This window comes from Mobula hypostoma, chromosome 3 (genome assembly GCF_963921235.1).
Source record: "Mobula hypostoma chromosome 3, sMobHyp1.1, whole genome shotgun sequence".
NCBI lineage: Eukaryota > Metazoa > Chordata > Chondrichthyes > Myliobatiformes > Myliobatidae > Mobula > Mobula hypostoma.
In genome coordinates, this window is record NC_086099.1 from 225779761 (window position 1) to 225923939 (window position 144179).

Sequence of the window (144179 nt, forward strand, 5' to 3'; positions counted from 1 at the left end):
CAATAGACAATACACAATAGGTGCAGGAGTAGGCCATTCGGCCCTTCGAGCCAGCACCGCCATTCACTGTGATCATGACTGATCATCCACAATCAGTATCCAGTTCCTGTCTTATCCCCATAACCTTTGATTCCGCTATCTTTAAGAGCTCTATCCATCCCTTTCTTGAAAGCATCCGGAGACTTGGCCTCCACAGCCTTCCGGGGCAGAGCATTCCGTACATCCACTGCTCTCTGGGTGAAAGAGTTTTTCCTCAACTCCGTTCTAAATGGCCTACCCTTATTCTTAACTGTGGCTTCTGGTTCTGGACTCACCCGTCAGTGGGAACATGTTTCCTGCCTCCAGCATGGCCAATCCCTTAATAATCTTATATGTTTCAATAAGATCCACTCTCAGCCTTCTAAATTCCAGAGTATACAAGCCCAGTCGCTCCAACCTTTCGACATATGACAGTCCCGCCATCCCGGGAATTAACCCTGTGAACCTATGCTGCACTCCCTCAATAGCAAGAATGTCCTTCCTCAAATTTGGAGACCAAAACTGCACACAGTACTCCAGGTGTGGTCTCACCAGGGCCCTGTACAACTGCAGAAGGACCTCTCGACAGCTTTCAATCCCCTGACCCTGATTGCCTCGTTTTCATCATGGATGTCCAGTCCCAATATGCTCCTATTCCCCATCAAAAAGGCCTTAAAGTTCTCTGCTTCTTCCTCGACAACAGACCTGACCAGTTCTCCTCCATCACTGCCCTCCTCCATCTGGCAGAACTGGTCCTCACCCTCAGCAATTTCTCGTTTGCCTCTTCCCATTTACTATAAACTCAAGGGGTGGCTATGGTAGGAATAAATGAGGTAGTTATAGAGTATAAGAAATGCAGGAGAACACAAGAAGAAAATTACAAAGGCTAAAAGAAGGCATGAGGTTTTCATAGCAGTCACGATGAAGGAGAATCTTAAGGGATTATTCAGATATGTTAAGAGCAAAAGGATAGCAAGGGACAAAGTTGGTTCTCTGGAAGGCCAGAATGGTAATCAATGCACAATGCCAAAAGAGATGGGGCAGATTTTAAATGAAGTTTTTGCATCTGTATTTACTCAGGAGATGGACACAGAGTCTGTAGAAGTGAGGCAAAGCGACATCAACTTCATGGACTCCAGACAGATTACAAAGGATAAAGTGTTTGCTATCTTGAGGCAGATAAGGGTGGATACATCTCCAGGGCCTGACAAGGTGTTCCCTCGGATCCTATGGAAGTTTAGTGTAGAAATTGCATGGGCCCTAGCAGAGATATTTAAAATGTCCGTAGCTATGGGTGAGGTGCCGAGGGTTGGAGGAAAGCTAATGTTGTTCCATTTGGATAGACAGGGACTGATTAGGGATAGTCAGCATGGCTTTGTGCATAGTAGGTCGTGTCTAACCAATCTTATCAAGTTTATCAAGGAATTTCCCAGGAAAGTTGATGATAGCAAGATATTGGATGTAGTCTACGTGGACTTTAGCAAGATCTTCGACAAGATTTCCGCATGGGAGGTTGGTCAATAAGTTTCAGTCCCTCAGCATGCAGGATGGGGTAGTAGATTGGATTAGACATTGACAACGTGGAAGGAGTCAGAGTGGTAGTAGATGGTTGCCTCTCTGATTGGAGGTCTGTGACTAGTGGAGTGCCGCAGGGATTGGTGCTGCATTCATTGGTGTTTATTACCTATGTTAATGATCTGAATGATAATGTGGTTAACTGGATCAGTACATGTAGTGTACTTGAATTTTCAGAAGGCCTTTGACAAGCTGCCTCATGTGCTTAGCAAGATAAGAGCCCATGGAATTACAGGGAAGTTACTAGCATGGGTGGAGCATTGGCTGATCGGCAGAAAACAGAGAGTGGAAATAAAGGCATCTTATTCTGGCTGCCGGTTACCAGTGGAGTTCCACAGGGTTCGGTGTTGGGACCGCTGCTTTTTACGATATGTATCAATGATTTGGACTATGGGATTAATAGACTTGTGGCTAAATTTGCCAATGATAAAAAGATAGGTGGAGGAGCGGGTAGTGTTCAGGAAACAAAGAGTCTGCAGAGAGACTTAGATAGTTTAGGGGAATGGGCAAAGAAGTGGCAAATGAAATACAATGTTGGAAAATATATGGTCATGCACTTTGGTGGAAGAAATAAACGGGCAGACTATTATTTAGATGGGGAGAAAATTCAAAATGCAGACATGCAAAGGGACTTGAGAGTCCTTGTGCAGGATACCCTAAAGGTTAACCTTCAGGTTGAGTCGGTGGTGAAGAAGGTGAATGCTATGTTGGCATTCATTTCTAGAGGTATAGAATATAAGAGCAGGGATGTGATGTTGAGGCTGTGTAAGGCACTTGGAGTATTGTGTGCAGTTTTGGGCTGCTTATTTTAGAAAGGATATACTGACATTGGAGAGGGTTCAGAGAAGATTCACGAGAATGATTCCAGGAATGAAAGGGATACTGTATGACGAACATCTGGCAGCTCTTGGGCTGTATTCCCTGGAGTTCAGGAGAATGATGGGGGACCTCATAGAAACATTCCAAATGTTAAAAGGCCTGAACAGATTAGATATGGCAAAGTTATTTCCCATGGTAGGGGATTCTAGGACAAGAGGTTATGACTTCAGGATTGAAGGACGTCTACTTAGAACAGAGATGCGGAGAAATTACTTTAGTCAGAGGGTCATAAATCTGTGGAATTTGTTGCTATTGAGTGTATTTAGGGCATAGATAGATAGTTTCTCGATTAGCCAGGGCATCAAAGGGTATGGTTGGAAGGCAGAGGAGTGGGGATGACTGGAAGAATTGGATCAGCCCATGATTGAATGGTGGAGCAGACTGGATGGGCTGAATGGCCTACTTCTGCCCCTCTATCTTATGGTCTGATATATGTACATTTATTAAATAGTTAGGTTAAAGTAAGTGGTGAAAAAATAACAGAAATAATAAGTAGTGAAATGGTGTTCATAGGTTCAATGAAAATTCAGAAATCGATGGCAGAGGAGAGAACCTACTCCTGCAGCTCTATAAAACTCTGGTTAGGCCACACTTGGAGTACTGTGTCTAGTTCTGGTCACCTCACTATAGGAAGGATGTGGAAGCATTGGAAAGGGTACAGAGGAGATTTACCAGGATGCTGCCTGGTTTAGAAAGTATGCATTATGATCAGAGATTAAGGGAGCTAGGGCTTTACTCTTTGGAGAGAAGGAGGATGAGAGGAGACATGATAGAGGTGTACAAGATAATAAGAGGAATAGATAGAATGGATAGCCAGCGCCTCTTCCCCAGGGCACCACTGCTCAATACAAGAGGACATGGCTTTAAGGTAAGGGTTGGGAAGTTCAAGGGGGATATTAGAGGAAGGTTTTTTACTCAGAGAATGGATGGTGCGTGGAATGCACTGCCTGAGTCAGTGGTGGAGGCAGATAAACTAGTGAAGTTTAAGAGACTACTAGACAGGTATATGGAGGAAATTAAGGTGGGGGTTATATGGGAGGCAGGGTTTGAGGGTCGGCACAACATTGTGGGCCGAAAGGCCTGTACTGTGCTGTACTGTTCTATGTTCTATGTTCAATGAATCAGAGCTGTTCTGGGATATCAGAGATGTCCTCCTCCTTCTTCAATGGACACAGTTCCCCTTTCTCCATCATTGATGTTGCCATCACCTGCATCTCCTCTATTTGTCGACACCTGTGCTCACCTCATCTTTCCACCCCCTTAACAGTGATAGAGTTCCTCTTGGCCTTACCTACCACCCCATGAGTCTCCGCATCCAACACATCTTTTTCCACAACTTCCCCCATCTCCAAAGGGATCCTACCACCACGTACATCTTTACCTCCCTCCTACTCTCTGCTTTCCGCAGGTATTGCCCCCTCTGTGATTCCTTTGTCCATTCATCCCTCCCCCCTAATCTCATACTTGGCACATATCTCTTGCCCATCCATGTCCTCCCTCACATCCGTTCAGGGTTAGAACTGTGTAGATGAGGCAACACTTCAGCTGAGAATCTGTTGTGGATCCTATAGTATCCGGTGTTCCCAGTGCAGTCTCCTCTATACTGGAGAGACCCAATGTAAATTTGGGGACTGCTATGTTGAGCACCTCCACTCCATCTGCCTTAAGCGGAATATCCTGGTGGCCATCCATTACAATTCCTATCCCCATTCCCATTCCAGCATGCTCATTTGTCATGATGAGGCTGTTCTCAAGGTGGAGGAGCAACATCCTACTATACTCCCTCTAGGCAGCCTCCAGCCTGGTGGCATGAACATTGGTTCCTCCTTCCTGCATTTCCCCCCTCCCCTTTCCCTCTTCTATTCCCAAATCTGGACTCTTCTCTCTCCTCCTCACCCGCCTATCACCTCCCCCTTCTTCCCTTTCTCCGCTCTCCTCTCCCATCAGATTCCTTCTTCTCCAGTCCTTTACCTTCCTCCTTCTCCTCCCCCCCCCCACATTTCTGGCATTTTCCCCCTTCCTTTCCGGTCCTGATGAAGGGGCTCAGCCCAAAACATCAGCTGTTTATTCATTTCCATTGATGCTGTCTGACCTGCTGAGCTCCTCCAGCATTTTGTGTGTGTTGTTCTGGATTCCAGCACCCCTTGTGTTCACAGTAATATGATTTTAACTTTTGTTGGGAGTGATATTGTTGTACACCACCAGGAGTTTTGCCAAGCCCTTACTTCGGAAGGACTGACGTCAACTATATGTCTTCTGGAAGGTGGAGGAAATGGAGACTAAAATCTGCACAAAGTGCAGTAGGAACTCAGAACTCAGCAGGTTAGGCATTATCTATGGAGTGCCTCAAAAAGGCGGCATCTGTCATTAAGGACCCCCATCACCCAGGACCTTGCTACCATCAGGGAGGAGGTACAGGAGCCTGAAGACACACACTCAGCCTCTCAAGAAGTTCCTCCCTCTCCACCATCAGATTTCTGAATGGACAATGAACCCCTGAACATTACCTCGCCATTTTTGTTATTTTTTGCTCTCTTTAAACAGTACTTATTATATATTTCTTATTGTTATTGATAGTTTTATTTAATTATCTTTTTTTATTGTTATTTATAGGTTTGTTTAATTATCTATTGCAACGTATTGCTGCTGCAAAAAACAAAATATTTCACCACATATGCCAGTGATATTAAATTTGATCCTGTTCTGATTCTGGGATAAACAGTCGATGTTTTGGGCTAAACAGACATCCCACCTGTCCCGGGAGTTCCGGGTGTCTCCCGCATATCGATCGCAGCCCCCTGATGCCCGCAAATTATATACAATATCCCGGAAATCTATTTTTTTTTAGAGAGGGAGAGGGAAATAAAAAGAAAAAAAGAAAATGAATGAATCCTGCTTGATTTCTCTTTGTGCCAAGTAGACCTATTAGTTTCCTCTGTGGGCGGGCTTTACAGTCGATCTCTCTCTCTCTCTCTCTCTCTCTCTCTCTCTCTCTCTCTCTCTCTCTCTCTCTCTCTCTCTCTCTCTCTCTCTCTCTCTCTCTCTCTCTCTCTCTCTCTCTCTCTCTCTCTCTCTCTCTCTCTCTCTCTCTCTCTCTCTCTCTCTCTCTCTCGCTCTCTCTCTCTCTCTCTCTCTTCCATAGCCATCAGTTCAGTTACTGCCGTCTGTAATGACGCTGAAATCATCCGGAAAGCTGTCGGTGTTGAAGTACAAAAGCCTGGCGAAGAAATTCCCGAGGCTGGCGGGGCGCGTTGGCGTCTTAAATGGGATTAGAGTGGGGTTTAAATTGGAGCGAAATTCCAAATTCGTCCGCCAAGACATCTCTAAAAACGCGCTCGCAGCGAGCAAATTCTTCGGGTTTTTTTCCTGAATCACTTCCACTTACAGGTACATCGAAGCCCGCGATGGGCTGGGTTTAAGTGCAGCCGTTTTCAGAAGAAAAACCGATTTTAATAAATACCCGGCCCCCACCGAGGTCTTGTCATTAGGACAGTGAACTGTTTACCTGTGCTGCGCACTTTATATGCATTTTGAATTACACTTTATTAAATAATATGGTAATATATTGCTTTATTGTGGCGTGCGTGATATGTGTATTGTGGCTACACCGTGGTCCGGACAGCGGTTGTTTCGTTTGTGGACAATCAGCCAGATGACAATAAACTTGAACTGGAAGATACAGAACTTCTAAATCACTCATTTAAAATGCCCCGTTTCGATGTAAAAAAGTAAGTTCTGATCCCGACTATTGCAGTGTGTGTGTGTGTGTGTGAGAGAGAGAGAGACAGAGACAGACGACGGATGTATATGCGATCGGACGTTGTCCGAATGGACGTTAAGCGGTGCACGCCTGTAATAAGGATACACCTTATGCTTTTATTTCTTTTCGGGACCACAACGTATTAGGGAGGCTAAGCGCAGGGAAGGCTGCTCAAGTATTTCACAACGTAAACACGAGGAAATCTGCAGATGCTGGAATTTCAAGCAACACACATAAAAGTTGCTGGAGACCCTATCGGCCCGAAACGTCGACTGTACCTCTTCCTAGAGATGCTGCCTGGCCTGCTGCGTTCACCAGCAACTTTTATGTGTGTTGCCTCAAGTATTTAACAGTTTTTTTCAGCAGAAACCCAAAGTCTGACAGAGAAGGTCACTAGAGCTGAGGTGTACTTTACATCTTTCATCTTTGAGCATAACCTGCCATTCCAGGTGTGTAAGCACACAGGTAAGCTATTCAGGAAAATGTTTCCTGATTCAGAAATAGCAAAAAAACTATGTCTGCTCATCAACCAAGACAGCAGCTGTTGTGAACATGGCACATTAAGACAGAATTCAGAAGTCAGCTGTCTCACAAAACATTTGTGAATCTGATGTCTTGCAAAATTAACAAATTCATTGACACAGACTGCTATGAGGTTGAAACCTCCCTGAAATGAGTTTTTGCAGGGTGGGATGGCCGGCTAAGAAATATATTCTGTTCCCCCTGACCCTTGGTCCTGCTGGCTTCACATTTCTGTCGGCAGTGCGTTTAAACAAAATTGAAAGGCTCGTCCCTTTAAGGGGAGCGGCTCCCTGAGGGGACCGGAGGAGACTGACCGTCATTGGAAGGAGAGCGACCAATGGAGAGGCTGCTTCTTGCGGGGCGCTGTAACCTGGATGGTATAAAAGGCTGAGGCCGAGGGTGGCGTCTGTTTGGTAGAGTTGATGACCCAGCCGGTCGAAGGTAAGGTGTGTGGGGTGGGCAGTGTTTTAAAGGAGACATGAGAGATTATACAAATTCCCGAAAACTTGAGCATCTCAGCTTCTTGCTTTAACCCACCCACCTATCACCTGCCAGTTGGTACTCCTTCCCCTCTTCCCGCTTTATTCTGGATTCTTCTCTCTTGCTTTCCAGTCTTGATGATATTCGGCCCGAAATGCCGACTGTTTATTCCTCTGTGTAGATGCTGCCTGACCTGAGTTCCGCCAGCACTTTTTGTGTCTCACCTCTCTCCTTCCAGCTTCGTACATGAGCCCCCTACCTACCCAGCTTCCCCCCACCCACCCACCTGTCACCTGCCAGACTGTAGTCCTTCCCCCCCCCCACCCTTCTTATTCTGGCTTCTTCCCCCCCTTCCATTCCAGTTCTGGTGATGGGTTTCGGCCCAGAACGTCGACTGTTTGCTCTAATCTGATCTGCTGAGTTCTTCCAGTGTTTTGCGTGTGTTGCTCTGGATTTCCAGCATTTGTAGATTTTTTGTGTGTGTGTGGAGGAGATGTAATGATCTGGCTACAAAGGCAGTGCTTGAGGCAAATATGTTAGTTAGAACATAGAATAGTACAGTACAGCATAGTACAGGCCCTTCGGCCCACATTCTTGTGCTGACCCTCAAACCCTGCCTCCCATATAAATAGAACATAGAATAGTACAATTTAAGAATTATATGGACAGGTATGTGGATGCCAGGAATTGAGACAGATGTGGACTGAGCGGTGAGGAATGGATTTGGCTTTAATGTATCTCGTGGTTGGCATGAACAACTCAATGGAACAAAGATTCTTTTATTTATATAAGACAGATGTTTCATTCCAGCTTATAATTTGTCATTACTCCTTCCTACAGCTTGCTGGCCGCAGTAATATTATTTTAACTTTTGTTAACAGTGATCTTGTTGTACACCACCTGGAGTTTTGCCAAGCCCTGTGCTTTGGAAGGACTGATGTCAAAAGGCCTGAAATGTTGGCTGTCCTTGGGGGTTGGCATGGTAGTGTAACATATAGCGCCTCTCCCAACAGCTCCAATCAGTATTCAATTCCCACCACCGTTAGTCAGGAGTTTGTAGGTTCCCCCTCATGACTGCAGGCTCCAGTTTCCTCGCATATTTTTAAAAAGACGTATTGGTTATAAGTTGTGGGCAGACAATGTTGGCACCGGAAGCATGATGACACTTGTAGGCTGCTGCAGCAAGTTGGTCAGGACTTCCCTTGACCTCCAACACACAGAGGAAATGATCCATGTTTGTCCAGCCTCTCCTTTTAGCTACTACCCTCTAATCAAGCCAGCACCCTCTCCGAAGCCTCAACATTCTTCCTGTAATGGGGACTACCAGATCTGCACACAGTACTTCAAATGCAGCCTAACCAAGATTTATACACCTGTACTGTGTCTGACTGGCTCTTGCCCCTGTCAGAGATGTCACAGAAGCAGACCCTTTGGCCCGTCTGGTCCATGCTGAACTGTTACCCTGCCTCGTCCCATTGACCGGCAGCTGGACTATACCTCTCTCATCCATGAATGTATCCAAATTTCTCTTAAATGCTGCAATTAAACCCAAATCCACTGCTTCAGTTGGCAGCACATTCCACACATGTATCAGCCTCTGAGTGAATAAGTTCCCTTTAAATATTTCACCTTTCACCTTTAATCTAGTTCTTAGTTTTTTCCTCTATCTATACCCTTCATAATATTGGATAACTCATCAAATCTCATTTTCCTGTCCTATGGTTCAGGGAATAAAGTACTAACCTATTTAACTTTTCCCATTGGTTTAGGTCCTCAAGTCTTAACAACATCCTTGTAAATTTCTGTTTCAATTTTATTGAAACCTTTTCTGTAGGTAGGTGACCAGAATTGTACACAATGCACCAAATCTGTCCTCAAACATCTTAGACCATAAAGAGTTCAGTTGTTTGGTCATCCAGTCTGCTCTGCCATCTCATGGCTGACCCATTTCCATTTTCCTCTCCACCCCAGTCGTTCTCTCTATCCCTTCATGCCCTGACTAATCATGAATCTGTCAACCTCTGCCTTAAATATACCCAATGACTTGGGTATAGAAATTCTCTGGCTAAAGAAATCCCTCCTCATCTCCGTTCTAAATAGACGTCCCTCTTTTCAGACTTCCTGCACGCATGCAGAACTCGTTGACTTTATTAACTTTGCCTCCAACTTTCACCCTGCCCTCAAGTTTACCTGGTCCATTTCCGACACCTCCCTCCCCTTTCTAGATCTTTCTGTCTCTGTCTCTGGAGACAGCTTATCCACTGATGTCTACTATAAGCCTACTGACTCTCACAGCTGTCTGGACTATTCCTCTTCTCACCGTCTCTTGCAAAAATGCCATCCCCTTCTCGCAATTCCTCCGTCTCCGCCGCATCTGCTCTCAGGATGAGGCTTTTCATTCTAGGACGAGGGAGATGTCTTCCTTTTTTAAAGAAAGGGGCTTCCCTTCCTCCACTATCAACTCTGCTCTTAAACGTATCTCCCCCATTTCACATACATCTGCTCTCACTCCATCCTCCCACCACCCCACTAGGAATAGGGTTCCCCTGGTCCTCACCTACCACCCCACCAGCCTCCGGGTCCAACATATTATTCTCCGTAACTTCCGCCACCTCCAACGGGATCCCACCACTAAGCACATCTTTCCCTCCCCCCCCTCTCTCTGCATTCCGCAGGGATCGCTCCCTACACAACTCCCTTGTCCATTCGTCCCCCCCCATCCCTCCCCACTGATTTCCCTCCTGGCACTTATCCGTGTAAGCGGAACAAGTGCTACACATGCCCTTACACTTCCTCCCTTACCACCATTCAGGGCCCCAAACAGTCCTTCCAGGTGAGGCATCACTTCACCTGTGAGTCGACTGGGGTGATATACTGTGTCCGGTGCTCCCGATGTGGCCTTTTATATATTGGTGAGACCCGACGCAGACTGGGAGACCGCTTTGCTGAACACCTACGCTCTGTCCGCCAGAGAAAGCAGGATCTCCCAGTGGCCACACATTTTAATTCCACATCCCGTTCCCATTCTGACATGTCTGTCCACGGCCTCCTCTACTGTGGAGATGAAGCCACACTCAGGTTGGAGGAACAACACCTTATATTCCGTCTGGGTAGCCTCCAACCTGATGGCATGAACATTGACTTCTCTAACTTCCGCTAAGGCCCCACCTCCCCCTCGTACCCCATCTGTTACTCATTTTTATGCACACATTCTTTCTCTCACTCTCCTTTTTCTCCCTCTGTCCCTCTGAATATACCTCTTGCCCATCCTCTGGGTCACCACCCCCCTCCTTGTCTTTCTTCCCGGACCTCCTGTCCCATGATCCTCTCGTATCCCCTTTTGCCTATCACCTGTCCAGCTCTTGGCTCTATCCCTCCCCCTCCTGTCTTCTCCTATCATTTTGGATCTCCCCCTCCCCCTCCAACTTTCAAATCCCTTACTCACTCTTCCTTCAGTTAGTCCTGACGAAGGGTCTCGGCCTGAAACGTCGACTGCACCTCTTCCTATAGATGCTGCTTGGCCTGCTGCGTTCACCAGCAACTTTGATGAACTTTGCTTGAATTTCCAGCATCTGCAGAATTCCTGTTGTTTCCCTCTTTTCAGAGGCTGTGTTCTCTTGTGTTAGACTCCATCACCATTGGAAACGTCCTTAACATGAGAAAGTTTTAACAATGCTGGAAATCCAAAGGAATACACACAAAATGCTGGAGGAACTCAGCGGATCAGGTACAATCTATGGAAATGAATAAACATATAGAACATATAGAATAGTACAGCACAGTACAGGCCCTTTGGCCCACAATGTTGTGCTGACCCTCAAACCCTGCCTCCCATATAAGCCCCTACTGTAAATTCCTCCATATACCTGTCTAGTAGTCTCTTAAACTTCACTAGTGTATCTGCCTCCACCATTGACTCAGGCAGTGCATTCCATGCACCAACCACTCTCTGAGTAAAAAAACCTTCCTCTAATATCCCCCTTGAACTTCCCACCCTTACCTTAAAGCCATGTCCTCTTGTATTCAGCAGTGGTGCCCTGGGGAAGAGGTGCTGGCTATCCACTATATCTATTCCTCTTATTATCTTGTACACCTCTATCATGTCTCCTCTCATCCTCCTTCTCTCCAAAGAGTAAAGCCCTAGCTCTCTTAATCTCTGATCATAATGCATACTTTCTAAACCAGGCAGCATCCTGGTAAATCTCCTCTGTACCCTTTCCAATGCTTCCACATCCTTCCTATAGTGAGGTGACCAGAACTGGACACAATACTCCAAGTGTGGCCTAACCAGAGTTTTATAGAGCTGCATCATTACATCGCGACTCTTAAACTCTATCCCTCGATTTATGAAAGCTAACACCCCATAAGCTTTCTTAACTACCCTATCCACCTGTGAGGCAACTTTCAGGGATCTGTGGACACGTACCCTGAGATCCCTCTGCTCCTCCACAAAGTATCCTGCCATTTACTTTGTACTCTGCCTTGGAGTCTGTCCTTCCAAAGTGTACCACTTCACACTTCTCCAGGTTGAACTCCATCTGCCACTTCTCAGCCCACTTCTGCATCCTATCAATGTCTCTCTGCAATCTTTGACAATCCTCTACACTATCTACAACACCACCAACCTTTGTGTCGTCTGCAAACTTGCCAACTCACCCATCTACCCCCACATCCAGGTCGTTAATAAAAATCACAAAAAGTAGAGGTCCCAGAACAGATCCTTGTGGGACACCACTAGTTACAATCCTCCAATCTGAATGTACTCCGTCCACCACCACCCTCTGCCTTCTGCAGGCAAGCCAATTCTGAATCCACCTGGCCAAACTTCCCTGGATCCTATGCCTTGTAACTTTCTGAATAAGCCTACTATGTGGAACCTTGTCAAATGCCTTACTAAAATCCATATAGATCACATCCACTGCACTACCCTCATCTATATGCCTGGTCACCTCCTCAAAGAACTTGTTAGACACGCTCTGCCCTTCGCAAAGCCATGCTGACTGTCCCTGATCAGTCCATGATTCTCTAAATGCCTATAGATCCTATCTCTAAGAATCTTTTCCAACAGCTTTCCCACCACAGGCGCAAGACTCACTGGTCTAAATTACCCAGACTATCCCTACTACCTTTTTTGAACAAGGGGACAACATTCGCCTCCCTCCAATCCTCCGGTACCATTCCCGCGGACAACGAGGACATAAAGATCCTAGCCAGAGGCTCAGCAATCTCTCCTCTCGCCTCGTGGAGCAGCCTGGGGAATATTCAGTCAGGCCCTGGGGATTTATCTGTCCTAATGTATTTTAACAACTCCAACACCTCCTCTCCCTTAATATCAACATGCTCCAGAACATCAACCTCACTCATATTGTCCTCACCATCATCAAGTTTCCTCTCATTGGTGAATACCGAAGAGAAGTATTCATTGAGGACCTCGCTCACTTCCACAGCCTCCAGGCACATCTTCCCACCTTTATCTCTAATCGGTCCTACCTTCACTCCTGTCATCCTTTTTTTCTTCACATAATTGAAGAATGCCTTGGGGTTTTCCTTTACCCTACTTGCCAAGGCCTTCTCATGCCCTCTTCTTGCTCTTCTCAGCCCCTTCTTAAGCTCCTTTCTTGCTTCCCTATATTCCTCAATAGACCCATCTGATCCTTGCTTCCTAACCTTCATGTATGCTGCCTTCTTCCACCTGACTAGATTTTCCACCTCACTTGTCACCCATGGTTCCTTCACCCACCATTCTTTATCTTCCTCACCGGGACAAATTTATCCCTAACATCCCGCAAGAGATCTCTAAACATCGACCACATGTCCATAGTACATTTCCCTGCAAAAACATCATCCCAATTCACACTCGCAAGTTCTAGCCTTATAGCCTCATAATTTGCCTTTCCCCAATTAAAAATTTTCCTGTGCTCTCTGATTCTATCCTTTTCCATATTAATGCTAAAGGCCAGGGAGCAGTGGTCACTGTCCCCCAGATGCTCACCCACTGAGAGATCTGTGACCTGACCCAGTCAATTACCTGGTACTAGATCTAGTATGGCATTCCCCCTGGTCAGCCTGTCCACAGGAATCCGTCCTGGACACACTTAACAAACTCTGCCCCATCTAAACCCTTGGAACTAATCAGGTGCCGATCAATATTAGGGAAGTTAAAGTCACCCATGATAACAACCCTGTTATTTTTGCACCTTTCCGAAATCTGCCTCCCAATCTGCTCCTCTGTATCTCTGCTGCTACCAGGGGGCCTATAGAATACCCCCAGTAGAGTAACTGCTCCCTTCCTGTTCCTGACTTCCACCCATACTGACTCAAAAGAGGATCCTGCTACATTACCCACCCTTTCTGTAGCTGTAATAGTATCCCTGACCAGTAATGCCACCCCTCCTCCCCTTTTTCTGCCCTCCCTATCCCTTTTAAAGCACTGAAATCCGGGAATATTGAGAATCCATTCCTGCCCTGGTGCCAGCCAAGTCTCTGTAATGGCCACTACTACATCATAATTCCATGTATGTATCCAAGCTCTCAGTTCATCACCTTTGTTCCTGATGCTTCTTGCATTGAGGTACACACATTTCAGCCCTTCTACCTTACTGTCTTTACACCGTTTATTCTGCTTCTCTTTCCTCAAAGCCTCTCTATATGTTAGATCTGGCTTTACTCCATGCACTTCTTTCACTGCTCTATCGCTCTGGGTCCCATCCCCCTCGCAAATTAGTTTAAACCCTCCCGAACCACACTAGCAAACCTACCTGCAAGGATATTGCTCCCCCTCAAGTTCAGGTGCCACCCATCCAATCTGTACAGGTCCCACCTTCCCCAGAAGAGATCCCAATGATCTAAAAATCTAAAATCCTGCTCCCTGCACCAACTCCTCAGCCACACATTCAACTGCTATCTCCTCCCATTCTTACCATCACTGTCACAGTCAATGTTTCAGGCCCAGACCTTTCTTCAGGACTGGAATGGAAGACACCAGAATATAAGGTGGAGGGAGGGGAAGGCGACTAGCTGGAAGGTGATAGGTGAAGTCAAGTGGGTGGGAAAGGTAAAAGTCTGGAGAAGGATTCTAATGGGAGAGGAGAGTGGATCATAGGAGAAAGGGAAGGAAGGGACCTGGGGGATGTGATAGGCAGGTGAAAAGGGATAAAAAGCCAGATTGGGAATCCCCTCTTCTATTCTCAATATGGAGAGGAGAATTGATTAAAAGTATACAAAGTTGGGCCAGCTGGTGGCGCTATGACATTGCGCCAGACCCGGGAGAGTAGGTTCCCGGGTTCGAAACCAGTCGGGTCCACCCCTGAGTACGCTTTCCATCCGTGCTGGTTTGAGTGTCAAGATCGCAACTCGACCTTGTAAAATAAAAGGGAAAAATACTGCGAAAATTTCTGTGTGAGGAGTGGCGAGCTACTCAGTCTCTGTTGCTCTCTCTCCCCGCGCCTTGTAAAAGCCATGAAAGAAACATAATCACAGATGCACACGCACGCAGACACACGCCAAAAAAAAATCCAAAGTTCAGAGACGTCGACACGGTCTTTTCCACTGAGATTGGATGGGACTACATAGACGTCATTGGTTAAGGGTGAAAAGTTTGAGGGGAACTTCTTCACTGAGGGTCATGAGAGTGAAAAGAACTGCCAGAGCAAGTAGTGCGTGTGAGCTCGATTTCAATGTTTCGGAGGTACATGGATGGTAGAGGTGTAGAGAGCTATGGTCACGCTGCAGGTCAATCAGAGTAGGTAGATTAAATGGACTAGATGGGCCAAAGGGGCTGTTTCTGTGCTGTACTTTTCGATGACTGTATCCCTCTGTTCTACCACATTGCTCAGTACCCAGTCATTCCTTAAGATCTACACTGGTTTATCCTCCCAAAGTACAACACCACACGTCTGCATTAAATTCCATCTGCTTTTTTAAAACCCATTTTTCCAGTTGGTCCAGGGTCCACTGCAAGCTTTGCCACACGATATTCTCACCAACATTTATTTTTAAAAAAAACTTAAATACAAGATCCAAACACAGTACTCAATATTGCTCTTAAAATGTTTGCCAAGTTTCTTCGATGATATTGAGCAATAGAGGCAGTTGGCTGGCTTCCTGTTGTGACGCATAAGTTCAGGACAATGTGATGCAAACAAGGACATTTTGTGTGCCCACAAGTTGGAAGCAATTGATTACTAAACTTCTAGGGTGATGATTTTAAGGAAGTGAAAGATTTAAAATGATAGTTTATTAGGATGGAAAACAGCTTCTTTCCCAGGCTGTGAGACGACTGAACTCCCTGCCACCACCCATGTCTCACCTCACATTGCTTACTTTTAACATGTCGTAAATGCACAATATAGGAGTTATGGGGAGTTAGTCACCCTGAGGCTGCAGGAGTTAGACAAGTGGGTGATTGTCAGGGAAGGGAAGAGCTCAGATAGTAGAGGGCACCCTTGTGGCCATCCTCCTCAGTAATTGTTATCTCATTTTGGATACTGTTGAGGGGGATGACCTGACACAGGACCGCCATGGTGATCGGGTCTCTGGCACTGAGCCTGGTTCTGTGGTGTGAAAAAGAGAAGGGAGAGAAGAAGAGGAATGCGGTGGCCATAGGGGATTCCATAGTGAGGGGAACAGACAGGAGTTCTGTCAGCCTGATAGAGGTACCTGCATGGTGTGTTGCCTCCCAGGTGCCAAGGTACAGGATGTCTCGGAGCGGTGCAGACTATTCTGAAGGGAGAAGGTGAACAGCCTGAAGTCTTGGTGCACATTGGTACCAATGACATAGGTAGAAAAAGGGAGGAGGTCCTGAAGAGAGAATTTAGGGAGTTGGGTAGGAAGCTGAAAAGCAGGACCTTCAGGGTAGTAACCTCAGGATTGCTGCCTGTGCCACGTGCTAACGAGCGCAAGAATAGCATGATCAGGCATATTAATGTGTGGCCGAGAGACTGGTGTAGGGGGCAGGGCTTGGGGTTCCTGGATCATTGGTGCTTCTTCTAGGGGGGGAAAGTAACCCGTACAAAAAGTAACCTGTACAAAAAGCACGGGCTACACCTGAACCCACAGCATGCAGGTTTAATAGAGCTGTTAGGGTTTAAACTAATTTGGCAGGGGGATGGGAACTGGAGTGATAGGTCTGAGGAAGGGGAAAACAGATCTAAATCAAAGATGGCGGGCAACAGAGATGATGGGAAGAACAGGCAGAAGATGAGGCATAATCACAGTGGGTGGAATGATTTACAACAGGAAGCAATAAATACTGGACTGAAAGTGTTATATTTGTGTCAGTGTTAAAATTGACACTAATAAAATAGACGATCTTGAAATTCAGCTACAGGTTGGCAAGACTGACATTGTGGTCATCTCTGAAACTTGACTAAAGGATGTCTGCTGTTGGGAGCTGAATGTCCAATGATATACGATGTATCAGAAAGATAGGCTAGTCGGCAGAGGTGGTGGTGTGGCCCTGATTGTAAGAAATAATATCAAATCATTACAAAGGCATGACAGGATCAGAAGGTATAGAGTCTCTATAGGTTGAGTTAAGAAATGGCAAGGGTAAAAGGCCCCTAATGGTAGTTGTATACTGGCCTCCAAACAGCAGTCGGGATGTGGATTACAAATTACGAGAGTTAGAAAAGTCTTGTCAGAAGGGCAATATCATGATAATCGTTGGGGATTTTAACATGAGAGTGGATTGGGAAAACCAGGCCAGTACTGGACTTCAAGACAGAATTTGTAGAATGTCTAAGGGATGGCTTTTTAGAACAGCTTGTTGTTGAGCCCACTAAGGGATCAGTTGTGCTGGATTGGGTGTTGTGCAATGATCTGGAGGTGATAAGAGAGCTTAAGTTTAAGGAACCTGTAGGGAACAATGATCGCAATATGATTAAGTTCACTTTGAAATTTCAGAAAGAAACTAAATATCAACGTGTTGGTATTTCAGTAGAATAAAGGAAATTACAATGGCATGAGGGGGGAACTGGCCAAGGTTGACTGGAAAGGGATACTAACAGGAAGGACAGCAGAGCAGCAATGGCTGGAGTTTCTGCAAAAAATGAGGGAAGTACAATACAGATATATTCCAATTAAGAAATTTTCAAATGGAAGAAAGACACTACCTTGGCTGACAAGTGAAGTCAGAGCCAAAGTGAAAACAAAAGAGGGCATACAAGGAAGCCAAAGCTAGTGGGAAGATAGAGGATTGGGAAGCTTTTTAAAATCTTTCAGAAGGAAACGAAGAAGGTCATTTGGAAGGAAAAGATGAATTATTCAAGATTCAAAAAACTTTATTTTCATTCTAACCATACATCAGCTCTGCAGGGCAGAATGAGATAGCGTTTCTCAGGGGCAGTGCAATCATAACATAACAAACGCAACACTAAATAATAAACATAACAACAAATAGTAAAACACAACAGCCACATGTCCGTTAAAATCAGTTATAAGTGTCCAGTGCAAGTTAAAAATGTCCAAAGCAGAGTCAGGTAGAGCAGCTATTTAGCAGTCTGACTGCCTGTGGAAGGAAGCTGTTTAGTAGCCTTGTGGTTTTAGTTTTGATGCTCCTGTAACGTTTGCCTGATGGCAGAAGAACAAACAGTTCATGGAGAGGGAGTGAGGGGTCTTTAATGATGTACCGTGTCTTCTGGAGGCATCGACTGTGAAAGAGGTCTTGGTCAGAAGGTAGGGAGACCCCAATAACCTTCTCTGCTCCCCTAACCACCCTCTGCAAGGCTTTTTTGTCGACAGCACTGCAGCTGGAGTACCAGGTTGTGATGCAAAAGGTCAGCACACTCTCAACCACACCTCTGTAGAATGTAGTTAAGATGTTAGTGGGGAGTGATGCTTGTTTAAGCTTCCTCAGAAAGTGCAATCTCTGCTGGGCCCGTTTCACAATCCCAGCTTCCTTCCTGAAGTCCACAATTATGAAAGGAAGCTGGTGACTAACATCAAAGAAGATACTAAAAGCCTTTTTAAGTATATAAAGGGTAAAAGAGAGTTGAGGGTAGATATATGACCCATAGAAAATGATGCTGGAGATATTGTAATGAGAGATGCAGAGGAACTGAATGCGTATTTTGTATCCGTCTTCACAGAGGAAGACATTTGCAGTATACCAGATATTCATTTGTGTCAGGGAAGTGAAGTATGTGCAGTGAAAATTACGACTGAGAGGTGCTCAGGAAGCTTAATGGTCTGAGGGTGGATAAATCTCCTGGACCTGATGGAATGCACTCTCAGGTTCTGAAGGAAGTAGCTGGAGAGATTGCGGAGGCATTAACAATGATCTTTCAAGAATCGACAGGTCTTGGCATTGTACCGGATCACTGGAAAATTGCAAATGTTACTCAGAATCAGGTTTATTATAATCACCGGCATGTGATGTGAAATTTGTTAATTTAGCAGCAGCAATTCAATGCAATACATAATCTAGCAGAGACAAAAGTAATAAATAATATAAAAATAATAAACAAGTAAATCAATTGTGTATATTGAATAGATTACCAAAAAACATGCAGAAACAGAAATACTGTATATTAAAAAAAAAACGTGAGGTGGTGTCCAAAGCTTCAAGGTCCATTTAGGAATCGGATGGCAGAGGGGGAAAAAACTGTTCCTGAATCACTGAGTGTGTGCTGTCAGGCTTCTGTACCTCCTAACAGTGAGAAAAGGGTATGCCCTGGGTGCTGGGGGTCCTTAATAATGGACGCTGCCTTTCTGAAACAACGATCCTTGAAGATGTCCTGGGTACTTTGTAGGCTAGTACCCAAGATGGAGCTGACTAGATTTACAACCTTCTGCAGCTTCTTTCAGTCCTGTGCAGTAGCCCCTCCACACCAGACAGTGATGCAGCCTGTCAGAATGCTCTCCACGGTACAACTATTGAAGTTTTTGAGTATTTATTGACATGCCAAATCTCTTCAAACATTTAATACAATATAGTTGCTGTCTTGCCTTCTTTGTGACTACATTGATATGTTGGAACCAGTTTAGATCCTCAGAGATCATGACACGCAGGAACTTGAAGCTGCTCACTCTCCACTTGTGATCCCTCTGAGGATCGGTATGTGTTCCTTCGTCTTACCCTTCCTGAAGTCCACAATCAGCTCTTTCATCTTACTGACGTTGAGTGCCAGGTTGACATCTCGCTCCTGTACGCTTTCTCGTCATCACCTGACTTTTGGGTCATCACCAATACCCAGAAGGTGATGAATCTGTGGAATTCATTGTCACAGAAGGCTGTGGAGGCCAAGTCATTGGGTATATTTAAAGTAGATAGGTTCTTGATTAGTTAGGGTGTCAAAGGTTGTTGCTGTAGCACCACTCCACTAGTTGGCATATCTCACTCCTGTACACCGTCTCATCACCACCTGAGATTCTACCAGTGATGGTTGTATCGTCAGCAAATTTATAGATGGTATTTGAGCTATGCCTAGCCACACAGTCATGTGTATATAGAGAGTAGAGCAGTGGGCTAACCACACACCCCTGAGGTGCGCCAGTGTTGATCATCAACGAGGAGGATAAGTTATCATCAATCCGCACAGATTGTGGTCTTCCAGTTAGGAAGTGGAGGATCCAATTGCAGAAGGAGGTACAGAGGCCCAGGTTCTGTAACTTATCAATCAGGCTTGTGGGAATGATGGTATTAAATGCTGAGCTATAGTCGAACACCATCCTGATGTAAGTGTTGTCCAAGTGGTCTAAAGCCGTGTGGAGAGCCATTGAGATTGCGTCTACCATTGCCTATCACCACAACAGATCAAATTGCAATGGGTCCAGGTCCTTGCTGAGGCCGGAGTTCGGTCTAGTCATGACCAATCTCTCAAAGCATTTCATCACCGTCGATGTGAGTGCTACAGGGCGATAGTCATTAAGACAGCCTGTTTTAGTCATCTTAGGCACTGGTATAATTGTTGCCTTTTTGAAGCAAGTGGGGACTTCTGCCCATAGCAGTGAGAGGTTAAAAATGTCCTGAATACTCCTGCTAGTGGTTGGCACAGGTCTTCAGAGTCTTACCAGCTACTCCATCAGGACCTTTGGCCTTGCGAGGATTCACTCTCTTTAAAGACAGTCTAACATCGACTTCTGAGATAGAGATCACAGGGTCATCAGGTGCAGCAGGGATCTTCACAGCTGTAGTTGTGTTCTTCCTTTCAAAGTGGGTGTAGAAGGTATTGAGTTCATCTGGTAGTGAAGCATCGCTACTATTCATGCTATTGGGTTTCATTTTGTGGGAAGTAATGTCTTGCAGACCTTGCCAGAGTTGTTATGCATCCAATATCGCCTCCAACCTCGCTCGAAATTGTCTTTTCACCCTTGAAATAGCCCTTTGCAAATCGTACTGGATTTTCTGGTACAGGCCTGGGTTGCCAGACTTGAATGCCACAGATCTGGACTTCAGCAAACAACATACCTCCTGGTTCATCCACAGCTTTTGATTTGGGAAAGTACAGTAAGTCTGTGTGGGCACACACTCATCCACATAGGTTTTAATGAAGTTGGTAGCAACTGCAGGATACTCATCCAGGTTCGAAGATGAATCCCTGAATACAGACCAGTCCACTCGATTCAAAGTAGACCTGCTCCTGTGCTTCCCTTGTCCATAACCTTCTTGGTCCTCACTGCTGGTGCTACAGTCTTCAGTCTCTGCCTATACTCGGAGTAGAAGTACAGCTAGATGATCAGACTTCCCGAAGTGAGGGCATTCTTGATGGTGGTGTAGCAATGGTCCAGTGTGTTGTTTCCTCTGGTATTGCAAGTGATCTGTTGATGGTAATTGCTTAGTGATTTTTTTTTTGTCTGGCCTGGTTAAAATTTTCCAAAACAATGGTGAAGGCGTTAGGGTGCGCTGTTTTGTGCATGTTGATCCCGTTACTCAGGTTATCTGAAGCCTGCTTGACATTGTCCTGAGGTGGAATGTAAACTGCTACCAAAATGACCCCAGAGAACCCCCGTGGTAGGTAAAAAGGACGGCACTTTACTGCTAGATATTCCAGGTCTGGTGAGCAGAATTGGGACAGCACTGATATATTTGTGCACCAAGAAGAGTTGATCATGAGGCATACTCCTCCACCTCTGCTTTTGAGAGACTCTATAGATCTATCCTGATTGTGTATAGTAAACCCATCGATCTGAATTGCTGCATCCAGTATGGAAGGGGTTAACCAGGATTCAGCACCCTAGCTCTGAGATCATCGATTTTATTCACCAGAGCCTGCACATTCACCAGCAGGATAACCAGTATAGGGAGTTTAAAACCCTGTTTCCTTAAGTGTACTTTTAACCCTGATCTATGCCAGCTCTTCCTCGAGGTGTCCTCCGTGGGCACCTCCGACCACAGACTGTGTTGTTTCTGTCAGCTTTAAGCAGCGATAGTTCATTTAAATGCCTTGACATCTTTGACTGTACTGACCTTGGAAGCAGTTGTGCATTTTAGTTGTATCAGGCTGAAATGGGAATGTTTAATCGTATCTATTGAGAGTACTGCTGCTACTTGAGTCACGCCTAGGTGCCCACTCTATTTAAGGCTGGGAGGCAGCAGAAAGGAAACTATAGACCTGTTAGCCTGACATCAGTGGTTGAGAAGTTGTTGGAATTGATCGTTAGGGATGAGATTACAGTGTACCTGGAGGCACATGACAAGAGAAGCCAAAGCCAGCATATCTTCCTGAAAGGAAAATCCTGCCTGACTAACCTACTGCAATTTTTTGAGGAATATTACAAGCAGGGTAGACAAAGGAGATGCAGTAGATGTGGCGTACTTGGATTTTCAGAAGGCCTTCGAGAAGGTTCCGCATATGAGGCTGCTTAGCAAGATAAGAGCCCGTGGAATTACAGGGAAGTTACTAGCATGGGTAAAGCATTGGCTGGTTGGCAGAAAACAGAGTGAGAATAAAGTGATCCTATTCTGGCTGGCTGCTGGTTACCAGTGAAGTTCCCATAGGAGTCAGAGTTGGAACCACTGCTTTTTGTGATGTATGTCAATGATTTGGACTATGAGGTGAATGGTTTTGTGGCTAAATTTGCCGATGATACAAAGATAGGTGGAGGGGCAGGTAGTGTTGAGGAAACAGAGCCTGCAGAGAGACTTAGGGAATAGGCAAAGAACTGGCAAATGAAATACATTGTTGGAAAGTGTATGTTCATGCACTTTGGTGGGAGAAATAAATGGGAAGACTACTATTTAGATTGGGAGAGAATTCAAAATGCAGACATGCAAAGGGACTTGGGAGTCCTTGTGCAGGATACCCTAAAGGTTAACCTTCAGGTTGAGTCGGTGGTGAAGAAGGTGAATGCAATGTTGGCGTTCATTTCTAGAGGTATAGAATATAAGAGCAGGGATGTGATGTTGAGGCTGTGTAAGGCACTTGGAGTATTGTGTGCAGTTTTGGGCTCCTTATTTTAGAAAGAATATACTGACATTGGAGAGGGTTCAGAGAAGATTCACCAGAATGATTCCAGGAATGAAAGGGATACCATGACGAACATCTGGCAGCCCTTGGGCTGTATTCTCTGGAGTTCAGGAGAATGAGGGGGGATCTCACAGAAACATTCCAAATGTTAAAAGGCCTGAACAGATTAGATATGGCAAAGTTATTTCCCATGGTAGGGGATTCTAGGACAAGAGTTATGACTTCAGGATTGAAGGACATCCATTTAGAACAGAGATGCGGAGAAATTACTTTAGTCAGAGGGTGGTAAATTTGTGGAATTTGTTGCTATTGGGTGTAATTAAGGCAGAGATAGATAGATTCTTGATTAGCCAGAGCATCAAAGGGTATGGGGAGAAGGCAGAGGAGTGGGGATGACTGGAAGAATTTGATCAGCCCATGATTGAATGGTGGAGCAGACTCGATGGGCTGAATAGCCTATTTCTGCTCCTATATCTTATGGTCTTCCCATCATAGAGTAGCTACAGGTGGCGCTGTCTCAGGAAAACAACATCCATCGGCAAAGAACCCCACCACCTGGGCCAAGTTCTCTTCCCACAGCTATGAACAGGCAGATGCAGAAGCCTAAAGCACCACACCATCAGGTTTAAGAACTGCTACTTTCATTGAACCACTTGGCTCTTCAACCAAATTGCATAACACTAATCACTACAGTTCAGCAACACTGAGCACTTTGAATTAAAATGGATTACTTCTCTAGTTGTGCTCTTATAAAACATTTAATTTGTTTAATTTTGCTTGTCTTGTGAATGCTGCTTATCTAATGTTGCGGGTCTTTGATGCTGCTGTAAGATTTTCATTGCACCAGTGTATGTGCCAACCTTGACTTCATACAGATCACCCGGTTTTGAGGATTTACTGTCCAAATCCATGAATATTTAAATTTCAAGTTTACCATCATTCAACTATATACATGTATACTGCCAAATGAAACAACGTTCCTCTGGAACAAGGTGCACAACACAGTTCATGTGCACACCACACAAAGTAATACTACCACAAATTTACAAATAAAATGTAATCCAGAAGATTGACGTCAAGTATAAGACCATAAGATATAGCAGCAGAAGTAGGCCTTTCAGCCCATCGAGTCTTTGCTGCCATTCAATCATGGGCTGATCCAATTTTTCCAGTCATCCCCACTCCCCTGCCTTCTCCCCACACCCTTTGATGCCCTGGCCAATCAAGAACCTATCTATCTTTACCTTAAATGCACCCAGTGACTTGGCCTCCACAGGCGCTCGTGGCAACAAATTCCACAGATTTACCACCCTCTGACTAAAGTAATTTCTCCACATCTGTTCTAAATGGAGGTCCTTCAATTCTGAAGTCGTGCTCTCTTGTCCTAAACTCCCTTACTATGGGAAATAACTTTGCCGCATCTAACAACAGGAATTCTGCAGATGCTGGAAATTCAAGCAACATACATCAAAGTTGCTGGTGAACGCAGCAGGCCAAGCAGCATCTATAGGAAGAGGTGCAGTTGACGTTTCAGGCCGAGACCCTTCGTCAGGACTAACTGAAGGAAGAGTGAGTAAGGGATTTGAAAGCTGGAGGGGGAGGGGGAGATGCAAAATGATAGGAGAAGACAGGAGGGGGAGGGATAGAGCCGAGAGCTGGACAGGTGATAGGCAAAAGGGGATACGAGAGGATCATGGGACAGGAGGTCCGGGAAGAAAGACGGGGGGGGGGTGACCCAGAGGATGGGCAAGAGGTATATTCAGAGGGACAGAGGGAGAAAAAGGAGAGTGAGAGAAAGAATGTGTGCATAAAAATGAGTAACAGATGGGGTACGAGGGGGAGGTGGGGCCTTAGCGGAAGTTAGAGAAGTCAATGTTCATGCCATCAGGTTGGAGGCTACCCAGACGGAATATAAGGTGTTGTTCCTCCAACCTGAGTGTGGCTTCATCTTTACAGTAGAGGAGGCCGTGGATAGACATGTCAGAATGGAATGGGACGTGGAATTAAAATGTGTGGCCACTGGGAGATCCTGCTTTCTCTGGCGGACAGAGCGTAGATATTCAGCAAAGCGGTCTCCCAGTCTGCGTCGGGTCTCGCCAATATATAAAAGGCCACATCAGGAGCACCGGACGCAGTATATCACTCCAGTCGACTCACAGGTGAAGTGATGCCTCACCTGGAAGGACTGTTTGGGGCCCTGAATGGTGGTAAGGGAGGAAGTGTAAGGGCATGTGTAGCACTTGTTCCGCTTACACGGATAAGTGCCAGGAGGGAGATCAGTGGGGAGGGATGGGGGGGACGAATGGACAAGGGAGTTGTGTAGGGAGCGATCCCTGCGGAATGCAGAGAGAGGGGGGGAGGGAAAGATGTGCTTAGTGGTGGGATCCCGTTGGAGGTGGCGGAAGTTACGGAGAATAATATGTTGGACCCGGAGGCTGGTGGGGTGGTAGGTGAGGACCAGGGGAACCCTATTCCTAGTGGGGTGGTGGGAGGATGGAGTGAGAGCAGATGTACGTGAAATGGGGGAGATGCGTTTAAGAGCAGAGTTGATAGTGGAGGAAGGGAAGCCCCTTTCTTTAAAAAAGGAAGACATCTCCCTCGTCCTAGAATGAAAAGCCTCATCCTGAGAGCAGATGCGGCGGAGACGGAGGAATTGTGAGAAGGAGATGGCATTTTTGCAAGAGACGGTGAGAAGAGGAATAGTCCAGATAGCTGTGAGAGTCAGTAGGTTTATAGTAGACATCAGTGGATAAGCTGTCTCCAGAGACAGAGACAGAAAGATCTAGAAAGGGGAGGGAGGTGTCGGAAATGGACCAGGTAAACTTGAGGGCAGGGTGAAAGTTGGAGGCAAAGTTAATAAAGTCAACGAGTTCTGCATGCGTGCAGGAAGCAGCGCCAATGCAGTCGTCGATGTAGCGAAGGAAAAGTGGGGGACAGATACCAGAATAGGCACGGAACATAGATTGTTCCACAAACCCAACAAAAAGGCAGGCATAGCTAGGAACCATACGGGTGCCCATAGCTACACCTTTAGTTTGGAGGAAATGGGAGGAGCAAAAGGAGAAATTATTAAGAGTAAGGACTAATTCCGCTAGACGCAGCAGAGTGGTGGTAGAGGGGAACTGATTAGGTCTGGAATCCAAAAAGAAGCGTAGAGCTTTGAGACCTTCCTGATGGGGGATGGAAGTATATAAGGACTGGACATCCATGGTGAAAATAAAGCGGTGGGGGCCAGGGAACTTAAAATCATCGAAAAGTTTAAGAGCGTGAGAAGTGTCACGAACATAGGTCGGAAGGGATTGAACAAAGGGTGATAAAACAGTGTCGAGGTATGCAGAAACGAGTTCAGTGGGGCAGGAGCAAGCTGAGACAATGGGTCGGCCAGGACAGGCAGGTTTGTGGACCTTGGGTAGGAGGTAGAAACGGGAAGTGCGGGGTGTGGGAACTATAAGGTTGGTAGCAGTGGATGGGAGATCCCCTGAGCGGATAAAGTCGGTGATGGTGTGGGAGACAATGGCCTGGTGCTCCTTAGTGGGGTCACGATCGAGGGGTAAATAAGAGGAGTTGTCGCTGCGCCTCGGCAAGGTAGAGGTCAGTACGCCAGACTACAACAGCACCCCCCTTATCAGCGGGTTTAATAATAAGGTTAGGATTAGTGCGGAGGGAGTGGAGAGCAGAGCGTTCCGAAGGAGTGAGGTTGGAATGGGGACAAGGTGCAGTGAAGTCGAGACGGTTGATGTCCCGTCGGCAGTTAGCAATGAAGAGATCCAGAGCAGGCAGAAGACCAGAGCGGGGTGTCCATGAAGAAGAGGAGGGTTGAAGATGGGAGAAGGGGTCATCGGTGGGGGTGGAAGAGTCCTTGCCGCATCTAATCTGTTCAGGCCCTTTAACATTCAGAATGTTTCTATGAGATCCCCCCTCATTCTCCTGAACACCAGGGAATGTAGTCCAAGAGCTGCCAGATGTTCCTCATACAGTAACCCTTTCATTCCTGGAATCATTCTCATGAATCTTCTCTGAACCCTCTCCAACGTCAATATATCCTTTCTAAAATAAGGAGCTCAGTACTGCACACAATACTCCAAGTGTGGTCTCACGAGTGCCTTATAGAGCTGCAACATCGCATCCCTGCTCTTATATTCTATACCTCTACGAATGAATGCCAACATTGCATTCACCTTCTTCACCACCGACTCAACCTGGAGGTTAACCTTTAGAGTGTCCTGCACAAGGACTCCCAAGTCCCTTTGCATGTCTGCAATTTGAATCCTCTCTCCATCTAAATAATAGTCTGCCCATTTATTTCTTCCACCAAAGTGCATGACCATATATTTTCCAACATTGTATTTCATTTGCCACTTCTTTGCCCATTCCTCTAAACTATGTAAGTCTCTCTGCAGACCCTTTGTTTCCTGAACACTACCCGCTCCTCCACCTATCTTTTTATCATTGGCAAATTTAGCCACAAGTCTATTAATCCCATAGTCCAAATCATTGATATATATCGTAAAAAGCAGCGGTCCCAACACCGAACCCTGTGGAACTCCACTGGTAACCGGCAGCCAGAATAGGATCCCTTTATTCCCACTCTCTGTTTTCTGCCGATCAGCCAATGCTCCACCCATGCTAGTAACTTCCCTGTAATTCCATGGGCTCTTATCTTGCTAAGCACATGAGGCAGCTTGTCAAAGGCCTTCTGAAAATTCAAGTACACTACATGTACTGATCCAGTTAACCACATTATCATTCAGATCATTAACATAGGTAATAAACACCAATGAATACAGCACCAATCCCTGCGGCACTCCACTAGTCACAGACCTCCAATCAGAGAGGCAACCATCTACTACCACTCTGACTCCTTCCACGTTGTCAATGTCTAATCCAATCTACTACCCCATCCTGCATGCTGAGGGACTGAAACTTATTGACCAACCTCCCATGTGGAAATCTTGTCGAAGCTCTCGCTAAAGTCCACGTAGACTGCATCCACTATCTTGCTTTCATCAACTTTCCTGGGAAATTCCTTGATAAACTCGATAAGATTGGTTAGACACGACCTACTATGCACAAAGGGATGTACCTGTGATGTATTGGGCAGAGTCTATTATTCTCTGCAGCTTCTTGCAATCCTATGTGTTTGAATTGCTGTAATGGACTATAATGCAATTAGTCACAACTTTTTCAACAAGATACCTGTAGAAGTTTTAGTTTTTGGTGACAAGCAGAACCTCCTCAACCTTGTTAGAAAGCAACGAAGACTAATGTGCCTTCCTTGTGATTGTATTGGTGTGCTAGACCCAGCATATATGATGTGTTAACAACATTAAAGGTGATAACTCAAAAACCTAACAAAAGTCTGGAAGAAGTGTTTCAGCCTGAAAACGTGACCACGGGTGCTGCTTGACCTCTTGCATTTGGTTCTTGTTTATATTTTACACTAACTCACGACCTTCTACAGACGTGCAGTAGAGAGCATCCTCACGTGCTCCATCACATCACAGTACGGAAGCTGCTCACCGACAGACAGGAGGGCTCTACTACAGGTAGTCAAAACTTCCCAACCCATCACCGTCTCCAGCCTACCTGTCATCAGGGACGTATATACAGAAAGGGGCACAAAAGGTTCACCTTGACGTTGAGGGATCCCATCCACCCTGCTCATGGCCTGTTTGTCCCACTCCCATCAAGGGTGAGACTACATAGTATCCATGCCAGGACCACCAGACTCAAAAACAGTTACTTTCCCCAAGCAGTAAAGCCGATCAACACCTCCACCCACTAACCCACCCCTCCACACCCCCAACCACCACTACTCTGTCATTTCCTGTCACTCACCTTGTGTACAGACATTCCTGTGGCTAGCATTACTTTATGGACATACAATCAATCTATGTATATATGTGTTGCTTGAATTTCCAGCATCTGCAGAATTCCTCGTGTTTATGTATATTTACTGTATTTTTTATTGAATTATTTATCTTATTGTGGTTTTTTTGTGCTGCATCAGGTCTGAAGTAACAATTATTTCATTCTCCTTTACACTTGTGTACTAGAATAACATTGAACAATCTTGAATCGTTTATCTGTTGACAGGATGGCGAGTATTGAAACAGTGAGCCTTGCAACAGAGTAGATGTGATATTTAACCAATGGGGTACTTGGATTTTGCTCTGTAAGTTCCTGTTACTTTCTCTCCCCCTCCCACCCCACAAACCAGGGAAACAACCCTCATGTTTCCACATTACTGAACCCCCTTGCCCCTTGCCAGTGAGTCTCCTCTATGTAGTCTCCACGGGCTTGGATCTCAGTCTGGAAAGCCCATCGTCGGTAGGGCACCGGCAACAGTGCCCCATCCAAGGGCAGTTGAGAGCTGACAAATATTGGTCCTGCTTGGGATAACTTTGCAGAGGAGGTTTACCTGGATGCTGCCTCAATTAGTGAGTTTGTGTTAGGAGGATAGGTTGAGTGAGCGAAGGCTCCTTGGAGTGAAGGAGGATGAGAAGTGACTTGATAGGTGTATAAGATAAGAGGACTAGATCACGTAGACATCCAGAAACTTTATCCTAGGACAGAAATGGCTAATATGAGGGGGTATAATTTTAAGGAAGAAAGTATAGAGGATGACAGAGATAGGTGTGTGGAATGTGCTGCCAGGGGTAGTGGTAGAGGCAGATATGAGGGACTTTAAAAGACTCTTGGGCACATGGATGAAAGAAAAATGGAGGGCTTTGTGGAAGGAAGGGTTAGGTTGATGTTGGAGTGGATTAAGAGGTGAGCACAACATTGTGGGCAGAAGTGCCTGTAATGTGCTGTACTGACCCGTGTTCTATAACCACTCCTAATGGATAACACTTAAGTTTTGTTTCTGAGAAGTGATCTTGACAATTGTGGGTAATACACAATCCTTGTAATAATGGAAAATGGGGGCCGATTCTATCTTGTCACATCCTGACAGTAAATGGTTAATTTATTACCTTCAGCTGGTTGCTGTGCAACTTTTCCCCACGAGAGGGTGGTGCATTCATCGTTTAAACAACAAGGATTTTTATGTAGAGGCATTAACCTTTAAGTTATGGAGCTCGTCTGATTTATTATTGCTGCCGAGATGGTTCCTTAAGGTTGTTGTAGCTGGGGGCGGGAGGGGGCAGTGGTGATTAAATGCTCACAGTGGTGTGCACCTCAAATAGCCTCTGACAAGCAAGACCAGCTTCCGGTCTTCCTGTGTGGCTTAGCTACTAAACTTGGAAGAACCATTTTCTACTGACAAGAAAAGGGGCAAAGGTGGATTACTGATGCCATAAATCCAGTTGCTTTGGGCAGATGGGGCTCGTCAACTGTGGTTGGCAACTCACCTAGGAGAAGGAATGTTCTGATCTCAAACCTCTGTCTTGTGGCTATACCCACTCATGGGAAAGGCTTCGGGAGTAAACTCTGGGAGAGAAATCCAGAGCTGGAGTCCCTAAGGCAGTCCTACATTGAGTTCAACACTGATTGGCAAGTCCTACGACACCCTGGTATCAAAGTGTATTTGTTTTTCTTTTGTTTATTTGGATTCATCAGCTGTGTGGAGAGGGGGAGTATGCTGTATGGGCAACAGCTTGCTCTCCATATCGTGCTACCCTAGCTGGTATCACCTAGACAGCTGGGGCACAACATCCATGGTTGACCCCAAACGACAGAGAGCCTCACGATACTAAAGTACAGTGGAAAACCTGCTTTGCTTACCAACCATATGGATCATTTATCACAATATATTGAGGCAGTACAAAGGAACACCATAACAGAATGTAGAGTAAAGTGTTACAGTTACAGAGAAAATGTATGATGATAAAATGGTGCAAGGTCATAAGGTTGTGAGCTTGCGTTCATCTTAATGGACAAGGAAGCTATTTAATAGTCTTGTAAAGCTGTCCTTGAACTTGGAGTGTTGTGTGCTTTGGTATTTTCTGCTCAGTGGGAGAGGGGAGAAGAGAGAATGGCCAGGGTAGATGGGGCTTTGATTATGCTGGCTTCTTTACTGAGGCAGCAAGAAGTGTAAACAAGGGTTCATGGAGGAGAGGCTGGTTTCTGTGAGGTACTGAGCTATGTCCACAGCTCAGCTTTATTGTGTGTGGTCACAACTAGAGCAGCTGTCATACCATCCAGATAAATTTATCACATGTGCATCAGAACAGATAGTGAAATACGTTAATAGCCAGCACACTATGGAGTGGCCCATAAATGTCACCACACATCTTGATGGCAACACAGCATGTCCACAATGATCAACAGAACAGCCCTCTCCCCACCCCAGATGCTCTCTATTTCCACAACAACTTTCAATCTCCTGTCTCTGATTGTCTCATTTTCACTGTGGATGTGCAGTCCCTATTCCCCATTAAGAAGGCTTTAAAGTTTTCAGCTTTCTCAACAACAGACCTGTCCAGTTCCCCTCCTCCATCTGGCAGAACTAGTCCTCGCCCTCACAGTTTCTCCTTTGCCTCCTTCCACTTTCTCCAAACCCAAACGTAGCCATGGACACATGCATGGGCCCCCAGCTATGCCTGCCTTTTCGTTCGCTATGTGGAACTGTCCATATTCCAAGCCTTCCTTGGTAATGCTCCCAGTTCTTTCTGTGCTACATTGATGACTGTGTTGGTGCTGCTTCATGCACCCATGCTGAGCTCATCAATTTTATCAACTTTGCCTCTAATTTCTACCCTGTCCTCAAATTTGCACCTCTCTCCTTTCTCAATCTGTCTCTACATCTGGAGAGAAGCAGTCCACTGATATATTTTATAAACCTACCAATTCCCATGGTTTCTTTATAATAGCTCTTCCCACCCTGTTTCTTGTAAAAATGCCATTCCCTTTTCCCAGTTCCTTTGTTTCAAAGGATGGGGTTTCCCTTCCTCTACCATTGAGGCAACATCTCAATTTCCTGGACATCTGCGCTTACCCCGTCTTCCTACTGCTGTAACAGTAGTAAGAGTTCCTCTTGTCCTCACCTACTGCCCCATGAGCCTCAGCATCCAACATAACATTGTCTGCAGCTTCCACCATCTCCAGTGGGCCCCTACCACCAAACACATCTTTACCTCCACCACTCACCACTTTCTACAGGGATTGCTCCCTCCATGAATCCCTTGTCCATTCATTCCTCCCCACTAAACCTCCTTCCTGGCACTTACCCCTACAAGTGGCAGATGTGCTACACCTGCCCATTCACCTCCTCTTGTCACCTCCATTCAGAACCCTAAAAAGTCCTTCCAGGTGAAGCAACACTTCATCTATAAATCTGGGGTTGTCTGCTGTATCTGATGTTCCTAATGTGGCCTCCCCTACATTGGTGAGACTCAACGTAAATTGTGGGACTGCTTTGTAGAGCACCTATGCTCCATCCACAAAAAGCAGATTTCCCAGTGGTTAACAATTTTACTTCCAATCTCCATTCCCATTCTGATGTGTCAGTCCATGGCCTCTTCTGCTACAATGAGGAGCAACACCTCATTCAGTCTTGGTAGCCTCTAACCTGACGGCAGTTTTTCTACATCTTCCAGTCCCCACGCTGGCCTCTCATCTCTTCTCCTCACATATCCATCACCTCCCCTCGTGCCCCTCCTTCCTTTTCTCCCACGGTCCACTCACCTCTCCTATCAGATTCCTCCTTCAGCCCTTTTCCTTTTTCACCTATCACCCAACTTCTTACTTCCTTCCCTGTTTCCCCCCACCCCGCACACCCTTCTGACTTTACCTCTCAGGCTTGTGCTCCTTCCCAGTCTCCCTATTCCCCCTACTTATTCTGGCTTCTTCCCCTTCCCAGTCCTGATGAAGGGTCTCTGCCTGAAACATCAGCTGTTTATTCATTTCCATTGCTGCTACTTGACCTGCTGAGTTCCTCTAGTATTTTGTTTGTTTGTTGCCCCTTCCCACCCAGCCACCCACTCACAAGTGGGTCTCCAACTCCACGACAGGTTGTAATGAAATTGGTGAGAGTGACTGGGGACATAGTTTCTTTAGCCTCCAGTGCTGGTGGTAAGCTGTCATGGTTGTGGTATCTGCATAGCTGAAACACTGCTGAGGTGTACTTCAAAAAAACATGCATGAGCGCTGCCTTCTCTTCCCAGATCACAGGATGGCCACGTCTTCCGTGAAGGACTCCGTCCTCACCCACCTACTGGTGGCCGTGTTCGGGATGGGGTCATGGCTTGCGGTGAACTCCCTGTGGGTGGAACTTCCAGTGGTGACCAAGAGCCTACCTGAAGGTGAGTGTGGGGGATGGCTGATAGTTCCCTCATGTTCCGTCATGGGCTCCCAAGGCTGTTTGCCCTCAGGCTTCCAATTTGCCTTCAGTGCAGGCTGCCATGGATGAAGCAAGAGCAATTTCCCTGGATATCAAAGGGGTATGGTATTGAGAATGGCACCAAGGAGCCCTGACTAAATTAGAACCGATGGGAATCAGGATGGGGCTGAACAGGATCAGTCCCATTATGAGGAAAGATATGATTGTAGTGGTTGCATTGGTTGTCTCTCACATCCAACAATAAAAGGAGGCCTATGCTGGACAGTTTTTAAAAATTGGAAAGCTATTGCACTGGGACAGTTCCACTCTCAGCCTTGGAAGTCTGGGTCCAGAGGTACGAGTAGTCACCACAAACCAGGACCTTCCTTGTTTGCAGTGGATGACCACGACTTGTATGCCTTCTCATGCCCTTCGCTCTTCACGAAGCGTTGCTGAACCACCTTCCTGGATTTCACTGTAGATCTCATCTGCCCAGTCCTCTGAAGTGGACTTCTGTTGCTAGGACAGGCAGGTACCCTGTGGTTGTAGTGGTTGGAGGGTCAGTATCTCAGCTCTGGGACATGTCTGCAACAGTTCTGTAGAGTGGTGAGGGGGGGCTGCTGTCCTGGGCTTAAACACATTCAGAGCTTCATCAATGACCTTCAGTTGAAAGGCCAAGGTAGGATGGTCACTGGTGCAAGGTGTTTGTGAACCCTGGACAATGAAGCTGTCCACATTGATCCTGGACCAGTGGATATTGAAATTTGACAACTGGGCTTGTAGATATTTGCAGCTCTCCAGTGGAGAAGTCACCAAAAACTTTCAAAACCCTTTCCTGAAACAAAAGCAAATAGTTGGAGGTGTTTCATTATAGAGCGAGGCTTTTTGGCCCACTGAGTCAATACCAGAAATCTCATCCCCCAGTCATTTCATAGACCATGACAGCACTATACAAGCACTTCAGCCCATGATGTTGTGCCAACCTTTTAACTACACTAAGGTCAATCCAACCCTTCCTTCCCATATAGCTCTCTGTTTTTTAAACCTCCATGTGCCTATCCAAGCTTCCTAAATGCCCCTAATGTATCTGCCTCGACCACCACCCCTGGCCATGCAGTCACCACTCCGGTGTTTTTTAAAAAAAACCTACCTCTGATATCTCCGCCCATGCATTCCTCCAATCACCTTATAATTATGCCCCTTTGTATTAGCCATTTTCTATTGTATTGCTTTATTTTCTCTTGTATGAAAATGAATCTCAGGGTCGTATATGGTGACACAAATGTAGTTTGATAATAAATTTGCTTTAACTTTATATACCGTCCTAACCTGGAAATGTATTGCTATTCCTTCACTGTCGCTGGCTCAAAATCATGGGACAGTGTGGTCATACCCGCAACTCAAGGACTGCTGCATAATTGTAAAGCACTGCAGTGCAGAATCTGGCCCTTCAGCCCATTTAGTCCATGACACGCTATTCTGCCTAGTCCCAGTGACTTACACCTTACCCATTGTTGGCCCTCCTTACCCGTCCCAACCACGTACTTATCCAAATTTAACTTAAATGTTGAAATTGAGCTTGCATCCAGCACTTTCGCTGGCAGTACATTGTCCATTCACACCACCCTCTGAGTGCAGTTCCCCTTAAATATTTCACCTTTCAACCTTAACTCGTGCCCTCTAGTTCTCGTCTCAACCAATGTCAGTGGAAAAAGCCGGCTTGCGTTTATTTGGAGATGCAGCGTAGAGCAGGCCCTTTCTAGCCCAACAAGCCGCACTGCCCAGCAGCACACCGATTTAACCCGAGACTAATCTGGACAATTTACAATGATCAACTAACGGGTACGACTTTGGACCAGAGCACCTGGAGGAAACCCACACCCTGAAAGAGCGAACTTACAACATCGTCACAGATATTGCTGGAAGTGAGCTCTGAACCCCAGAACGCTATACTAGTGTTGTGCTAACTATTATGCTACCATGGCCCCCTATCTACACCCCTCATAGTTTTATATTCCACTATCAAATTGCCCCTCATTCTCCTGTACTCCAGGAAAAAAACGTCCTAACCTATTTATTCTTGTAAGTTTTCTCTGCGCACTTTCAATCTTATCTCTCCTGTAGGTAGATCAGAAATGCACAAGCAGTTCAAGAAGGCAGCTAATTATTGCCCCTCACGGACAACTAGAGGTGGGGAATTAAATACTGGCTCAACCTGCAAAGCACATATCCTTGTAGTTTACCATCTATAGTCAGTCATTAAAAAAAAAACAATAGCACAGAAACGGGCCCATCCAGTCCATTTTCGAATCATTGCATGTTGTAGCGAGTGCAGTTGTCTTTGTGGTTTTGTTGTGAGAGCAGGATTGGTGCTGGTGATGCAAACAAAAACTAAACAAGCTGCTATTTATTGTCTCACATCCTCTCCATGACCTACTGAATAAGCAGCGGAGCATCCTTTCGAACAGGCTCGTTCAGCTCTGCTGTCACAAGGATCATTAAGAATATCTTCCCTACCAAATGCAATATGCATATACAACAGTTCATCTCTGCAACGGGAGAACACACATCATAGTACAATAGTCTGTTTTAGTATTTCACATATTATTATTGCACATTGGTAAACTGTGTATATTATTCTTCCGTACTTTATTATTAGTTAAGTTTCAATTGAAGGTCATTGAAGTTCTGAATGTGTTTGGGCCAAGGACAGCAGTGCCATGGGACTGATGCAGAGATGTCCCATAGCTGAGATACTGACCCTTTCACCACTACAATCGGTGGACTGAGCAGGTGAGATCTACAGTGAGATTCAGTAGCCAGAAAGGTGGCTCTACAACACTTTGTGGAGAGTGAAGGGCGTGACAAAGCATTCAACTCATGGTCATCCACTGCAACCAAGGAAAACCATGGCTTGTGGTGCTTGTTCATACCACTGGAATTGGACTTCTGAGGTCTAGAGTGTGTGGAACTGCCCCAGTGCAACGTCTTTTCAACTTTAAAACACTCCCACGCAGGTTTTCTGTCATCATCAAACATGATGGACAACCACCATGTGTATGTAATGTGCCTCGTCATGCCCTTCGCTCTGTGGAGCGTTGCAGAACCACTTTCCTGGCTGTTGGATCTGGCCAGTCCACCAGAACTGACTTCGCATGCTGGGACAGGCATTTTCCTATCTCTCTGGGGTACGAGACCTGTCGGCTACCCTCACTTGGTTTAGCCCGCCTGTCAAAGCAGTATACCGGACTGTGGCCACTGTCACATCATGCAGACAACTACTAAGAGCAACAGGTGAGAACCGAGTGCCTGCTGTGGAACAAAGATGAGTGAGCTGCCCCAGAATGGACACGACAGGCCCATTCACCAGAGGTGCTACCCCTCTCTGGACACGCCATACACCTCACAGTAGCAGTACAGTGCAATAAATTTAACAACAAGATAAATTGTCACAACAGGAAATATGTTTTAAAAAAAATAGGAAGGTGGTGTTCATGGACTGTTCAGAATTCTAATGGCAAAAGCTAAGTAGCTGGTTTCAAAAAGTTGAGTGTGTGTCCTGAGCCTCCTGTATAATTTCCCTGATGTTAATAATGAGAAGAGCATGTCCCATATAGTGAGGGTCTTTAATGATGAATAACACCACCTTTTGAAGATGAAACATGATAGAATTTGGCCGTTCTGCCCATCGAGTCTGCTCTACCATTCCAGTATGGCTGATTTATTTTCCTCCTCAAACCCATTTTGCTGCCTCCTCCTCATAACTGTAGGTAACCAAGAACCTGTCAGCCTCAGCTTTAAATATATTCAATGAGTTTGACAGATTCACCACTCTCTCACTAAGATGTCCTTGATGGTGGGGAGGCTAGTGCCCATTATGAAGCCAGCTGAGGCCAACCCTCTGCAGCTTTTCACAATCCTATGCATTGTGGACATGTGCCTTTACCAAAGGAGGTTTAAGGTGCAGCAGTTGCTTCGCCCCCAATTGGGGTCATGTGAAGTCATGGGAGCAGGTGGTGGATGGTTGTATGAGCAGTTGGTGCTCATCGCATATCCTGGTTGTGTGACCACTGATGCAAGGTAGATGATCTCTGAAAAGTATTGATAATGGCTGGGGACCCATCTTGTAGAGACACTGCCCAGAAGAAGGCAATGATAAAATACTTGCGTAGAAAAGAATTGCCAAGAGCAATCATGGTCGTCTACATCATATGATGATGCATTAGAGCCTCCATACTTGGCAGTGATGCCAGCAGTCACAATAACCTCCATTCTACATCTGTAGAAATTTGCTATAGAGTCTTTAGTGAATACCAATCTCCCAAACTCCAAATAAAATATAGCCACCAAAGTCTGCCTCTACATAATCCAAACCCTTCTGTGGCCCTGCATATTCATGTCTATCTAAAATCCTTTTGATTACCACTGTCCTGTCTATTGGTAGAGGCTGATACATTACGGGCATTTAAGAAGCTCTTATGTACATGGATGAAAGAAAAATGGAGGCGATGTGAGAGGGAAGGGTTAGATTAATCTTGGTGTAGACTAAAGGGTCAACACAACATGTGGTTTGAAGAGGTGACCACTTGGCCTATTGTTCCTGTGCTGTTTATACAGTTCCCCTGCTGGCAACTTAGCCAAGAACTCCAAGGCTACCTGCTTGAAGCTGGACTTGTGATGATACTCTGCTTGTCTCTTCCCCTAGGGTGGAACTTGCCGGCCTATCTGACTGTGCTGATTGCTCTGGCCAACGTGGGTCCCCTCTTCATCACCGTGGCTCACAAGTTTTTACCGGGTCTGCTGGAGGAACGGTGCCTCATCTACACCATCCAGGCCCTCGGTGTTGTCTCCTCCGGTGCCCTGGCCCTGTCCTGGGACAGGACCATGGAGATTGGCGGAATGCAGCGCAGTGTTGCCTTCCTAACCTTGACCTTTGTCCTGGCCTCTGTCTGCTGCACCTCCAACGTCACCTTCCTGCCTTTCATGTATCACCTGCCTTCCAAATTCATCCGATCCTTCTTTGTGGGCCAGGGCTTCAGCGCCCTGGTGCCCTGCCTAGCCGCCCTGGTGCAGGGTGTCGGCCAACTGGAGTGCCGCAATGTTTCAGACGCCAATAGTTCACACGCTCTTCAGCCCCACTACCTGGAAGAAAACTTCACAGCCAGCTCCTTCTTCTGGCTTCTGGCATTCCTGATGTTGGTCTCCATGCTGTCCTTTGTTTTCCTGACCTGCCGGTCTGCCAGGAACAGCAAAGCCCAGGAACGTGGAATTGGTGAGGAGTCAGGCCGACTGTCTGCAGAGGGCGTGCCAGCTCCTCAGGTGGCCACCCCCTTCTGCACACCGCATACGATCTACCTGCTTCTGTTACTGGCCTTCTCCAACGCCTTGAGCAATGGGGTACTGCCTTCCATACAGACCTATTCCTGCTTGCCCTACGGGAGTAGCACCTTCCACCTGGCAGTCGTGCTCGGGAATCTAGCCAATCCATTGGCTTGTTTCGTTGCCTTGGTTGCACTTTGGAGGTGAGACTGTTTTAATTTCCTAGAATGTAAGACAGCATAGGCATGGGGTAGATTGTAGATCAGTACAGGCCCTTCAGCCCACAATGTTGTGCCGATCTTTTAACCTGCTCTAAGATCAATCTAAATGATAGTTCTCCATTTCTCTTATCTATGTGCCTATCTAAGAGCTTTTAAATGCTCCTTAATATATTTAACTCCACTACCAACCCTGGCAGGGCATTCCATCCATCCACCACTCTGTAATATTTTTAAAAAAAGCTTCGCTCAAACATGACATGATTGGTATGAATTGCTTAATTCTGTTCCCATGTCTTGTGGTCTTATGGAATGGTAAGGAGGGAAGTGGATCAGCTATGAAATGGTGGAGCAGACTTGACGGACTGAATGGCCTGGTTCTGCTCCTGTGTCTTATTCCTCCCCTGTTCTTCAGTCGTTAGCCATTTCTGCCCATCTACAACCAATGATATTAGAACGTAGAACAGTACAAAACAGTAACAGGCCCTTTGGCTCATAATATTGTGCCAATCTAATTAAATTAGTAATTGAACTAATCACTTCTGCCCACACAACACCCATATTTTTTTCAATTCCCTTCATTTCTATATGGCCAAGAGCCTCTTAAACACCTCTCCTCCCCACAACCTTTGACAGTGCATTCCAGGTACCGACCATTCTGTACCTACTTTGTATTCCACCTTTACCTTAATTACTACTTTAGTTGCTTTTTGGATTTTAAGTTTCCCAATCCTTTAACTTCCCACCAATCTTTGCTCTATTATACACTCTCTTTGGCTTTTCTGCTGGCTTTGACTTCACTTGTTGGCCATGGGCATGTCATCTTGCCTTTGGAATACTTCTCCCTCTTTGGGATGTATATATGCTGGGCCTTCCGAATTGTTTCCAGCCATTGCTGGTCTGCCGTCATCCCTACCCGTGTTCTTTTTCAATCTATCTTGGCCAACTCCTCTCTCATGTCTGTCTAATTCACTTTTGCTCGAGTGTAATACTGATGCATCTGACTTTAGCCTCTCCTCAAATTTCAGGGTGAATTCGATCTAATTGTGATCACTTTCTCCTAAGGGTTCTTTTAACTTAAGCTCTCTAATCAGTTCGGGTTCATTTCACAACACCCAATCCTGTATAGCTGATACCCTAGTGGTCTCAACCATCAGCTACTCTCAAAAGCCAAGTTATAGGCACTCTAGAAGTACCCCCTCCTTGAATCCAGCACCAACCTGATTTTCCCAAGCTACCTGCATATTGAAGTCCCAATGACTATTGTAACATTGCCCTTTTGGCATGCATTTTCTATCTTCCATTGTAGTTTGTAGGCAATATCCTTACTTCTGTTTGAGGGTCTGTATACAACTCCCATCTGGGTCTTTTTACAGTTGCGGATAGAGCTAAGGAACTGCAAAGATTCAACACCTTCTGACCCCATGTCACCTCTTTCTAATGATTTGATTTCTTTTTTTTTACCAACGGAGGAATATCCCCTCCCACCACCTTCCTGCCTGTCCTCATGATACAATGTATACCTCCAGCTATAATCTTCTTTCAGCCATGACTCAGTGATGCTTACAGCATATTCAAGTTTAACACCTTCAGCCCTGTATTCACCTTTATTGATTTTGCCCGCTTTTTCCATTGTTGACTGCGATTTTGCCCTATTAACAGCCTCTCCTCACTACACATTGCTTCTGTTTGTAAAACATCTTCAGCACTATTATCTGCCTTTCCTACGATACTTGCAGTGAAATATAGGCTGCTCAGAACACTAGTCACACCATGCTCAACCTTTTGATTGCTAACTTTGAGGTCTTACCAACATCTACCTCCACAAACTTGCCACTAACTGTTCTGGTACTCTGGTTTCCATCCTTCTGCAAATCTAGTTTAAATCTCACTGCAACATTAACAGCCCTCCCATTAGGTTATTAGTCCAGTTCAGGTACAAACCATCTCTTTTGTACAGGAAGAGAGCCCAATGATTCAAAAATCTTCTGCCCTCCCTCCTACACCAACTCCTGAGCCATGTATTAAACTGTAGTCCTCCTAGTTCTAGTTTTACTAGCACATGGCACAGGTAGCAGTCCTGAGATGACAACCCTGGAGGTCCTGCCCTTTTACTTAGCATCCTACTCCCTCACATCTATCACGTGTTGCCACATCCTCTGCTGCTGCAAAGTAAACAACCTATCAGTAAGTTTATCCAAGCTCTCCTTATAAATGAAGATTAACCAGGGTTAAAGCTCCCTTGGATATACTGAGGTCTGTGCCATTCAGTTTGTCATTCAATGATACACACGAATACAGCCAAATGGAAGTCTTCCTCTGGGTCCAAGGTGCAAAACAAGTTACCAGTGCTCTCACAGCATAAACACATAGCATGTATAGTATTATTAGCAGTAAAAGCAGCCACAAGATAATAAAGTGGCCCATCATGATGCCAATTCAAAATGATCATGTCTGCCTGCACATCGTCCGTATCCCTCCATGTTCATGTGTGCCTCTTAGATGTTGCTTCATACACTATCTGCTTCCTATGTGACAGTGTGTAGACTAAATAATGGATAGTGGACTTCAGGAAAGGTAAGACAAGGTAACACACCAGTCCCCAGAGGGATCAGAAGTGGAAAGGGTCAGCAATTTAAACTTCCGGGTGTCAACTTCTCTGAGGATCTATCCTGGGCCCAACATATCAATGTGGTTACAAAGAAGGCATGTTAGCAGCTATATTTCATGAGGCATTTGAGAAGATTTGGTATGTCTCCAAACACTTGCAAATTTCTACGGATGTTCCATGAAGAGTATTTTAACTGGCTGCATCACTGCCTGGTATTGGGGGGGGGGGCGGTGGGCAAGGCGGGCATGGCACAGGATTGCAATAAGCTGCAGAGAGTTGTAAACTTAGTTAGCTCCATTATGGGCACTAGCCTCTGTAGCATCCAGGACCTCTTCAAAGAACAATGCCACAAAAAGCAGGCATTAAGGACCCCCATCACCCAGGACATGCCCAGTTCTCATTGCTACAATCAGGGAGGAGGTACAGGAAACTGAAGGCACACACAATATTTCAGCAAACGGCTTCTTCCCCATTTCTGAATGCACATTGAACCCATGAACACTCTTATTTTCCTCTTTTTGCACTAACTTAATTTAACTTTTTAATATATCTTGCTGTAATTTACAGTATTGTTATGTATTGCAGTGTAGCACTGCTGCATACCAACAAATTTCATGATGTACACCAATGATATTAAACCTCAATCTGATTCTATTGCACTCAATCATCAGATAATTGCTTTCAAACATCCGTTTGATTTGTCTAGGTCGAGAGCTGGAATAAGCATACTGGTGTTGCTGGGGCTGCTGTTCGGAATATACATTCTAACATTGGCAGCCTTCAGTCCGTGTCCTCCACTGCTGGGGAAGTCAATAGGTGTGGCTTTAGTGGTAAGTACAGTCTTTGGGGTGTCCAGGGAGGGGTAGCACTTTGAGGCTTGTCGTGTCCAGTCTAGGGCAGCTCACTTACTGGATACTCAGTTCACATCTGTAGCTCCAAGTGGCGCATACAACAGCAGTTGCATCTTTGTACACCACTCGATAGGTGTACCAAACTAAATGGAGGTAGCTGGCAAGCCGTGTGCCCTGGTAAGATGGGGACTTGCCAACTGTGAGATCTACACCAGCCAGGGAAGTGGTTCTGCAACGCTCTGTGGAGAGCAAAGAGCATGATGAGGTATAAAGGAAGTCATAGTCATCCATTGCAACCAAGGAAGACCCCAGCTGTGATGTCTACTTGTCCCACTGGACCCTGACAGAGAGTGGAACTGCTCCAGTACAAAGGTTTTCCACTTAAGACCTCTCCCACACAGGTCTCCTGTCATCCCCAGATGTGATGGACATCCACCACACCATCACCTACCTGTTGATAGACTGGGGTTTGATCTAGATGATAGGTAAGACCAGGTGAGGGAGTGGTGGGAGGTGGATGAAGTAAGAAGCAGGGGAGGTGTGATGGGGGGAAGTGGTAAGGAGCTGAAGGGGGAATACAATAGAGGAGAGGGGACCATGGGATTAAGGGAAAGGAGGGGAACCAGAATAGGAAAAAATGGTGGAGGGAAATTACTGGGTTAGAGGAATCTATGTTCATGCCATCAGGTTGGAGTTCACCCAGACAGAATGAGGTATTGTTCCTCCAGCCTGAGAGTAGACAATTGGCAATAGAGGAGACCATGGACTGGCATAGTTTGTACTGGTTGCTTTTCTGAGGCAGCAGGAACTGCACATACAATCCACGGAGGGGAGGCTGCTTTCTGGAATGTGCTGAACTGTTTTTGATGGGTGTTGCCTACTCGAGTGCCAATGATTGGAATTTTTCCTTGCAGGTGATAGCATGGATGGTGTTTACAGGTCTGTTCTCCTACGTGAAGGTGGTCATCAGCAGCCTCCTGCATGGGGCGGGTCACCAGGCCCTATTATGGTGCGGGGCTGCCATCCAGCTGGGCTCGTTGCTGGGAGCTCTGGTTATGTTTCCACTGGTTAGTGTTTACCAGCTCTTCACCTCTGGGCAGCCCTGTGTGGACACCTGCAGCTTGTGAGGTGGCGCTGCAAATGCTGGGCGAATAAAGCAGTTGCCTGGCATTGTGCCGAAACTCAGTTTCAGAGACAACAAGGATTGGGAAACTATGCCGTGGGTAATCTGAGACTACACTCCTGGGAGGAAAATATCCATTGCACACAGCGTTGGAGGAATTCAGCACAGTTGAGTACAGCTGAGTTTCTCTAGCATCCACATAATCTCTTGTTTATGAACACTTCAGTCATGCTTTGACCCCAGATTTTTTCCATCATTTTCCCTCACCTCCTTCCCTTCCCAAATTGTTGTATTATCTCACTCCCTCTTAGGCCAGTATTATCTCCACATTCATTGGTGTCTGAACCAGAGCTGGTACTCGATTGAAGAGGCCAAGATGGGAAAAATGATACCATTGGTGGTGGGATTTGTGTCTAAATCTTGACCAGTACCATTGCTTGTTGTTGTGATAGGATCACTCTTCTGCTGGTTGGAAGAAAGTTGATCCATCATCAGAGGGGGTGTATGATTCTGGGATGAGAGGGGAAGAGATTGTAATGCAGCTTAAATGTTCCCCACAGAACAATGGACAGTGCCATGGCAATGTTCTTTCTCAGAGGCCAGATGGGCTGGACCTTGATGTCCTGCTCTCTCCACTTTCACAAGGACAGTCGTTGTCCAGCACTTAAACACTATCTTCCTCAACTGTACAAACAAGTTGGAGTTTGACGATGCTGCAGTCAACAGTTGATGAAGAATTGGGTTCCTTCACAGGAACCTGATGTAACAGTCTAGGTGTTTGTGCCTCTTTTTCCAGTGGGACAAACACATTTTTAATCTTGAATGAATGCATTTATTTCTCTAAATTATCCTTTTTTTTTTTTAGTTCTGTTTCTCTTATACAAGTTCTCAAGATTGAAGAGAAAAGATGGCCTCTGTTCTCAGACAGTGGAGGAGCTTGGTTATCATATTGTTGGTGCTGGTGGGCAAATTCTTCATGGCAGGAGTGGTGTTCGGGGTGGATTGGAAATGCATGGGATTCCTTACTGCATCCCTCCCTGCTCCCTACCCGAGAACAGTACAGCACAGGATCAGGCCCTTCGGCCCACGATGCTATGCTGACCAAATAAATTAGTAATTAAATGGCCAACTAAACTAATGTCTTCTGCCTACACAATGTCCATACTGTATCTTTCCATTTTTATTTTCAGTGTACATATGTCACCATATACAACCCCGAGGGTCATTTTCTTATACTCAATAGATCTATAGAATCGTAACCACGACAGAATTGAGAAAGATTGGCTGCTAGGCATTCCAGGCATCCATCACTGTGCATGCGTAAAACTTGCCCCTTGTATCTCCTTTGAAATTATCCCCACTCATCTTAATTGGTCTCTGCTATTAGACATTTCAATCCTCATTCTGCCTTCCTCCTTCCTTTCCAGTCCTGATGAAGGGTCTTGGTCCAAAATGTCAACTGTTTATTACCCTCCATAGATGCTGCCTGACCTGCTGAATTCCTGTGGCATTTTATGTTCAGCACAAGAACAGGTTCTCGGTCCCATGATGTTGTGCCAAACTCATTAAACTAAGTAAAAGCTTAACTAAACTACCCCTTCTGCCTACACAATTTTTTTCCCCCTTCCATTCTCTGCACATTCACATCCATGAGCCTCTTAAACATCTATCATTTGTCTCTCCTCACACTGCATTTCAGGGACTCCGTAGTTTAAAAAAAAATTATTGCTGCATATCTCCTTTGTACTTGCTCCTCACCTTGAGTGCATTGGACATTTCAATCCGGTGGTGGGCGGGCGGGGGGGTGCGGGTGGAATGCCAGCTGTCTACTCTGATGGTCCTCATCTTAAAACCTTTTATCATGTCTCCCCTCTGCTTCTACTGCTTTGGAGAAAATGACCCGAGTGTGTCCAACCTCTCCTTGTCGCTCATGCCCTCAAATCCAGGCAACATCCTGATGGATCTCTTCTCGACATCCTTCCTATAGTGGGGTGACCAGACTGAATGTGTAGTATAAATAAATAATTCCCAGTGTCTGGGGGTTGCCTTCAGAACAAAAGGCTATTTTCATTATAAGCTGACGTCAATGGGGAAGTCTCTCATCCCAGTCTGGGGTCCATGGCATAGAGGATGGGACCACTGTCTTAGTCCAAGTGTCCCTGGTCCAAAGTGTTCATTATTCTTACAACTTCTTGCCTGCTTCTCCCCCCACCTAGCTTTCCCTACTTTTTCATCACTGCGCATGTTGTGTACGTGTAGTGAGCTAAACTTTCATAGTGTCTGGCTTCCTTGCCAAGGTGCTACAGTATGCACCACGCTGTTCTTGCTATCCTCCATGTCCTTCCTGATAAATACTAATGCAAAGATATTTGCAAATTTCATCAAAAGGTGATGCCTCAAAAAGGTGGCATTCACACTAAGGTTCCCCACCCACAACATCTCTGAAGATTTATCCTGGGCCCAACATTGATGCAATCACAAAGAAGGCAGGACACTGGCTACATTTCATTAAGGGTTTGAGAAGATTTGATATGTCACCGAAGACTCTGCAAATTTCTACAGAGGTACTGTGGGGAGCACTCTAACTGGTCACAACGCCATCTAATATGGAGATGGGGCACTGCACAACATCAAAATGCACTGTAAACTCAGCCTCCCCAGCATCCAGGACATCTCCAAGGAGTAATACCTCAAAAAGGCAGCATTTATCATTAAGGACCCCCATCTTCCCAGGAGGGACATGCTGTCTTCTCATTACTGCCATTAGGAAGGAAGTACAGGAGCCTAGAGACACATGCTGAATAATTCAGAAACAGCTTCCTCTCTATCAGATTTCTGAATGGACAAAGATCCCATAAGCACTACCTCATTACATTTTTTTTCTATTTTTGCACTACTTAATTAATTTAACTCTTTAAAAATAAATACTACTGGGTATAATTCGCGGTTTTTATGGTGTATTGCAGTGTACTTCTGCATGACAGTAAATTTCCTGACATATGCCTGTGATGTTAAACCTCATCCTGATTTGGCACCTCTCACCCATCCTCTTCTTCATCCTTGAGTGGTCCTGTCTTTCCCTAGTTAGTCTCTGGCTCTTGACAAAAATATAGAATGCTGTAGGATTCTCTTTAATCCAACTTGCCAAAGATTTTTTTTCATTGCCCCCACTGACTCTTCTAATTCACTCCTAATGGTGATGATCCTGATTCTGATCTGGAATGTTGTTCCTTGGTCATATTTTCAATTAGCTCCACCCCTCTGCTCAGGATGGATTAGTTGCAGAGGACTCTAATGAGCCAACAGGAGCTCCAGAAGATGAATCTATTTAATATCACAGGAAACTAGTTTTTGTGGCAGCAGTACAGAGCAAAGACTTAAGATCACTACAAATTGCAAAAATATATAGTGCAAAACCAAAGGAATAATGAGGCAGTGTTCATGGAGACTTAAAGGCCTCACCTGTCCCCAATCAAGTTCAAGATCATAAGACGTAGGTTCAGAGTTGAGCCATCTGTCCTGTTGAGTCTTCACTGCCATTTCTTTATGGCTGATTTATTCTCTCTCTCTCTCTCTCAATCCCATTCTCCTGTCTTCACCCCATAACCTTTAACACCCTGACTAATCAAGAACCAGCCACACTCTAAATATATCCAATGACTTGGCCTCCACAGCTACTCATGGCGATGAATTCCACAGATTCGCCACCTCTGCCTAAAGAAATTCCTCCTCATATCTTCTAAAGGGTCATTCTTGCATTCTGAGACTGTGCCATCTGGTCCTAGATCCTCCAACTATAGGAAATATCCTCTCCACATCCACTCTTCAGTCATGGCTCTGTCTGTCTTAAGTAGACAATGGATGCACCTGTTCTAGGCCTTTCAATATCCGATAAATTTCAGTGAGATTTTCCCCATCATTCTTCTAAACTGGAGAACACAGGCCCAGAGCCATCAAATGTATCAAGTTCATTGTAATTCTACACAGTTCAATGGGAAGGGATGGGGATGGGTGTGGGGGGGTGGGTTGATTGTGGTGTGGGATAGATGTCTCATTGTAAAATACATTGATATTTTTTCACTCCTCTTTGGTGTTCATGTAATTGAGAAATGGGACAGATCAGCTAGTTTCCACACATCCCTCCACCCTGTTTATGATTCATTCATGATTGTGGAGCACCTGGTTTCAGTGGCCCTCAGATTTTTGAATGAACACTGTCTCCATTGCTCTTTCTGCATGACTTATTTATTGATATACTATATACATGTCTTATGGTAATACAGTATTTTTATGTATTGCAATGTACTGCTGCCACAAAACAGATTTCCCAACATAAATTGTCACTTATCACATCTTTTCCCACCCCCTACATTTTTATTCTTGTGTCTTCCCCCTTCCTTTCTAGTCCTGATGAAGGGTCTCGGCCTGAAACGTCGACTGTTTATTCTGTTCCACAGATGCTTCCTGTCATGCTGAGTTCCTCCAGCATTTAGTGTATGTTGCTCTGGATTTCCAGTATCTGCAGAATCTGTCATGCTTTATGATTTCTCAACATATATCAGTGATAATATTCTGATTCTGCTCTGAGGTTGGAAAGAACTGCCCCTTGTTGGGTCTGCCAGTGTGCTGTACGGGATTTGCATTATAACTGGTGCCCTCATTTCACAGCAGTGAAACTGTTACTGTTTTCTCCCAGAAGAGCTGCCAACACAACAAGGTTACCACAAATGCTCCAGGAAATACAGATAATCCTTGAGTCAGCTGAGAGAATTCTTTGTTGCTTTTCATTGAACCTTGCCAGATTTTGTTTTGGAATTAAACAGTTTTTGTTTTGGTCCATCACGGGTAAAGCCCTCCCCACTGCTGAGCGCGTCTACATGGAGCATTGACGAAGGAAAGCAGTGTTCAGCATCAAGGATCCCCACCACCCAGACCATGCTCTCTTCTCACTGCTGTCATCAAGAAGGAGGCACAGGAGCCTCAGGACCCATGTCACCAGATTCAGGAACAGTTATTCCCCTCAACCATCAATCACTTGAACCAGAGGGGATAGTGGCACTCACCCCATCACTGAACTCTTCCTACATCCTATCACTTTCAAGGATACTTTATCTCATGTTCTTTGTATTTATTGCTTATTTATTTATTATTATTATTTTGCTTGTTTTTATTGTTGCTTTGTATTTTACCTCCCCTTCCTTCCATGACCTTCTGTCCTCTCCTGTCAGATTCCTCTTCTACAGCCCTTTATCTTCTGCCAATTGACTTCCCAGCTTAGTTCACCCCTCCCCCATTTTACCTATCACCTACTAACTTGTGTTTCTCCCTCCCCCTACCTTCTTACCCTGAACTTCTAATCTTTTTCCTCCATTTCTGGTGAAGAGTCTTGGCTGGAAATGTTGACTGTTTACTCTTCTCCATAGATGCTGCCTGGCCTGCTGAGTTCCTCCAGCATTTTGTGTGTGTTGCTTGGATTTCCAGCATCTTGTTTGAAATATATATGTACTTTGATAATAAATTTACTTTGAACTTTGAATGCCTGTAAAAGTCTGCATTTTTTAAAATTTTAGAGCACCACACACACAAAATACTGGAGGAACTCAACAGGTCAGGCACCATGTATGAAGAGTTGAAAGTAAATTTATTATCAAAATAGGTATATGTCACCATATACTATCTTGAGATTCATTTTCTTGTGGCATTCACAGTAGCAGAAAGAAACAGAATAGGACCAGTGAAAAAGATGGACGAACAAACAATGTGCACAAACTGGACTAATACAAAAATAAATAAATTACATTGAGAACACGAGATGTAGAATCAATTCAGAGGTGAGATGAGTGAAGTTGGTTCACGAGGCTGGTGGTTAAAGGGTAATGAGCTGGTGGGGTGAGTACTTCCTTCCCGATGGCAGCAGTGAGGAGAGAGCATGTACTGGGTGATGGGATTCTCTGATGATAGTCCTTGAGGAATAAAGATCCGGTGTTGCAGGCCGAGATCCTTCATCGGCATTTTGAGTGTGTTGCTCTGGATTTCTAGCATCTGCAAAATCTCTATGTTTTTTATTTTGGAGATACGGCACGGTAACCGGTCCAATGAGCCCTCGGGCCCACTTCAGATTCATTTTCTTATCACGTGCAGTGAAATGAGCTGTTCGTGCTAACAACCAACACAACTTATGGAGGTGCCGGGGACTTCTAGTCCTCTGCTGCAAGACTATTGATCAGTCCCTTAGTACGAAACGATGGCTTCTCGCTCTTGTATCATACTGCCGCTTGCGCTGTGCTTTCCCTCGAACTGTCACACTTTATTCTGCATTCTGCGCCTGTTTTACCTTGTTCTACCTCAGTGCCCGGTGTAATGTTCTGGTCTGTATGAATAGCTTGCAAGACAAGCTTTTCACAAAATCTTTCTGAATGGCAGGCAGGGACAATGGGCCGGAAGGTCGATTCCGTGACAACAGCCGAAAGACCCGACCCAAACACTAACCACAGCCAGCACTACTGTTCCCTCTTGGCCAGCGCGGGTGTGTGTTCGTGCAGTAACTGTGCACATAGCCTTGGTTGTCACACAGCTGGAATTAACACAGGCTAAATTAAGAATTAAGAAAGGTTAATGAAACATGAAACATTTTCTTTGTTGTACTGTATTTCATTATACCCTTCAATTAATAAAAAGTATGTGATTCTTCAATGTCCATTCTAAATATTCATATTACAAAAAAAAAGTCCCGCACGGTTTCAGGCTGCGTAAAAATTTCCTGCTGGTGTAAAAAGCAGAGGGAACGTTTACCACCACGTACGCTTGCCCACACTGCACCAGAATATGTACGAGTTCAAGCCCAAGTTTATTGTAATCTGGCTGTACATATACACAAGCAAATGAAACAGCGTTCCTCCGGACCACGACGTACCCATCAGGCATATCAGTCACAGTACATAAAACAAAATATTACAGCAAATGAGTTAATAAATTATACTTCAAAATGCCTGCGGTAATGCTTGACGAGACCTCGATGGCGGCAGGGTATTCGTTAGTGTAATGATCGTTATTCGGGGTGTGGATCCCTCCTGGGGACTCTCTAATAGATAACGTAAACTTCTTACTCATCTCGAGTAACGCACTATGACATGAATGACATCGAGGAAGTGTGCATCAGCATGGGTACAGCTAAAAATAGAGCATGAAAAGTTGCAATGCAATGGAGGAATGAGGAAACTGCGGTTTGCTTCATTCCGTTTGTGCCTGCCATGCCGGTAACCAGTGTGTGGTAATTCAGTGATTTTTTTTTGGGAAAACTGGTTCCTGCTGCCGTTGAAAGTTTATTTAATTGCCTCACAGTGAGCCCGGAGTTCACGGTTGAGCGGGAGAGGGAGAGGGAGAGGGAGCAGCCTGTTTGCTTTTAACCGACTTGTTCCAGCGTGTCCATGTGACCAAGTGCGAGTATCGGTGCGAGCGGAGCGTTTGCAAAGGCCGAGTCGGCGAAGGCAGCGACGTAGAGTGACGCGTGGATCTGAGTGGAGAGAGAGGTAGGTAAGGAGAGCGAGTTCGAAATTCAAAGTACTGTAACTGTATTATCAAAGTACATATACGTCACCATATACAACCCTGAGATTTCTTTTTCTGGCGGTTATACTAGATCAATGAAAGACCGCTCAACTTGGGCGTTCAAGCAGTGTGCAAATACAAGAAGAAAGAAAGAATAACACTGAATAAGTATTAAACGTCGAGGTCATGAGGTGAAGAAGTCCTTGAAAGTGAGTCCATAGGATGTGGGAACATTTCAATTTCAAGTGAAGTTGAGTGAAGTTTTTTCCCTCTGGTTCAAGAGCCTGATGGTCGGGGGTTATTAACTGTTTCCGAGGCTCCTGTACCTTCTTCCTGATGGCAGCAGCGAGAAGAGAGCGTGTTCTGGGTGGTGAGGTCATTGATGATGCTTTCCTGCGACAGTGTTCCGTGTAGAAAGATAGAGAGGATGGGAGAGTGAGAGGGAGAATGAAAGGGGGGGGGGGGAAGGAGAGAGACAGAATGAGAGAGAATTGTAAAGAAAGCTACATTAAAAGGTTACTACAGCACCGCATGAAACACCTTAACAACAAGCGTAACCACACACTGTGACAACTAACTTGCCGGAAATGTAACAGCTTTCCTTTTCATTTGCTGAGGTACGTGAGGCTGTGAGCCAGGGGTTGGTAAATGGGAATAAAACAGACAGATCGACATTGAGGTGATAGTCAGTTTCTGTGCCGTGGTCTCTATGACTGTAGAAGAGGCATCCACTACCAGCAATGATTATTAAGAGTCAGTTTACAGCAGATCTGAGCTGTCTGTCCTGCACACAAGTACGTGTGTACAGGTGGAACGAGAAGCTTCCCTGCAGCAGCATCACACAGAGCAAGAGATGAACAACATTCACGAGAAAAGCGTGAAACACAAAGTAAGTACAAATTTTACAGTAAAGAAATTAAATAGAATATGAAGACACCATAGTGCTAAGTGGTCATAGTGTTGCTGGACTGAAGTGGTTATTAGACTTTTGCCAGTTGGTTCAAGAACTGAATAGTTGAAGGGAAGTTAAACGCAAACAACAGGAATTCTGCAGATGCTGGAAATTCAAGCAACATACATCAAAGTTGCTGGTGAACGCAGCAGGCCAAGCAGCATCTGTAGGAAGAGGTGCAGTCGACGTTTCAGGCCGGGACCCTTCGTCAGAACTAACTGAAGGAAGAGTGAGTAAGGGATTTGAAAGCTGGAGGGGGAGAGGGAGATGCAAAATGATAGGAGAAGACAGGAGGAGGAGGGATAGAGCCGAGAGCTGGACAGGTGATAGGCAAAAGGGGATACGAGAGGATCATGGGACAGGAGGTCCGGGAAGAAAGACGGGGGTGGGGGGGAACTCAGAGGATGGGCAAGAGGTATATTCAGAGGGACAGAGGGAGAAAAAGGAGAGTGAGAGAAAGAATGTGTGCATAAAAATGAGTAACAGATGGGGTACGAGGGGGAGGTGGGGCCTTAGCGGAAGTTAGAGAAGTCGATGTTTATGCCATCAGGTTGGAGGCTACCCAGACGGAATATAAGGTGCTGTTCCTCCAACCTGAGTGTGGCTTCGTCTTTACAGTAGAGGAGGCCGTGGATAGACATGTCAGAATGGGAATGGGATGTGGAATTAAAATGTGTGGCCACTGGGAGATCCTGCTTTCTCTGGCGGACAGAGCGTAGATGTTCAGCAAAGCGATCTCCCAGTCTGCGTCGGGTCTCGCCAATATATAAAAGGCCACATCGGGAGCACCGGACGCATTATATCACCCCAGTCGACTCATAGGTGAAGTGTTGCCTCACCTGGAAGGACTGTTTCGGGCCCTGAATGGTGGTGAGGGAGGAAGTGTAAGGGCAGCACTTGTAGTTGAAGAGAAGTAGCAGTTGCTGAACTGGTGCAAGACTTTAGACTTCTGATCCTCCTGCCCAATGGTAGCTGTCAGAAGATGGTGGTGGTATCTTTGATGATGAATGCTGCCATCTTGAGGCAGCCCCTCCTGTAGATACTCCCGAGGGTGGGGAGGGATGTGCCTGTGATGCATTGAGTTGTGTCTGATAGTCTCAGCAGCTTCTTACGTTCCTGCGCATTCAAATCACTGTACCAGACCATGATGCAACCAGTCTGGACGCTTTCAACAGGAAATCTGTAGAAGCATGTTAGAGTGTTTGGAGACAAGCTGAACCTCACTAACCTTCTAAGAAAGTAAAGACACTGTCACATCTTCCTTGTGCTTGGCCCCAGACAGGTCAGCTGGTATGTTAATGCCCAGGAATTTAAAGCTGCCAACATTATCCACCGCTGATCCCCAATGCAGAGTGGTCACCTTCCTGTCATCAATAAACAGCTCTTTCGCTCTGCTGGCATTGAGCGAGAGTTTGTTTTTGTGGCACCACTCAACCAGGCGACCTATCTCACTCTGGTAAGCTGACTCGTCACCACCTGTGATTCGCCCATCCACAGTGGCGGCATTGGCGAACTTGAAGGTGGCATTGGAGCTGTGCTTAACCGCGCAGTCATGTGCATAGGGACTAGAGCAGTGGGCTTAGCATGCAGCCTTGAGGTGCAGGAAGGAGCAGATGTCATTACCGATCCCCACTTGGGGGAACCAATTTCCCCCGGGATCAATAAAGTATGACTATGACTATGACTGACTGAGGTCTGCTGCTCAGGAAGTCGAGGACCCAGTTGCAGAGAGAGGTTTAGAGGCCCATGTTAAGCAGACATTGACAAGGCCGCATTTCAAAGTTCAAAGTAAAGGTATTATCAAAGTACATATACATCACTATATACAACATTGAGATTCATTTTCTTGTGGGCATACTCAATAAATCCATAATAGAATAATAAGCACTTGGAATATTGTAAACACAAGAGAGTCTGCAGATGCTGGAAGTCTAGAGTAACACACACAAAATGCTGGAGGAACTCAGCAAGTCAGGCAGCATCTATGGAAATGAATAGAGAGTCAACATTTTGGGCCAAGACCTTTCATTATATGTGTTGCTTAATATTGTGTTCAGGTTTGTTACCCTGCTGTAGGAAAAAGGAAAAAGGCATTAAACTGGAAAGGGAGCAGAGGAGATTTAAGACAATGTTGCCAGGACTTGAGAACTGAATTACAGAGCTAGGCTGAGCAGATTAGGACTTCATTCATTGGAGTGTAGGAGAATGAGGCCTGATCGTATAAAACTGTATACTATCATCAGGGGCATAGAATGGGTGAACATGCACAATCTTTTTCCCAGAGTTGAAAAATTAAATAACAGAGGGAAAAGGTTTAATGTGAGAGGAACGAGATTGAATAGGGATCTGAGGGGCATCTTTTTTCCTCAGAGTGTGGTGAGCATATGGAACAAGCTGCCCGAGGAAAATGGTTGAGGGAGGCTCATTAACAACATTTGGATGGGTACCGGTACATGGGTAGGGAAGATTTTGAAGAGTACATGGCCCAACGTGGGCACATAGGACTACCTCAGAGGAGAACCTTAATCGGCCGGTTTCTGTTCCGTAGTAAGCGCAGAAAAAGCTCACATAGAGGGCTGGACAGAGTCCGTGTTGGTGATTTCCAGCATCTACAGTCGTGTATTTTTCTTGCTTGGAAACTAATTTAGGAATCTCGGTGAACATACTTGCTCCTCCCTGTACATAATTTGAAAAGAATTGGTATACCATAAGACATGGGAGCAGAATTAGGCCATTCTGCTCCACCATTCCATCATGGCTAATTTACTATCCCACTCAACCCAATTCTCCTGCCTTCTTACCATGACCTTTGACACCCTGACTAATCTAGAACCTGTCAACCTCCTCTTTAAATATACCCAATGACTTGGCCTCCACAGCCTTCTGTGGCATTGAATTCCACAGATTCATCACTCTCTGGCTAAAGAAATTCCCCCTCATTTCTGTTCTAAATGGACATCAACACTGTATGCAATCACATACAAGATTCAAGATTGTTTAATGTCAGTTCCAGTACACGAGTGTAAAGGAGAATGAAATAGTTGTTACCCTGGATCTCATGCAGCACAAAAAAGCACAATAAGATAAAGGACACAATAAAGACAATATATAACTACATAAGATAGCTTGTATAAGTAGATTGATTGTATGTCCATGAAGTGACTCTAGGAACAGGAGTGCCTGTACGTAAGATGACTCTGACAGGAAATGATAAAGTAGTGGTGGTTGAGGGTGTGGAGGGGTGAGTTAGTGGGTGGAGGTGTCGATCAGCCTTACCGCATGGGGAAAGCAACTGCTTTTGAGTCTGGTGTGGATCTACGTAGCCTCCTCCTCGATGGGAGTGGGACGAACAGTCCGTGAGCAGGGTGGATGGGATCCTTCATGAAGTTACCGGCCGTTTTCTGTATATATGTCTCAGATGGCGGGTAAACGCTGAGGCTCAGCCCACCCGCCATCGTACAACAGGTTTATGAACTTTAAAAAGAATGGCCTTTGGGAACAAACAGGGAATAAATAAGACTAGATCCTAATCCCTCACCCGGGCACTGGGTCTAAAATTTGCGCGGGACCGCTCTGTATCCATTCATCTCAATGTACACATTCCCTCAAGTGTCCTCAGCGCTCGGCCAATCACTGGCTCCCAAGCAGGGGAAGAGGCGGGCGTAAGGGTTTGACTGGCAACTCCGTTCTCCACTCCGCTTGCGCCTTCTGAGAGTCACCGACTCACGCCATGGGCAGGTGCAATGTTAAACAAGCGGAGAGTTTCACCCTGACGTTTCGGACCCACTCCCCTTCACAGGTATGTTTAAGACACTCACAGTGCCTCAGAAATACATGCTGTTGATATTTTAAAATTTTGTTCTTTAGCAATGACCTACACTTTTTCAAAGACAGAGGTGCAACACGCACACAATACCGGAGGAACTCAGCAGGTCAGGTAACATCTAAGAAGTGGAAAAAAAGCCCTGTTTATTCCTCTACATAGATGCTGCCTGACCTGTCGAGTTCCTCCAGCATTTTGTGTGTGGTGCATTGAATGGCGGAGAAGGTTCGATGGGCCAAATGGCCTAATTCTGCTCCTATGTCCTGTGGCCCTCAAAATACACGTACGTGGACTTTCCATTCATCACGCCCATTAATTCCAAAACGAAAACTGGCGAGGTTCAATGAAAAAACGACGAAGAATCCTCCTGGCCTGTATGGAGGATTATCTTCAATTCCCGGGATCTCTGTGGTAACCCTGGAGATTTGGCAGCTCTGTCGGGAGAATCACCGCTGTCAGCTGGAGCGCAAATCCCGTACTGACAGACCCTACCTCAGATCAGAAACAGAATCAGAACGTTTATCATCACCGACAAATGTCGTGAAATTTGTCTTGCGGCAGCAGTCCATTGCAATACATAAAATACTATAAATTACATAGAAACATAGAAAATAGGTGCAGGAGTAGGCCATTCGGCCCTTCGAGCCTGCACCGCCATTTATTATGATCATGGCTGATCATCCAACTCAGAACCCTGCACCAGCCTTCCCTCCATACCCCCTGATCCCCTTAGCCACAAGGGCCATATCTAACTCCCTCTTAAATATAGCCAATGAACTGGCCTCAACTGTTTCCTGTGGCAGAGAATTCCACAGATTCACCACTCTCTGTGTGAAGAAGTTTTTCCTAATCTCGGGCCTATTAAAAAATAAATACGCCGTACAACAAGAGCAACCATTCAGAAGTATTCATTCGGGAATCTGAGGGCCAATGAAATCTGCCAGTGAAACCACGTGCTTGTTTCATTCCCAATGATGAATGGATCATGTGGGGTTTTGGAGAATGTGGGAAAACCTGCTAATGCTAATCCATCGCATTTCTCAATTATGAGAACATCATTAAAGAGGGGAGTGATTAAACTTTATAATGAGGCAAAGAACAGATAGATTGCTGCTTTGGTTACTGGGGTAGCCATCTATCCTCAACCACCACTGTATCTTGGTGCATGGGATAAAAATATACCAGTAGAATCAGAATCAGGTTTATTATCACCAGCATGTGACGTGAAATTTGTTAACTTAGCAGCAGCAGTTCAACACAATACATAATATAGCAGAGAGGAAAAAAATAAAACAAAATAATAAATAAACAAGTAAACAATTACGCATATTGAATAGATTTTTTTAAATGTGCAAAAACAGAAAAACTGTATATTAAAAAAAGTGAGGTAGTGTCCAAAGCTTCAATGTCCATTTAGGAATCAGATGGCAGAGGGGAAGAAGCTGTTCCTGAATCTCTGAGTGTGTGCCTTCAGGCTTCTGTATCTCCTAGCTGATGGTAACAGTGAGAAAAGGGCATGTCCTGGGTGCTGGAAGTCCTTAAGAATGGACGCTGCCTTTCTGAGACACCGCTCCCTGAAGATGTCCTGGGTACTTTGTAGGCTAGTGCCCAAGATGGAGCTGACTAGATTTACAACCTTCTGTAGCTTCTTTCAGTCCTGTGCAGTAACCCCTCCATACCAGACAGTGATGCAGCCTGTCAGAATGCTCTCCACAGTACAACTATAGAAGTTTTTGAGTGTATTTGTTGACATGCCAAATCTCTTCAAACTCCTAATAAAGTATAGCCATTGTCTTGCCTTCTTTATAACTACATTGATATGTTGGGACCAGGTTAGATCCTCAGAGAACTTGACACCCAGGAACTTGAGGCTGCTCACTTTCTCCACTTGTGATCCCTCTGAGGATTGGTTTGTGTTCCTTCGTCTTACCCGTCCTGAAGTCCACACTCAGCTCTTTCATCTTACTGACGTTGAGTGCCAGGTTGACATCTCACTCCTGTGCGCCTTCTCGTCATCACCTGACTTTTGGGTCATTACCAATACCCAGAAGGTGATGAATCTGTGGAATTCATTGTCACAGATGGGTGTGGAGGCCAAGTCATTGGGTATATTTAAAGTAGATAGGTTCTTGATTAGTTAGGGTATCAAAGGTTACAGGGAGAAAGCAGAAGAGGGAAAATAAATCAGCCAATGCAGGGCAGACTTGATGGACTGAATGGCCTAATTCTGTCCCTTGGTCCTATGGTGTTCTGCTCAGGGCACAACTTCCAGCAACTTGTGTATGGGTGCTTATGCAACACAACAGATTACACAACATATGCCAGTAATATTAAACCTGATTCTGATGCTCTCTAGTAAACATTTGAGATTGGTGAAGAAAGTAAAAGTTCACGGGATCAGAGGCAATGTGGGGTGTTGGATTAACGATTTGCTCAGATATAGAAAGTAAAGGGTAATGATTGACAGATGCTTTAGTGACCGGACAGCTGTGTGCAGAGGGGCTCAATACATGGTTCTGTGCCTTTCTCTTAAAAGTCTCTGAAGTATCTGCCTCCACCACCACCCAAGGCACACACCACTCTCTGTGTAAAAAAATTACCCCTCATATCTCCTTTGAAATTCCCCCCTCTCACCTTAAATGCATATCCTCCGGGGCTGGACACTTCAACCCTGTGAAAAAGATTTCCCTTGCACAGAACATTGAAGGAGACAGCAGAGGAATCTGAACCAGGTTTATTATGACAGACGTAAAATGTGATGTTTTGTGGCAGCAGTACATTGCAATGCATAAAAATGACCACAGATTACAAAATAAATAAACTGTGTAAAAGACAAAAGAAATCTGAGAGCGGATAGGAAAAAGCCCTTCTTAAAAGGTTGAGTGTGTGTCTTCAGGCTCTTGTCCCTCCTCCCTGATGGCTGCAATGAGAAGAGGGCCTGTTCTGGGTGATGGGGGTTCGTAATGATGGCTGCCGCCTCCTTAAGGCTTTGCTTTTTGATGGTGTCCTCGATGCTGGGGAGGCTGGTGCTTACGATGGAGCTGGCCGAGCTCACGACCCTCTGCAGCTTTTCTGATCCTATGCATTGGCGCCTCCACACCAGGCGATGATGCAATCAGCCACAACGCTCTACATGCTACGATGTCTGTACTGAGCGATGCCATTTTAAACTAACCCCAATTGCCCGCACATCCTTTCCCAGCCTGCTCATGTGCCTCTTCAATGATGCTATCATATCTCGATGTTATTTTATTTAGAGATACACCATCGTAACAGCCCTTCTGGCCACAACGAGCCCACACCGCCCCCTTACACCCGCGTGATCGATTAGCCTACCAACCAGAATGCCTTTGGGATACGGAAGGAAACTGGAGCAGCCAGAGGAAACCCACACACTCACAAACATTTTATAGGCTCGGTGGAACTGAACCCATGTCCCCGGCGCTGTAAAGCATTGCACTCACTGCTACGCTACCATGTTGTCCCTAAACTTCTGCTTCATATTGTGTCAGCAAGCAAACCCCTCTGCACCCTGTCCAACGCCTCCACTTCTCTCCTGTAACACGGCAACCAGAATTAACTGCAATACTCCAGCTCTGGCCTAATCAAAGATGCAGCATAATAAAAATGTATGGCATAGAAAGAGACCCTGCGGCCCACTGGGTCAATGCTATCCCTCATCCATATTTCTATGAATCCTACTTGCCAGGGTTAATTCCACATCCTTCTTTAAGGAGTTTACCAAGGTGCCTCCTGGATTAGAAGGTATGTGCTATAACAAGAGGTTGAATGAACTTGCGTTGTTTACTTTGGCCGGAAGAGGCTGAGGGGAGATCTGATAGAGGTTTATAAGATTATGAGAAGCGTAGATAGAGTAGACAGACAGTACCTTTCCCCCGGGGTTGAAATGTCTAATACCAGAGGGCATGCATTAAAGGTGCAAAGGGATATTTTAAAAGGAGATGGGAGGGGAGAGTGCTGGGCACTGCCTGGGGTGGTGATAGAGGCACATACATTAGGGCCTTTTAAGAGATGTTTAGATAAGTACAGGAATGTGAGAGAAATGAAAGGATATGGATATTGAGTAGGTAAAGTGGACTAGTTTAGTTGGCCATATGGATACTAATTTAATTGGGTCGGCACAACTTTGTGGGCTGAAGGGCCTGTTCTTGAGCTGTACTGGTTTATGTTCGATGTAAATTTAATATCAAAGTAGATATCTGTTACCGTACACTATTTTGAGATTCATCTTCTTGTGGGCATTTACAGAAAAATAGATACGATAGAATTTATGAAAAACTACACATAAACAAATACTGACAAACAATGTGCAGAAGACAAACTGTGCAGATAAAAATAATACAGAGAACATGAGTTGTAAAGAGTCCTTGAAAGTGAGTCTGTAGGTTGTGGAATCAGTTCAGAGTTGAGGTGAGTGTATTTATCCACAGGGGTTTAAGAGCCTGATGGTTGTGGGGTAATAACTCTGCATGGTTGGTGGTGTGGAATCTGAGGCTTCTGTACCTTCTGTCTGACGGTAGTAGTAAGAAGAGAGCAGGACCTGGGTGGTCTTTGATGATGAACACTGCTCTCCTGTGGCAGCGCTCCATGTAAATGTGCTCAATGGTGGAGAGGGATTTTCCTGTGACGTACAGTGCTGTATCCACCACTTTCTGTAGAGTTTTCCGTTCCTGGGCATTGGCCACGATGCAGCCAGTCAGCATGCTCTCCACTGCGTCTACAGAAGTTTGTCAAAGTTTTAGGTGAAATGCCGAATCAAGGTAAACTTCCAAGAAAGTAGATGTGCTGTGATGACACTCACATGCTGGTCCCAGAACAGATCCCCTGATGTGGTAACACCACGGAATATAAAGTTACAGACCCTTGCCACCTCCATTCCCCTGGCTTCCTCCTCCTGTACTCAATAATCAGCTCTTTGGTTTTGCTGGAGTTGAGCGAGAGGTTGTCGTTATGGCATCACGCAGTCAGATTTTCAATCTCACTCCTATATGCAGTCTGGTTCTCTACCCCATCTAAGGCTGCCGTACTTTTATACATCTCTTAGCCTCCTTTGTTTCAGGGTGAACAGTCCCAGCCTGTCCAGTCCCTCCTTATAACTCAAGCCCTCTAGTCCAGGCAACCCCCTTCTGATTCTATTCCCTATCTCCCCGAACTTCATCACATCCTTTGGCGACCAGAACGATAAGAGCAGCCTGACCAAGCATTTGTAACAGCTCCACTGTGACGTCCCAACTGAGTTAGGCCTCTGCCCCTTCCCTCTACAGTCCTGACGAAGGGTTCCAGCCCGAAACATCGACTCATCTTTTCCACGGATGCTGCCTGACCTGCTGAGTTCCTCCAGCGTGTTGTGAGTGTTGCTATGACCCCAGCATCTGCAGATTATTTTGTGTTTACAGGAGTGTCTGTACTTAAGGTGACTGACAGGAAATGATAAAGTAGTGGTGGTTGGGGTGTGGAGGGCTGGGTTAGTGGGTGGAGGTGTTGATCAGCCTCACTGCTTGGGGAAAGTAACAGTTTTTGAGTCCGGTGGTCCTGGTGTGGATGCTACGGAGCCTCCTCCCTGATGGGAGTGGGACAAACAGTCCGTGAGCAGGCTGGGTGGGATTCCTCATGATGTTTCTGACCTTTTCCAGCACCTTTCTGTGTATGGTCTGGTGCTGGTGATGCATTGGGCAGTTTTGACCATCCTGTCTGCTGCAGTGCAGTTTCCGTACCAAGCAGCAATGCAGTTTGCTAGGATACTCTCTACTGCACATCTGTAGAACAACATCAGAGTAGTCATCTGTTAGATTTGGCTGAGAGTACAGATTGGGGTCATAGGTTAAGGGTAAAAGGTTTAAGTGAAAATATTTAATTGGAAGCTGAGGAGGAACTCCTTCACTTGGAGGTGGGGTGAGCTGCCAGTGGAAGTAGTGGATGTGGGTTCAATTGTAATGGATTGGTACATGGATGGGAAGGGTATGGAGGGCTATGGTCCGGGTGCAAGTCAGTGGGACAAGGCAGAATAGCAGTTTGGCATGGACTAGATGAGCTGAAGGGCCTGTTTCTATGTTGTAGTGTTCTATCACTCTATGGTAGATGGGGATTCAATTGGAACATTTAAAGGAAGTTTGGATAAGTGCTGTGACAAGAATACACATAGATTAAGATGTAGCTGTCCTGTGCTGGCACCGGTGGGATCAGCAGTTGGTCTGCCACCTGTCTTCAGGAGAGAGAGAGATAAGGAAAGCAATGGAGCAGCATCTGGAGATGTTAATGAAGGAAGGAGAGCTGTCAAGAGCGGCTCCCCCTTTGAACCCTGAACTGTTTGAAGTGATGGACAGGCAATACCCCAGCAGGGGGATAAAAAGGGACAGGTTCGCTAAGGCAGGACGCACACGACACCTGAGGTAACAAGACCCTGGAAGCGGTGCGTCTCTCACAAGTCGGTGGGAAGTATCGGGCCATGAACGCACAGGGTGGAAAGGCACGATCGGTGGGAACCTGGTGTGTGTCCACCCTTGCCTGGGTGCCGGGTTCAGCGCAGAGAAACGATCGTATCTGGAAACGGAGGGGTCACGGTCGGTGACCTCAGATGACATCACAAAGGACTCGCCCGAAAGCTGACTGCGAAGGTCTGTGTGGAAGCCTTGAATATTCATTCGTTTTGCTCTCTCTCTCCTTCCCCCCCACTGTCCATCGCCACGGCAGCGATTACTGCGAACTGAACTGAACTAACTTGAACTGAACTTTGCGTCACTTTGAAACTGGTCATTTACCCCTAGACAACGACAGAGCTTGATTGATCCTGTTATCTGAATTCTGTGTACATGTGTGTTTATCATTGCTGAACTGTTGCATTTATTATCCTTTCGATTAGAGTACTGTGTTGCTTGTTTCTTTAATAAAACTTTCTTAGTTCTAGTAATCCAGACTCCAACTGAGTGATCCATTTCTGCTGGTTTGGCAACCCAGTTATGGGGTACGTAACATAAGTGGGGTTCTCGTCCGCGATTTTGAATGCTAAATTTGGGACGGAGTAAATTGATTGGGTCAAAATTCCCGAAAGAAAGAAAAGACAAACAGCAGAAATGGAGGCTGAGGAATTTATAAAGGCGCCAATCTTGGTGGCATTAGAGGATGCCAGGAAATCGGAATTGGTAGCTGTGGCCAAACTGTTGAATCTTGCTAAGGGGAAGTCGACAATGAGGAGAGAGGAGATACACAGAGCTATCGTAGAGCACTATGTATCTAAAGGTGTGTTTCCCCAAGGCGAGCCGGGGGTGGTGTCTATTGAAAAACCTGCTGGAGACGCGGTACAGGTACAGCTTGAAAAACTGAGACTCGAGCACGAGTTCCGGGTTCGGCAGTTAGAACACGAAGAGAAGCAGTTAGAAAGGCAGGAGAGAGAGAGAGAGAGAGACAGTTGGAGTGAGAGGAGAAACAGAGGGAAAGGGAATTCGAGCTGGAGAAGTTAAAGATAAGGGCAGAGCAGGGGCTCGTGCCGAACCAAGGTGGAGGGTTCCGGGCGACCCAGGAGGTTAGGCTGGTTCCCCCATTTGACGATACTGACGTGGATCGGTACTTTCTCCATTTCAAAAAAGTTGCTACAAGTCAGGACTGGCCGAGGGATAAGTGGGCTGTTTTACTTCAGAGTGTACTGAAAGGGAAAGCCCAACAAGCTTACTCCGCTTTGTCCGCGGAAGATGTCCAGAGGTATGAGGTGGTGAAAGAGGCCATCCTCAGGATTTATGAGTTGGTCCCGGAGGCATACCGGCAGAGGTTCCAGAATGCGAGGAAGCAGTGGGACTGCACGTATTTGGAGTTTGCCCGTGAGATGCAGACATATTGTGAGCGTTGGTGCGCCTCAAAGGGGGTAGAGGGGGATTATGACAGACTGCTGCAGCTGATCCTGATTGAGCAGTTTAAAGGTTGTGTCCCTGAGGGTATGAGACCCTACCTGATGAGAAAGAGGCAGCCACGTTAGCCGCAACTGCTAAGTTAGTGGATGAGTATGCGTTGACACATAAAATGAAGTTTGCCCTGAGTAAAGGCTACCAGAAGGGTAGTCAGGACGGCGGGGAGAGTCCGCCGGAAAAGTCAGAAAGTAAGCCGGGGACTAGTGAGAAGGATAAGGTAGACCGGGAGCAGTCTGGTAGGAAGTCTCCTGGGGTCGTCTGTTATAATTGGGGAAAGTCGGACACTTTGCGTCCAGGTGCTTTGCCCCAAAGATGGAGACGGGAAGAGGAAAAACGGCGATTTTGACTGGCTGTATCGAGCTGGTACACGAACCGCTAGGGAAGGACAGGTCTGCCAAAGTTCAGGAAGGGCGCGAGAAGTTTATCTCGGCCGGATTGGTGTCAGTGAAGGAGGGGTTAAAACCAGTTCCAGTGCGGATTTGGAGAGACACGGGAGCATGTCAGTCACTAATACTGAAGAGTGTATTAGAGTTTAGCTCAGAGACCCAGACTGGGGAGGTAGAGGTCAAAGGTATTGGAGAAGGGACAGAGACAGTCCCTTTGCACCAGGTACACTTACAAAGCAACCTGGTCTCTGGAATAGTCACGATCGGGGTGAGGTCTGAATTACTGATGAAAGGCGTGGAAGTCTTGCTCGATAATGACGTCGCCGGGGGAATCGTGTTCGAAGCAGTGAGATTGACGGGTCAGCCTGCCAGCATTGAAGCCCCGCCCATGGACTCACAGGTTCATCATGGGACCGCGGTAGTAAATTTAGCTGAGACGTTTCTGCCAGCCTTGTACGAGAAGGGGGTAGAAAGTGAAAAGAAGGAGTGTAGTGAGACAAGAGGTAGTGAGGGAGCTGAGACAGACTTAGCATTAGCCAGGAAGGAATTTGCGCAGGCGCAGGAGCGAGATGAGGGGCTGATGGTTTTGGCAGAGACAGCTCTCTCTGACACAGACTTAACAAGGGAACTAGTAGGCTATTGTGTGGAGGAGGAAGTGCTAAGGAAGCAAGGGAGACCAAGTACCGTGCCCGCAGATGAGGAATGGGGGGTGGTGCAAAAGAGTTATGGGGATGAGGTTTTTAACCTGGCCCACAAGGTACCCCTCGGTGGACATTTTGCGGTGCTGGAGGAAACAGTTGGTGGAATCATGAAAGAGGTTTACCGGCTGCCCGGGGGAAGGATGTTATTGATTATGGCCGACGCGAACTGGGACAGTCACAGGCTTTTGATATGCTAACAAACCTAGTCGGGGTTAGCGCAGAAATCAATGAAGCTAGGGGCCCCCTGATAAGAGAAAAAAACCATTTTGAAAAGATTAGTATGGTATCGATCAGATGGGAGAAGGCTATTGTTTTGGCCAGGTCTGCTGATAAGGTCTCTCCCTTAATCCCCGAACAAAGCGACTCTTTAGGAGAAGTAATTAAACGACTCGCACCCGCGTGTTTGATTGTCCCGAGGCGATGCAAAGAACTGGGACGTTGGGTGGTGTCTGTTACACTAGGTCAGCCTAGCGAACAACAATCATATAGAATGAGTAATTCAGTGACGAAAGGGCTGACGAACACAGAGGTGTGTATTGGCAATGTAATACGGCTGTCTGAAGCCAGTTTGATAGTGAACCTTGAAAAAAATGAGTTCGGCCACACGAAGGTCACTTACCTGGGAATTGTGGTGACACAGGGGCAGCTGGCAGCGATGCAAGCTACAGTTCAGGCTATCTCTGACATCCCAACCCCGACAGACAAGAGGGCCCTCAGAAGGCTCTTGGAGATGGTGGGGTACTGTAAAAGGTTTTGCAATAACTCTGCGGTTACTACCCCTCCCCCTCCTACTAAGCCCTTGCGAGAGAAAACTAAGTCGGAATGGGACGACCCTTGTTATTGTGGTCCGGGACGAAACCCAATGAGAGGTTACATTGATCGCAATTCATCAGTGTTTTTGGCCACTATGAAGTTTGCTAAATTGGAGCCTGGTCTAAGGGATTATTAATAACACATATAAAAGGAACAGAAAATGTGATGGCTGACTGTCTGTCAGGTGTTGACAACTTCAAACTCGCTGTATTAGCCAAGTAGCTGATAAAGATGTGTATTTGTGTGTGCATCAAATAATGTATTCATGTTTGTAATTTTTACCCCCCGGTAAAAATCCTTAAAGGGGGGAAGTGTGACGAGAGTACACATAGATTAAGATGTAGCTGTCCTGTGCTGGCACCGGTGGGATCAGCAGCTGGTCTGCCACCTGTCTTCAGGAGAGAGAGATAAGGAAAACAATGGAGCAGCATTTGGAGATGTTAATGAAGGAAGGAGAGCTGTCAAGATCGGCCCCCCCTTTGAACCCTGAACTGTTTGAAGTGATGGACAGGCGATACCCCAGCAGGGGGATAAAAAGGGACAGGTTCGCTAAGGCAGGACACACACGACACCCGAGGTAACAAGACCCTGGAAGCGGTGCATCTCTCACAAGTCGGTGGGAAGTACCGGGCCATAAACGCACAGGGTGGAAAGGCACGATCGGCGGGAACCTGGTGTGTGTCCACCCTTGCCTGGGTGCCAGGTTCAGCGCAGGGAAACGATCGTATCGGGAAACGGAGGGGTCACGGTCGGTGACCTCAGATGACATCACAAAGGACTCGCCCGAAAGCTGACTGCGAAGGTCTGTGTGGAAGCCTTGAATATTCATTCGTTTTGCTCTCTCTCTCCTTCCCCCCCACTGTCCATCGCCACGGCAGCGATTACTGCGAACTGAACTGAACTAAATTGAACTGAACTTTGCGTTACTTTGAAACTGGTCATTTACCCCTAGACAACGACAGAGCTTGATTGATCCTGTTATCTGAATTCTGTGTACATGTGTGTTTATCATGGCTGAACTGTTGCATTCATTATCCTTTTGATTAGAGTACTGTGTTGCTTGTTTCTTTAATAAAACTTTCTTAGTTCTAGTAATCCAGACTCCAACTGAGTGATCCATTTCTGCTGGTTTGGCAACCCAGTTACGGGGTACGTAACAGTACATGTATTGCTTGTGAAGGGTCTGGTGGGCTACGGTCCAGGGGCAGGTCAACGGGATCAGGTCAGCCTGTTTCTGCAGTGCTCTAAGACACTAAACTGTGTAGAAGACAGAACAGAATAGCAAAGGAACAGGCCCTTTGATCCGCAGTGTTGTGCCAAACACAAAATAGAGAAATAATAATAAATAAATAAATCAGCAACAAATATCGAGAAAATGAGATGAGGAGTCCCTGAAAGTGAGTCCACAAGTTGTGGGAACATTTCAGTGATTGGGTGAGTGAAATTGAGTGAAGTTATCCCCTCTGGTTCTAGAGCCTGATGGTTGAGGGTTGGTAACTGTTTCTGAACCTGATGGTGTGAGTCCTGAAGCTCCTGAACCTTCTTCCCGATGGCAGCAGCCAGAAGAGGTCGTGGCCTGGGTGGTGGGGGTCCCTGACGATAGATGCTGCTTTCCTGCATCAAAACCTCATTCAGTGTGCGTCTTCAGGCTCCCGTACCTCCTCCTTGATGGTAGCAAATCGTGTCTCGTCTAACAATGGCGGCCTTGTTACAGTTTGTAACTTAAAGTTCCCCGTCTATCTTTGACCTTGAACTTGACAAAGCTAAATCTTGCTGAATTCCGATGGCAGGCGAAATCTGTTATGTTTCATTCCTTTGGACAAGCAACTGTGTGAAATTAACTGTTTTGTGGCCTGGTACAGTGCAAAAAATAAACATTACTTGAAGTTACGGTATGGTACCATAAGACATATGTGCAGAATTAGGCCATTCAGCCCATCAAGTCTGCTCCACCATTCTCTCTATCCTGCCTGCATGGGTTTCCTCTGGGTGTTCCAGTTTCCTCCCACATTCCAAAGACATATGGGTTAGGGTTACTGGTTTGTGGCCAAATGCTACATCAGTGTTGAAAGTGTGGTGACAGTTGAAGGCTTCTCAGTATTATCTTCCCGCCAGCCAGAACATGCTCTCTTCATGCTGCTGCCATCGGGAAGGAGGTACAGGAGCCTCAAGACTCACACCATCAGGTTCAGGAACAGGTATCACCACTCAACCATCAGACTCTTGAACCACAGAGTATAACTTCACTCAACATCACTCACCCTCTCACTGAACTGTTCCCACAACCTATGGACTCACTTTCAAGGATTCTTCATCTCATGTTCTCAATATTTATTACTTACTTGGTTATTGTTATTATTTCTTTCTTTTTGTATTTGCACAGTTTGTTGTCTTTTGCACACTGGCTGTCAAAGTCCAAAGTAAATGTATTATCAAAGTATATATATGTCACCGTGTACAACCCTTATATATCAGTCGCCATATTTCAATCCCAGAGTGATTCTGGAAATGAGAGGGTTAATGCACGAGGAGCGTTTGTTCGCTCTAGCCTGTAGTCACTGGAGTTTAGAAAAATGAGGTTGGTGAGGTGGGGGGGGGGGCGCGGAATCTCATTGAAACCAATTGAATATTGAAGGGTCTAGACAGAGTAGAATTGGAGAGGATGTTTCCTGTCGTGAGGGAGTCTAGGACCAGAGGGCAGAGCCTCAGAGTAGAGGGAGGTCCATTTAGACAGAGATGATAAGGAATTTCTTTAGCCAGAGGGTGGTAAATCTGTTGAATTCATTGCCACGGACGGCTGTGGAGGCCAAGTCATTGAGTATATTTAAAGTGAAGTTAGATAGGTTCTTGATTAATCAGGATGTCAAAGTTTACGGGAAGAAGACAGGAGAATGGGGTTGAAAGGGATTATAAATCAGCCATGATTGAATAGCGGGGTAGATTCAATTGGCCTAATGGTCTCATTCTGTTCCTATGTTTTATGTCCTTACATTTCAACCCTGGAAAAAAGACTGTCTGTCTACCCTTTCTATGCCTCTCATAATCTTACAAACCTCTATCAGATTTTCCCTTAGCCTTCATGACTCCAGGTTTTTCCAACCTCTTGCTATAGTTCATACCTTCTAATTCATGCAGCACCCTGGTGAATCCTCTCCAGATCCTCTGTATCCTCTCATAACAGCTCCTTCCCTCAGGCTGGGAGAGTAATGAATATCACCACCGAGGTCTCGTCACTAGGACAGCGAACTGTTTACTGTTTACCCGTGCTGCATTTTATTAACTTACTTATGGTAATGCTTTGGTTTATGTGCTGTGTGTGACTTATGTTTTGTAGGCGCACTGTGGTCCGGAGGAATGTTGTTTCGTTAGGTTGTATATATGTATAGTCAGATGACAATAGACTTGAACCTGACAACCAGAACAGGCTCAGGGATTCGGATCACCTTCTCCAGCCCTCTGGAATGTTAATTCCTCTTGAGCCCATCACCCCTACTGGGGCACAGGCTGCCGACAGCAGCCCACCAGAGTCCTCTGTCCTGGGACAGTAGAAGGTCGATCGGCCCTGTGGCTTCCAATTTCACTATATGACTTCATACATCTTCCAGGCGAAGATCCTTCCCCTCCCAGGCGTGAGGTCCCTGGAGCTTCTGTTGGCGTTTCTGTATCTCTGGGTTTTTTACGGGATGGGGTGCCCGTCCCATGCCCACACTTCCTCCTTTCACAGCCAGGCTCGGGAGTGTCCGTGGCGGAGTTGGAATGGAGATACCTTGAACTTAATACAAGACAGGAATGAATCATTCCTCTCCATTAACTTCAAGGTTCAAAGGAAAAGTAAATGAGTCACAGGTGTACGAAGCCACTTGGTTTGCCTGTAGGAGCCCCAGTTCGCAGAGGGAGCACAGTCTGCGGCACAGAGGAGGTGACGAGATCCGGTCGCGCGCTCAATCAAGGTGATGTGCAAGGCCGTCGTGTGGTGGGATAAGAAATAGGGGTGATCAAGTCTCTCAGGGTACGGAATAAGCACAGGGCAACGGTTCAAGAGGTGTGTGTGGGTGTGTGAGATGCTAGAGGAGGTGCTGGATGAGGGAGTGGTGAGAGTTCCCTTTCACCCGGTCTCCTTCCCACCTTCTCTCTGCATGCACTGCAGCTCCCAAGGCCCATTATGTCCTGTATCAGTATGTTATGGGGAACATGGTGCCTTCCTATCAACCCACGTCCTTGTGAGCTTATCGCGACGTTGGGTACAGATGGTACGCCCAGGGCTGGAGTCAGTCATTGGGTGGTGTGGTTTGTAGTGAGGTTATTGGCGGGTCAGGCAGACTGGAGTCTGAACATCTGGATTTGATATCTTCTCTGGGATTTGAGTCCTGGTGCTGCTGTCTGGTAAGGCCTGGTGTGTGTGTGTGTGTGTGTGTGTGTGTGTGTGTGTGTGTGTGTGTGTGTGTGTGTGTGTGTGTCTGCTTAGGCTGTGGTACAGATATCCCCCGGGTGAGGCTGAGCTGGCCAGGAAGTGGTTGCCATCGACCACACAGTGCATTAGTGAACACAGGACTTCAGAGCTGAGTTTGCGGGAGACAGGGAACCTCTGGAAAAACAGAGCAACCTCCTCTTGTGATGAGAGGAAATTGGCAGGAGGCTGAGATTTGTGGTCACGCTTTGGGTTGAGGTCTGCAGGAAACTGTGGAGGTGACGGAGTCACATTTGTGGGTGTGTAGAAAAGGACTCAGCTAGAGAGAGAGAGAGAGAGAGACGAGAGACAGAGGGAGAAAGAGAGGAAGAATGAGAAGGAACGACACACACACACACAAAGTGAGAGAGAGGAAGTGAGCAAGAGACAGAGTCTGTGAGAGAGACAGAAAGAGAGGCAGAGAGAGTGAGAGATAGACAGTTAAAGAGACAGTGTTAGAGAGAGAGACAGAGACAGAGGCAGGGAGAGAGAAAGAAAGTGAGCAAGAGACGGAAAGTATGTGTGAGAGACAGAGAGAGACTGAGAGAAAGAGAGACAGCGGGGCAGTGAGAGGGAGAGAGAGAGGGTGTGAAGGAGTCAGAGAATGAGAGAGACAGAGCAAGAGAGAGAATGGGGGACTATTGGGATAGCTTAGATCTGTGGAAAATGAACAGGGGAGGGATTTACTAGGTGCTGTTCAGAGTTACAATGGCTACTAGCTTTTTTGTCAAAAGCAATAGGAAAGAGGAAGTGGTGGCCACGGATTGAAGTTTCCGTAGGTGTATTGGGAGGGATAATTAATCGGCCATGATGGAATGGTGGAGCAGACTCGATGGGCTGAGTGGCCTAATTCTGCTGTTATGTCTTATGTTCTAGAATGGTCAGTGAGAAAGGTTATCAAAGATAAACTGGGATCTAGATCAAAAGAGAACTGGGCCAAGGAATGGCAGATGGAGATTATCTCAGACAATGTGAGGTGTTCCACTTCAGCAAGTTAAACCAGGTCAGGACTTACACAGTGAATGGTATGGCCCTGGAGGGTGCTGTCATGCAGAGAGACCCAGAGCTACAAGTACATAGTTCTCTGAATTTAGCAACACAGGTTGACAGTGAGGGGAAGGCAGTGTTTGGTAACTTGCCTCTGTCAGTTAGTACAGGAGTTGAGGTGGCATGCTGGAAGACCAGGGAATACAGATACATAGTTCTTTGACAGTGGCGTTGCAGGTCGACAAGGTCGAAAACAAAGCTTTTGGCACATTGGCCTTCATAAATGAATGTATTGAGTACAGGAGATGGGATTGTATGTTGAAGTTGAAGAAGATGTGACTAAACACATTGATGCCGGTAGAGCAGTAGATGTAGTGTATATGGATTTCAGCAAGGCATTTGACAAGGTACCCCATGCAAGGCTTATTGAGAAAGTAAACAGGCATGGGATCCAAGGGGACATTGCTTTGTGGATCCAGAACTGGCTTGCCCACAGAAAGCAAGGAGTGGTTGTAGACAGGTCATATTCTGCATGGAGGTCGGTTACCAGTGGTGTGCCTCAGGGATCTGTTCTGGGACCCTTACTCTTCGTGATTTTTATAAATGAGGTGGATAAAGAATTGGAGGGATGGGTTAGTAAATTTGCTGATGACACAAAGGTTGGGGGTGTTGTGGATAGTGTGGAGGGCTGTCAGAGGTTACAGCGGGACATTGATAGGATGCAAAACTGGGCTGAGAAGTGGCAGATGGAGTTCAACCCAGATAAGTGTGAGGTGGTTCATTTTGGTAGGTCAAATATGATGACAGAATAAAGTATTAATGGTAAGACTCTTGGCAGTGTGAAGGATCAGAGGGATCTTGGGGTCCGAGTCCATAGGGCACTCAAAGCTGCTGCGTAGGTTGACTCTGTAGTTAAAAAGGTATATGGTGTATTGGCCTTCATCAATTGTGGAATTGAGTTTAAGAGCTGAGAGGTAATGTTGTAGCTATATAGGACCCTGGTCAGACCCCACTTGGAGTACTGTGCTCAGTTCTGGTCACCTCACTATAGGAAGGATGTGGAAACCATAGAAAGGGTGCAGAGGAGATTTACAAGGATGTTGCCTGGATTGGGGAGCACGCGTTATGAGAATAGGTTGAGTGAACTTGGCCTTTTCTCCTTGGAGCGACAGAGGATGAGAGGTGACCTGATAGAGGTGTATAAGATGATGAGAGGCATTGATTGTGTGGATAGTCAGAGGCTTTTTCCCAGGGCTGGAATGGCTAGCACGAGAGGGCACAGTTTTAAGGTGCTTGGAAGTAGGTACGGAGGAGATGTCAGGGGTAAATTTTTTATGCAGAGAGTGGTGAGTGCGTGGAATGGGCTGCCGGCGATGGTGGTGGAGGCAGATATGATAGGGTCTTTTAAGAGACTTCTGGACAGGTATATGGAGCTCAGAAAAATAGAGGGCTATGGGTAACGTTAGGTAATTTCTCAGGTAAGGACATGTTCGGCACAGCTTTGTGAGCCGAAGGGCCTGTATTGTGCTGTAGGTTTTCTATGTTTTTAAGACATTGGAGAGGCCTAATTTGGAGTATTAAGTGAAGTTCTATTTACCTATCTACAGGAAATATATCAATAATATTGAAAGAATACAGAGAAAATTTACAAGGATGTTGCCAGGATTTGAGGACCTGAGGAATAGGCAAAGGTTCAAGGGGTTAGGACTTTATTCTCTAGAAGGTAGAGGACTGAGGGCAGATTTGATAGAGGTATACAAAATTATGGGGGGCATAGATAGGGTAAATGCAAGCAGGCTTTTTCCACTGAAGTTGGGTGACTAGGACTGGAGGTCATGGGTTAAGGGTGAAAGGCGAAATGTTTAAGGGAAACATGAGGTAGAACTTCTTCACTCAGAGTGTGGAATGAGAGCTGCCCGTGGAAGTGGTGAGTGTAGGTTCGATTTCAACGTTTAAGGGAAATGCGGATGGGTACCTGGAAGAGAGGGGCATGGAGAGCTGTGGTCCAGGTGCAGGTCAATGGTACCAGGCAGATTAATGGTTTGTCATGGACTTGATGGGCCGAAGGGCCTGTTTCTGTGCTGTCTATGTTGGTCAGACCCCGCTTGGAGTACTGAGTGTAGATCTACTCTCCCGGCGAGAGGAAGGATGCCATTCAGTTGGAAAGGTGCTCAAATACACTAATCGTGCACCCCTGTGGAATTCACTGACACAGGCAGCTGTGGAGGCCAAGTCATTAAGGATATTTAAAGCAGAGGTAGATAGATTCAGTGCATGAGGGGATACGGGGGAGAAGGCAGGAGATTGGGGCTGAGAGGAAAATTGGATCAGCCATGATAGAATGGTGGAGCAGACTCGATGGGCCAAATGTCCTAATTGTGCTCCTGCATCTTATGGCTTTATGCTGCTGCCAGCCCATCCACTTCAAGGTTCAGTCACAAACAAGAGAAAGTCTGCAGTTGCTGGAAATCCAAGCAACACACGCAAAAATGCTGGAGGAACTCAGCAGGCCAGGCAGCATCTACGGAAAAGAGTACAGTTGATGATTCGGGCCGAGACCTTTCATCAGGACTGGAGAAAATGATGAGGAGTCAGGGTAAGAAGTTGGGAAGAGGGGAGAGAGGAACACAAGGTGATAGGTGAAACCGGGAGAAGGTGAGGGGGGGGAATTAACGAGGGCTGGAGAAGGGGGAGCCTGAGAGGAGAGGATCGAAGGCCATCGGAAAAAGAAAAGAGGAGGAGCACCGGGGGAGGTGATGGGCAGGTAAGGTGATAAGATGAGAGAGGAAAATGGAAAATGGGAATGGGGAATAGTGAAGGGGGGGGGCAATTACCAGAGGTTCAAGAAATTGACATTCATGTCATCAGGTTGGAGGCTACCCAGATGGAATATAAGGTGTTGCTCCTCCAACCTGAGAGTGGTCTCATCATGGCAGTAGAGGAGGTCATGGACTGACATGACAGAATGGGAATGGGAAGTGGAATTAAAATGGGTGGCCACTGGGAGATCCCATTTTTTTTTTGGTGGACAGAGTGTAGATGCCTGGCAAATTGAATTGACTTTAATTCTTACATCCTTCACATAAATGAGGAGTAAAAAAAATTAGGTTACATCTCCATCTAATTGTGCCATGTGCAATTATAGTAATTCATAATAAATGGAACAGTCAATGTAATATAGAACACACTCAAATCAGTGTGAGTTCATCAGTATATATTTCAATGCTAGGAGTATTGCGGGGAAGGCGGATGAATTGAGGGCGTGGATTGACACATGGAATTATGACGTTATAGCAATTAGTGAAACTTGGCTACAGGAGGGGCAGGACTGGCAGCTTAATATTCCAGGGTTCCGATGTTTCAGATGTGATCGAGGCAGAGGAATGAAAGGTGGGGGAGTAGCATTGCTTGTTAGGGAAAATATTACAGCAGTGCTCAGGCAGGACAGATTAGAGGGCTTGTCCACTGAGTCCTTATGGGTGGAGCTGAGAAACAGGAAAGGTATGGCCACATTAGTGGGGTTGTATTACAGACCACCCAATAGTCAACGAGAATTGGAAGAGCAAATCTGCAGAGAGATAGCAGGCAACTGCAGGAAACATAAAGTTGTGGTGATAGAGGATTTTAATTTTCCATACATTGATTAGGACTCCCATACTGTTAGGGGTCTAGATGGTTTAGAGTTTGTAAAATGTGTTCAGGAAAGTTTTCTAAATCAGTATATAGAGGGACCAACTAGAAGGGATGCAATATTGGATCTCCTGTTAGGAAACGAATTAGGGCAAGTGACAGAAGTCTGTGTAGGGGAGCACTTTGGTTCCAGTGATCATAACACCATTAGTTTCAATTTGATCATGGACAAGGATAGATCTGGTCCTAGGGTTGAGGTTCTGAACTGGAAGAAGGCCAAATTTGAACTGAGAAAGGATCTAAAAAGCGTGGATTGGGACAGGTTGTTCTCTGGCAAAGATGTGATTGGTAGGTGGGAAGCCTTCAAAGGGGAAATTTTGAGAGTGCAGAGTTTGTATGTTCCTGTCAGGATTAAAGGCAAATTGAATAGGAATAAGGAACCTTGGTTCTCAAGGGATATTGCAACTCTGATAAAGAAGAAGAGGGAGTTGTATGAAATGTATAGGAAACAGGGAGTAAATCAGATGCTTGAGGAGTATAAGAAGTGCAAGAAAATACTTATGAAGGTAATCAGGAGGGCTAAAAGAAGACATGAGGTTGCCTTGGCAGTCAAAGTGAAGGATAATCCAAAGAGCTTTTACAGTATATTAAGAGCAAAAGGATTGTAAGGGATAAAATTGGTCCTCTTGAAGATCAGAGTGGTCGGCTATGTGTGGAACCAAAGGAAATGGGGGAGATCTTAAATAGGTTTTTTGCGTCTGTATTTACTAAGGAAATTGGCATGAAGTCTATGGAATTGAGGGAATCAAGTAGTGAGATCATGGAAACTGTACAGATTGAAAAGGAGGAGGTGCTTGCTGTCTTGAGGAAAATTAAAGTGGATAAATCCCCAGGACCTGACAGAGTGTTCCCTCGGACCTTGAAGGAGACTAGTGTTGAAATTGCGGGGGCCCTGGCAGAAATATTCAAAATGTCGCTGTCTACGGGTGAGGTGCCGGAGGATTGGAGAGTGGCTCATGTTGTTCTGTTGTTTAAAAAAGGATCGAAAAGTAATCCGGGAAATTATAGGCCGGTGAGTTTAATGTCGGTAGTAGGTAAGTTATTGGAGGGAGTACTAAGGGACAGAATCTACAAGCATTTGGATAGACAGGGACTTATTAGGGAGAGTCAACATGGCTTTGTGCGTGGTAGGTCATGTTTGACCAATCTATTGGAGTTTTTCAAGGGGGTTACCAGGAAAGTGGATGAAGGGAAGGCAGTGGATATTGTCTACATGGATTTCAGTTAGGCCTTTGACAAGGTCCCGCATGGGAGGTTAGTTAGGAAAATTCAGTTGCTAGGTATACATGGAGAGGTGGTAAATTGGATTAGACATTGGCTCAATGGAAGAAGCCAAAGAGTGGTGGTAGAGAATTGCTTCTCCGAGTGGAGACCTGTGACTAGTGGTGAGCCACAGGGATCAGTGCTGGGTCCATTGTTATTTGTCATCTATATCAATGATCTGGATGATAATGTGGTAAATTGGATCAGCAGATTTGCTGATGATACAAAGATTGGAGGTGTAGTAGACAGTGAGGAAGGTTTTCAGAGCCTGCAGAGGGACTTGGACCAGCTGGAAAAATGGGCTGAAAAATGGCAGATGGAGTTTAATACAGACAAGTGTGAGGCATTGCACGTTGGAAGGATAAACCAAGGTAGAACATACAGGGTTAATGGTAAGGCACTGAGGAGTGCAGTGGAACAGAGGGATCTGGGAATACAGATTCAAAATTCCCTAAAAGTGGCGTCACAGGTAGATAGGGTCGTAAAGAGAGCTTTTGGTACATTGGCCTTTATAAATCAAAGTATTGAGTATAAGAGCTGGAATGTTATGATGAGGTTGTATAGGGCATTGGTGAGGCCGAATCAAGAGTATTGTGTTCAGTTTTGGTCACCAAATTACAGGAAGGATATAAATAAGGTTGAAAGAGTGCAGAGAAGGTTAACAAGGATGTTGCCAGGACTTGAGAAACTCAGTTACAGAGAAAGGTTGAATAGGTTAGGACTTTATTCCCTGGAGCGTAGAAGAATGAGGGGAGATTTGATAGAGGTATATAAAATTATGATGGGTATAGATAGAGTGAATGCAAGCAGGCTTTTTCCACTGAGGCAAGGGGAGAAAAAAACCAGAGGACATGGGTTAAGGGTGAGGGGGGAAAAGTTTAAAGGGAACATTAGGGGGGGCTTCTTCACACAGAGAGTGGTGGGAGTGTGGAATGAGCTGCCAGATGAGGTGGTAAATGCGGGTTCTTTTTTAACATTTGAGAATAAATTGGACAGATACATGGATGGGAGGTGTATGGAGGGATATGGTCCGTGTGCAGGTCAGTGGGACTAGGCAGAAAATGGTTCGGCACAGCCAAGAAGGGCCAAAAGGCCTGTTTCTGTGCTGTAGTTTCTATGGTTTCTATGGTCTGATGGCCTGGTGGAAGAAGCTGGTCCTGGCTTTTATTGCTGTGGTACCACTTCCTAGATGGTAGCAGCTGGAATAGATTGTGGTTGGGATGACTTGGGTCCCCAATGATCCTACAGGCCCTTTTTACACACCTGTCCTTGTAAATGTGGTCTCCCAGTCTACATTGGGTCTCTGTGATATACAGGAGGCCACACCGGGGGCACTGGACACAATAGATCACCCCAATAGACTCACAGGTAAAGTTCGCCTCACCTGGAAGGACTGTCTGGGGCCCTGAATGGTAGTGAGGGAGGAGGTGTTCCCTGATCTTCCTCCTGGCTCTTACACTTGCGAGCAGAACAAGTGCTACACCTGCCCCTACACCTCCTCCATTTCGGCCCAAAACTTCAACTGTTCTTTTTTCTTTTGGTGCTGCCTGGTTGACTTCAACGTTCAATGTGTTGTGCATTCTGAGATGCTCTTCTGCACACCACTGTTGTGGTGTATGGTTATTTGAGTTACTGCCGCCTTCCCGTCACCTTGAACCAGTCTGGCCATTCTCTTCTGATCTCTCTGATTAACAGGGCGTTTTCACCCACGGAACTGCCAATCACTTTTTTTATTGTTTTTCACACCATTCTCCGTAAACTCTAGAGGCTGTTGTGTGTGAAACTCCAGGAGATCAGCAGTTTCTGTGATACTCAAACCACCCCGTTTGGCAGCAACAATCATTCCACAGTCAAAGTCACTTAGATCGCATTTCTTCCCCATTCTGTTGTTTGGTCTGAACAACTGAACCTCTTGACCATGTCTGCATGCGTTTATGCTTTGAGTTGCTGCCATGTGATTGGCTGATTAGATATTTGCATTAATGAGCAGGAATTCAGGAGTACCTAATAAAGTGGCCACTGAATGTATTTACAAGGATGGGACTGGAAGGCTGGAGTTACAAGGACAGGGTGGGAAGGGTGGGACTTTGTTCCCTGGAACGTAAGAGGTTGAGGGGTGGGTTTATAGAGGTTTATAAAATCATAAGGGGCATAAACAAGGTGAATGATTACCATCTTATTTCCAGGGTAGGAGAGTCTAAAGCAGCATTGATGCTAGCAATGAGAAGGGGGCATGAGCTGGATGATGGGGGTCCTTAATGATAGATGCCACATTTCTGAGGCATCACCTTCTGAAGCTGGCCTTGGTGTTGGGGAAGCTGGTGCCCATGATGGAGCTGGCTGAGTTTACAACTTCCTGCAGCTTTTTCCGATCCTGTGCTCTGGCCCCTCCGTTCTGTACCAGAGGGTGATAAAACCAGTTCGGATGCTCTCCATGGGACATCGGTAGAAGTTTGTGAGCATCTTTGGTGGCATACCAAGCCTTCTCGAGCTCCTAATGAAATGTAGCCGTTGGTGTGCCTTCTTTGTAATTGCATCGATGTGCTGGGCCCAGGATAGATTGTCAGTGATGTTGTGGGTGGGGACCTTGGTGATGAATGCCTCCTCTTTGAGGCAACACCTTTTGTGCCGTATCACTGAAAATTGGAGTGCAATTTGAATATGAGAATAGTAATCTGAAATCACAGGACAAAATAATCTCTTGAAGATTATTCTGTGTTAGGATTTTGATGTCCTCATTACTATGGCGGTGGTTGTCCATCATATCCAATGACGATGTAGGAGAGTTCTTAAAGTGGAAAAGCCGTTGTACAGGGGCAAATCTATTCTCTCAATCTTGGAAGTCCAGGTCCAGTGGTACGAGTGGTCATCACAACTGGGGTCTTCCTTGGTCGCAGTGGGTGACCTTGACTTCTTCAGTGCCTTGTCATCTCACTATAGATCTGCCAGAGCTGATTTTGCACACTAGGCCAGGCATGCCCATCCCTCACCAGGGTATGAAGCTGCCGGCTACTTTCACCTCGTCTAGCCACCTCTCGGAGCAGGGTACCGGGGTGTGGCTGCTGTCACAAGCGAACAGCTCCTTGGGGCCACAGGTGAGAGCTAAGTGTCCAGTGGGGACCAAAGGTGAGTGGGCTGCCCCCAGAATGGACACGACAAGCCCCTTCACCAGAGGTGCTACCCCTCCCTGAGCACCCCACACATCCCTCTCAGTACAGTAACATATTCACTCAAAGAGGTAAGCTACAAAAATGTTTGCTCGAAGGGAGGAAAGTGAAAACAGACCAAACCTTTGTCCCAGGGAAAGGAAATTCGTTCAGCTTGGCTGTGGTCAGCTGTTGGTAGTGGGGACAGAAGATAAAGTACGATGCTGTGCAAAATGGAGTCTGTGTGCAGACATCCATGCAGCTGGTCAGCGGGCACAGCACACGGGCCGAGTCCAATAAATAAACCTGAATCTGTATCATCCTTCTGAACTCCACTGAGTACAGCTTCAGAGCGTCAGTCCAAAAGACCAAAAGATACAGGAGCAGGATTGGGCCACCCAGCCCATTTGATCAGGGCTAATTTTATTTTTAACCCATTCTCCAGATAACTTCCCGGAGCTGTTGGCTGCAGAAGTGTCCTGGGAATGAAAGGGTTAATGTATGAGGAGTGTTTCATGGCCCTAGGCCTGTACTTGCTGGAGTTTAGAAGAAAGAGGAGGATTCCCACCGAGTATTGAAAGGTTGTGGAGGCCGAGTCATTGGGTATATTTAATGCGGAGGTTGATATGTTCTTGGTTAGTCAGGGCATCAAAGGTTACAGGGAGAAGGCAGAAGAATGGGGTTGAGAGGGATAATAAATCAGCCATGATGGAACGGCAGAGCAGACTTGATGGGCTGAATGGCCTAATTCTGCTCCTTTGCCTTGTGGACTTTTCTGTAAACCTCTCCACTGGTGCCATGAATCCTTCTTTTCTGTTCTTGTAGGAAAACATTGGTGTGAGATTCCCAGCAAGAGATCAAGACAGCCATGGCTCTGACCATCCACGCCCTGTCCGCTGCCTTTGGCACAGGCTCCTGGATCGCCATCAATGGGCTGTGGGTGGAGTTGCCCCTCCTCGTCCCTGAGATCCCGGAGGGCTGGTACCTCCCCTCCCACCTCACGGTCATCATCCAAGCCGCCAACATCGGGCCTCTGCTCGCCATGCTGGCGCACAGGTTTGCGCCGAGCCGCAGGGTAGAGGCGGCCGTCATCTATGCCGTCGTGACCGTCGGGATCCTGGCCTCCTTCCTGCTGCCCTTCTTCTGGAGGCGGACTGTCGAGATCGCCGGTGCGCCCCGAAGCCTGCCGCTGCTCGCCCTGGCCTTCTTCCTCGCCCTGGTGGACTGCACCTCCTCCGTCACCTTCTTGCCCTTCATGGCCCACTTCCGACCCCACTTCCTGACCAGCTACTACATCGGGGAGGGCCTGAGCGGCCTCCTACCGGGCCTCGTCGCCCTGGCGCAGGGGGCAGGGGTGGTCCGCTGTGTGGCAGCCAACGCCTCTGCCAACGACACAGGGGGTCCACTGGTGCCTGTGTCCCAGCCGCCCCGCTTCCCCCCTGAGGCCTTCTTCTTTTTCCTGGGTGGTGTCACTGCCTGCTGCCTGCTGGCCTTCTTCCTGCTCAACCGCCTCCCTCAGGCCCGGCGCCAGCGCGTGGCAGAGGGCGATGCCGGGGAGCGGGGCTGCGGCAGGGAGATGGAGATGGGCGGTAACGGTGGCGAGGAGGAGCTGGAGCAAAAACCCATGATTGGTGGGCCGGGCGTGGGGCAAGGTCGGGGGGACAGGACTGAGGAGAGGCCCCGTCGTCGCCTCTGGCTGCTGCCCATCTTCCTGGTGCTGGCTTGGGTGAACGGACTGACCAACGCTGTGTTGCCTTCCGTCCAGACCTACTCGTGCCTACCCTACGGCAGCATGGCGTACCACCTCTCAGCTGCACTGGGGGCCGTCGCCAATCCGCTGGCCTGCTTCGTGGCAATGTTCCTCCCCAACCGGTGAGTGCCCCCCCCACCCCATCCCTCCCCCTACGGCGTTCCTAGGCAGGCGATAGAGAGGGGATGGAGACGACGGTGGGAGGGGTGGCGATGGAGGAGGGTGTGGGAGGGGCAGATGGCAGAGGAGGGCGTGAGAGGGGCAGGGAGGGAGGAGAGTGTCAGAGGTGTGGGGTAGCATAGGGAGGAGGAGGAAGAGGGAGGCCTGGATGTGGAGAAATAGGTGTGTGAGGGGCGGCAGGAGGATGTAGAGGGTGGGATGGGGTGGTGGAGAGGAGGCTGCAGTTTCTCCCATCCTCACAATCACCTTTCCCTTCATCTGGTCTCACCCATTACCTTCTAGCTTGTAACACACATCAAAGGTGCTGGTGAACGCAGCAGGCCAGGCAGCATCTCTAGGAAGAGGTACAGTCGACGTTTCAGGCCGAGACCCTTCGTCAGGACTAACTGAAGGAAGAGCTAGTAAGAGATTTGAAAGTGGGAGGGGGAGGGGGAGATCCAAAATGATAGGAGAAGACAGGAGGGGGAGGGATGGAGCCAAGAGCTGGACAGGTGATTGGCAAAAGGGATACGAGAGAATCATGGGACAGGAGGCCCAGGGAGAAGGAAAAGGGGGAGAGGGGGAAACCCAGAGGATGGGCAAGGGGTATAGTCAGAGGGACAGAGGGAGAAAAAGGAGAAAGGAAAAAAGAATGTGTGTATAAAAATAAATAACGGATGGGGTACGAGGGGGAGGTGGGGCATTAGCGGAAGTTAGAGAAGTCAATGTTCATGCCATCAGGTTGGAGGCAACCCAGACGGAATATAAGGTGTTGTTCCTCCAACCTGAGTGTGGCTTCATCTTTACAGTAAAGGAGGCCGTGGATAGACATGTCAGAATGGGAATGGGATGTGGAATTAAAATGAGTGGCCACTGGGAGATCCTGCTTTCTCTGGCGGACAGAGCGTAGGTGTTCAGCAAAACGGTCTCCCAGTCTGCGCCGGGTCTCGCCAATATATAGAGGGCCACATCGGGAGCACCAGACGCAGTATATCACCCCAGCCGACTCACAGGTGAAGTGTCGCCTCACCTGGAAGGACTGTCTGGGGCCCTGAATGGTGGTAAGGGAGGAAGTGTAGCACTTGTTCCACTTACAAGGATAAGTGCCAGGAGGGAGATCAGTGGGGAGGGATGGGTGGGATGAATGGACAAGGGAGTCGCGTAGGGAGCGACCCTTGCGGAAAGCAGAGAGAGGGGGGGAGGGAAAGATGTGCTTAGTGGTGGGATCCCGTTGGAGGTGGCGGAAGTTACGGAGAATAATATGTTGGACCCGGAGGCTGGTGGGGTGGTAGGTGAGGACCAAGGGAACCCTATTCCTAGTGGGGTGGCGGGAGGATGTCCTCTCCCCACCTTATTATAATGGCTTTTTCCCCCTTCCATTCAAGTCCTGATGAAGGGTCACGGCCCAAAACATCAACTGTTCATTCCCCTCCATTGATGCTGCCTGACCCGTTGTGTTGATCAGCTGAATCTCGTGTGTTTTACGGAACTGCGGCTCGCTACTGCCAGCTGGTGGCTGGGCTGCAGAACTGCAGGAGTCTTTGCTCCTGTAACACATAACAGGACAGGAACAGGCCCCTTGGCCTACAATGTTGTGCCAAGCCCATTAAGCTAGTAATGAAAATGCCTGAATAAACAAATCCCTTATGGTTACGAGATTTACATATCTTTCCAATGTCTGCCTTTTCATGGGCCGTCGAGCCTCTTGAATGTGTTTATTGTGTCTGCCTTCACCACCACCCTAGCAGGCATTCCAGGCACCCACAGCTCCATGTGTTTCGAGAAGAAAACGTGCCCGTACATCCCATTAGATCTTACACCCATCTCCTTAAATGCGTGTCCCGCTTAAGTGTTTTGACACTGGGAAAAAAAGATACTGACTGTTTGTGTACGTCCATTTTTAAAGATTAGATGAAGATTAGCTTTATTTGTCACATGTACAATACATCAAAACATTGAAACCTACAGAGAAATGCATTATTCGCATCAAATTATATTAAATTGGCGATGATTTTGCTGGGGTGGCAGTCCACAAGTGTCTCCACACTTCTGGCGCCAACGTAGCGTGCCAACATCTTATTAACCCTTTAATTTTATATATCTCCTTAAGGTCTCCACTCTGCCTCTACTACTGCAGAGAAAGCAGCCCCAGCTTTTCCAGTTCATGCCCCCTAATCCAGGCAATGTCCTGGTAAACCTCATCTCGACTCTCTCCAATGCCAGCACATCCTTTCTTAGATAAGAGGCCTAAAACAGCTCACAATCCTCCAATCCTCACAATGCCTCAGAAAACCTCAGCATTACGTCCTTAGTGAGCTGGGTCCAGTGGAGCTGCCCTCATTGGCACCTCTCTGGGTTGGCTGGTTGGTCTGGGTACTTTGATGTTCCTGTAGTTGACCCTTTGTCTTTTCCTACCCAGGTCTCTAAGGTTGATGGCCTTCCTGACGGTTGGTGGCACAGCAGTGGGATCGTATATCATGGGCATGGCCGTCCTGAGTCCTTGCCCATGGCTGGTCCACTCCAAGGCTGGCACTGCCCTCATTGTGAGTAAACATCTTCCCCATCCCGATGCCCCGCCAACCCTTTGGTAATCTGTCTACCCTCGCTTCCTGGTCTCACCCTACTCCTGTCTGCATAGCTGACACCAGCTCTAGCCCACTCTACAGACAGTGAGCCCCTATTCTGTTGAATCTACTTCTGATGACATTGTTGTTCGTCCATCGTCGTCGTCGATGCAAGACCTCGACACCATTATGATGATGATGGTGTCGAGACTAGCACATGATTTGGATTTAAGTGAGGGAGAGTTGCGCAGCGTCAGCCTCACTCTCTTTTCCCAATTCCCATCTGGATCCAGTGGCAAGACAGAGTCGAGACGGCTGGAGATGGGACTAGGCGCAGTAGATGACCAGCACGTCTTCTGTGTCTTGTCCTGCTCTACACATTCCACGACGTTTGCAGAGACCGCCTTCTTGACCGTTGGACCTTCCATTGGTCTCGTCTGCTCAATCCGCTGGAGTCTGTCTTCACATGCTGGGATAGACATCTCCCTATCTCACCGAGGGTTTGAGACCCGTCGGCTACCCTCACCTGGTTTAGCCGGCTTGTCGAAGCCGTTGCCCGAGGTGTGGCCACTGTCGCATGCAAACAGCTACGGGGAGCCACAGGTGAGAGCTGAGTGCCAGTTGGGGACCAAAGGTGGGCTAATCGCCTTGAAAAGGACGCGACATGTTCCCCCACCGGAGGTGCTACCCCTCCCTCACACCCCATACACCCCTCTGATGACGTAGAGGTGCCTGGAAAGGCGAGAGATCCACTGAAAATCTTCCCACCAGGTCCTGCAACACAGAAACAGGCCCTTTGGTCCACGTAGTCCTTGCTGACCAAGATTTCCATTTACACTAATCCCATTTGTCTGCGTTTGGCCGATAGCTCTCTCAACCTCCCTATCTGTGTGCTTGTCCAAATGTCTGACGTTGTTGTTACTGTACCTGCCTCAGCCAGCTTGCCCCAAATACTGACCACCCTCTCGGTGACAAAGTTGCCCCTCAGATCCTCTTTAAATCTCTCCCCTCTCAATTAAAACTTATGCCGTAAGGCACAGGAGCAGAATTAGGCCATTTAGCCCATCGAGTCTGCTCTGACATTCAATCCTTTCTTTCCCCTTCTCAACCCCAGTCCCCGGCCTTCTCTCCATAACCTTTGATGCCGTGTCCAATCAAGACCGATCAATCTCTGCCTTAAATACACCCAGCGACCTGGCCTCCACAGCTGCATGTGGCAACAAATTCCACAAATTCACCATCCTTTGGCTTAAGAAATTTCTCCGCATCTTTGTTTTGAATGGATGCCCCTCTATCCTGAGGCTGTGCCCTCTTGTCCTAGACTCCCCCACCATCGTAAACATCCTTTCTACATCTTCTCTGTCGAGGTCTTTCAACATTTGAAAAGTTTCAATGAGATCCCCCTTTATCCTTCTAAGTTCCAGCAAGGACAGACCAAAAGCCATCAAACGTTCCTCGTATGATAAACCTTTCGTTCCTGGAATCATCCTTGTGAATCACCTCTGGACCCTCTCCAATGCCAGCACATCTTTTCTTAGATGAGAAGCCCAAAGCTGTTCACATTACTCAAGGCAAGGCCTCACCAGTGCCTTACAAACCCTCAGCATCACAAACCTGCTCTTGTATTCTCGACCTCTAGAAATCTGCTAATCTGTCTAAGTCCTTCTTCAGCCTTTCCTCAACACTACCTGCCCCTCCATCAATCTTCATATCATCTGCAAACTTGGCAACAAAGCCATGTATTCCTTCAATCAAATCATTTATATACAGCATAAAAAGAAGTGGTTCCAACACTGACTCCCGCAGAACACCACTAGTCACTGGCAGCCAAGCAGAAAAGGATCCTTTTATTCCCACTCACTGCCTCCTACCTATCAGCCAATGCTCTAACCATGTTGGTAACTTTCCTGTAATACCATGGGCTCTTAACTTGGTAAGCAGCCTCATGTGTGGCACCTTGTCAAAGGCCTTCTGAAAGTCCATCTATACAACATCCACTGCATTCCCTTTATCTATCCTACTCATAATCTCCTTGGTTCATCAGGCAAAATTTTCCCTTAAGAAAACCCTGCTGACTTTGTCCTATCTTGTCCTGTGTCACCAAGTACTCCATTACCTCATCCTTAACAATTGTCTCCAACATCTTCCCACCGCTGAGGTCAGGCTAACTGGTCTATAATTTCCTTTCTGCTGCCTTCCTCATTTCCCAAAGAGTGGAGTGACATTTGTAATTTTCCAGTCCTCTGGCACCATGCCAGAGCCCAATGATTTTTGAAAGATCTTTACTAATGCCTCTACAATCTCTACCGCTACCTCTTTCAGAACCCTAGGGTGCAGTTTATCAGGTCCAGGTGACTGATGTACCCTTAAGTCTTTCAGCTTTTTGAGCACCTTCTCCCTTGTAATAGTAATTGCACTCTTTTCTCTTCCTTCACAGCCTTCCACATTGGCACATTGCTAGTGTCTTCCACGGTGAAGACTGATGCAAAATACTCATTTAGTTCACCTGCCATCTCCAGCCTCATTTTCTAGCAGTCCTATATCCACTCTCATCTTTCTTTTATGTTTTACATACTTTTACTCTCCACTTTTATATTATTTGCTAGCTTGCTTTCATATTTCATCTTTTCCCTTCTAATGATTCTTCTAGTTGCTCTCTGTAGGGTTTTAAAAGTTTCCCAATCCTCCATCTTCCCGGTAATTGTTGCTTTGTTGTATGCCCTCTCTTTTGATTTTACATTAGCTTTGACCTTCCTTGTCATCCATGGTTGTACTACTTTGTCATTTGAGTTTTCCTTTGTCTTTGGAATACATCTATCCCGCACCTTCGTCATTTTTCCCAGAAACTCACACCATTGCTGCTCTGCTGACATCCCTGCCAGCAGCTCCTTCCAATTTACTTTGGCCAACTCCTCTCTCATACCATTGTAATTTTCCTTACTGCTATGTCAGACTCTACTTCCTCCATATCAAATTTCATGTTGAACTCAATCATATTGTGATCACTGCTATTGTTTGGAGGCCTGTATATAACAGCCATAAGGTTATTTTTACCCTTGTAGTTGCTTGACTCAAACCACAAGGATTCAACATCTTCTGATCCTAGGTCACATCTTTCTAATGATTTGATGCCATTCTTTACCAGCAGAGCCACTCCACTCCCTCTAGCTACCTTCCCATCCCTCCGATACAACGTGTAACCTTGGACATTCAGCTCCCAACTTACAACCATCCTTCAGCCACGATTCAGTGATGGCCACAACATCATACCTGACAATCTAAAAGTGCAAAAAAATCATCCACCTTATTTCTTATACTCTGTGCATTGAGCTATAACACTTTGAGAACTGTACTTGCTACCCTTTCTGATTCTGCATCCCTAATGCACTGATACTCACCCTGCTGGCTGCAATTTTGTCCTCTCTCATCTGCCTGCCCTTCCTGACAGTCTGACTGCACACTATCTTTGCTATTTCACCATCCATCCTACCCTGAGTCCTTTCACTCTGGTTCCCACCCCCTGCAAAATTAGCTTAAACCCTCCCCAAGCCTGCCCACGAGAATATTGGTGCCCCTGGGGTTCGGGTACATCCCATCATTTTTGTACAGGTCATACCTCCCCCAGAAGAGATCCCAATGATCCAAGAACCTGAAGCCCTGCCCCCTGCACCAGCTTCTCAGCCACGCATTTATCTGCCAAATCATCCTGTTTCTACCCTCACTGGCGCGTGGCACAGGCGGCAATCCAGAAATTTCAATCAAAGGAGGTCCTGCTTCTCAGCTCTCTACCTAGCTCTCTAAATTCTCTCTTGCAGGACCTCATTGCTTTTCCTTCCTATGTCATTTGTAACAATCTGTACCGATATATCTGGCTGCTCTCCCTTCCTCTCTAAAATGCTGCGGACGCATCTGAGACATCCCTGACCCTGGCACCTGGGAGGCAACCTAGCATCCTGGTGTCCCGTTCACGTCCACAGAATCTCTTGTCTCTTCTCCCTTCTGCACCATGGACCCATACTCAGTGCCAATAACCTGGTCTCCATGGCATTCTAGCCCTGATGACACTTCAGCCTGAAATGTCGACTGTTTGTTCCCCTCCATAAATGTTGCCTGAGCTGTTGAATTCCTCCAGCATTTTGTGTGTTACTCTAGATTTCCAGCATCCGCAGAATGTCTTATCTTTATGACTTGCTGCCCGCTAGTCCTTGATTCCCCAATCCTGAGAAAAAGTCTGTGGGCATTCAACCTTTCTATGCTCTTCCTACTGCCCATTACACTGCTGGCGTTTAGGGCAGCAATAAAGGTCCTCCGTCTCTGGTGGTGTTCATCGCAACTGATCCCCTGAACCTGGGGGGCCGGTGGACCACTCTTAGTCTGGCCTCTACCCTTTGACCCGTTTGGCATGGGTGACCCTACCAAGAGGCAAAGCAGGAAGGCCTGATTCCAGCCAGCATCACTCTCCGGGTCATCGAGGCACAGAAACCTCCAAACCACAGCGAGGTTGTGGTTCCCTTGGAGGCACCTATACTCCTTGTAATGTTATACGCCCCTGTAAGGTCACCGGTCACTCTCCCACGCTCCGAGGAACAAAGTCTCAACCCGCCCAACCTCTCTCAATAACTCAAGCCCTTGAGTCTTGGCAGGGTCTGTGCCAACATGGCATGCCCAGGACTTACTAAGCTGTACATCTTTGGGATGTGGGAGGAAACTGGAGCACCCAGAAGAAACCCACGTGACCATGGATTGTACAAACTCCCAACAGGAGGAAACCCACGTGGCCACAGATTGTACAGACTTCCAACAGGCCTCGGCAGGAAGTGAGCCCTGTTCACTGGCATTGAAATAGGCTTATGCTAACCACTACAGTACCGTGTCCAATTCCCGCGACAGAGGAAATTCAGTGCATCTGGTCTAATCATCCCTCTCTCTCTCTCCCTTTCTTGACCTCCCACCCCTTCCTCACTCCCTCTACCCCTCTCCCTTCCTGCCTTTCTCCCCTCTCCGCATCCCCTTCCCCACCCCCTCTCCCCTTCCCCCTTTTCCTCCCCATCCCCCCTCTCCCCAACACCTCTCCTTCCCCACCTCCTCCTGTTCTCTCCCCGCCAGGTGCTGTCCTGGGTGGTGTTCGTGGGGACCCTGTCCTACGTGAAGGTGATTATCGGGCTGATCCTGCGGGACGAGGGCCACGGTGCGCTGGTGTGGTGCGGTGCCGTGGTGCAGATCGGCTCTATGCTCGGCGCGCTCACCATGTTCCCGCTGGTCAGCATCTACAGCCTCTTTCGTGCCGGAGACCCCTGTAACACGCAGTGCCCGGCCTGAGCCGAGGGCTGGCGGCCGGCTGGCGGGTTGGGGGTCACAGGGAGCAACGACACGGTAACAGTGGACCCCCTCAGCGTGCTGACGGAGCGGCAGACCCTGGCGGTCACTCCCCACCCACAGTCCCACCCAGTTACAGGGGAAATGGGCAGGAGGTTCATTCGGGTTACTCTGAGGGAAGGGCAGGCAGATAGATGTAGAGAGTAGTTGGCAGTGTGGGGGGAGACGGCCCAGTCCGGAGGGAAGACACCGTCCCGTTTGCTCTACCCTCCTCCCACTTTCGCCCACCCCAGCGCTGGTGGTCAGTGTAGCCGAGGAGTGCAGCTCCCGTCCCCGTGATGGGCATTGGAAAGCTGACAAGGTCTGGCCGGGAGGAGTCTGTGTGGGTAGCAGTGTGTCTGTGTTTGGGGGTGGAGTGGGGGTATCTTTGTGTCTGTCTGTCTATATGCATGTGTGTTGGTCAGGGTGTATGTGGAGGAATGGAATGGTGGCGTGTGTGTCTCTTTCTGTCTAATTGTGTGAGTGTGGGAGGGGGTGTGTGTGGGTGGAGAAGGGTCAGGATAGTGAGACAGCTCGTGGGTTCCGGGAATGGAGTGTGGGAGTGTGCGAGGGGTGGTGGTCTGGAGACGTGAAGCATGCCCCTTTTCCGAGCGGGATAGGTGTTCCTTAAACTGGGAATCCATCATCTAAAGTTGCGAGTCTGTGTGGGTGGGTGGGTCAGCCTGCACCTCATTCACATCCAGTCTCGCCTGATCCCCCCTCAGAGGTGCCACCGATATTTCGGAACAAAACGTCTCAGCTCTGCCACTGGCCCTAGGTGACAGGTGGGTTTATCTAAGGCCAGGCCATTCAGCCCATCGAGTCAGTTCCGGGCTCCTGGCTTTGGCGCTCCTTGGACTGGTTTAGGTACACAGCGGACGCCCGTCGTGTTGGAGTATGTGGAGGGAATTCAATTTGGTTGGAGTACACCCCTGGGACATCTGTGCCCAAAGATGCGAAACATGGAGTCCACTCCATCGAGACCAAAGATTCTTTGTATAAACACAGATTCCTGGCTGACCTGTGCCTTCGTGGCAGCACTCCAACCAGCTGCTGCCATTGCTGAGAGTAGCAGCCTCTGCTGGAATCGTCCTGGGTTGAGGGCTGGCCCCTCTTGTCAGTGCTCCTCTCCAGTATTCACTTGGCGGAAGAACAATCGGCAAACACGCCACCCAGAGACTTGGGCTGGATTATTGTTTTTTTTTCTGAACTTATGTCTCTGAAATTGTAACAATATGCTCCTTCTGTGCGATTTGCTGCTTGCAGTCTGCTGCTGGTAGTGTGCCTTGCACCTGGCCTCGGAGGAACACTGTATTGTTCGGCTGTATTCATGTATGGTTACATGATAATTAAACTTGAAGTAAAGTTTCACATCTAGTTGGCTGGAATTGAAGACTGAGAAAAAGTATTTGCTGACGGTGATTTGTGTACGTGTCTGTGTGTGGAGTGGCTGTTGTGTTCAACTCACACTTCTGAAGATACCTCTGCCTAGATTGAGTACATGAGATGGGATGTTATGTTGAAGTTGTACATGATGTTGGTGAGGTCCAATTTGGAGTATTGTGTGTAGTTCTGGTCACCTACCTACAGGGAGAGATATCAAAAAGATTGAAAGAGTCTAGAAAACATTTTCAAGGATGTGGCTGTGGCGTCAGGACATGGCATTCTGCGTAGGTATGTTCCACTGAGGCAGGGAAAAGACGGTAGAGTTTCCGCAGCTTCCGCCACCTTCAACAGGACCTCACCACTAAGCACATCTTTCCCTCTCCACCCCTCTCCGCTTTCCGCAGGGATCGGTCCCTCCGCGACTCCCTGGTCCACACGTCCCTCCCCACGGATCTCCCACCTGGTACTTATCCCTGTAAGCGCAAGTGCTACACCTGTCCCTACACCTCCTCTCTTGCCACCATTCAGGGCCCCAGACAGTCCTTCCAAGTGAGGCAACACTTCACTTGTGAGTCTGTTGGGGTCATCTATTGCATCCGGTGTTCCCGGTGTGGCCTCCTCTACATTGGTGAAACCTGATTGGGGGGACCACTTCGTCGAGCACCTCTGCTCCATCTGCCACAACAGACAGGATCTCCCAGTAGCCACCCACTTCAACTCTGCTTCCCACTCCCATTCAGATATGTCCATACATGGCCTCCTCTACTGCCATGATGAGGCTAAACTCAGGTTGGATGATCAACACCTCATATACCGTCTAGGTGGTCTCCAGCCCCTTGGTATGAACATAGAATTCTCCAACTTCCGGTAAATCCCTCCCCTTCCCCTATCCCTATTTCACTCTGCTCCCTCCCCCAGCTGCCTACCACCTCCCTCATGGTTCCGCCTCCTTCTACCACCCATTGTGCCCGAAATGTCGACCAATTTTTTTTCACGGATGCTGCCCGACCTGCTGAGTTCCTCCAGTGTGTTGTGAGTGTTGGTAGAGTTAAAGATCTTCTCCAACAACTTCCCCACCGCTGAAGTCAGAATTATAGGGAAAAATTGAAAAGGGAAGGATTTTATTCCATGGAGTGCAAGAGAATATGGGGAGATCTGTCAGGGGTATACAAAATGATGAGTGGTATAGTTAGGGTAAATGCAAACAGGCTTTTTCCACTGAGTTTGGATGAGAATAGGACTCTCTCCAGGTGCAGGTGGATTGGACAAGGAAGAGTAATAGTTTGGCACAGAATAGATGGGCCAAAGGGCCTGTTTTTGTGCTGTACATAGAACATAGAAATCTACAGCACATTACAGGCCCTTCAGCCCACAATGTTGTGCCGACCATCTAACCTACTCTAGAAACTGCCCAGAATTTCCCTGGTGCATAGCCCTCTATTTTTCTAAGCTCCATGTATCTATCTAAGAGGCTCTTAAATGACCCTATGTCCCTGAACATTTGCCACATTTCTGCTGTGCATTTCCCTGAGAACATCTGCTCCCAATTTATGTTCTCAAGTTCCTGCCTAATAGCATCATATTTCCCCCTCCCCCAATTAAATGTTTTCCCAAATTGTCTGCTCCTATCCCTCTCCAGCACTAGGAAATAGAGTTGTGATCACTACCTCCAAACCGCTCTCCCACTGACCAGGTTCATTTCCCAATACCAGATCAGGTACAGCCTCTCCTCTAGTTGGCTTATCTACAGACGAGGGGTGATTGATAAGTACGTGGCCTAAGGTAGACGGAGTCAATTTTAGAAAACCTACCACATTTATTTTTCCTACATTTACACACTTAGTCCAGCGGTCATGGAGCATACAGATCCCTTCTTTGTAGAGGTCGGTGTCTTGGACCTCCAGAAGTGGTCCACAGCAGGGGTGATTCATAAGTTCGTGGCCTAAGGTAGAAGGAGATGAGTTATTAACTTCAAACTTTCTGCATTTTCACTCAAAGAGTTGAACTGCACGTGCATGTAACGAGAGCTGTATAACTCATCTCCTTCTACCTTAGGCCACGAACTTATCAATCACCCCCGCTGTGGACCACCTGGAGGTCCAAGACACTCTCGTTACATGCACGTGCAGTTCAACTCTTTGAGTGATCATGCAGAAAGTTTGAAGTTAATAACTCATCTGCTTCCACTTTAGGTCACGAACTTATCAATCACCCCTGCTGTCGACCACTTCTACAAAGAAGGGATCGTATACTCCACGACCGCTTGACTAAGTGTGTACATGTAGGAGGGGAATATGTTGAAAAATAAATGTGCTAGGTTTTCTAAAATTGACTCCTTCTACCTCAGGGCTCGAACTTATCAATCACCCCTCGTATTGTGTCAGGAAACCTTCCTACACACCTAACAAACTCCACCCCATCTAAACCCCTTGCGCTAAGGAGATGCCAATCAACATTAGGAAAGTTAAAATCTCCCATCACAACAACCCGATTATTATCGCACTGTTCCAGAATCTGCCTTCCAATCTGCTCCTCGATGTCCCTGTTACTACTGGGGGCGGGTGTCTATAAAAAACACCCAGTAGAGTTATTGCCCCTTTCCTGTTTCTGACTTCCACCCACACTGACTCAGTAGACCATCCCTCCATGACTTCCTCCTTTTCTGCAGCCGTGACACTTTCCCTAATTAGCAATGCCACATCCCACCTCTTTTGTCCCCCCTCCCTGTCCTTTCTGAAACATCTGAAGCCCGGCACACTCAGCGGCCATTCCTGCCCCCGAGTCATCCAAGTCTCTGTAATGGCCACAACGTCATCGTTTCACGTATTGACCCACGCTGTAAGTTCATCTGCCTTGTTTATGATACTCCTTGCATTAAAATAGACACATCACAAACCATCAGGCTGTGTGCATCTTTGCTCTAACATCTGCCTATCCTTCCTCACAAACTCCTACAAGCTGTCTCTACTTGTGCGCCAACCATCCCATCCACTTCCTCTTCACTTCAGTTCCCACCTGCCTGTAAATCTAGTTTAAACCCTCCCCAATAGCATTAGCAAACCTCCCTGCCAGGATATTGGTCCCCCTGGGATTCAAGTGCACCCCATCCTTTTTGTACAGGTCACTCCTGCCCCAGAAGAGGTGCCAATGATCCAGAAATCTGAATCCCTGCCCCCTGATCCAATCCCTCAGCCACGCATTTATCCTCCACCTCATTCTATTCCCATACTCACTGTCACTGTGGCACAGGCAGCAATCCCGAGATCGCTACCTTTGTGGTCCTGCTTCTCAACTTCCTTCCTAACTCCCTGTAGTCTGCTTTCAGGGCCTCCACCCGTTTTCTACCTACGTCTTTGGTACCAATATGTACCACGACCACTGGCTGCTCACCCTCCCATTTCAAGATATTGTGGACGTACTCAGAAACACCATGAACCCTGGCATATAGGAGGCAAACTACCATCCTTGTTTCTTTTTCGTATCCACAGAATCGCCTATCTGTTCCCCGAACTATCGAGTTCCCTATTACTGCTGCCCTCCTCTTCCTTTCCCTACCCTTCTGAGCCACAGGGCTGGACTCGGTGCCAGAGGCACGGCTGACGTTGCTTCCCCCAGGTAGGTCGTCCCTCCCAACAGCACTCAAAATGGAGCACTTTTTGTTAAGGGGGACGGCCAAAGGGATGCTCTCCACTACCTGACGCCCTCCCTTCCCTCTCCTGACGGTCACCCACTTCTCTGTCTCCTGTGGCCACGGGGTGACTACCTGCCTGCAGCTCCTGTCTATCACCTCCTCACTCTCCCCAACAAGCCGAAGGTCATCGAGCTGCAGCTCCAGTTCCCTAACTCAGTCTCTAAGGAGCTGCAACTTGATGCACCTGGTGCAGATGTGGCCATCAGGGAGGCTGGAAATCTCCCGGACATCCCACATCTGACACCCAGGACAGAAAACTGGTCTTGCAGTCATACCCACTATTCTAATGTGCCGCGCCCCATGAAACGCTCCTTTTTTAAACCCTTCTCCCCGACCTGTGCGAAGCTCTCTCTCTCTCTTCGAATCGATTGGTCGGCTGCTGTAATGCTCTATGATTCTATAAATAGAGGTCATAGGTTAAGGGGGAAAGCTGAAATATTTAAGGGAAACCGGAGGGCAAATTTCTTTACTCTGAGGGTGGTGAGAGTGTGGAATGAGCTGCCAGCAGAGGTGATGGATTCGGGTCCAATTGCAACAGTTAAGAGAAGTTTGGATAAGTATATGGATGGGAGGGCTGTGGTCCAGGTGTGGGTCAATGGCAATAGACAAAAGATCAGGCTGGCATTGACTAGATGGGCCGAAAACTCTTTCTGTGCTGTAATGTTCTGTGACTCTAGCAGGGGAGTCATTGGCGCCCAGGGATCACTGTGTGCCTGGGTCAGGCCGTGCTCTCATGCTTACCAGTGGAACAGGCCCGGTATGCTATTATACTACAAGACATGGGAGCAGAACTAGGCCATCTGGCCCATCCAGTCTGCTCCACCATTCAATCAGGGCTGACCCTTTTTCTCTATCTCTTCCTCAACCATGTCCAGCCTTAAATACACCAACGACCTGGCCTCCACAGCTGCCTGTGGCAACAAGTTCCACAAATTCACCACCCCTTGGCTAAAGAAATTTCTCTGCATCTCTGTTTTGAAAGCCCACCCCTCTATCCTGAGGCCGTGCCCTCTTGTTCTAGACTCCCCCGCCATGGGAAACATCATTTCTATATCTACTCTGCCTAGGCATTTCAACATTCAAAAGGTTTCAATGAGATCCCCCCTCATCCTGCTGAATTCCAGTGAGTACAGACCCAGAGCCATCGTATGATAATTGTGAACCTCCTCTGGACCCTCTCCAATGCCAGCACATCTTTTCTAAGATGAGGGGACCAAAACTATTCAATACTCAAGGTGAGACCTCACTAGTGCCTTATAAAGCCTCAGCATCACATTCTTGCTCTTGTCTTCTAGACGTCTTGAAATGAATGCTAACATGGCATTTGCCTTCCTCACCACCGACTCACCCTGCAAGTTAACCTTCAGGGTGTTCTGCACAAGGACTCCCAAGTCCCTCTGCATCTCAGATTCGCAATGTTGCCCCAGAGTCTGTCTCGCACACGCCACACACACGCATGAGATGTGTCTGCCACAAAGAACACAGGTCAAGCACGTCCCGCATCCAAGTAATGTCACGGGCCACACAGCCACCCAATTGTGTTGTGGGCTACACAATCATTCACTCGACTGGGTCACGGGGCAGATGAACTGAAGGGTTCAGGGACACACTTCCCTCAACTTGGCAACACAGGTAGGGCAGGGCAACGAAGAACACATTTGGCATGCTGACCTTCAATAGTCAGAGCACTCAGTTTAACATTCAGCATGTCATTCGTGAGGCCTCAATTGCAGCATTAGACCATAAGACACAGGAGCAAAATTAGGCCATTCAGCCCATCATATTCTGGTTGCCCAGCTATAGGAAAGACGCGATTAAGCCAGAAAGAGTGCAGAAAACATTTCTTTAACCAGAGGGCTGTGAATCTGCGGAACTCATTGCCATAGGTGACCATCATTGGGTATATATAAAGCGGAGGGTAATAGGTTTTTGATTGGTAAGGGCATCAAAGGTTACGGGCAGAAGGCAGGAGAATGAGGTTGAGAGGGAAAATAAATCAGACATGATCGTCGTCGTCTGAACCCTTAGTGCCTAGGTGGCACATGGGGCCTCATGATGGAGCAGGCTTAATGGGCCCAATGGCCTAATCTGCTCCTATGTTTTATGGTCTTAAAATATTCGCTAGGATGCTACCGAGACTGGACATGTTGTGACTGTTTGTGAGTTTCAGAAGCTGATTCACTCACTCTGAGTAATCAAGCACAACAGCTGACAAACAGGCCCTTTGGCCCATCTAGTCCATGCTGAATTGTTATTCTTCCTAGTCCCATTGACCCGCACCCCGACCATTGCCCTCCAAATCCCTCCCATCCATATACTTATCCAAATTTCTCTCAAAAGCTGAAGTCGAACCCACAGCCACCACTTCTAATGGCAGCTTATTCTGCACCCACACCACCTTCATAATGCAGATGTTGCCCCTCACGTTCTCATAGAAACATAGAAAGCCTCCAGCACAATACAGGCCCTTCGGCCCACAAAATTGTGCTGAACATGTCCCTACCTTAGAAATTACTAGGGTTTCCCATAGCCCTCTATTTTTCTAAGCTCTATGTACCTATCCAAAAGTCTCTTAAAAGACCCTATCGTATCCGCTTCCACCACCATTGCCGGCAGCCCATTCCATGCACTCGCCACTCTCTGCGTAAAAAACTTACCCCTGACATCTTGTCTGTACCTACTCCCAAGCACCTTCAACCTGTGCCCTCTTGTGGCAGCCATTTCAGCCCTGGGAAAAAGCCTCTGACTATTCACACGATCAATGCCTCTCATCATCTTATACACCCCTATCAGGTCACCTCTCATCCTCCTTCACTCCAAGGAGAAAAGGCCGAGTTCACTCAACCTGTCTTCATAAGGCACGCTCCCCAATCCAGGCAACATCCTTGTAACTCTCCTCTGCACCCTTTCTATGGTTTCCACATCTTTCCTGTAGTGAGGCGACCAGAACTGAGCATGGTCCTCCAAGTGGGGTCTGACCAGGGTCCTATATAGCTGTAACATTACCTCTTAGCTCTTTAGTTCAATTCCACGATTGATTAAGGCCAATACACCATATGCCTTCTTAACCACAGAGTCAACCTGCGCAGCTGCTTTGAGCGTCCTTTGGACTCGGACCCCAAGATCTCTCTGATCTTCCACACTGCCAAGAGTCTTACCATTAATACTATATTCTGCCATCATATTTGACCTACCAAAGTGAACCACTTCACACTTATCTGGGTTGAACTCCATCTGCCACTTCTCAGCCCAGTTTTGCATCCTATCAATGTCCCACTGTAACCTCTGACAGCCCTCCACACTATCCACAACACCCGCAACCTTTGTGTCATCAGCAAACTTACTAACCCATCCCTCCATTTCCTCATCCAGGTCATTTATAAAAATCACGAAGAGTAAGAGTCCCAGAACAGATCCCTGAGACACACCACTGGTCACCGACCTGCATGCAGAATATGACCCAACTACAACCACTCTTGCCTTCTGTGGGCAAGCCATTTCTGGATCCACAAAGGAATATCCCCTTGGATCCCATGCCTCCTTACTTTCTCAATAAGCCTTGCATGGGGTACTTTATCAAATGCCTTGCTGAAATCCATATACACTACATCTACTGCTCTTCCTTCATCAATGTGTTTAGTCACATCCTCAAAAAATTCAATCAGGCTCGTAAGGCACGACTTGCCTTTGACAAAGCCATGCTGACTATTCCTAATCTTATTATGCCTCTCCAAATGCTCATAAATCCTGCCTCTCAGGATCTTCTCCATCAACCTACCAACCACTGAGGTAAGACTCACTGATCTATAATTTCCTAGGCTATCTCTACTCCCTTTTTTGAATAAAGCTACAACATCCATAACCCTCCAATCCTCTGGAACCTCTCCTGTCCCCATTGATGATGTCCCCATTGATCATCGCCAGAGGCTCAGCAATCTCCTCCCTCGCCTCCCACAGTAGCCTGGGGTACATCTCATCCGGTCCTGGTGACTTATCCAACTTGATGCTTTCCAAAAGCTCCAGCACATCCTCTTTCTTAATATCTACATGCTCAAGCTTTTCAGTCTGCTGCAAGTCATCACTACAATCACCAAGATCCTTTTCCATAGTGAATACTGAAGTAAAGTATTCATTAAGTACCTCTGCTAATTCCTCCGTTTCCATACATACTTCCCCACTGTCACACTTGTTAGGTCCTATTATTTCACGTCTTATCCTCCTGCTCTTCATATACTTGTAGAATGCCTTGGGGTTTTCCTTAATCCTGCCCACCAAGGCCTTCTCATGGCCCCTTCTGGCTCTCCTAATTTTCTTCTTAAGCTCCTTCCCGTTAGCCTTATAATCTTCTAGATCTTTCACATTACCTAGCTCTCTGAAACTTTTGTAAGCTTTTCTTTTGCTCTTGACTAGATTTACAACAGCCTTTGTACACCACGGTTCCTGTTCCCTACCATAACTTCCCTGTCTCATTGGAACGTACCTATGCAGAACTCCACACAAATAACCCCTGACATTTGCGACATTTGTTCCGTACCTTTCCCTGAGAACATCTGTTCCCAATTTAAGCTTCCAAGTTCCTACCTGATAGCCTCATAATTCCCCGTACTCCAATTAAACACTTTTCTAACTTGTCTGTTCCTATCTCTCTCCAATGCTTTTGTAAAGGAGATAGAATTATGATCACTATCTCCAAAATGCTCTCCCACTGAGAGATCTGACACCTAACCAGGTTCATTACCCGATACCAAATCGAGTACAGTCTCTTCTCTCGTAGGCTTATCTACATACTGTGTCAAGAAACCTTCCTGAACACACCTAACAAACTCCATCCCATCTAAACCCCTTGCTCTAGGGATATGCCAATCAGTATTTGGGAAATTAAAACCTCCCTCATGACAACTCTGTTATTATTACACCTTTCCAGGATCTGTTTCCCTATCTGCTCCTCGATATCCCTGTTACTATTGGGCGGCCTATAAAAAACACCCAGTAGAGTTATTGAACCCTTCCTGTTCCTAATCTCCACTGTCAGACTGTGTAGACAATCCCTCCATGACGTGACACTATCTCTGATCAACAGTGCCACGTCCCCACCTCTTTTGCCTTCATCCCTGTCCTTTCTGAAACATCTGAAACCCGGCACTTGAAGAAACCATTCCTGTCCCTGAGCCATCCGAGTCTCTGTAATGGCCACAACATCATAGCTCCAAGTGCTGATCCATGCTCTAAGCTCATACACTTTGTTCACAATACTCCTTGCATTAAAATAGACACATCTCAAACCACTGGTCTGAGCGCATCCCTTCTTTATCACCTGCATATCCTCCCTCACACACTGTCTACAAGCTTTCTCTATTTGTGAGCCAACAGCTTCTTCCCCAGTCTCTTCAGTTCGGTTCCCACCCCCCCCACCAATTCTAGTTTAAACTCTCCCCAGTAGCCTTAGCAAACCTCCCCGCCAGGATATTGGTCCCTCTGGGATTCAAGTGCAACCCATCCTTTTTGTACAGGTCACTCCTGCCCCAAAAGGGGTCCCAATGATCCAGAAATCTGAATCCCTGACCCTGCTCCAATCCCTCAGTCACGCATTTATCCTCCACCTCATTCTATTCCTATACTCACTGTTACGTGGCATAGGCAGTAATCCCGAGATTGACTACCTTTGAGGTCCAGCCTCTCAACTTGCTTCCTAACTCCCTGTAGTCTGTTTTCAGGACCTCCTCCCTTTTCCTACCTATGTCATTGGTACAATATGTACCACGACCTCTGGCTGTTCTCCCTCCCACTGCAGGATATCATGGATATTCTCCTTAAACATTTCACCTTTCACCCTTAACCTATGACCTCTTGTTGAGGTCACATCCAACCTCAGTGGAAAATGCCTGCTTGTATCTACCCTATCTATACCTCTCATAATTTTGTATACCTCTATCAAATCTGCCCTCAATCTTCTACATTCCAGAGTATAAAGTCCTTACCTATTCAAGCTTTCCCTGTAACTGAGGTCCTCAAGTCCCAGCAACATCCTTGTAAATTTTCTCTGCACTCTTTTCAATCTTATTGATATCTTTTCTGTGGGTAGGTGACCAGATTTCCACAAAATATTCCAAGTTTGGCCTCATCAACTTCAACATAACATCCCAATTCCTGTACTCAGTACTTTGAAAGCCAATGTGTCAAAAGCTCTCTTAACAACCCTATCTACTTGTGGTACCACTTTCAGTGAATTATAGACCTGTATTCCCAGATCCCTTTTTTCTACCACACTCCTGAATGTCCTACCATTCACTGTGTCAGACCTACCCTGGTTTGTCCTCTCAAAGAGCAACACCTCACATTTGTCTGCATTAAATTCCATCTGCTATTTTTCAGCCTATGTTTCCGTCTGGTCCAGATCCCACTGCATCAACTTTTAACCTATTTCCCTGTAACCCAGGTGCGCAAGTTCCAGCAAAGTCCTTGTAAGTTTTCCGACAGTGACCAGTGGGTCTGCAGCCTATGGGGGGAAGTGTGGGTGCCAGCGCAGTTAAGTGGGTGTAGGGGTGTATTGGCTGGGAGCTCCCAGTGTGCTGTGCTGTGGTTTGAAACACAATGGATTGTCCGGGGAGGGGTAGCTCCTCTGGTGCAGGGTCTCGTCGTGCCCATTTGGGGCAGCTCACTCACCTTTGGACCCCAGCAGACACTCAGCTTTACCATTTACACCTCGGGCTTCAACTACTGTGCAGAGTCTTGTCATCTTCAGAAGTTTCCTGATGACTCTGCCATAGTTGGATGTATCAGCAAGGGAGATGAGGCTGAGTACAGGGCTAGGGTAGGAAACTTTGTCACATGGTGTGAGCAGAATTATCTGCAGCTTAATGTGAAAAAGACTAAGGAGCTGGTGGTAGACCTGAGGAGAGCTAAGGTACCGGTGACCCCTGTTTCCATCCAGGGGGTCAGTGTGGACATGGTGGATGATTACAAATACCTGGGGATATGAATTGACAATAAACTGGACTGGTTAAAGAACACTGAGGCTGTCTACAAGAAGGGTCAGTGCCATCTCTATTTCCTGAGGAGATTGAGGTCCTTTAACATCTGCTGGACGATGCTGAGGATGTTCTACGAGTCGGTGGTGGCCAGTGCTATCATGTTTGCTGTTGTGTGCAGGGGCAGCAGGCTGAGGGTAGCAGACACCAACAGAATCAACAGACTCATTCGTAAGGCCAGTGATGTTGTGGGGATGGAACTGGACTCTCTCACGGTGGTGTCTGAAAAGAGGATGCTGTCCAAGTGCATGCCATCTTGGACAATGTCTCCCATCCACTACATAATGTACTGGGTGGGCACAGGAGTACATTCAGCCAGAGACTCATTCCACCGAGATGCAACACTGAGCGTCATAGGAAGTCATTCCTGCCTGTGGCCATCAAACTTTACAACTCCTCCCTTGGAAGGTCAGACACCCTGTGCCGATAGGCTGGTCCTGGACTTATTTCATAATTTACTGGCATAATTTACATATTACTATTTAACTATTTATGGTTCTATTACTATTTATTATTTATGGTGCAACTGTAATGAAAACCAATTTCCCCCCGGGATCAATAAAGTATGACTATGACTATGAAGTAGCTGTTCTGCGTGCGACAGTGGCCACACCCCGGTATACCGCTCCAAGACGCAAGCTGAACTAGGCCTCATACCCCAGTGAGACAGGGACGTGCCTGTCCTAACGTGTGGTCAGCTCTGACGGACTGGGCGGATGAGAAGTACAGTGGGACCCAACGGCCAGGAAGGCCACTCTGCAACGCTCTCCACGGAGAGCAAAGGCCAGGACCAGGCACAGAAGTAGTCATGGTCACCCAGCGCGACCAAGAAGACCCCAGTTGTGTCGACTACTCGTACCACTGCACCCAGATTTCTGAGCTTGAGAGAGTGGAACTACCCCAGGGCAAGGGCTTTCCCACTTTAAAAACTCTCTCACACAGGTCTCCTGCCATCGTCGGACATGATGGACAACCACCAGCACATTGCACCCTCCTCCCCTCCGGATCTGACTGCCTCGGTCCTGGTCAAGGGTCCTTGATCTTGAAACCTTTCTCCGCACATACTGCCTGACACGCTGTGTTCTTCTGTCCTTCTCTAGAAGACGATAAGAGGCACAGACAGAGCGGAGAGCCAGAGACTGTTTTCCTGGGTAGAAGTGGCTAATACGAGGGGGTAACATGTTAAGGTGTTTGGAGGGAAGTGTGGGGGGGACGTCAGAGGTAAGTTTTTGCACAGAGTGGTGGCTGCATGGAACGTAACGGGTGGTGGTAGAGGCAGATATATTAGGGACATTTAATAGATAGGCACATGGATGAAAGAAAAATGAAAGGCTCAGTGGCAGGGAAGGGTTAGAGTGATCAGATTCAGATTTATTTATTACATAGAACATCAAACCTTACGGCACAGTACAGGCCCTTCAGCCCACACTGCTGTGCTGACTTTTAACCTACTCGTAAGATCAACGTAGCCCTTCCCGCCATTTTTCTATCATCCGCGTACATGGAAACATACAGTGAAACACGTCCTTCGCATTAACAACTAACGCAACCGAAGGTGTGCCTGGGGGCAGCCCGCAAATGTCGCCGTACATTCCAACGCCAACATATACAGTACTGTGCAAGAGTCTTAGGCACACATATGTCGCTAGGGAGCTAACACCTTTACACAGCACTGTAGTAATTTTATGTATTGCACTGTACTGCTGCCGCAAAAATAAACAACAAAATTTCATGACGTATGTGAGTGATGATAAACCTGATTCTGATATGGGTCTCTGTTGTGGACTGAGAGTGGGAATCATGGTTGGGAAAAGAGGAAGGGAGAGGGGAGGGAGTGGGAAGCACCAGAGATAATCTGTAATGATCAATTAACCAAATGTTTGGAGTCGGATTACCTTGCCCGGTATCTCAGGGCTGGGTGTGTCTGCACCTGTGTCACCCGCACCCCTGGCAGCCCTCCCCTGCCACCTGTCCCACACCCCTCCCATGGTACTCCACCCTCGCCATTCCCAACATCAATAAAGTATGACTGTGACTATCCTTTGTTCCCGCCAGGTGTACAAACTGGTTCTCCGCTCCATGTTGACAAATACAGTCCTGTGCAAAAGGGTTAGGCACCCCAGTTACACACCGTGAGTCTCAAACTTTTGTCCATGCCCTCAATGAACTGAGAGTAGGTTAAAGGTCAGCAAGCATTGTGGGGGTGGGGAAGTGCGACGAAGGGCCTGGACTGTGTTTGCCCTGTTCTGTGTTTCTTTGTTTCCATTTTCCCCAGCAGGGATTTCTGTTCTGCGATCCTGGGTGTGAAGTGTGTCCTGGGTTACTGGCTCCACCCAGCAGGGCTGTGCAACCTCTCCTGTGTCTCTGGTTACAGACTGACGCCCCTGGCCCGCCGATCCAGCTGTCCGAAGGGATGATGGTCTGCCTGTGATCTTCAAGGTAGATTTATTATCGAAGGACGTATCTGTGACCTTATATTGCAAGGGATTCTGCAGATGCTGGAAGCCCAGAGTAACACACACATAATGCTGGAGGAACTCAGCAGGACAGGCGGCTTCTAAGGAGGGGACCGAACAGTCGATGTTTCAGGCCGAGACCCTTCATCAGGACCAATCTCAGCCTGAAATGTCGACTGTTCATCACGGGTAAAGCCCTCTATTGAACATGTCTACAAGGAGCGATGTTGCAGAAAGCACCGTCTGTCATCAAGGACCCCCACCATCCAGGCCATCAGGAAGGAGGTCCGGGAACCTGGGGACTCACACCACCATTTATTACTCCTCAACCATCAGGCTTTTGAACCAGGGGGGATAACTTCGCTCAGTTTAAGAGTCATAGAAAAGTACAGCACAGAAACAGGCCCTTCAGCCCATCTAGTCTGTGCCAAATCATTTAAGCTGCCTACTCTCATCGATCTGCACCGGGACCACAGCCCTCCATACCCCTACCATTCACATACCTATCTAAACCTCTTAAATGTTGAAATCGAGTTTGTATCCACCACTTGTTTTGACAGCTCACTCCACACTCTCACCACCCTCTGAGTGAAGAAGTTTCCCCTCATATTCCCCTTAAACCTTTCACCTTTCACCCTTAACCCATGACCTCTGGCTGTAGTCCCAGCCAACCTCAGTGGAAAAAGCCTGCTTGTGTTTACCCCTCTTAATTTTGCATACTTCTATCAAATCCCCTCTCAGTCTTCTACATTCCAATAACTTCACTCACACCAACACTGAGCTGTGCCCACAACCCAAAGGCTCACTTTCACGGACTCCTCGTCTCATGTCCTCAATATGTATTGCTTATTTATTCATCATTGCTATTCCTCCAACCTAAGTGTAGCCTTATCCCTACAGTGGAGGAGGCCATGAATGGACATATCGGAATGGGAATGGGAAGTGGAATTAAGGTGGGTGGCCACTGGGAGATCTTACTTGTTCTGGTGGATGGAGTGCAGATGCTCGGCGAAGCGGTCTCCCAATCTATGTTTGGTCTCACCGATATACAGGAGGCTACATATTTGTCATTGCTGTTTCCATAACAGTTTTGTTTGGCCATTTAGGCTTGTTGGCCCTGAGCTGAGCCCCTGAACCTGGAGGACCGGTGGACCACTCATACTCTGGCCTCTAACCTTCGACCTGTTTGACGTGGGTGACCCTACCGAGAGCCAAGGCGTGAGGCCCTGTCTCCAGCCAACGCAGCTCTCTGGGTCATTGAGGCACACGAGCCTCCAAGCCACGACAAGGTTGTGGCTCACCTGGAGGAAGGGTGACTCCACCAGGGAGCTAAACTCCAGACGACATCACTATCAGGACCTCAGCAACACACAAGCCTCTCCACCACTGCAAGCTGATGATCCTTGGAACACGCCATCTTTATCACTCTGTCGTCTAGCTGTGGACTGGGACCCCAACATCCCAATGTACATTCTTGTCTGAGATCTCTTGAATGAAGAACAAAGAGACCTCCTTGGCTCCTGTGCCTCAGACTAAGCACCCTGCCACCGCCCAGTACACATTACTGACGACTGCGCTGGTAGCATTATACTGTTCTATACTTATATAGAACAGAGATTACTTATATGATCAGAGATTAAGGGAGCTAGGGCTTTACTCTTTGGAGAGAAGGAGGATGAGAGGAGACATGATAGAGGTGTACAAGATAATAAGAGGAATAGAGAGAATGGATAGCCAGCGCCTCTTCCCCAGGACACCATTGCTCAATACAAGAGGACATGGCTTTCAGGTAAGAGGTGGGTAGTTCAAGGGGGATATTAGAGGAAGGGTTTTTACTCAGAGAGTGGTTGGTGCGTGGAATGCACTGCCTGAGTCAGTGGTGGAGGCAGATACACTAGTGAAATTTAGGAGACTATTAGACAGGTATATGGAGGAATTTAAGGTGGGGGCTTATATGGGAGGCAGGGTTTGAGGGTCGGCACAACATTGTGGGCTGAAGGGCCTGTTCTGTGCTGTACTGTTCTATGTTCTATGTTAACTTTGTGTTGTGTATGCACTTTATGTCAACGTGTACATGGGATCGCCGCAGTAGTGTGGCGGTTAGCGAGACACTATCACAGCTCAGGGTGTGGAGTTTGGAGTTCAATTCCTCCTCTGGAAGGAGCCTCTGTACGACCCCCCCGTGGGATGCGTGTGCTTTCTCCGGGTGCTCTGGTTTCCTCCCATAGTCCAAAGACGTACTGGTTAGTAGGTTGGAGTTAATTGGTCATTGTAAATTGTCCTGTGATTAGGCCAGGGTTAAGGGCCTATTCCTCACTCTGCTTCTGAGAAAATAAATAAATAGTTGCTTTGGGATTCTGGGAACGCGTTCAGGACTGAGAGTGAGACTGTCAGCACGATTACGAGTGAATGCCTGAGAATATATCCCGCTTAAGGAAGTGTCACAATGATTTCCAGTCAACACAGGTCCTTAGTTCCTTGAACAAGGCGTCACAGGTAGCTAAGGTCAAAAAAAGAGCTTTGGGCACATTGGCCTTTATAAATCAGAGCACTGAGCACAGAATTTATATTGGAGTTGTGTAAATAAGCAGCTTTAAGTCCCTGGGCATTAGCATATCAGGTGAACTGTCCTGGGCCAAGCACATAGATGCAATCATAAGGAAATATCACGCCTGTACTTTACTTTCTTAAAAGGTTCAGTTTGTCTCTAAGCACCCTAACAATCTTCCGTAGATATACCATTGAAAGTGTCCGGACTGGTTGCATCACAGTCTGGTATGGCGATTCGAACGTGCAGGAACGTCAGAAGCTGCAGACAGCAGTGGACTCAGCCCGATACATCACGGGCACATCCCTCCCCACCCTCGGGAGTATCTACAGGAGACGCTGCCTCAAGAAGGCAGCATCCATCATCAAAGATCCCACCACCTGGGCCATGCCATCTTCTCACTGGGGAGGAAGTACAGAAGCCTGAAGTCCCACACCACCAGGTTCAGGAACAGCTCCTTCCCTCCTTGTACCTTGTATTCAGTTCTTGAACCAACCAGCACAGCTCTAGTCAGTACCACAGTAAAAAAAAAGGCATCCGTTAGTCTTGCGAGACCATGGATCTGCACCTGGAAAGTCTTCACTCTCCAGGGCACAGGCCTGGGCAAGGTTGTATGGAAGACCAGCAGTTGCCCATGCTGCAAGTCTCCCCTCTGATGTTGTCCAAGGGAAGGGCATTAGGACCCATACAGCTTGGCACCAGTGTCGTCGCAGAGCAATGTGTGATTAAGTGCCTTGCTCAAAGGCACAACATGTTGCCTCGGCTGGGGCTCGAACTCACGACCTTCAGGTAGCTAGTCCAATGCCTTAACCACTTGGCCACATGCCCACACATAATGTTGTGTGTACCACAGAAATAGCAGCACTATATGACCGGGCTTCCCAACCTGGGATACATGCACTCCTCGATTAATGGTAGGGTCCATGGCACAAAAATGTTGGCTACCCTGGTGATAAGACCACTCTGATTACTTTGCGTTACAAAGAACTTTTTATTGGATGCAAATAAACAGTCAGCATTTCAGGCGAAGGGTCTTCACCAGGACCTGATGAAGGGTCTTCACTCGGCCCTAGATGTTTTTATTCCCCTACCTAGACGGTGCCTGACCTGCGGAGTTCCTCCAGCATTTTGTGTGCATTGCTCAAGATTCCAGCAGTTACAGAATCCCTTGTGTTAACGGATCTTCTTTTGTGCTGATTATACTTTATACTTTATTGTCACCAAACAATTGATACTAGAACGTACAATCATCACAGCGATAATTTGATTCTGTGCTTCCCGCTCCCTGGATTACAAATCGATAGTAAATATTAACAATTTAAATTATAAATCATAAATAGAAAATAGAAAAATGGAAAGTAAGGTAGCGCAAAAAAACCGAGAGGCAGGTCCGGATATTTGGAGGGCACAGTCCAGATCCGGGTCAGGATCTGTTCAGCAGTCTTACCACAGTTGGAAAGAAGCTGTTCCCAAATCTGGCCAAATCTTCGGAGTAGGTTTGTGCATTTGGAGGGATTAGAGAGTGTGTTTCATCAGGAAAGATTGAGCGAGCTAGGGATCTTCTCTTTGGAGTGGAGGAGGATGAGGGGTGACATGATAGAGGTGTACAAGATGAAGGGAAGCACATCTCGAGTGGACACCCTGAGACTTTCTCCCAGGGTGGAAATGGTTAATACCAGGAGACATTTGGAGGAAAGTTGGGGGGGGGGTGATATCAGAAGTACGTTATTTTATTTACTCAGAGAGTTGTGGGTGCACGGAGCATCCTGCCAGGGGTGGTGGTAGAGGCGGGTAGGCCAGGGATTTTTAAAACTCTGAGATTGGTGCACGAATGATCAAAGACGGGAGGGCTGTGTGGAAGGGAAGCGTCAGGATGATTTTAAAGTCGGTTAAGAGGCCGGCACAACATTGTGGGTGGAAGATGCACAATGCTGCGTTGTTCTGTGCTATGCTTGTGTGTTCTCCCATATAAACCGTGTATAATCAACGTTGCCTATCTGATGCTCTGAGGCGGTGATGCTGTCGCAAGGGAAGTTTTTCATTGCACCTGTGCCCGGTCGTCCTTGTGCATCTGAACATAAAAACTTTGGAGAGTGGAGGCAGCTTCTCTGTAAAGAAAATGTCTTCCCGATGTAACCGAGCCCCGTGAAGAGTATTAATTTCTTCTCTGGGTAGAGAGCAAATTCGAGGAAACCCATGCGTTTGGACACTGCCTGAAGCAGCTTCCTCTGTTTACAGTGTCATTGTTGGTGAAAGGGGCCAATTGAAAGGTGTACAAAGGGTAATTCTTTCTCAACACCTCGCCTCGATTCCAGATCGTTTCAGTGACAGATAATCGGTTTATTGTTCGTTGAGCGAGGCATGAAGTGGGTCGCCCTGCCGCACACACGGGCATTGTGCTCGGAGCGCTCGGCTGAATGGCTGCGTTGTCAGAAACGCCGCCGAGGTCGGCGTTGTAACCTGAACGCAGCCGCTGATGCTGCGAGCACCTTGTGGACTGGTACCACCCAGAACTACACGGGCACGGCCAATTTAATTAGACGACACTGGGCCTATGCTTCATTCATTCGAGGGCGAAGCTGGCACTGTTGGCCATGCCTGACTGCCCTTTGAGAAAGAAGGTGGCAGCGATTTCCTCCCCGAGCCGCTGCGGTCCTCTCCTGGTGAAGGAGCTGCCACGATGCACTGGACGAGATGGCCAGTCGGCCCATCTACTTACTGCTGAACTGCTATTCGACAAACATAGAAAACCTACAGCACATTACAGGCCATTCGGCCTACAATGCTGTGCCGAACACGTACTTTCTTTAGAAATTACCTAGAGTTACCCATAACCCTCTATTTTCTAAGATCCATCGACCTACCTAAGAGTGTCTTAAAAGACCCTATCGTATCCGCCTCCACCACCATCACAGGCAGCCCATTCCACGCACTCACCACTCTCTGTGTAAACAAACTTACCCCTGACATTTCCTCTGTACCTACTTACAAGCATCTTAAAACCGTGCCCTCTCGTGTTAGCCATTCCAGCCCTGGGGAAAAAGCCTCTGACTATCTACACAATCAATGCCTCTCATCATCTTATACACCTCTATCAGGTCACCTCTCATCCTCTGTCACACCGAGGAGAAAAGGCTGAGTTCACTCAACCTATTCTCATAAGGCATGCTCCCCAATCCAGGCAACATCCTTGTAAATCTCCTCTGCATACTTCCTATGGCTTCCACATCCTTTCTATAGTGAGGCGACCAGAACTGAGCACAGTACTCCAAGTGGGGTCTGACCAGGGTCCTATATAGCTGCAACATTACCTCTTGGCTCTTGAACTGAATCCCACGATTGATGAAGGTCAATACACCGTATGCCTTCTTAACCACAGAGTCAACCTGCACAGCAGCTTTGAGTGTCCTATGGACACGGACACCAAGATCCCTCTGATCCTCCACACTGCCAAGATCCTTTTCCATAGTGAATACTGAAGCAAAGTATTCATTAAGTCCTCTGTTGTCTCCTCCGGTTCCATACATACTTTTCCACTGTCACACTTGATTGGTCCTATTCTCTGAAGTCTTACCATTAATACTATATTCTGCAATCATATTTTACCTACCAAAATGAACCACCTCACACTTATCTGGGTTGAACTCCATCTGGCACCTCTCAGCCCAGTTTTGCATCCTATCAATGTCCCGTTGTAACCTCTGACAGCCCTCCACACTATCCACAACAACTCCAACCTTTGTGTCATCAGCAAACTTACTAACCCATCCCTCCACTTCCTCATCCAGGTCATTTATAAAAATCATGAAGAGTAAGGGTCCCAGAACAGATCCCTGAGGCACACCACTGGTGACTGACCTCCATGCAGAATATGACCCGTCTACAACCACTCTTTGCCTTCTGTGGGCAAGCCAGTTCTGGATTCACAAAACAATGTCCCCTTGGATCCCATGCCTCCTTACCCTCTCAATAAGCCTTGCATGGGGGACCTTATCAAATGCCTTGCTGAAATCCATATACACTACATCTACTGCTCTTCCTTCATCAATGTCACATTGTCGAAAGCTTCAATCAGGCTCGTAAGGCACGACCTGCCTTTGACAAAGCCATACTGATTATTCCTAATCATATTATGCTTCTCCAAATGTTCATAAATCCTGCCGCTCAGGATCATTTCCATCAACTTACCAACCACTGAAGTAAGACTTGCTGGTCTATAATTTCCTGGGCTATCTCTACTCCCTTTCTTGAATAAGGGAACAACATCTGCAACCCTCCAATCCTCTAGAACCTCTCCCATCCCCATTGATGATGCAAAGATCATTGCCAGAGGCTTAGCAATCTCCTCCCTTGCCTCCCACAGTAGCCTGGGGTATATCTCACCCAGTCCTGGCGACCTATCCAACTTGATGCTTTCTAAGAGCTCCAGCACATCCTCTTTCTTAAAGTCTACATGCTCAAGCTTTTCAGTCTGCTGTGTCACCCTTACAATCGCCAAGTTCCTTTTCCGTAGTGAAACCTGAAGCAAAGTATTCATTAAGTCCTTTGTTGTCTCCTCTGGTTCCATACATACTTTTCCACTGTCACACTTGATTGGTCTTACTCTCTCATGTCTTATCCTCTTGCTCTTCACATACTTGTAGAATGCCTTGGGGTTTTCCTTAATCCAGCTTGCCAAGGCGTTCTCATGGCCCCTTCTAGCTCTCCTTATTTCATTCTCAAGCTCCCTCCTGCTAGCCTTATAATTTTCTAGATCTCTATCATTACTTAGTTTTTTGAACCTTTCATAAGCTTTTCTTTTCTTCTTGACTATATTTTCAACAGCCTTTGTACACCACAGTTCCTGTACCCTACCATCCTTTCCATGTCTCATTGGAATATACCTATGCAGAACACCACGCAAATATCCCCTGAACATTTGCCACATTTCTGCTGTACATTTCCCTGAGAACATCTGTTCCCTATTTACGCTTCCATGTTCTTGCCTGATAGCCTTATATTTCCCTTTACTCCAATTAAACACTTCCCTAACTTGTCTGTTCCTATTCCTCTCCAATGCTATGGTAAAGGAGATAGAATTGCGATCACTATTTCCAAAATGCTCTCCCACTGAGAGACCTGACACACGACCAGGTTCATTTCCCAATACCAGATCAAGTACAGCCTCTCCTCTTGTAGGCTTATCTACATATTCTGTCAGGAAACCTTCCTGAACACACCTAATGCCACCTAACACACCTAACGCCACCTAACACACCTAACTCCACCTCATCTAAACCCCTTGTTCTCGGGAGATGCCAATCAATTTTGGGGAAATCAAAATCTCCCATCACGACAACCCTGTTATTATTACATCGTTCCAGAATCTGTCTCCCTATCTGCTCCTCAATGTCCCTGTTACTATTGGGTGGTCTATGAAAAACACCGAGTAGAGTTGTTGACCCCTTCCTGTTTCTAACTTCCATCCACAGGGACTCAGTAGGTAATCCCTCCACGACTTCCTACTTCTCTGCAGCTGTGACACTATCTCTGATCAGCAACACCACGCCCCCACCTCTTTTGCCCCCTTCCCTGTCCTTTCTGAAACATCTAAAGCCTGGCACTTGAAGTAGCCATTCCTGCCCCTGAGCCATCCAAGTCTCTGTAATGGCCACAACATCATAGCTCCAAGTGCTGATCCATGCTCTAAGCTCATCGACTTTGTTCATGATACTCCTTGCACTAACATAGACACATCTCAAACCATCGGTCTGAGCGCATCCATTCTCTGTCACCTGCCAATCCTCCCTTTGGCACAGTCTCCAAGCTTTCTCTCTTTGTGAGCCTACCTCCCTTTCCTCCGTCACTTCAGTTCGGTTCCCACCCCCCAGCAATTCTAGGTTAAACTCTCCCCAATAGCTTCAGCAAACCTCCCCGCCAGGATGTTTGCTCCCCCTAGGATTCAAGTGCAACCCATCCTTTTTGTACAGGTCACACCTGCCCCAGAAGAGATCCCAATGATCCAGAAATCTGAATCCCTGTCCCCTGCTCCAATCCTTCAGCCACGCATTTATCCTCCACCTCATTCTATTCCTATACTCACTGTCACGTGGCACAGGCAGTAATCCCAAGATTACTACCTTTGAGGTCCTGTTTCTCAACTTCCTTCCTAACTCCCTGTAGTCTGTTTTCAGGACCTCCTCCCTTTTCCTACCTATGTCATTGGTACCAATACGTACCACGACCTCTGGCTGTTCATCTTTGCACTTCAGGATATCGTGGATGCGATCAGGAACTTCCTGGACCCTGGCACCTGGGAGGCAAACTACCAACTGTGTTTCTTTCCTGCATCCACAGAATCGCCTGTCTGACCCCCTAACTATAGAGTCCCCTATCACTGCTGCCATCTTCTTGCTTTTCGTACCCTTCTGAGCCACAGGGCCAGACTCTGTGCCAGAGGGACGGCCACTGTTGCTTCCCACAGGTAGGCCGTCTCCCCCAACAGTACTCAAACAGGAGTACTTACTGTTAAGGGGGACAGCCACAGGGGAACTCTCTAGCCTCTGACTCCTGCCCTTCCCTCTCCTGACTGTTACCTACTTGTCTGTCTCCCCAGGCCCCGGTGTGACTACCTGCCTATAGCTCCTCTCTATCACCTGCCTATAGCTCCTCTCTATCACCTCCTCACTCTCCCTGACCAGACGAAGGTCATCAAGCTGCATCTCCAGTTCCCTAACCCGGTCCCTAAGGAGCTGCAGCTAGATGCACCTGGTGCAGATGTGGCCGTCTGGGAGGCTGGGAGTCTCCCAGACATCCCACATCCAACACCCAGTACAGAACATCGGCCTCACAGACATACTACCTATTCCTATTCTTCACAATTGTTACCTTGCCTTGACCTGTTATTGCCGAAGCCCTGTTGAGCCAAAGCCCTCCTACTCTGACTCCCTCTACTCCAGCACCTGCTCTATAAAGTTGTCTTCTTTTTAAATTCTTCCTGCCGGTCTAACTTGTCTGCTCAGTCGTGCCTCCATCCTGCTGAGTCTCAATGATCCACACTGGACCAGAGCCCTCCATACGTATCCAAACCTCTCCTAAATATTGAAATCAAACCTGCATCCATCACTTCCACTGGCAGCTCCTTCCACATTCTCACCAACTCTGAGTGAAGAAATACCTCCTCAGGTTCCCCTTAAACATTTCACCTTTTACCCTTAACCCATGACCTCTACTTCTAGTCTCACTCAACCTCAGTGGTAAAAGCCTGCTTTCTGCCGACCCTTCCTGCCGAAGGGTCTCGGCCCGAAACGTCAATTGTTTATTAATTTCCTTACATGCTGCCTGACCTGCTGAGTTCCCCCAGCATTTTGTGTGTGTTGCTTGGATTTCCAGCATCTGATGATTTTCTATTGTTTGTGCTTTGATTACATTTACCCTATCTGTGCCTCTCATAATTTTATATACTCTATCTAGTCTCCCCTCATTCTCCTGCGCTCTAGGGAATGAAGTCTGAACCTATCCAACCTCTCCCTATAACTCAGATCCTCAAGTCCTTGTAAAATTTATCTGCATTCTTTCAATCTTATTGACACCTTTCCTGTTGGTAGGAGACCAGAACTGCACACAATACTCCAAATTGGGCCACACCAACGTCCTGTACAACTTCAACATGACGTTCCATCTCCTGTATCCACTACTCTGTACTGAGGTACAGTGAAAAGCTTGTCTTGCATCCTGTTCGTACAGTGCATTGAGCTAGTTCAAGGTAAAACAATAACATTGACTTTTAGAGGACTAGAATATAGAGGCAAGGATTTCAATAAAGCCGAGGCTTTATAAGGTATTGGTCAGATAACATTTGGAGTATTGTGAGCAGTCTTGGGCCCCTTATCTAAGAAAGGAAGTTGGAGAGGGTCCACAGGAGGTTCATAAGAATGATCCCGGGTATGAAAGGGTTAATGTATGATGTGCGTTGGATGGCTCTGGATCTGTATTAGCTTGAGTTTAGAAGAATGAGGAGGGGACCTCATTGGACTCTATCAAATATTCAAAGGTCTAGACAGAGTGGACATGGAGAGGATGTTTCCTATAGTGGGGGAGTCTAGAACCAGTGGGCACAGCCTCAGAATACAAGGATCCCCTTTAGAATAGAGATGAGGAGGAATTTCTTTAGCCAGAGACTAGTGAATCTGTGAAATTCATTGCCACAGTTGGCTGTGGAGGCCAAGTCATTGGGTATATTTAAAGAGCAAGTTGATAAGTCCTCCATTATTCAGGGCATCAAAGATTACGGAGCGAAGGCAGGAGAATGGGGTTGAGAGGGAAATATTTCAGCTGTGATGGAATGGTGGAGCAGATTTGATTGGCCGAATGGCCTCATCAGTTCCTGTGTCTTGTGGTCCTTAGGTCTAATAACAGAGTGCAGAATAAAGAGTGACAACTGCAGAGAAAGTGCAGTGCAGGTAAATGATAAAATGGAAGCTCACTGAGGTAGATTGTGAGATCAAGTGTCCATCTAGTTTTATAAGAGGTCTGATCACAGTTGATAGAAGCTGGTGATATGTGATTTCAGGTTTTTGTATCTTCAAAGTTCAGAAGTTCAAAGTAAATTTATTATCGAAGTACATATATGTCACCATATACTGTACAACCTTGAAATTCATTTCCTTGTGGGCATACTCAGTAAGTACAAAGAGAAAAATGAAAAGAATAATAATAAATAAACCAATATTGAGAACATGAGATGACGAGTCCTTGAAAGTGAGTCGATAGGTTGTGGGAACAGTTCAGTGAGAGGGTGAGTGAAGTTATCCCCTCTGGTTCAAGAGCCTGATGGTTGAGTGGTGATAACTGTTCGTGAACCTGGTGTGGGTCTTGAGGCTCCTGTATCTCCTTCCTGATGGCAGCAGCATGGATGGGGTGTCCTTGATAATGGATTCCTGTGATAGCACTTCATTTAGATGCACCAAATGCTGGGGAGGGGTTTACCTGAGACTGGGCCACATTGACTATTTTTTGTAGACTTCTCCATTCAAGGGCATTGAGTACCATCTTTTGCCCGATGGGAGATGGGAGCAATATGTTTCCGAAGTCAAAGTCGAGTTTAGTGTCATCTGCACGAGTGCACGTCTGTACAGGCGCAATGGAAAACTTACCTGCAGCAAAATCACAGACACTTAGCAACAGGTCATCAGCTAATACCCCGGTTAACCTGGCAACAGGTAGACACCGAGGAAATGAGTTACCGGAAATGGTAGCATAAGGCGATTGGATCTGGGAGGCTGCAACCTGTGCAGGCAGAAGGTGAGGTGCTGCTCCTCGATTTTTGTGTTGGCGTCTGTGAGGTGGTGTTGGAGGACAGAGCCTGGTCAGTCAGAGTGGGACTAGGATGGGGGATTAACGAGGCAGGTAGCAGAAAGGCCACTGTCTGTGTTCACCTGCTGCTCAAAGTGGTCATCAGATCCCCATTTAACTTCTCCAATGCAAGACCATAAGACATAGGAGCAGAATTAGGCCATTCAGCCCCTCAAGTCTGCTCCACCATTCAATCATGGCTGATTTTATTTTAACTATACAGCCCTTCCAAGTGAGGTGACACTTTGCCTGCGAACCTGTCGGTCATCTACTGTATCTGGTGCTCCTGGTGCAGCCTCCTCTGCATTGGTGTAGATCGGAGGACCACATTGTTGAGCACCTTTGTTCCATCTGCAAGGATTTCCAACTAATTTAATTCCAGTCCTCATTCCCATTCTGACATGCTGCTCCATGACCCTCTATTCTACCATGACCAGGCCACTCTCAGGCTGAAGGAGCAGCACCTTATATTCCATCTGGGTAGCCTCCAACCGGCTGGCATGAATATTGGTTTTTCGAACTCCTGGTAAACACTCCTTTCTGCCCTCTCCTCTTTTTTTGTTTCTTTCCCCTCTCACTCCTTCTCTTCACCCCCCCACCTTCATGATTTACCCACCTGGTGCTCTTCTCCTTCCCCTTCTTCCATGTTCCACTGTCCTCTCCTATCAGATTCCATCTTTTTCAGCCCCCTTACCGCTTCCTCCCAGTCCTAGTGAAGGAGTTTGTTTGAAACATTGACTGTTCGTTCCCCTCTCAGACGCCACCTGACTTGCTGAGTTCCTAGAACAGAGAACAGGCCCTCCAGCCCACGATGTTGTGTCGATCTATATGAACCTCCAGGGTCAATCTAACCTTTCCTTCCTGCACAGCCCATCAATGTCCAAGGGTAATAAATAGAACAGATTCCAGAATGAAGTGTAACATCTGCAAAGAAAGTGCAGTGCGGGCAGACAAAAAGTTGCAAGGTAGATTGTGAGGTCAAGAATCCATCTTAGGGTATTAGGGAACATGGTAGTACAACTTCTGCCCAATGGGAGAGGGAAGAAGAGAGAAGATCTGGGCTGGGTGGGGTCTTTGATTATGTCAGCTGCTTTTAATGGGGCAACGAGAAGTGCAGACAGTCCATGGGAAGGAATCTGGTTTCGGTCATATGCTAAGCTCTGTCCACAACTCTCTGCAGTTTCTTGGGATATTGGGCAGAGTACCAATCCATGATAGGATGCTTTCTGTGGTATGTCAACAAAAATTGGTGAATGTCAATGGGGCATGCCGCTGTTATTTAGCCTCCCGAGGAAGTAGAGGTGTCGGTGAATTTTAATTCCCCTTCTCTCACTCTGACCGATCTGTCTGTGGCTTCCTAGTCATAGTCATAGTCATACTTTATTGACCCTGGGGGAAATTGGTTTTCGTTGCAGTTGCACCATAAATAATAAATAGTAATAGAACCATAGTTAAATAGTAATATGTAAATTATGCCAGGAAATAAGTCCAGGACCAGCCTATTGGCTCAGGGTGTCTGACCCTCCAAGGGAGGAGTTGTGAAGTTTGATGGCCACAGGCAGGAATGACTTCCTATGACGCTCTGTGCTGCATCTCGGTGGAATGAGTCTCTGACTGAATGTACTCCTGTGCCCAACCAGTACATTATGTAGTGGATGGGAGACATTGTCCAAGATGGCATGCAACTTGGACAGCATCCTCTTTTCAGACACCACCGTGAGAGAGTCCAGTTCCATCCCCACAACATCACTGGCCTTACGAATGAGTTTGTTGATTCTGTTGGTGTCTGCTACTCTCAGTCTGCTGCCCCAGCACACAACAGCAAACATGATAGCACTGGCCACCACCGACTCGTAGAACATCCTTAGCATCATTATTGAATGTGGAAAACGGGTGCCAGTCAACACTAACTTGACCAGATTAAACAGAAAGCACAATGACAACAATTAGTAAATACAGGTGCTCGAGAAACCCAGAAGCCCAAAGCTCTACGGCAAGTCACAAAGGCCCGCAGGGCACGTGACAGCTTGACAAGCTGGTCGTGTCAATGTTTTCCGTCTACGGCAGGCTAATGCAGACGCATGGCAAGTAATCTGGATGTCACAGTGCTGTAGCAGTTGGCGTAATGCATTTACAGAACCCGCGACCCATGTCCAACACCCACTGCTGTCTGTAACGAGTTTGTACGCTCTCCCAGTGATCGCATGGGTTTCCCCCAGGTGCTCCAATTTCCTCCCACATTCCAGAAACATACAAGTTAAACTTAGAAAGTTGGCATGCTATGTTGGTGCAAGACACATGACGACACGTGCCCGCGACCCGGGTTCAATAGCCACCGCTGTCTGAGTTTGTACGTTCTCTTCGTGACCATCTGGGTTTCTTTCAGGTACTCCAGTTACTTCCCACATTGCAAAGACGCATGGGTCAGTAGGTTAATGGCCACAGGGGTGTAATTAGGCTGTGCAGGCTTGTTAGGCCAGAAAGGCCTGTCACCATGCTGTATCTCTAATATAAAATATCTCCTCACCCTCTCTGTTCTAAAACTCAGAAGTACAAATCTCACCATGGACAGAATTGGCAAAAGGGACTCTCTGTTTGCCGTGACTCCAAGGCAGGATGTGTCTTGAGGGCTGGCCATTGCATCACATAGAGTCCACTCAGCCCAAATGGTCCTTGCCGACCAGGATCACCGTCAATTATTAGATCAGCTTTACTCCTTACTTGTACATCAAAACACGGAAACGTATAGTGAAATCCATCGTTTTGCGTCAACAACCAACGCAGCCTGAGGATGCCCCCACAAGTGTCACCAACATAACGTTCCCACAACTCAGTAAGCGAGCCTAATTTGCCCGTGTTTGGCCCGTATCCCTCTAAACCAGGAGTTCCCACCTTTCTGATGCCATGGACATCCTACCATTAACCAAGGGGTCCCTGGACCCTGTTGGGAACCCCTGCTCTCAACCTTTCCTGTCCATCCACCTGACAAGTACCTTTTAAGTGTTGTTAACATACCTGCCTCAACCACTTCTCCACAAGATCGCAAGACAAAGGAGCAGGAGTCGGCCATTCGGCCCATCGAGCCTGCTCTGCCACTCCACCATGAGCTAAACTACTCTCCCATCTAGTTCCAATTTCCAGCTTTTTCCCCACATCCCTTGATACCCTGACTAATTAGATACCTATCAATCTCCTCCTTAAACACCCTCAATGATCGGGCCTCCACAGCTGTAAGTGGAAGCGATTTCCATAAATCCGCGACCCTCTGGCTAAAACAGTTTCTCCTCATCTCTGTTTTAAATGGGTACCCTCTACTTCTAAGACTGTGGCCTCTTCTGGCAGCTCATTCCACATAGATACCACCCTTGGTGTTAAAGAAAGTTGCCCCTCAGGTCCCTATTAAATATCTCCATTTTCACCTTAAACTTGTGTCTTCTAATTTTTGATTCCCCAAAGACTGTGTGCATTCACCCTGTCTATACCCCTCATAATTTTGTATACGTCGATAAGGTCAATCCTCAGTCTCCACTGTAGAAGTTGCATCAAAAATCACTGAGCCTTAATTTGGAGAATTATGTTCAGTTCCGGTCACCTACCCTCAGGAAGGATATCAGTGAGATTGAAAGAGCACAGGAAAAGCTTTCAAGGGTGTTGCTTGGACCTGAGTTTATCGGGAAAGGTTGAATAGATTAGGAATTCCCTGGAGTGTAGGATAATGAGGGGAGATTTGATAGAGGGATATTAAATTATGAGGGGTATAGATAGGGTAAATGCAAGCAGGCTTTTTCCACTGAGGTTGGTTGGGACTACATCTAGAGGTCATGGGTTAAGGGTGAAAGGTGAAATGTTTAATAGGAACTTCTTCACTCAAAGGGGGTGGTGAGAGTGTGGAAGAAGCTGCCAGAGGAAGTTTGGGTAAGTACATGAATGGGGTGGTACGGAGGGCGATGGTCCAGGTGCTTGACGATGAGGCTAGGCAGAACAATGACTTGGGCCAAAGGGCCTGTTTCTTTGCTGTCGTGCTCTGACCTCAGTGAATCACAACTTGTCAGTTTTTCTCTGTCGCTCAGTCCCTCAAGCCTTCCACAGACGTGGACAGACTCCAGGAACGACACCGATCTTAGCAGCCCACTGAACTGCTCGCAAAGCACATGCTCTGTTGCAACGCTTTGCCCCAAGGCAGGGGAGGTTCAGCAGAAACCTAAGCCTGTCATTCGAGTGGATTCGTTCATTGCTTCTTGGCTCCTGGTAAGTCAGCGCCTTCCTGACACATCAATAACCTTTGCTGGGAAATTGACCTTCCCCCAATAAATACCCAAGAGAGAGACGGAACGGAGTGAGCAACACGAGAGGTACTCCGAAGATGGGAGCTCCGGGTGTCTGTGCAGGTGAGATACTATTGGCAGTTCTGCCCCTGTTGTACAGCTTTTCATGTTGAGAGAACACCACCAGGTTCGGGAACAGTTATTACCCCTCAACCATCAGGCTCTTGAACCAAAGGGGATAAAGTCATTCACCACAACACCAAATTGCTTCCACAACCTATGGACTCACTTTCAAAGGTCTCTACATCTTATTTATTTATTTATTCTTTCTTACTTTTTATATTTGCACAGTTTGCTGTCATTTGCACACTGGTTGTGCGCCCTGTTGTGTGCAGTTTATCACTGATTCTATTGTGTTCCTTGTATCTACTGTGATTGCCCGCAAGAAAATGAATCTCGGGGTTGTATCAGGTGATACGTACGTACTGTAACAACAGATTTACTTTGACTGAGTTCATGGCAGGACCCATAGCCGTGTGGAGGGACAGTGGGTTCCCAGACTCCATGTTCACAGACCCTCAAGGTCGTGACACAGGCTGATAGGTTGTTAAGAAGGTGTGTGGTGTGTTGGCCTTCAGTCGTTGGGGATCGAATTCAAGAGCTGTGAGGTAATGTTGCATCTCTATAAAACTCTGCTTAGACCACATGGAGCACCGTGTTCAGTTCTGGTTGCCTCATTATAGGAAGGATGTGGAGGCTTTATAGAGGAGGCAGAGGAGATTCAGCAGGATACTACCTGGATTAGAGAGTGTGTTTTATGAGGGTAGGTTGAGTGAGCGAGGACTTTTCTCTTTGGAGTGAAGGAGGATGAGAGGTGACTTGATAGTACGAGATGATAAGAGGTATAGACAGAGTGGACAGCCAGAGACTTTTCCTTCGGGCAAAAATGACTAATACAAGGGAGTATAATTTTAAAGTGATTGCAGGAAAGGGATGTCAGAGATAGGTTTTTACACAGAGAGTGGCGAGTGTGTGGAACACGCTGTCAGGGGTGGTAGAAACAGATACATTAGGGATATCTGAGAGACTCTTAGATAGGCACATAGATGATAGAAAAATGGAGGGAAGGGTTAGATTGATCTCGGAGTAGGTTAAAGGGTTGGCACAACATTGTGGGCTGAAGGGCCTGTACTGTGGTATGCTGTTCTATGTTCTGTCTTCATTGTACAGCTTTTTGTGCAACTTCTTATCTGGAAAGTGTCAGAACGAGGGGGCTGCCACTGTGGGAAGCAGAAGTGTTCAGGAATGTGAGAGCTTGGGTGAATAGAGCTAGCTGGGACGTTCAGAGATGCAGTGGAGAGCTTCCATTCGTGTGCCAACCAGACAGACCGTTGTGTACGTCAAGGCAGCAATAAGCAAAAGAGATTGCAGAATTGCAGGTTGAGTTGGTGGTGAGGAAAGACGAATGCAATGTTAGCATTCTTTTCAAGAATATAACATTAAGGATGTGATGCGGAGGCTTTGTAAGAAATTGGTCAGACCACAGTTGGAGTACTATGAGCAGTTCTGGGCCCTTATCTGAGAAAAGATGTGCTGGAATTGGAGAGGGTCCAGAGGAGGTTCATGAGGATGATCCTGGGAATGAAAGGGTTAACATGCGATGAGTGTTTGATGGCTCTGGGCTTGTACTTGCTGGAGTTCAGAAGAATGGGGGGGGGGTGGGATCTCACTGAAACCTATTGAATATTGAAAGACCAGTGGACATGGAAAAGATGTTTCCCACAGTAGGGGAGTCTTGGACCAGAGGATACAGTTTCAGAATACAAGGATGTCCATTTAGAACAGAGATGAGGACTTTCTTTAGCTAGAGGGTGGTAAATCTGTGGAAGTCATTGCCACGGACGCCTGTCATTGGGTAAATTTAAAACAGGAGAAAATTTGCAGATGCTGGAAATCCAAAGCAACACACACACACAATGCTGGAGGAACTCAGCAGGCCAGGCAGCATCTATGGAAAAAAGTAAGCAGTCGACGTTTCAAAGCGAGACCCTTCATGGGCACAGGAAGGAAAGAGACGTCAGCGTGAGCAGGTGGGGGGAGGGGAGGAAGTAGTACAAGGTGGCAGGTGACAGGTGAAACTGGCCGAGGGCGAGGGCAGGTTGATGGGTGAAAGAGATTAAGGGCCAGAGTAAGGTGAATATGATAGTAGAGAATAGATGACCACGGCAGAAAGAAATGGGGGAGGAGCACCAGAGGGAGGGGATGTGCAGGTGAGGAGATAAAGTAAGAGAGGGAAAATGGAATAGGAACGGTTAACGGGATTGGCGGTGGGGGGGGGTGGTGGGGGGCTTTACCGGCAGTTTGAGAAATTGACATCCGTGCTATCAGGTCGGAGACTACCCAGACGGAATATAAGGTGTTGCTCCTCCGACCTGAGTGTGGACTCATCGTGACAGTAGAGGAGGCCGTAGACCGATTGTCAGAATGGGAATGTGAAGTAGAATTGAAATGGGTGGTTACCAGGAGATTCTGATTTGTTTTTGACAGGTGCTTGACGACGCGGTCTCCCAGTCTACGTCGGGTCTCACCGATGTACAGGAGGCCACACCGGGGCCACTGGACACAGTAGGTGACCCCGACAGAATCATAGGGGAAGTGTTGCCTCACCTGGAAGGACTGTTTGGGGCCCTGAATGGTAGTGAGGGAGGGGGTGTAGGGGCAGGTGTGGCAGCTGTTCCACTTGCAGAGTTTGGTAGGTACTTGAACAGTCAGGGTGTCAAAGGTTACAGGGAGAAGGCGAGAGAATGGGGATGAGAAGGAAAATAAATCAGCCATGGTGGAATGGCAGAGCAGACCCAATGGGCTGAATGGCCTAATTCTGCTCCTGTGTCCTTTTGCCTAATAAAGTGTTACATTTACAGAGTAAGTTCAGTGCAGACGGACGGTAAGGGGGTGAGGGCCGCGATGGGAGGACTGAGCGATCAGAAGTATGAGAAGTCCACTTATGAGTCTGATAAGAGCGGGGTGGAAGCTCTCCGTGAGCCTGGTGATCTGTGCTCTCAAAGGTGGCCGAGGGGAGAAAGGAGAATGCCCAGTCTCGGTAATGCTCTCTGCTTTACTGGGGCAGTGGGAAGTGTAGACAAAGTCCCTGCAGTTGAGGCCACTTTCCCTGATGAACGAGGCTGTGTTCACAACTCGGCAATTGTTTTGCAGGCTTGGATAGATGCTCTACTTTTGTCCTTTTTCTTTAATATTGTTTCTGTAAATTGTCTATTTCTGAGCACATTATGCTCGGTGGCCATTTTATTAGATACACCTGCACCCCTGCTCTTTAATGCAAATATCTAATCAGCCAATCATGCAACAGCAAATCAAATGTGTAAAAGCATGCAGACGTGGTCAAGAGGTTCAGTTTTGTTCAGGCCAAATGTCAGAATGGGGAAGAAATGTGATCTAAGTGACTTTGATCATGGAATGGTTGTTGGTGCCGGATGGGGTGGTTTGAGTAACTCGGAAACTGTTGATATTCTTGGATTCTCACACACAACAGTCTCTGGAGTTTACAGAGAATGGTGCAAGAAACAGCAGTTCAGTAGGCAAAAATATCTTGTAAATGAGAGAGATCAGAGGAGAATGACCGGACTGGTGACAGGAAGGCGACAGTAACTTAAATAACCATGCATTACAAAAGTGGTGTGCAGAAGAGCATCTCTGAATGCACAACACATCGAACCTAGAGGAGCACGGGCTACAGCAGCAGGAGACCATGAAGATACGCACAGTGGCCACTTTATTAGGTACCTCCTGAGTGTAAGTTACAGTCAGAAAAAATAAGGTACATTATATAAGGAGGCTGTTTGCTCATATAAATAGCTTAGCTTTAAGGTGAGGGGGGGAAGTTTAACGAAGCTTTGAGGGACATTTATTTTACACAGAGAGTGATGGATGTTAGGAATAGGCTGACGGGGTGGTGGAGGTAGATACAATAGGTGATGTTTAAGAGATTGCGAGATGGACACATGAATGTTGTTGGGAATGGAGGGATTGTGTTGAGAATGGAGGGAATGTGTTGGGAATGGAGGGAATGTGTTGGGAATGGAGGGAATGTGTTGGGATTGGAGGGAATGTGTTGGGAATGGAGGGAATGTGTTGGGAATGGAGGGACATAGATCATGAGCAGTCAGAACGGAGTTAGTTTAATTTGTCATCATGGTCGGCACAGTCATTGTGGGCCAAAGGGCCTGTTTTTCTGCGTACTGATTTGCACCGATCTAACTTCTCTATGTCTCTGTGCTCCCTAAGAGAAATGTGGAAAGATAGTCACTGAGTATATTCAGAATCAGAATCAGGTTTATTTTCACTGATAGACACTCAGTGTCCACTTTATTAGGTACAGGAGTGGAGCCTGGTGTGGGCTTCTGCCTCTGTAGCCCATCCATTTTAAAGTTTGATGTGTTGTGCGTTCAGAGATGCTCTTCTGCATACCTCTGTTGTAACATACGGTTACTTGAGTTACTATCAGCCTGAACCAGTCCAGCTATTCTCCTCTGACCTCCCTCATTAACAAGGCGTTTTTGCCCACAGAACTGCCACTCACTGGATGCCTTTTCTGTTTTTACACCATTCTCTGTAAACTCTAGAGACCGTTGTGTATGAAACCCCCAGGGAAATGTAGATACTCAAACCGCCCCATCCGGCACCAACAATTATTCCGTGGTCAAAGTCACTTGGATTACATTTCTTCCCCATTCCGATGTTTGGTCCGAACAACACATGAACCTCTTGACCATGTCTGTATGCTTTAATGCATTGAGTTGCTGCCAGATATTTGCATTAATCAACAGGTGTACAGGTGTACCCCATAAAGTGGCTACTGAGTGTATATCATGAAATTTGATGTTTTACGGCAGCAGTACAGTGAAATATATAACAAAAATCTATGTAACAATCAGAAATATTAATAAATACGTTGTGCAAAATGAGACCAAAATATTGAGGTAGCATTCATGGGATCATGGACTGTTCAGAAATCTGATGGCAGAGGGGAGAGACTGCTCCCAAAACATTGAATGTGTGTCTTCAGACTCCTGGACCTTCACCTCGATGGTAGCAATGAGAAGAGGACATGTCCTGGGTGATGGGGGTCCTTAAAGATAGATGCCACCTTTCTGAGGCGTCGCCTTTTGAAGGTGTTGGGGAGGCTAGTGTTACTCACTGAGTTTACACCTTTCTGCAGCTTTTTCCGATCCTGTGTGTTGGAGCTTTCATACCAGACGGTGCTGCAACCAGTTGGGATGCTCTTCATGGTACATCTGTAGAAATGTGGCACACCAAACCCCCTCAAACTCCTCATGAAATATAGCCTCTGTCATGTTTTCTTTGTAATCGCATCAATATGTTGGGCGCAGGATACACCCTCAGAGATGTTGACACCCTGGAATTTGAAGCTGCTCACCCTTTCCTCTGCTCTTCCCTCAATAAGGACTGATGTGCTTTTTCCAATGGTCAATAAAATTATAATTGACTGACATTTTCAGGGCAGAAATGGAAAGGATTTTCTTTGTAGAGCCCGCGGAGTCATTGTGAAATGGAAATGGGAGGTGGGGGTCGGGTGTGTCACAATCTTTCTCAAAGTCGATGGTGCCCACAGGCCTCCTTGTATTAGGGAAGGCCAAAGGTCAGCCCCAGAGACCATAGGTGACTTTAACAGCAGTGTGGGTACAGTGCTTGAAACAATAAAGATTTAAATCAGAGATGTTTAACTGAAGAGAGGAGGCATAATTTTCAGGTGATTGGAGGAAAGTATAGGGGGTATGTCAGAGTAGTTTTTTCACACGGAGAGTGTGGGGTGCATGGAACATGGTACCAGGAGTGGTGGTAGGGGCAGGTACATTAGGGACATTTAAGGAACTATTATTTAGGCACATGGAGGAAAGGAAGATTGAGGGCTATGTGGGAGGGGAAGATTAGATTGTTCTTGGAGTAGGCTAACGTGTTAGCTCGACATCATGAGCAAAGGGGCCTGTACTAAGCTGTAATGTTCTATGTGCTGTAGATCAATTACAGAAATAGGCAGAGAGATGGCAGGTGGAGTTTAATCTGAGCAAGTGTGAGTTGTTACAAGTGTAAGTCAAATGTTACAGCTTGGGAGGTTGAATATAATGACCTGAGCTGTGCTATGGTACCCGAGGAGAGCCATCAGTGATCTGTAAACAGTAGACTTCATTTGACTAAACTACACACATTTGTGAATTTAGTAACAGAGTAGATGAAGGAAGAGAAGGGAATGTTTGTTTTTTTTTAACATGGATTTTACAGAAATGATTTGATAGAATGCCATGTTAAAAAACAGATAAAGTAAACTGGTATTCAGGATGAATGTCAGCTGAGATTGGATATTTGCTTAAGGGCAGAAAACATTCTGTATTGTATTCAGCTGCAAGGTTGGTCATCTCAGGATTTTGGACTACACTAAAAGGCCTTGACAGAGTGGATGTGGAGAGGATGTTTGCTATGGTGGGGGAGTCTAAGACCAGAGGACACAGCCTCAGAGTAGAGGGATGTCCACTTAGAACGGAGATGAGGAGGATTTTCTTCAGCCAGAGGGAGGTGAATCTGTGGAATTCATTGCCTCAGACAGCTGCAGAGGACAAGCCATTGGGTATGTTTAAACCAGAGGTTTTTTTGATTCTTGATTAATTGGTGCAGCTCTATAAAACTCTGGTTAGGCCACACTTGGAGTACTGTGTCCAGTTCTGGTCGCCTCACTATAGGAAGGATGTGGAAACATTGGAAAGGGTACAGAGGAGACTTACCAGGATGGTGTCTTATCTTCATAAGACATGCTCTCCCAAGATTGTCTCTCAGACTGAATAGACACTGGTAGACAGTGATATTCCCCACAGAAGTTACCTGGACACTGAAGTGCAAGTTTCAAGTTTAACGTCATTATCCTGAACACAGGTGTAAAGGAGAACACAATAATTGTTACTCCAGATCTGATATAGTGCAAAAAACATGATAAGAAAAAGAACGTAATAATAATAAAACACAATAAATAAAGATACATAAGATAGCTTATAAACATAGAGTGATTGTATGTCCATAAAGTGAGACTGGGCACAGGAGTGTCTGTACATCAGGTGACTGACGGGAAGTGATAAAGCAGTGATGGTTGGGGACTTTCCTCCGACACCCCCCCATACTTTCCTGCAATCATCTTAAAATCACACCCCGGTAGTGAGTTTCTGCCCTGGGAGAACAGTGCTGGCTGTCCATTTTGTACACCTCTCTCAAGAGCCCTCACATCTTCCTTCACTCCAAAGAGTAAAGCCCTAGCTTGTTTAAGCTTTTCTCCTAAGACATGCTCTACATTGGTTGTTTCCCAGACTGGAGGACTAGTAGTCTGTGGTATTCCCCACAAGTTACCTGGATACTGAAGTTCAGAGGGAAATTTCAGAAAACTCCCAGTGATACCAAACGTGGAGATGTGGCAACCCTTGGGGGGTGAAGCCAATCTGGTGTAACAGCAGATGGATAGACCACAGTAGTGTAGCAGTTAGTATGGTACTATTACAGCTCAGGGTGTCGGAGCTCATCTCCTTGAGATTGGTCTCCCTACAGGCACCCACAAAACAAAGAAACCCCAAAGAACCCATTAAAAACAGACCGTCAAACACCCAGTATGCAGAAAACAAACTAATCGTGCAAACATTACATGCAAGCAAATAGCACTCTGAAAGGAAATCAACTCAGAGAGACTCTTAGATTAGCACAGAGCTAAAGACATTTAACATCCTCTCCAATTCCACTCCATCTAATGTAGGTCTTTCAATATGCCATGAGTTTCAATGAGGTAGCCCTTCGTTCTTCGAAACTCCCCTGTTGCTCAACCAACGTGCTGGCAGAATGTTTGATGTTCCTAACGCTTCTCTCTTTGTTTCAGGGTCTCTGGTCCTGGTACTCCTGGGACAATTGGGTGAGTTGTTTACAATCTGTCTTTGTTGACCCCCTCCCCTCCCCTCCCCCCCATGGAGCAGTGGGAGCCAATTCCAGTCACAAGTTAGTACCTGTGCTAAATCCCAGTCAGTGGTTCAAGGTCAAGGAGAAGGAAAGAATAGTAATTTCTACAGCATCACACACAAAGTGCTGGGGGAACTCAGCAAATCGGGCATCCATCAGCAAAGACCGTCCACCATTCAGGCTATGCCCTCTTCCCTCTACTACCATCAGGCAGAAGGTACAGAAGCCTTGGGTCCCAGACCACCAGGTTCAAGAACAGTTCATTACAGGACTGTACAGGCCCTTCAGCTATTGATAATGTACTGAGCTTTCAACCTACTGTAAGATCAATCTAACACTGCCCTCCCACATAGCCCTCCATTTTTCTATCTTCCAAGAGCCTTACTGAAAGTCTCTTAAATGTCCTTAACGTATCTGCTATGCCTGACAGGGTGTTCCACACACCCACCACTCTCGGTGTAAAGAATTTACCTCTGACATCCCCCCTGTATTTTCCTCCAATCACCTTCAGATTATACCCCTTTGTATAAGCCACTCCACCCTGGGAAGATGTTTCTGGCTATCCACTCTCTCTATGCCTCTTACAATCTTGCACATCTCTACCAAGTCACCTCTCATCCTCCTACACTCCAAAGAGAAAAGTTCCAACTTGCTCAACCTGTCTTCATAAGATGTGCTCTCTAAACTAGGCACCATCCTGGTAAATCTCCTCTGCACCCTCTCTAAAGCTTCCACATCCTTCCTACAAATGAGGTGACCAGAAATGAACACAATACTCCAAGTGTGGTCTAATCAGAGTTTTATAGAGATGCAACATTACCTTGTGGCTCTTGAATTCAGTCATCTCCCCCCAACCAATGAAAGCCAACACACCGTATACTTTCTTAACCATCCTATCAACTTGCGCTGCAACTTTGAGGAATCTATGGCTGTGGAAACCAAGATTTCTCTGTTCCTGCACACTGCCAGGAATCCTGCCTTTAACCCTGTACTCTGTCTTCAAATTTGACCTTCCAAAGTGAACCACTTCACACTTTTCAGATTGAACTCCATCTGCCACTTTGCAGCCCAACTCTGCATCCTGTCAATGTCCCATTGTAACCTAGAACAACATTCTACACTATCCACAACTCCACCGACCTCTGCGTCATCTGCAAACCTACCAACCCGCCCTTCCACTTCCTCATCCAAGTGACTTATTAAACTCACAAAGAACAGAGATTTCAGACTGATCCCTCCAGAGCACCAGACTCCAGGCAGAATACTCTCCACCTACGACTACCCTCTGCCTCCTTTGAGCAAGTTAATTCAGGATTCATAGATAGAAATCTATGACACAATACAGGCCCTTCGGCCCACAATGTTGTGCTGACCATGTAACCTACTCCGGAAACTGCCTGGAATTACCCTACCGCATAGCCCTCTATTTTTCTAAGCTCCATGTACCTACCTAAGAGACTCTTAAAAGACCCTATTGTATCTGCCTCTACCACCGTTGTTGGCAGTGCATTCCACACACCCACCTCTCTCTGTGTGAAAAACTTACCTCTGACATCCCCCTTGTACCTCCTTCCAAGCACCTTAAAACTATGCCCCCTCATGTTAGCCATTTCCACCTTGGGAAAAAGCCTCTGACTATCCACACGATCAATGCCCCTCATCATTTTATACACCTCTATCAGGTCACCTCTCATCCTCCGTCGCTCCAAGGAGAAAAGGCAGAGTTCACTCAACCGTCGAGCTAGGTTTCCATGGATCCCATGCCTCCCGACTTTCTGAATGAACCTACCATGGGGAACCTTATCAAATGCCTTACTGAAATCCATATACACCACATCCACTGCTCTACATTCATCAATGTGCTTTGTTACATCCTCAAAGAATTCAGTCAGGCTCATGAGGTACAACCTGCCCCTCACAAAACCATGCTGTCTATCCCTAATCATCCTAAGTAAATCCTGTCTCTAAGAATTTTCTCCAATAAATTGCCCACTACTGAAGTAAGATTCATTGGTCTATAATTCCCGTTGTTATCGCTACTCCCTTTCTTGAACAAAGTAATAACATTTTCTACTCTCCAGTCATCTGGTACCACTCCTGTGGCCAATGAAGATGCAAAGATTGTTGTCAAAGGCACAGAAATCTCTTCCCCCATTTCTCACAGTGACCTGGGTTATATCCCACTAGTCCCCAGGGACTTAACTTGCTCTAACCTTTTTCAGAAATGCTATCATATCCTCTTCCTTAGCAACAACATATCAGCCTGAAAAACATCAAAGCCCCTCTCATTGGTGAATACTGAAGCAAAGTATTCCCTACCTCCTCTGACTCCACGCATACGTTTCCCATGCTATTCCTGATTGGTCCTACCCTCACTCTGTTCATCCTCCTTTTCCTCAGAGGAGCAGAACGCCTTGGGGGTAAGATCAGGGTTCAGTTCTTGTCGGTGGTGTCCGTAAGGAGTTTGGACGTTCTCTCCGGATCGTGTGAGTTTCCTCGGGTGCTCTGGATTTCACCCGCATTCCAGAGGCAGACGGGTTAGGGTTAGTGCGTTGCGGGCATGCTATCTTGGCACCAGAAGCATGGTGACACTTGCAGGCGGCCCAGCCAAATCCTTGCTGATTTGATTTGACACATCTCACTGTACATCTCAATGCATATGTGACCAGTAAAGCTAACCTTTGAGACTCTTGTTTGGATAGTGGGGTATCAGAGCAAAATACTTCCAAGGATTCACGTTCTCGGTATTTATTTATTCATCTACCTTTCTATTTACTTATTTATCTATATTTATCTATCTATTTATCCATTGATTTATTTGTTTATTTATTTATCTTTGTTTTGTATTTTTTTTTATCTTTAAATCTTTTTATTAATTATTATTGAAAATCAACAACAGAGAAAAATACATCAAAATAATCAAGATAACATATCCATATGTAGAATAAGAGTTAAACTATCAACCAGGCTGAACAGTATATCAATAATTTAAAAAAAACAAAATGTTAAAGCTTTTTTTTATGGAAAAAAGAAAAAGGAAAAAAGAACCCCTGCTAACTAAAACAGAAAAAAACCCTAATAACAAAAAAAAACGGGAAAGAAAACCTATTTGGCGTACAAACCCGGAGCTATACGCCATACAAGCTTCCATTAAATAAAAGACATCAATCCGCCAACCAAATCCATACCAGTTTCATAAGTTTTTTAATCTTAAAAAAATTAACCTTTTTAGTTTAATTTATCAAAACTATTTATTTAAACCTTCACTTAGTGATCCTACCTTTTCTCTTTGGAGGAATAAAGGAATTTTTTTCCTTTGTGGACTTGTTTCAGGAAGGCTGATTGATGTCCTTTGAGAAATTAGTAACTAAATACTCTCTCTCATATTCACATTTTTTGCAATATCTTCAGGTCAGACATTTCTTAAAAGAATATTTGTTTTGCATTTCTATAGTTTGTCTTCTTTTGCACATTGGTTGTTTGTCACTCTTTGTTTCTGTCCAGTTTTTCATTGATTCTGTAGCATTTCTTTGTTCTGTTGTGAATGCCTGCAAGAAAAGGAATCCCAGGGTGGATTCCAGATGTAACCCGGGGCGTTCCAGATTTCAGAGTTCAATTCTGGTGCCGTCGGTACGTCCTCCCTGTGGGATGCAAGGGTTTCCCCCGGGTGCTTGTGTTTCCTCCCACAGTCGGTTAATTGGTCACTGTAAGTTGTCTCATGATTAGGTTAAGGGTGATCGGGATTGTGGGGTTGCTGGGACAGCGTGGCTCGAAGGGCCAAGTCCGTGCTGTATTGCTAAATAAACTAAATAAAAACTAGAGTTTGATAATAAACTCACTGACCTTTGAGGTGTGCTCAGGATCCGTAACATCCCGTGTCCTGTTGAATTGTCTCTTGCAGTGGCCTGCACACCGGATGAGAACTTCTGTGAGGGGAAAGAGGTTGGACTCCATTCAGACCCCAACGACCCTGCCAGCTTCTATCACTGCCTGGGAAACGCCACCATCTACAGCACCTGCCAGAGAAACCTGATCTTCGACATGGAGAGCCACTGGTGTATCAAACCACTAACCTCACCACCACTGCAGGTCACGACAGAGGCACTGACCACAGCAGTACCTACAATGACCACAACAGTACCCACAACGACCACAGCAGTACCCACAACGACCACAGCAGAACCCACAACGACCACAACAGTACCCACAACGACCACAGCAGTACCCACAACGACCACAACAGTACCCACAACGACCACAGCAGTACCCACAATGACCACAGCAGTACCCACAACGACCACAGCAGAACCCACAACGACCACAACAGTACCCACGACCACAACAGTACCCACAATGACCACAGCAGTACCCACAACGACCACAGCAGTACCCACAATGACCACAGCAGTACCCACAACGACCACAACAGTACCCACAACGACCACAGCAGTACCCACAACGACCACAACAGTACCCACAATGACCGCCACCACCGCACTCGTCACAGGTGAGACGACGTGTTCCTCATAATCAGTATGGAATCCTCAGCAAGTTGTTCTAACACTTTGTCTTTACGTATCGTCTGCTTTGCGGCATCGGAGGTAATTAGAGCCGCAAGGTAACCTTACAGTTCTATAAATCCCTGGTTTGACCACACTTGGAATATTATGTTCAGTGCTGATTGCCTCATTATAAGAAAGATGTGGATGATTTAGAGAGAGTGTAGAGGAGATTTACTCGGATGTTGGCTGGATCAGAGAGCATATCTTATGAGGATACGTTGAGTGAGCTAGGGGCTTTTCTTTTTGAAGTGAAAGCAGCTGAGAAGTTACACTAACCTAACTGCAATGTCCTAAAAGGACTTAGAATCTTTGGACTCTACCTCACTTTCTTTTTAATATACAGTATTTCTGCTTTTACATGTTTTTTAAAATCTATTCAATATACATAATTGATTTACTTGTTTATTATTATTATTCTTTTTATTTTATTTATAATCATAGTCATACTTTATTGATCCTGGGGGAAATTGGTTTTCGTTACAGTTGCACCATAAATAATAAATAGTAATAGAACCATAAATAGTTAAATAGTAATATGTAAATTATGCCAGTAAATTATGAAATAAGTCCAGGACCAGCCTATCGGCACAGGGTGTCTGACCCTCCAAGGGAGGAGTTGTAAAGTTTGATGGCCACAGGCAGGAATGGCTTCCTATGACACTCAGTGTTGCATCTCGGTGGAAAGAGTCTCTGGCTGAATGTACTCCTGTGCCCACCCAGTACATTATGTAGTGGATGGGAGACATTGTCCAAGATGGCATGCAACTTAGACAGCATCCTCTTTTCAGACACCACTGTGAGAGAGTCAGTTAATTATTGATTATCAATAATCAGTTGACAGTTGATTGTTATTTTTTCTTTCTGCTAGATTATGTATTGCATTGAATTGCTGCTGCTAAGTTAGCAAATTTCACATCACATGATTCTGATCCGGTTCTGACCTCTGCAATACTGCGCGGCGTAATTTGCAGGTTGAGTCTGTGGTGAGGAAGACAAGTGCAATGTTAGCATTCATTGCAAGAGGACTAGAATATAAGAGCAAGGATGTCACACTGAAGCTTTATAAGGCACTGGTCAGACTGCCCTTCGAATACTGTGAGCAGTTTTGGGGCCCCGTGTCTAAGAAAGGATAAGCTGGCTTTGTAGGGGGTTCAGAGGAGGTTCACAAGAATGATCTGGGAATGAATGGGTTAATATAGGAGAAGTATTTGATGTCTCTGGGACTGTACTCACTGGAGTTTAGAAGAATGGGGGGGTGGAATCTCACTGAAATCTATTGAATATTGAGGCTTAGATAGAGTGGACATGGAGAGGATGTTGTCTGCAGTAGGGGGAGTCTAGGACCAGAGGGCACAGCCTCAGAATAGAAGGATGTCCATTTAGAACAAAGATGAGGAGGAATTTCTTTAACCAGCAGGCGATGAACCCATGGAATTCATTGCCACAGGTGCCTTTCATTGGGTACACTTAAAGATCAGGATTATATGTTTTTGATTAGTCAGGGTGTCAAAAGTTATGGGGAGAAGGCAGGAGAATGTGGTTGAGCAGGACGATAAATCATGATGGAATGGCGAAGCAAACGCGATGGTCCGAATGGTCGAATTCTGTTCCTGTGCCCTGGTGACCATCCACACAGAGGAAATCTCTGAGACAGATACATTAACAATACTTCAAAGGCACTTCGACAGGTACATGTATAAAACAGGTTGAGACAGGATATGGGCAATGGGAACTGGGGTACCACCTCGTTGCCCCGATGGCAGCTAGATGCTTTCATAGAGGATGCATTCCTAGCTGCCCGTACTGGCAGGTGAGAAAAAGATTAGGAGAATCGCGGACTGTGTGGTATAGAAGGATACAACAGATGCTGTATGTTCTGCCCGGCGGTCAGTGACCAGTGGTGTTCCACAGGGATCTGTTCTGGGACCCCTACTCTTTGTGATCTTTTAAAAAGATGATATATGGATGAGAAAGTGGAAGGCTGGAACTGTTTCCTCTAAGCTGTGTGGGTGCGTGGCTGCACGGTAACTGAAATGCTCCCGTGCACATAGCCTTTGTTGCCACACAGCTGAAATAAAAAAAGACCAAAAAAAAGTTTACAAAATGTGAAAGATACTTTTTGTTGTACTTCATTTCATTATACCCTTCAGCTGATAAATAAAATCAAAAATATGTGAGTTTTAAATTTTCATTATAAATATTAATAATAGATTAGATTAGATTATGAGGACACACAGTCTTCTTTTATTGTCATTTAATAATGCATGCATTAAGAAATGATACAATGTTAATATGCATATTTAAAAAAAACATTTAAAGTGTCACACAGTTTTCAGGCTGTGTAAAAATCTCCTGTTCAGAACAATGATTGGTCCATGCAGCTGTAAAATAGTTAGAGGGATTGTTAGCAAATCTGCAGATTACACGGAGGTTGGTGGAGTTGTGGATAGTGTAGAAGGATGTTTAAGTTACAATAGCACATTGATGGGATGCAGAGCTGGGCTGAGAAGCGGCAGATGGAGTTCAACCCAGAGAAGTGTGAAGTGATTCACTTTGGAAAGTCAAATTTGAAGGCAGGAGTTCAGGGTTAATGACAGGATTCTTACCAGAGTGGAGTAACTGAGGGAACTTGGGGTTCACACCCATGGACTATTCCCAAGGGCGGAAATGGCTAGCAAGAAGAGACATAACTTTAAGGTGATTGGAGAAGAGGGGGGATGTCAGAGGTAGGTTTTTTACAGGGAGAGTGGTAGATGTGTGTAACGCGCTGTCAGGGGTGGTTGTAAAGGCAGATATATTAGGGGCATTTAAGAAGCTCTTAGATAGGCACATGGGTGATAGAAAAGTGGAGAGTTCTGTGGGAGGGAAGGGTTAGATTGATCTTAAAGTAGGTTAAAAGTCAGCACGACGTTGTACTGTGCTGTATTTTTCTGTTTTCTGTTCTATATTCTATATATCAATTACAGAAACAAGCAGCAAAATGGCAGATAGAGTTTAATCTGGGCAAGGTGTGAAGTGTTACACTTTGGGAGGTCAAATATTTGAAAATTATACAGTTCCCGGCAGATCCCTTAACAGCATTGATGCACAGAGGGATCTTGTGGTGCAAGTCCATAGCTCCCAGAAAGAGGAAACACAGGTAGATAGAGTGGTAAAGAAAGGCATGTGATGTACTTGCCTTAATGGTTCAGGGCACTGAGCCAGGATGTTATGCTGCAGCCGTGTAAAATGTTGGTTAGGCCACACTTGGAGTATGGAGTTCTGTTACAGAAAGGATGTGGAGGCTTAGGAGAAGGTGCTTCAAGGTTCACCTGAATGCTGCCTGGTTTAGAGGGTACGAGCTACGAGGGAATCTTGGACAAACTTGGTTTACTTTTCTCTGGGGCGTCGCAGGCTGAGGGGAGACTGGTACAACTGAGGGGAGACTGGATACAAGTTTATAAAATGACGGGAGGCCTAAACAGGGTAGGCAGTCAGAGTCTTTTACCCTGGGTAGGGTAGCGTAGAATGCTGTTATGGCTCTGGATGTCAGAGTTCAGAGTTCAATTCAGCACCACCTGTAAGGACTTTGTATGTATTCCCCGTGACTGCGTGGGTTTCCTCCCACAGTCCAAAGGCGTACTAGTTAGCAGGTTAATTGGTCTTGTAAGTTGTCCTGTGATTGGGCAGGGGTTAAGTCGGGGGTTGCTAGACAGCGCGTATGAGGGGCTGGAAGAGCTTATTCCACACTGCGTCTCAGTAAATAAATAAACCAACAGGACAGGCTTTCCCATAGAAGACGGAGGATGCTGGTTGAAGGGTTTGGAGGTCTGTATCAGTGGTGTTATGCAGGGATTCGTGCTGCAACCTCTGCTGTTTGTGATGTATATATGTTGACCAGGATGGAAATTTAGATGGCAGGGGTAGTATGGTTGGTGATACAAAGGGTGATGTTGTTGTGGGTAGCATGGAAAACTGGCAAAGAATACAGCAGGGTATACAGTAGATCCGTTGCAGATATGGGCAGAGAATTGGCGGAGGAAGTTTAACCCAGACAAGTGTGAACTGGTGCACTTGGTAGGTCAAATGTAAAGAGAAAGTACACTCTTGAGAGCAAAGCGATCTTGGGATCCAAGTTTATCGTTCCCTGAAAGCGATTACACAGGTTGATAGGGTGGTTAAGGGGGCATATGGCCTGCTGGCCTTTATTAGTTGAGGCACTGAGACCAAAAGCCAGGAAGTTACGTTGTAGCTTTATAAAACTTTAGTTAGGTGGTGTCTGGAGTATTGCAGACGTTTCTGGTCACCCCACTATAGGAAGGATGTTGAGGCTTTGGAGAGCTGCTGAAGAGGTTCACCAGGAGGCTGCCTGGATTAGAGGTCATGAGCTACAACAAGAGTTTGAACAAACTTGGGTTGTTTTCTTCGGGCAGCAGAGGTTGAGGGGAGATCCGAAAGAGATTGTGAGAGACATCGATACAGCAGACAGAGTATCTTTTTCCCATGGTTGAAATATCTAATACCAGAGAGCATGCACTTGAGGTGTGTGTGGTAAACCATATATATATGTTGTAACTGGTTACCTGTCTGGACACGCCCCTCTGCTGACTGCCCCTGTGGCTCCTCCCACAGACCCCTGAATAATGGTGATTGCGCCATTGCTCCTCCTCTCAGTCCAGGGCAGACTCTCAGCATGGTGGAGGTCACATTTTACTGCTAATAAAAGCCTTTCAGTATTTACCCTACTTCCAGTCTTTTGGAGTTATTGATGGTGCATCAGTGTGAGGGGTAAGTTCAAAGGAGATGGGAGGGGCAAGATTTTTACACAGAGAGTGGTGGGTGCTTGGAATGCATTGGGGTAGTGGCAGAGGGTTTTTAAGAGACGTTTAGATGGGCACATGAATTGAAGGGAGATGGAAGGATATGGACCTTGTGCAGGCAGAAGGAATTAGTTTAGTTGGCCATTTGGTTACTAATTGAATTGGTTCAGCTCAACATTGTGGGCTGAAGGTCCTGTTCCTGTGCTGTACTGGTCTATATTCTATGAAGCAGGCCTTTTGGCCCAACTGATCCATGCCGACCAATCTGCACAACTAAGATAATCCTGTCTGCCTTGTGTTTGGCCCATAACCCTCTAAACCTCTCCTCTGCGTGTACCTGTCCAATTGTCTTTTAATTGTTGGTCAACATACCTGCCTCCAACATTGCCTCTGGAAACTCAGACTACCACCTGGGTCAAAAAACCCTCAGGTTCTGATTAAATCTTTCTCCTCTCACCTTTAACCTGTGCTTTCTAGTTCCCCCAAAACTGCATGCATTCACCCTATTTACTTGCCCCTTGCCCTGACTTTATAAGGCCACCTGTCATTCTCTAACACTGAAAAGGGTAAAGTCCCACTTTGCAAGAAGTCACGTAGCTCTATAAAACTCTGGTTAGACCACAGTTGGGCTATTGTGTTCAGTTCTGGTCGCCTCATTAGAGGAAGGACGAGGAAGCTTTAGAGAGGGTGCAGAGGAGATTTACCAGGATGCTGCCTGGATTAGAGAGCGTGTCTTATGAGGATAGGTTGAGTGAGCTCAGGCTTTTCCCTTTGGAGTGAAGGAGGACGTAAGGTGAGTTGATAGAGGAGTACAAGATGATAAGGGGGTTAGATAGAGTGGACAGCCAGAGACCTTTTCCCAGAGCGGAAATGATTAATATGAGGGGCATATTTTTAAGATGATTGGAGGAAGGTATGGGGGGATGTCAGAGGTAAGGTTATGGTGGGTGTATGAAATGCCCTAGCAGGGGTGATAGTAGAGACAGATAAATTAGGAACATTTAAGACTCTGTTAGTTAGATACATGGATGATAGCAAAATGGAGGGTTATGTAGGAGGGAAGGGTTGGATTGATCTTGGATTAGGTTAAAATATTGGCACAACAACATGGACCAAAGGAGCCAAACTGCACTGTAACGTTCTGGGTTCTATGCTCTACTCAATCTCTCTCCGTGATTTGATCCATAAGTGAAGAGGTGTATAGACAGGATAAACACCGACAGCTTCTTCCACTCAGCTTGTGTGAGCCCAGGTCATGGGTTAAGAGTGAAAGGTGAAATGTTTAAGGGAAGCTTCTTCACTCAGAGGGTGGTGAGAGTGTGGAACGAGCTGCTGGAGGAAGTGGTGAATGTGAGTTTTGATTTTAACAGTTAAGAGAAGTTTGGATAAGTACATGGATGGGTGCGTGGGTCGATGGGACTGGACAGAGCTATAGTTTGGCAAAGGCTAGATGGGCTGAAGGACCTGTGTTGCAGTACTTTACGACACTATGACTATGATACCAGAAGAAGTGGTTAAGGCAGGACATTAAAGATATTTAAAAGACACGTGGACAGGAAAGGCTCGGAGGAATAAGGCCAAGCATGGACAAATGGGACTCATTTAGATGGGCATCCTGGTTGTCTTGGTCAATTTGGGCTAAAGGGCCTGTTTCTTTGCTGTATGACTCCCTGATTCTGTGTTCTTCACTGATACTAACTGGTTTCTTGCAGATGCTCTGCCCTTTTGTAGTGGGAAGCCGAACGGATACTATGCAGACCCAGAGGATGTCACCAGGTACTACTTCTGTCTCTCCGGAGAGACGAGTCACCTCAAATGTCCTGTGGGTTTAGTCTTCAGCACCAGGTTTGTTGCATGTATCTTCCCGATCCCCACACCCCAGCCAACACGAACAACCCCGAAGACAACGACGAGAAGGCCCCCAATAACCACAAGGACCATTTCCATCTTCACCACAAGGAAATCTACTACGACAACAGCGCAGATTCCCACCACAAGAAGAATTCCTTCAACAACACGGAAGATTCCTACAACAAGGAAACCTACAACAACAGAAATTCCCACAACAACAACAACAATGGAAATTCCTACAACCCCAAAAACTACAACAACAAAAGTTCCTACAACAAGGAAAACTACAACAACAAAAATTCCAACCACCACAACAACAACGGAAGTTCCCACAACAACAACGACGACGACAACAATGACAACAACAAAAGTTCCAACAACTACAGAAATTCCAACAACAACAACAGAAATGCCCACAACAATGGAAGTTCCCACAACAACAATGGAATTTCCCACAACAACAGAAATTCCCACCACCACAACAACAACGAAAGTTCCCACAACAACAGAAATTCCCACCACCACAACAACAACAAAAGTTCCCACAACAACAACAACAGAAATTCCCACCACCACAACAACAACGACGGAAGTTCCCACAACAACAACAGAAATTCCCACCACAACAACAACGACGGAAGTTCCCACAACAACAACAATAATTCCCACCACCACCACAACGACGACGAAAGTTCCCACAACAACAAAAGCTCCTACAACCCCGAAAACAACAACAATGGAAGTTCCCACTACAACAACAAAAGCTCCCACAACCCTGAAAACAACAACAACAGAAATTCCCACCACAACAACAACAACGACGGAAGTTCCCACAACAACAACAACAGAAATTCCCACCACCACCACAACGACGACGACGGAAGTTCCCACAACAACAAAAGCTCCTACAACCCTGAAAACAACAACAACGGAAATTCCCACCACAACAACAACAACAGAAATTCCCACTACAACAACAACAAAAGCTCCCACAACCCTGAAAACAACAACAGAAATTCCCACCACAGCAAGAACAACGGTAGTTCCCACAACAACAACAGAAATTCCCACCACAACAACAGAAATTCCCACCACCACCACAACAACGAAAGTTCCCACAACAACAACAGAAATTCCCACCACCACAACGATGACGAAAGTTCCCACAACAACAAAAGCTCCTACAACCCCAAAAACAACAACAACGGAAATTCCCACCACAACAACAACAACAGAAATTCCCACTACAACAACAACAAAAGCTCCCACAACCCTGAAAACAACAACAGAAATTCCCACCACAGCAACAACAACGGTAGTTCCCACAACAACAACAGAAATTCCCACCACAACAACAGAAATTCCCACCACCACCACAACAACGAAAGTTCCCACAACAACAACAACAGAAATTCCCACCACCACAACGACGACGAAAGTTCCCACAACAACAAAAGCTCCTACAACCCCGAAAACAACAACAACGGAAATTCCCACCACAACAACAACAAAAGTTCCCACTACAACAACAGAAATTCCCACAACAACAACAACAACGACGGAAGTTCCCACAACAACAGAAATTCCCACCACAACAACAACAACAGAAATTCCCACTACAACAACAACAACAGAAATTCCCACTACAACAACAACAACGACGGAAGTTCCCACAACAACAACAGAAATTCCCACCACCACCAAAACGACGACGAAAGTTCCCACAACAACAAAAGCTCCTACAACCCCGAAAATAACAACAACGGAAATTCCCACCACAACAACAACAAAAGTTCCCACTACAACAACAGAAATTCCCACAACAACAACAACAACGACGGAAGTTCCCACAACAACAACAGAAATTCCCACCACAACAACAGAAATTCCCACTACAACAACAACAACAGAAATTCCCACTACAACAACAACAACGACGGAAGTTCCCACAACAACAACAGAAATTCCCACCACCACCACAACGACGACGAAAGTTCCCACAACAACAAAAGCTCCTACAACCCCGAAAACAACAACGGAAATTCCCACAACAACAACAACAACGGTAGTTCCCACAACAACAACAACGACGAAAGTTCCCACAACAACAACAACAGAAATTTCCACCACCACCACAACGACGACGACGGAAGTTCCCACAACAACAAAAGCTCCTACAACCCTGAAAACAACAACAACGGAAATTCCCACCACAACAACAGAAATTCCCACTACAACAACAACAACAAAAGCTCCCACAACCCTGAAAACAACAACAGAAATTCCCACCACAACAACAACAACAACAACGGAAGTTCCCACAACAACAACAACAACAGAAATTCCCACCACAACAACAACAATGACGGAAGTTCCCACAACAACAGAGCCTGTGCCGACAGCGAAGACCACAACCTCTGCAGGTAACAGAAGGCAGAGTAAGGTGCCTTACACTACACATAGAATGTGTCATCTCTAAAGGCACCCCTGGGTGTGGTGTATAGATCCCCCACCTCCATGGAAAGGGCTAGCATAGAGCAAGACCATTCCCCTGCTTGCTGCCATCACAGCTTTACAATGACCCCAGCTTCCCAACCCTGTACAGCGTCACAGTGCTTCAGAAGCCATTTGAACACAGAACATTTTGAGCTGGGGCGTTTCCCTTTGGAGCGAAGGAGGATGAGGTGACTTGGTAGAGGTGTACAAGATGATAAGAGGCATAGATTAAGTGGACAACCAGAAACTTTATCCCAGAGCAAAAATGCCTAGTACAAGGGGACATAATTTTAAGGTGTTTGGAGGAAAGTATAGGGGGATGTCAGAGGTAGATGTTTTACACAGAGAGTGGTGGGTGTGTGGAACACCCCGCCGGGGGTGGTGGTAGGGGCAGATACATTACGGACATTTTAGAAACTTCTAGCTAGGCACATGGATGACAGAAAATGGAGGGTTATGTGGGAGGGATGGGGTAGATTGATATTGGAGTGGGTTAAAAATTTGCCCCTCATCATGGGCTGAAGGGACTGTAGCGTGCTGTAATGTAACATAGAACAGTCCAAGCCCTTTAGCCCATGAGGTTGTGCCGACCCTTTAACCAAAGTCAATCTAACCCTTCCCTCCTACGTAGACCTCCATTTTTCCGCCATCCACGTGCCTATCTTAAGAGTTTTCTAAATGCCCCTAATGTATCTGCCTCCAGCACCTCCCCTGGCAGGGCATTCCACACACCCACCACTCTCTGTGTAAAACCTGCCACTGACATCCCCCCACCCCCCATACTTCCACTCGATCTGTGGTTCTTGTCATCTTGCACACCTCTAATCCTCCTTCACTCCAAAGAGAAAAGCCCTCGCTCGCTCAGTCTGTCATCTTGTACACACTCGGTCATTTAGAATCGTGGCATTTATTTCAAAGAGTTCCAGTCTTAACACACCGCACTTCCCACAGACCAATCTACCTTGTCCTACTCCATGTCCCAGCTTTGCCCACTGTTCCTTACTTCTATCCAGATTGATTTTGGTGTTGACCCTTTAATCATTGGACCCTGACAGGACGGGCTTATTCACCTTGATTTTTCCCTTCCCTATCTCACTGGCAGGCAACAATAATCCCCTCGGTTACCACATCACTCTCAAAGCTCTCTGCAATGTCCTGCGTCTGCAGCTTATTACCTTCACCTCTGTTGGGATCGTCAATAGTGTCCAATGCTTCTGATGTGGCCTCCACTTCGTTGCTGCTCCATCGGCAAAAAGCGGTATTTCCTGCTGGCCGACCGTTTTAATTCCTCTCCCCATTCCTGTTCCGACATGTTGGTCCACGACCTCCTCTTGCGCCACGATGAGGCCCCTCTCGAGGTGGCAGAGCAACACCTCATCTTCCAGTTTGGGTCGTGCCCAATCTGATGGCACAAACATCGACTTCTCCTTCCGCTAAACTTTTTTTTCCCCTCTTTCCTTTCCCTCTTCTTCATTTCCCCACCCCGTCCCCTTAACCGCTTCTCCTCAGCCGTCCTTCACCTCCCCTTGGTGCCCCTCCTCCTTCCCTTTGTCCCACGATTTCCCTATCAGATTCTTCCTTCCCCAGCCCTTCACCTTTCCCACCTACCACCTCCCGGCCTCTTACTTCACCCCCTCCCCCTCACACCTGGTTTCACCTTCCAGTGGCCACCCATTTCAGTTTCACTTCCCACTCCCGTTCCGACATGTTGGTCCCCTTCTGCCACAATGAGGCCAACGCTCAGGTTGGAGGAGCAACACCTCATGTTCCATCTGGGTAGTCTCCAACCCGATGACATGATCATCGATTTCTCAGACTTCCAGTAATTTCTCTTCTCTACCCCTTCTCTCTTTCTCCGTTCCCCATTCTGGTGCCCATCTCAGCCCTTCTGTTCTCACCTGCCACCTGCCCATCACCTCCCATCTGGCTCCCTTTTTCCCATGCTCCACTGTCCTCCCCAATCAAATTCCTCCTTCTTCAGCCCTTTACCTTTTCCACCAATCACCTCCCAGCTTCTCACTTCACCCCTCCCCCACCCACATATATATTACCTTCACCTTTGCCCTATAATAAATTTATAAAACTGATTTATTTATGCTAGGACTATACGTTTCTGGTTAGCTCATTAACCTTATTCATTACTCTGCAAGCTTTTATAAATCCCAAGATGCTTTACATTTTCTCTCTGCACAATCCCTCCTGAGCATAGGCCGAGAGAGTGGAACTGCCTCAGTGCAACAGCTTTCCACTTTAAGAACTCTCCCGCACGGGTCTCCTGCCGTCGTCGGATATGACCGGCAACACCATTGTCACTAACGTACTTCAAACATTTCCCTCTGATTCCCCATTACACTGCCCAACAGTTCATGTGCAAAGTTCAGCGATACACGGATCTATTTAGGTACTTGAAGATCACAGCTGTTCTTTACCCATGTTCCGGACTCTGGTGTGCTGATGTTGTGATTTCCTTGTAGGACCTAGTGTCGTCGATCCCAACTTCTGCCTTGACAAAGAAGCTGGCATTTTTCCGGATCCTCTGGACAGATTTAGCTTTTATCAGTGTTTTCTGGGGAAAACATTCCATTTACCGTGTCCCAAGCGATTGGTTTTCAATCCGAGAAAAGGAATATGTGATTGGCCGGTGATTTTTGAGAAAGGTAAATGAATTTTGGCCAATTCTAGTATTGAATTGAATTGACTTAATTACTTACATCCTTCATATACATGAGGAGTAAAAATCTTTACATTATGTCTCTGTCTAAATGTGCAATGTGCAATTTATAGTAATTTATAATAAGTAGTATGTACAACAGGGTATAGAACTGTATAACATAGAAATACAGTTGTGTCAACATGAATGGCCTGGTGGAAGAAGCTGTCCCAGAGCCTGTTGGTCCTTGGCTTTTATGCTGTGATACTGTTTCCCGGATGGTAGCAGCTGGAACAGTTTGTGGTTGGGGTGACACGGGTCCCCAATGTTCCTTCGGGCCCTGTTTACACACCTGTCTCTGTAAATGTCCTGAATAGTGGGAAGTTCACATTTACAGATGTGCTGGGCTGTCTGCACCACTCTCTGCAGAGTCCTGTGATTGAGGGAGGTACAGTTCCCATACCAGGCAGTGATGCAGCCAGTCAGGATGTTCTCAATCTTTAGGTATGTGAAGAGGAAAAAATTAGTTAAGACCAAAGTTGGGCCCTTGAAGACAGAAACG

At 46.6% G+C, this 144179-nt stretch overlaps 2 protein-coding genes across 9 annotated transcripts; both read left to right on the plus strand.

The window, feature by feature from the left end:
• The first annotated feature begins 7104 nt into the window (after window positions 1-7104).
• LOC134344583 (solute carrier family 52, riboflavin transporter, member 3-like) lies at window positions 7105-38158 on the plus strand. The gene is given in 4 exon segments (XM_063044654.1): window positions 7105-7195; window positions 32751-32888; window positions 37611-37772; window positions 37775-38158. Coding segments are annotated over 4 exon segments (567 nt in total). The 5' UTR covers window positions 7105-7176; the 3' UTR covers window positions 38023-38158.
• Window positions 38159-43030: 4872 nt separating this feature from the next.
• On the plus strand, window positions 43031-90115 carry LOC134344582 (riboflavin transporter 2-like). 8 transcript variants are annotated; one of them, XM_063044650.1, is made up of 5 exons: window positions 43031-50556; window positions 50667-50784; window positions 79528-80574; window positions 83031-83154; window positions 88282-90115. In XM_063044650.1, the coding sequence occupies exons 3-5, from the start codon at window positions 79571-79573 to the stop codon at window positions 88492-88494; spliced, it is 1341 nt and encodes a 446-aa protein (XP_062900720.1). In that variant the 5' UTR covers window positions 43031-50556; window positions 50667-50784; window positions 79528-79570; the 3' UTR covers window positions 88495-90115. The 8 variants fall into 8 exon arrangements, with proteins under 8 accessions (XP_062900720.1, XP_062900723.1, XP_062900717.1 ...); XM_063044653.1 differs by lacking the exon at window positions 50667-50784 and having other exon boundaries at window positions 43031-50560; XM_063044647.1 differs by lacking the exon at window positions 50667-50784.
• The last annotated feature ends 54064 nt before the right edge of the window (window positions 90116-144179 follow it).

Bases quoted from the DNA above. Each gene is read 5' to 3' on its own strand.
- LOC134344582 (XM_063044653.1), top strand. From the start codon at position 79,571: ATGGCTCTGACCATCCACGCCCTGTCCGCTGCCTTTGGCACAGGCTCC. The intron at 80,575-83,030 runs GTGAGTGCCCCC...TTTCCTACCCAG, and splicing joins GCAATGTTCCTCCCCAACCG to GTCTCTAAGGTTGATGGCCT. The intron at 83,155-88,281 runs GTGAGTAAACAT...TCTCCCCGCCAG, and splicing joins AGGCTGGCACTGCCCTCATT to GTGCTGTCCTGGGTGGTGTT.